This window comes from Rhinolophus ferrumequinum, chromosome 6 (assembly GCF_004115265.2).
Source record: "Rhinolophus ferrumequinum isolate MPI-CBG mRhiFer1 chromosome 6, mRhiFer1_v1.p, whole genome shotgun sequence".
NCBI lineage: Eukaryota > Metazoa > Chordata > Mammalia > Chiroptera > Rhinolophidae > Rhinolophus > Rhinolophus ferrumequinum.
Window position 1 is genome coordinate 90174209 of NC_046289.1, and position 144179 is coordinate 90318387.

Here is a 144179-nt window from a genome sequence, read left to right on the forward strand (position 1 = left end):
TTCTTGTGTTTTGTAATTATTTGTTACATAAAATTTCTCGTACCATAATTTATTTAAAAAATGCTAAAATTCCTTTATAATACAAAACACAAGTACCTAAACATAAACAAATATAAATTTGAATTAAAAAACTAAAACGAAAGATTTTTTTCCCTGAAAACGTGGGTGCACATTATACATGGAAGTGCATTATACTTGGCAAAATACGGTAGTCGGAATTTTATATCAGGCTTTCTTTTTGTGCACAGAATGAAATCCACATGTATTAGATGCCATCTTCAAAAGTGTTCGTTCATCTTTTGTGAGTTCATCAAAGAATCCTATTAACAGATAGTCCCCACTGTTCTAAGTTCTACTGCCTGATAATTGACGACAGTGGAACTTAATGTATACTGGCTACCTATTCAAGAGCAATTAATGGTTGGTAAAGCTTACAGAGAAAGCCACATGGACTGGAAAAAAGTATTTTTAGATCAATACAACTTTTAAAATCATCTAAATTTTACAGGAGAAAAAGAACCCTTAATGAATGGACAATATTCAACCACTAATAAACATCCCCATCATAATACTATGAAGGTTCTAGGGAGCTGGCATGGAATTAGTTCTGGTTCAATTGTGGAGAGGTTATGTTTCTAATTACATATAATCTTTTAGATGGTATTTACTTTGTAAGACAAGAGAATATAGTGCGTGAGGAGTGGGCAACCCTTATAACCAAAGGTAATTTCTCTAGTCAAAGCCCTCATCCTTTTTCCCTCCTCAGGAAAGTTTCCAGTTAAAGGAAGACTCAATGACAGAACTTCTATTTTGTCTCATCAAACGAATTTCTACTATGGCCTAAGTTGGAAATAAAAAAAGCAAAAAATGGAAACTCAAGATATAATTTGTAGATTGCATTCAATCAAGTTAAAAATAACACATTTTAAATGCAATGAACTTTGCCCTGAAAACGACTGCAATTTTTATTTTTGCATATTAATTGGAATATAATTATCTAAGCACATAAATTGGTAAGATCTAAGGCATAAGTACTTCAAACTAAAACATTATTCTAGTATAGAAATATTTCTATGCATGTTAAGATTTTGTTTATTGATAACTTTTAATAAATCATTAATATTTTTAAATGAAATCCAGTAAAATACAATGAATTCTCTGAAGTATCTTTCTATTTTCTAAAAGATTATAATAAAAAAAAAATTAGGGCGGCAGGTTGACTCAGTGCTTAGAGCACAATGCTCATAACACCAAGGTCACCAGTTCGACTCCCACATGGGACAGTGAGCTGCACCCCCCACAACTAGATTGAAAACAATGACTTGACACAGAGCTGATGGATGGGTCCTGAAAAAACACACTGTTCCCCAATATTCCCCAATAAAAATGTTTTAAAAATTAAATTCAGGAAAAAATTGTTTGATAATATTAGACACTTTTGTATTATGCAGTCTAACACACAAGTGGGGCACAAGTACTCCTTGACTGATATGGATAAATGTTAGAATATTATAATAGTGCAAATGATGGGAAAATCTTTTAAGATTTCTCATTCTTCACATCAGGAAAGTGTTCAAGTATATCTACATTTATAGAGGGACTCTTTTCCAAAGCACCAATTCTGAATTAGGTCAAGTATCTGAAGATTATTTCTATAGAATAATATTAAAATTACCTTCATAAAAGAATAGTCACAAAAGTCTTTTAGTTATGATACAAAAATAATAAAACTTTCATAACCACAGTGTAACTTATATTTATGGAAAATATCAGTGCTTTTTCAGTACTATCTTTCTGGTTACAATTAAGGGTGAAAATTACAAATTAAGACAATATAAACAGAATATTATGTGTTCTCTCTTAAAGTATTTCCACAGAGTATGGTAGGCAGAATTCTAAGATGGCCACAGTTACTCCCACTCCCTGTATCCTTTGTGTAATACCCTCTCCTTGAGTGTGTGGGCTACACCTGAGGCTTGTTTCTAACCAGTAGAATATGGCAAAGATGAAGGGATTTTGAAGATATAATTAAGGCCTCTAATCAGTTGACTTTGTTTTAAAAGAGAAATTACCCGGGGTTGGTCTGACCTAATCAGATGGGTTCATTAAAAGAAAATCTGGAGATCCAAGAGATACTCCTGCAGGTCTTGAAGAAGCAAGCTGCCATGAGTCCTAGAGCTGCTGGGAAGTGAATTCTGCCAAAACTGAAGTGAGCTCAGAGGAGGACCTTGGGCCTCAGATGAGAATGCAGCTTTAGTTCACCCCTTGATTGTAGCTGTGTGACACACCGGGCAGTGGAACCAGATAAAGTGTCCATATTCCTGACCAAAGGAAACTATGACAAATTGTTTTAAATCACTAAATTGATTGTAATATAAACTAATCCATAGGGAAATCATAAAAAAGGAAAAAAAACGGATATTGAAATAAGTGAACAACCATATTACAAAGAATATTCATAGGTGATAAAAAAATCACTTTACCTACTTTGTAACACACAATTGATATATTTTGGATTTATGTGTTTATTTACTTATTTCATGAATTATCCACGAAAATATATGTTTTTGGAAGATGGGGACTTTGTTTTGTTGTATCCTTTGTTCTACCCTAAAAAATCTAAATAGTGTTTGACACATAATATGTGCTCAATAAATATTTAATTGACTAATACTAAAAATAAATATATGCATATATATAATGTGTGTTTGCATTGAGACTATAGATATGTCCAGAAATAAAACATACAATTTGACAAGAATCATTAATATCAGTTTCACTGAAATAAGTACATTAACTGATCTTCTAATGTCACCCATTTTTCTTCTAATTTACTTCTACCCTCTTTCCTCAGTCTGCAATATCACTTCCATCATGTTACTTCTCTGATACAAACAACCACAGCTCCACACCACACACGCCATTCTAAGTGAACCACTCTGCCTGGTCGTAGAGACCTTCCTTAACTCCACCCTGTCTTTCCAACCTGATATAATTTGAACCCAACTGTCCTGTATGTGCTAGTCAAGCAGCCTCCCCTTGCACGGTCAGTCTCTTGAACCTCTGCATTTGTTCAATTTCTTCCTCAGTTCTGAAATGCTTCTTCCCTTCTTTCATTTATCTCACTTTCTCCACCCTTCAAAGTCAAGTTTAAACACATAAAATCGTGCCTAGTTACATTGTACTGAACTACAATTTAATCTCACCAGTTACAGGTCAAAACCCTTGATGGCAGGACAGTGTAGCAGAAATCGTAAAACAGAAAATTGATGGACTCCAGACTATACTAGTTAGTAATTATGTGACTTTTAATATATAAATAATCTCTCCAAGTAACACTTTCTACATTTGAAAAATGATATAATAATTTCCCATACTTTACAGCTTGCTTCAACATTAATCATTTTAGCACAATTCCTGACATGTTACAGATTATTGCGTATGAATTCTTTTGCACTTGTATGGTTTTGTTCCCCAAAACAAATGACACAAATCAGGGTATATCAGCTCTCAATAAATATACAAAGTATTTATTGTCCAATCAGTTTCATTTTACTCAATAATATTAAAACCATACCTGACAAAACATCAGATCACATAGTATTAAAAATAATTTAACATAAAATAAATAAATGCATAGAAACCCTACTCTGACACATACATACACAGATCTTCAATGTACCATGAAAGTTCTTTATGACCAGAAAGCTCTCTCTCATTTGTGATGTTATTCAGGTTATGGCGCATAGGACTTATAAAGGAAATTCAGTTGAGTTCCTAAGGCTATGTTGACAAAAAAAAAAAAAAAAAGCCACCTACTACAAAGACGTAGTTTTGCTTAATTTCAAATGAAAAGGACTTCTATTTAACCTATATTTATATATAACACATAAGCTAGGACAGCTTGTTTAGATTTAAATATAGAGTTATGATGTGTTCAATTTTATCTTAATAAGTGGAACTTAGCAACATTAAATAAAATCCCAAAACAATTCTCTGATAGCTTTTTGTTTGTGTTTTTATGAAACTATTATTAGATGTTAATTATTGACATTTGGAAGGTTTGCATGCTGCAAAACAAACATACAAACAAATACACACACACACACACACACACACACACACACAAAAAAAAAACTCTAAGGAACTCCTGGGCTTATTAAGTGAAAACTCTTGCTGTTCTTGTTTCAGAGTCCGGAAAGCAGCCCTCAATGATCAACAAACAGAGAACTTTCACACAAAGACACTATCTATCGCCAACCACGCTTAGAACTTACTTCAAACAACTTTAAGAACAACAGTATTTAGCATTTTAAAGACAACTCTTCAGTTAAAATTGTTTCTGGATCAAAAATAATTTTTAAAAGTGAATCCCAGTTTCTGTATTAACTGTCTTACTTCTAGTGGTTTGCAAGTTGATGGTTGCTGATAACGGGAATTTAATAAAAAAGGGCTGATGGGTTCTAACATACTTAGGAAGGAGGAAAGCATTCACTCATTTTACAAATATTTATTGTGTTCATTATAACTACTGAGGGGTAAATAATATGGTTTAAAATATCTGTCCTAATGATTTCCCTAGTTTTAGAGAGATAAAACACAAATGAGTAATCATAACAGAATGTGGGAATTGAACTTAAAATGAATAGAGTCATTAGACTGGTCAATTGCAGAAGTTTTAATAAATAATTAACATATTTTTGTTCCATGTACATATATTCCCATAAATTCATTTTGTGTGTGTATATGTGTGTATGTGTGTGTGTGTGTAGAGAAACAGAAATAATAAAATATATATATAGAAATAAAATATATATGTAAATTATATATATATAAATAATATATATAAGTGATATGATATATAGATATATAGATACATATTTATAAAGGTTTATATAGGTTTCTGCCCCTGGTTCCTGGCACAGGAGCACCTTCTGTTGTAACATTTGGTCTTTGATCCTTGGTCCTAACATAAAACTCCTAAATCCCTTAGGATTTCCTGGGTGATAGGAGTGTCTTTTGTTCTAATAAGGCAACTCTTCGTGAGCTTCTGGATAACTTCAGAGTGGACCCTAGTCATCAGTGACACCAAACCAAGATTAGAAGCTTAGAACTTTCAACCTGCTCCTTCTCCCCCACTGCTCTCTCCATCCTCTGAGAAGGATAGAGGGGCTGGAAGCTGAATTAATGATTGATCATGCCTATGTGATGAAGCCTCAAAAAAATTTCCAAACTTCAGGATTCTGAGAATTTCCGGGTTGGTAAACACATCTATCTTTATGCTGGAAGAAGGGTGCATTCCAGCTCCTACGGACCGAAGTTCCTATGCTCAGAACCCTGTCCTACGTATCTCTTCATCTGGCTGTTCATCTGTATCCTTTCTCATATAATAAACTGTCCAATGAAAGCAGATGTTTCTCTGAGTTCTGTGAAGTAGTTTAGCCAATAATTGAATCCAAGGAAGGAGTTATGGGAACTTCTGATTTGTAGCCAAGTCTGACGGACGAAGCTGTGGATAACCTGCGGGCCTACTACTATATGACTGGCATCTGAAGGGTGGGGGAGAGTCTTGTGGGACTGAGCCATTAATCTGTGGAGGCTGCTGCACGAACTTTGCTTAGTGTCAGAATCGAACCGAGTTGCAGGATACCCAGCTAGTGTTGGAGAATTGTTTTGTGGCAGGGAGGGTGATCCCCACATATCTACTGTCAGAAGTATTGTGTGGTAGCATTATGAAAGGAGTAGAGGAGAAACATAGGCATGTATTTCTTTACATATACACACACATACATATATGTAGGAACTCTGCATAAAAAGCGTAATCGATTATTTGGTGTATAAAATAAATTTTGAATAATTGGCGGTTTACGCCACATGCTGGATGGAAAACTTAATATTATAAAATTGTGAATTGTCCCTCAATGACCTTATATTTTTCAAGCAATTAAATTAAAAATAAAATTCTAATGGAGACTTTTTTACATCTTGACAAATGTTTTCATTAAGAAAGTAGTGAGGGAGGGTATAATTTAAAATTGAAAATATGTTGAAGTCCAATAATTTTTTGTGAAAAGCTGACAGCAAAATAGAGAACTGAATAGAAATTCAAGGAGCAAAATTTACACTATATAGGGATTTAGTATCACTCAGAGTGTCATTTTGAATCATGAACCAAGAAAGAATTATTCAAAAATACTCTTGGCACTATAAGTGCTCATAATGGGGAAAAATCTACTGATTACATATATTATTAATCAACAGGACTAAAATAATTAAAATTTTAAAGATAAAGTCACATATTAAATATAAAAAATAAATAAATAAAGTCTGTTTATCATAATGCTTAAGTGCATGGACTATGGAGTTAGATTGACTGGATTGGAATTCTGACTCTGCAAGTTACAGACTTTTATAACTTTGGAGAAATCATTTAATACTGTCATTCCTAAGTTTCTTCACTGCACAATGTTAACAAATGCAGTGACTTCTTATAGGAATTTAGTGAGGATTAGAAGAGTGAATACTTTGTAAAGAATGGTACCTTGACACATAGGAAGCTTCATATAAATGAAGTAGAAGTGTGAATAAATACACTTCTAAGTATTAAACCTGATAAACAATACAAGAACGACTAATGGATATTATAGAAAAAGTGAAACACTACTTCAAAAATACTACAAATAGAACTGAAAGAGAAATAACAAATTGAGAAAAAAATTATATAAATAAAATGGACAGCATCCTTGATGTCAATTTTCAAATAAAAAAATAAACAAATGAGCCTGCCATAGGGAAAATGGATAATATCAAGTACTTTACCAAATAGCTAAATAAATGATGAATAAATTTATAAAAACATGCTGAACCACTTACAAAAACAGTATCTCATAAATAACTTCTGGATAAAAAGGAACTTAAAATAGCAACAATGATAGATTTCTACAAACCCATGTATTGTCACCTGTATCAGGATACGGCACAATAAAATAGAAACAATTTTAAACTACTAATAAGAATGTTGGTACAATCTTTCAGGATGGTAATTTGACACTTTGATTCAAGATCCTTAGGTATGTTAAAGTTCCTTCACCACAAAATTACATATCTAATATTCTCCATAGGATAAAATTAGAGTTCTGTACACAAATGTACACAATAATGTTCCTCAAAGTCTTTTTATAAAATAGAAAAAAACTTAAAGGCATATGAATGTCAAAAGTAATTTTAAATTAGGTTATGATATATTCATATTAAAATTATTTTTCAGAAGAATATTTTGTGATGTGAGAAAATATTTACAATACAGTTTTTAAAGTAGAAACATTACAAAGCTATGTAAGTAGCACCATTCCAATTTTGTATAAAACAGAAGAGAAAGAAATAATCAAATTTTCATTATAGTGCTATCAATACCATTAATTTTGTGTGATTTTAGTATTCTCATATATATTTTTCGCTATTTTCTTATTTTTCTGCAGAATGTTTATTTTCATAATCATACAAATTATAACACAATCTATATTTTCAAAGAAATTGCACTTTCTAATTAAACACAAAATATTAGAACAACTAAGTGAGCATTTTAATTTTAATCAATGTTCTTTATAGTGATTTCATTGTAAATAATAAAGTATTTTGGGTTTGTGCTTTTCTTCTTATAATTACTTGAATCAAGTGCCAGAAATGATATTTTAATGTTAATATTGTGACTAATTACATTCCCAAATTGACTATTAAAATTGGAACAAACAATCTATTAACATCCAGTAAATTTTTTGATAACAAATCCTAGTTATAACATTTTCATTGACCTGGTCACACAGAGTTAGATAAAACTTGCTGGAACAAGTGTTAACTATACTGAATGATAAAGGAAAATTAAGACTTAGACAAAGTGGACCAATGCACCATTTATTCATTTATAACTTTAACAAGTATGTATAAATACTACCATGCAGAAGAAACAAAAGAAAAAATAAACAAATGAGACTACATCAAACTAAAAATCTTTTTCACAGAAAAGGAAAACAAAACAAAAAGATATCCTACTGAATGGGAGAAGATATTTGCCAAGGATACATCTGAGAAGGGGTTAATATCCAAAGTTTATAAAGAAATCATACAACTTAACACCAAAAACAAAACAAAACAAAAAAATGCAATTAAAAAATGGGCAGAGGACCTGAATAGACATTTCTACAAAGAAGACAGATATATGAGTAACCAATAGACATAAAAAAATGCTCAATGTCACTAACCATCGAGAAACGTAAATTAAAAAACAATGAAATATAACCTCACACACTTGTCAGAATGGCCATCATCAATAAATCAACAAATAACAAGTGCTGGCCAGGAAGCGGAGAAAAGGGAACCCTCATGCACTGCTGGTGGGATTGCAGATTGGTACAGCCACTATGGAAAACATTATGGAGTTTCCTCAAAAAATTAAAAATAGAACTACCTTATGACCCAGCGATTGCATTCCTGGATTTCTTATCCAAAGAAATCCAAAACACTAATTCAAAAAACTATGTGTACCCCTATGTTTACTGCAGCGTGTTCACAAGAGTCAAGATATGGAAACAACCGAAATACTTATCAATAGACAACTACATAAAACAATTTTGGTACACTTATACAATGGAGTACTACTCTGCCATAAAAGAAAAACTGAAATCTTACCATTTGCAACGACATGGATGGACCGAGAGGATATTACGCTAAATGAAATAAGTTAGACAGAGGAAAACAAATACCACATGATTTGACTTACACGTGGAACCTAAAGAACAGAATTAAACAAGCAAACAAAACAGAAATAGACTCGCGGATACAGAGAACAAACTGATAGTTGCTAGATGGGAGGGGGGTTGCGGGTTGGATGGGAAAGGTGAAGGTATTAGAAAGTACACATTGGTACTCACAAAATAGTCATAGGGATGTGAAATACAATATGGGGAATAAAATCAATAATGTTATAAACATAGGATGTTAGATGGATACTGAACTTATTGGGGGGATGTCTTCATAGATTTTATAAATGCCTAACCACTGAACTGGACACCACCTGAAACTAATATAATATTGAATTTCAACTATAATTCCTGAAACTAATATTGAATGTCAGCTATAATTTTATACACACACACACAGCATAGGGAATATAGTCAATGGTATTGTAATAACTATGTATGATGTCAGAGGGGTAGTAGACTTGTTGGGGTTATCACTTTGTGAGGGGTGTAAATGTCTAATAATTATGTTGTTTTATACACCTGAAATAAATAAATAAATAAATAAATAAATAAATAAATAAATAAATAAATACAAACATACATACAAACATACATATAGACCATGATCTTTTCTAAGAAGGGGCAAGCCATCACTAAATAAAAAAGAGGGGGGGGAAATTATTTGTCTTACAGACTACATTCTATTGGGCGGTCAGAAAAATTAAAATAAATAAATAAGTAAAATAATATGAAAAGTCAGGTGATTAATGCTACAGAGAAAAATAAACCAGATAAAGTGTGTGGTCAGTGCCAGGGTAAAAGTGATGAGCAATTTTAAACAGATTGGCCAGGACACTTTTCACTGAGGAGGTTACATTTGAACAAGTGTTTAAAGGAGGTGAGAGAGAGAGAGCCACAAAGATATCTGTGGGAAAGGCATTCTGGGGAGAAGGAATAGCAAATGCAAATTTCCAGAGGTAGATGTATTTTTAACAAACCTCAAGCACCAGCAAGGAATCTAGTAAAGAGAAACAGGGAGGACAAGAAGATTACAGGAAATGAGGCAAGGGAGGAAACAAGAGCCAGATCATTTGGGACACATGGAGATGGAAATTTAAATAACTTGGAGTGCGATCCCCAAGGAATTGAGTATGTAGATCGAAAGAGATTACTATGGACTAAACCTGGAACATTTCTATGATAATACCCTCAGAGATGAGAGACATCCCACAAAGGATTGTGAGAAATAGTCAAAAGAGATGGAAGGAAAACAAGGGCAGTACCTTATTCTAAAAGCCATTAAAGAACATGTTTCAAAGAGAAGAAAGGGCAATTTTGATGAACTCTACTGAATGGTCAATGTGATTTGAAGTGAAGATTGACCACTGAGTTTAGCATTGTGCAGATTACTGGTAACTTTGAAAAGCCTGAGTTTAGTGAAGAAGAGGGAACAAAAGCAGCAAGAAGAACTTGTGGCAGCTTTTTGTGGGAAAATATGATGTTAAGGGAACAGATCATTGGGAAATATAGGGGTAAATGTTGTCAGGCTTGATGGCTGATGAGAAACTCTCAGTGAAATGGAAAAATCAGCAATTCCTTAGAGAGTAGGAAGATATGCTGGAGGACTGTCCTTGAATAAAAGAGATGGGATATAGAAAACAGGTCGGAGTTTTGCCTTAGGGTGGGGAAAATGAGGAAGGACATGGAGGTGTGTGCTTCTCCGTGTGACTACCATAAACAGGAGTTAACCTCATAGTGAGGGCCCTGGTGATGAGCAAAGGCAGACAGACAGTAGTAACAAGGCAGTGATTGTTGGGAAGTATAAGTGTGGCCGCCTGCACCCTTCTCCACTTTGGCAAGTAAAGACGTAAAAACCCCGTAGAGGTGAGACAGAGTTGTCTGTCTTTGAGCTAGTGTCGAGTTTTCTTAAAAACTGCTAATAGAAGTTTGGAGGTTTAGGATGAAAAAGCCATGTTTCTAGCATGCAGGAGTCTCTTGCAGACTTCTGCTGATGGAGGCAAAAGAAAAAAAAAAAAAACAGGGAGGAATTTTAAGCAGCGTAGGATTGTTTGCTGGCAAGAGAAAGCCCGAAACTTAAAAGGAACAGCAACATGGGAATAAATATGTCTTGCTCTATATGCAATGAGCAAGGTGACATGAAATTGAGATAAAGTTAAAGTGACTAGCAGTGAACAGCACATGAAGGAATGGGAACACATTTTAAACACTTGGGGCTTTTCCCTAATGGAACTGAGAGAACAGCTATTAAGGAGTTTTCAGCAGAAGACTGCCATGAATAGACTGTAGCGTTTCCAAACATATCCTACCTACAACGGGTAGATAATGGCTTGGAGACACAAGAGGGCTTTATATAGTTTCATTTAACTGATCAAAAAATTTAAATATGAAAAATGTGTTTTTAAAATCATGCCAATAAATATCTAATAGAAAATTGAACATGACTAGTTCCTCATGAGAGTCAAGTTGGGATGTTTCTATACAGGGTCCTTCCCTTTTAAAACTGTCTGTGTGCCCACCTTCTCCTGTTTCTTTTACTTATGCTTTTAAAGACTAAGCTCAGGAATCATTTACCCTTGGACTTCCTCCCAGACTGCCAAAGCTCTTGCCTCTTCTACCGTAACAGTTATTGCAGGTTATTGAACAGAAAATTCCAACATTTTCCTCCTCTCCAGAAACTAAACTCCTCAAAATTGGAGACTGTGTTTTATTTATAAATATTTTTGATATCGGTGTCTAGAACAATGTTTCATGCATGCATAGAAGGTATATGAGATCTTATGAACTTAAGTTTTATTAAATCAGCAGGTTATGTGAGTTTTGGGGTTATCTAATTATGTATGCAAATCTCTGGGCTGCATTACTAAGAACTAGGAAGGAAGATCCATGTACTCTCTTTAAAGATGTTAAAAGTCAGTCCTATTATATATTTAATGTGTGTATATCCCCAAGTGTTGTTCTTTTGCTGATTAAAAAACAAAAGCAGCATTGAAGCAAATTAGTGGTTTCTTTTAAACAAACACATTTTTTTGACTGACACTAGCACTCTGTCAGCCAAGGGTTTTGATCCAAAATGTGTTCCCAAATAACATCTGTATGAATATGTATGTGTGTATGTACATAAAATTTCCTCTGAGGCTTTTAATCTATTATAAAAGAGTTATTTAGAAAGTTTCTTTTAAGTTGAGGTTACTCCTAGCTTTCAAGCTTTGAGCTTTCTGGAGTCCAAGATTGGGGTAAGTTCTGCTAACAACATTTTTAAAATGTCAAAGGCACTCTTTTTTGCAACTTTTAACTGTTTGGATATAGATTTTAACTTATTACCTTTTACTATCAAATAACTTATTGTCAGCCAGCAAGTCACTTTTGTGATTCCTCACCCCAACATAATGTCAACTAAAAAAAAAAGTCAACTTTTTTGCTAGTCTGTGACAAAATTATTATATTTGCTTCTAAAAAAGTAAAGGATCACTTTTGCTTTGAGGCATGATGTGGCAAAAGGGATATGATTTACTCTTCCATCTAAAACAACAAAGAAACAAATAGATGAAATATGTGAAACAATAGTTTTCAAGACATTAGACATTATGCAACAAAGGCCGGTGATCACTGAGAGACAGGACACAAACAGGTGGCCTAAGCTCACTGCCTTAAGAGAGTTTCCAGGTGATGACATAGGTAAGAAGAACCCATGTGAAACTGATGGACTTCCTGAGTTGGGGGTCTAACATAACCAGGACAGAGAACCACAGAGCAAAGAACTGAACAGAAGAGAACCAAAGATGCAAAGCTCTGCTGTGGGAATCCTGTGGGTGCTCATCAGAGTACTGATCAATGCGTGCGCTGAATAAACTGCCAAAGGCCAAGGAAAGTACCACCTAAAAGGATTAGAGGAAACAGTAGTTGAGGTTCCCACAGGGCCAGCCAAACTGAAAAACATCAACTCACAGGGCATTGGATAAAGTGTCTTCACTCACTATTATTAGGACAAAATCAGCTTTTGTTTTAATGCTGCTCTCGTCCTGTCTAACACAATTTGAAATCAAGAACTGAAAGGATAAAAACTGTTTCCAAGTAATTTAACTGCATCTCAGAGCAAAGCTCAAATATATTTGTAGGAATGTAAAAATACCCAAACAATAAACAATACAATTCAAAATATATGTATGGCACTAAATCGAAATTACTGGTCAGGAAAGAAGTGGGAAAATATGAACCATAATAAGGAGAATCAATTAAAACAACCCAGAATTCTAACAATGCAGCTACTAGAATTAGTAGCAAAGAACATTAAAAGATATTATATTCCATTTGTTCAAAAACTAGTGAAAATACTGAACAAGTTAAGTATAGACATGGAAATTAGAAAAAAGACTAAATAGAAATCTAGAGATAAAAACTACAATACCTGAGATAAAAAAAAATACTGGATGGACTAAACTGCAGATTACTGGTAAAAATCACAAAAAACAATGTAATAAACATGAAGGCATAGCAATAAAATTAATCCAAAATAAAACACATATATAAAAAGAAAAAAAAATCCGAGAATCATGGAGGTGCTGGATAACTTCAAGATTTATAAAATATATACAAAATGAAAAGAGAAAAAAGGAGAAATACTGGTTGAAATCAAATAATGTTCGTATTCAATGATTGTTACTTTTAAAAATTGTGTTGGCTGTTCTAGGTCTTTCAGTTTTCTAATCAATAAATACAGTGTGACTTTCTCTTTAGGTCTTTCTTCAACAGTGTTTTGTGTCGTTTAGTGTTCGGGTCATACACGTATTTCATCAGATTCCATCCTAACTAGTTCAGATTTTTTTTTTAAAGCTATTATAAATGGTAGTGATTATTTGATTTCAATTTCCAATTGCTTGTTGCTAGTATATTTAAATACAAGTGATTTCTCTATATCAATGTTACATCCTCCACTATTGCTAAACACATTTATTAGTACATATAGCAGTTTTTTAGAATTCATTGAATTTTCAACATAATCATGTTACTTTATAATAAAGACAGTTTTCCTTTTTTTTTTCAATTTAAATGCCTATTTTGGACAAAAGACAGACATGTACAGAGCAAAGATAATGTGAAAACATAGGAAGAACACCATCTACAAGTCAAGGAATGCCTGAAGATGCCAAAGCTGGAAGAGAGGCATGGAAGTTTCTCCCTCACGCTACTCAGAAGGAACCAACACTGCTGACACCTTGATTTCATACTTCTCACCTCCAGAACAGTGAGACAGTAAATTTGTATTGTTTAAGGTACCCAATTTGTAGTACTTTGCCCTGGCAACCCCAGGAAACTAACTGTTGAAGTTGTTTTATATCCTTACTTTACTTGAAGATTTATCAAGAATGGATGTTGAATTGTGACAAATGCCTATTTCTTGTCTGTTAAGTTTAGCATAAGGTTTTCTCTATACTTTGTTAACTAGTTTAATTGTATTAACTGATTTTTTAACCATTCACTCAACATTGTATTCTTGGGACAAATGTCACTTAGTATTGATGTATTTTTTCTTTCTATATATTATTGAATTAAATTTGCTAAAATTGTGTTTATTAGGTGCGTTGTATGTTCTATAATTGTTAATTAGCTCAACACTTTTATACGAACTGCAGTAGAAAATTTGCTAAATCAAAAATACTTTTGTATAGCTGAACTATCCTTTATGTCTATTACTCTGCCAGAAATTGTATGCTTATAGAAAGCATTGGAGTGTGTGTAGGTCTGGTAATGCTTTCACTATTCATAACATATTCGGACCCCCAGAGGAATCAATGAAGAAATCCTGATGAAATCATTATGTATGTTATTCCAGCAAAGAATATATTAAATTAACTACATGTATTTAGTCTCATCACAAATGACTTCAGCTTCCCTAAAGGTCCACACGCTACATCTTGTCTCTAACAAAGAAAGACAACCTCAGAATATTGTAGAAAAAGTGAACCAAGTACTCTTAACTATTGATATTTGAAAGAATAGACTGTGCTTCAAAGATGAAAACTGACATAGCTCAGAGATGTGTCAGAGTGTATCAGGAGCTGCTGAAATTTCCAGGACTCATTTTAGTCTAAAGTATGACTTAATGATAAAGAAGAGGCTTATCCAAAACCACTTTTATAAGAATTAACTACACAGGACTAAACTGACTAATGAGTAAAAAGTAGTTGTGGTAATTTGTTGTGGTATATGGTTGGTATTATTTCTTAATGTTCTTTTTCTAATAGTGACAAGAAAAAGCTCCTGTTCCTTAATCTGTTTTCAACTCTCAATTTAATATACCACACTTTTATCAACTGAAATTAAGCATTTTAAATGAAACCTGATTCTCACATTCTCCAGAATTCAGAAACAAATAAATTACTGAGGACTGTTTGTAAAGATGTTCCCCCAAAATCCTTCTGTGCAGACATCATTTTAAAATATTTTTATTGAGGTGAAATTCACATAATATGAAATTAACCATTTTCTGTGTACAATTAAATGGCATTTAGTACATTTGCATTGTTTTACAACACCTATCCCTACCTATCTAGCTCCAAAATATTTTTATTACCCCAAAAGGAAAGTCTGCACCCTTTAAGTAGTCATTTCCTATTTTTCTATCTCCCAGCCACCTCGCAATCACCAATCTACTTTCTCTAGCTATGGATTTACTTATTCTGGATATTTCATATAAATGGAATCATATAGGATATAACCTTTTGTATAAGTGTTCTTAGCATAATTTTGATGTTCATTCATGTTGTAACATGTACTAACACTTCACTAATTTTTATGGCTGAATAAAAATTCCATTGTATGGATACAAAACATTATGTTTATCTATTCATTCATTAATAGACATTTGGATACTTTCCACCTGTGGCTGTTGTATATGGTGCTATGAGATATTGAGTTTTGTATGAATATTATTTTTGTTTACATGACAAAATTTGCTGCAATATAAAAGGACAATATATGTACATGTCCTTTAACATAAATTAATTACATTATTTTCCCTTATGGAAGATTCTGGATAATCAGTTTGAAACTGGAAGATTCAGGAAGAAAATAAATCCATATTGGGCTTTTTTTATTTGTTTTGATTTTTTTTTTTGACAATATGGATGGACTTGAGGTCATTATACTAAGTGAAATAAGTCAGACAGAGAAAAACAAAACTGTATGATTTCACTTATATGTGGAATCTAAAAAACAGGATGATCCATATTGTTTAATAGCTGTGTAAATAAGGCCATGAGGAATTATTATCGGTGGTTGTGCTAAAGGACACTTTATCTGGTGAGGCAAATCTTTAGGCGTATTTCAAGCTGCTCAGACTGAAGGTAAAAATGTTATTGAGGAAATTCATAGGGCAGAGAGAAGAGTATATGGTCTGTGAATGCAATTCTGAATATGATTCAATGTATGACTGAGTAAAGAAATGATTGGAAAAGATGTAGCGAGTCTTATTTAAATGATCTCAGAGTTCAGTTTTACATGCAAACCTGCTAACTTATATCTGGTAACAGAATGTAAAACTACAAAAGGAATGAAAACATTTTAACGAAATGTTTATCAAATTGAAAAGAAAAGAAATAGGAGGCTATCCTCACATATACTATTAGCATTTGGTTTAGATTAATGAGTACTGCCAAATAGCTACATTTCTGAAGTCATTTTTATTGAACTATTTGATGCTTGACACATAATATGTGCTCAAAGTATTTTTCGGCATCAATATCTAATTCATTACATCTTAGGCTTATATCATTGTCACAGTTAGTATACCATGGTATCTTTAAAATGGTAAAATATATGCTTGTATTAATGAAGATTGTTTAAAAGATTTAGTTAAACAGCATTAATTTATGATTGTTCACTTTAGTGAACAAGCTGAATGGCTAATGATAGCATATCAGTTATTTAGAATAAGATACATAGTACAAGGAAATTGTATTTAGTCATTAGCAGTCAGTCATCTTAGGATGAATATTTATTGCAATGCACATGTACAACTAAACGAAAACAGAAGTTTCAAATAATAAATATAGCTGAAATACAATACAGTTTTATAATATAGCTGAAATATAATACAATTTTGTTTTGTTTTTATGTCTGTGCATGCAACATATGTGAAGTAAAATGGCTAGTAGAATATACATGAAGATAGTAGTGTGGTTAGCTTAGGGGATTGAATTTGGAGTGTTTTCCATTTTTCTTCTTTATTTAGATGATTATAGTTTCCCCTAAACATTCACAACTAACGCCTGCATTTTATTTAAATGAAATATATTTTTATTCTGTATTATATTATAAATGGCTTTAACAAAGGACTGGATTGATCATGTACATAGATGTTCAGAGATATGATTCATTGACTGTTTTCTGTGGACTGCCTATACAATGCAGGAAGTTTCAATTAGTTCTAGCATTGCTCAACATGCCTTCCAACAACTCCCATGAAAAGAGGTTCCACTTTAAATGAAATGTACTTGATTTATCTTGGAAAAAAATCCAATAAGTATTACTTGTTAACAGGTTGATTTTCCCTCTTTGCTGAGAATTTGCTTGAGGGGTTTCATTGTACTTACCATTTCTATATTTTGTCAGGGAATAAAACGACTTATTCTTTTAAAAGTTCTTTGCCTTTAGTAGGTATTCTTTTGAAGGCAGACTACTGAACTGAGCCTTTTCTCCAATCAAGTTACAGCAGAAAAAAAAAATAACAATTAAGAATAGAAAAGCTATTACCTTGAAAAACAGGTGGCTGGTTGACACATAATTGTTTTAATGTCCTTCACACATAGAATTTTGTTGAAGACTCAAAGTCAACATTTCTCCTTAATTTTAGAAATTCTCAAAAATTCTTCAGTGGAAGAAAATGAAAAGGCCTGACTTTGAAAATACTAGTCAACAGTGCACTCTGTCAGCTCTAACAAAGATCACCAAGTTCAAATCTCAGCTCTGTTATTATTAATTAATTAATTATATCAGTGTGCCCCAGACTCCAATTGTAAACTACAGATAAATGATAAAAGTACCTATGTGAGAGGATTATGTCAGATAATTAAGGTAAGGTAAGGTGTCAGAATAGTGTCTGAACCATTATAAATACTTAACAGATATTAGCTATCATTCCATTATTATTACATTATCAATACTATAATAGAAAACCTTGCTTTCAATGTTATCATTGTTCATACAGGTGGATTAAGGGTTTTTAACTAATCTACTAAAAATCTACTAAAAACTGTGTGGCATAAGGTTAAGATGGCCTAACTTGTTTTATCAGAAGACAGTATCTGTTAAAAATCTACTTATTGAGTGGGTAAATAAGGTGTTTTTTTTCCCTCTTCAATAACCCTATTTTACCTTTGATTGTAGCTAATTTATGACAATGTTTATCAGGAGAGGTAGACTAGAAAACGAGGGATTCATAAGGACAAATGAAAGATCAGTATGTGAAAATGCACCTCCAAATACTTGTGCATTTACAGAAACAATGTACACTTAGACACCAGATATTAAAAGAAATTCAAGACATTGTATTTGACCATTAGTTTACAAGTAACAATTCAAGATATTATGTCTAGAGATAAGCTCAAGTCAAGAAAATTTCATTCCTATTAGATATTTTCATATCTCTCGTTCTATATATGTGTGTATATATATAATATGCATATATGAAAACATACATGTAGATCTACATACATATGCACATACATAGGTTTTATTTTTCTTTCAAGGTTATTCTTTTAAGGTAAATACTAAAAGCAAAGTTATTGAGTCAAAATGGAAAAATAATTATGATTTGATACATATTTCTATATTTGCTTTCCATTTTTGATAGGGCTATATTAGCTTACTGTCCTAAAACAATGTAGGAATATAATATCCTAATGAAACTTTCAGCATTCTTATTAGAGGAAAAATATGCTATTTAATAAATATAATTAATATGACATCACAGTCTCAATATGCGATTTTAACTTTAAATACTGCTGATCATTTTTCTATGGGTAATCAAGTGCATTTTCTCTTGTTATTTGTCTTGTTTTGTGTTCTAGTGTCAGTTTTCCTACGGACAGCTCTGTCCTTCTAACTCCCTTGCCTGAACCTTTGTGTGGAAAGTCAATGATGGATTCACATCTCATTAATTTTCTTTTTGAGAATGTTCTTTGATACTCTAAGCTACCTTTATTCTACTTAAAATGTAAATGTGTGTAAAATTTGAATAAAATCCAATTCAAGTTTAACTGAAAGTTCAATAATTTCATGACTTATATTGTAAATGATTGATACTTCAATAATCAGGTTTTAAATTCTATCTTTTTTTATATTTTGTTTCATATTTTTAAATAAATAATGGATGATTTGCTGTATATTTATATACCTTTTTTGACTAATATAATGAAGCATTCTAGTCATATCAACAATTTTAAAGTAACATTCATGTACCTACCAGCCAGTATACTATTGATACTCCCTAAATATACCTCCTGAAATCCATTTTCTTAGTCTTCGTTTGCTGAGGTGTATTATATCCTGATTGTAGTGTTTATCATTTACATACATTCCTCTAGATGTTTATGTAAACAATTTATAATGTTACTTTTCATTGGTAACATTTATATAAATTGTATCACTCTGTCTATATTCTTCTGAAACTTGTTTTCACTTAACATTGCATATGGGAGATTTATTCATATTGATAGTTTTCTTAGATTAATTATTTTAATTACTTTTATTTGTATTTCCTTTGACTGGCTATAGCATTGTTTATTTTTCTAATTTTGATTAATATTTAAGCTCTTAGGTTACTCCCCTATCCCTTTTCTGCCATTACAAATAGCATTTCTGTGAATATTCCTATACATGTCTACTTGCATCTGCGTGAACATTGTTGTATTTATAGATATATAGATATAGATATAGATAATATAGATATAGATATAGATATATCTATCGATATAGAGAGAGAGATAGATATATCTATATCTATAGAAATAGAATGAGTGCTTCATTGGGCTTGTGTTCTTTAACTTTTCAAGAAACTCCAATTTACTTTTCCAAAGTCTTTTTTACATGTTTTATTCCCACCAGTGTCCTAACCATGCAATCAGACAAGAAAAAGAAATAAAAGGCATCCCAATTTCAAAGGAAAAAGTAAAACTGTCACTATTTGCAGATGACATGACACCGTATGTAGAAAACCCTAAATAATACACAAAAAAACTAATAGAATTAATAAATTCAATAATGTAGAAGGATACATGATTAATCTACAGAAATCTATTGTGTTTCTATATACTAATGATGAACAAACAGAAGGAGAAATTAAGAAAACAATGCCATTTACAATTGCATCAAAAAGAATAAAATACCTAGGAATAAATTTAACCAAGGAGGTGAAAGACTTGTGCTCTGAAAATTATAAAACACTGAAAAAAGAAATTGAATAAGACCCAAATAAATGGAAGGCTATGCCATACTCATGGATTGGAAGGATTAATGGCATTAAAATGACCATACTACCCAAAGCAATCTACAGGTTCAATGCAATCCCTATCAAAATACCAAAAACATTCTTCACAGAACTAGACCAAATAATCCTAAGATTTATATGGAATCACAAAAAATCCCAAACAGCCAAAGCTACCTTGAGATAGGAAAACAAAGTTGGAGGTGTCATGCTCCATGATTTTAAACTATACTTCAAAGCTATAATAATCAAAACAATATGGTACTGGCATAAAAACAGACATATAGAAACAGTGGAACAGAATAGAGAACCCAGAAGTCAATCCTTGCTTACATGGTCAATTAATCTATCACAAAAGAGCCAAAAATGTAGAATGGAGAAATGATAGTCTCTCCAACAAGGGTTGCTTACACTCTCTTACACCAAATACAAAAATAATCTCAAAATAGATTAACTACTTAAATATAAAACTGCATAAAACTCCTAGAAGAAACATAGGCGCTAAACTATTTGACGTCAATTGTGGTAATACTTTTTTTTTTAGCTACATTCCCTCGAGCAAGGAAACAAAATAATAAACAAATGGGACTTAAACAAACCAAAAACTTCTGTACAGTGAAGAAGACCATCAACAAAACAAAAAGACAATCAACTGATTGGGAAAATATATTCACAAATATTTGATAAGGAGTCAATATCCAAAATATATAAGTAATCCATACAACTCACAACAACAACAACAACAAAATCCAATTAAAAAAATATATATGGGCAGAGGACATAGAAAGACATTTCTCTGAAGAAAACATATAGATATGAAAAGATGTTCAAGGTCACTAATCATCAGAGAAATGCAAATCAAAATGAGATACCACCTCACACAATGAGATACCACCTCACACCAGTCAGAATGGCCATCATCAATAAATCAACAAAAAACAAGGGCTGGCAAGGATGTGGAGAAAAGGGAACCCTGTTGATGAGACTGCAAATTGGTACAGCCACTAAGGACATTACTAAAATAGATCTACCATACAGCCCAGTAATCCCACTTCTGGATATTTATCCAAAGAAAATGAAAACATTAATTCAAAGAGATATATACACTCCTATTTGTTTGTAGCATTATTTACATTAGCCAAGATATGGATGCAACTTAGATATCCATTTATAGAAGAACAGATAAAGATGTGGTATATATACATTCACAATGGAATATTACTCATCAATAAAACATAATGAAATCTTGCCATTTGTGACAACCTGGATGGACCTAGAGTGTATTATGCTAAGTGAGATAAGTCAGACAGTGAAATACAAATACAGTATAGCTTCACTTATACATGGAATCTAAAAAACAACACCAACAAGAAAACAAAATAAAACAAAAACAGACTCATAAAAACATAGATCAAACTGATAACTGCCAGAGGGGAGGAGAGTGGGTGGATGAATGTAAAAGAAGGGAATATAGTCAATAATATTTTGATACGTTCCCACGGTGACAAATGATGACTTGGCTTAGTGTGGTGATTACATTTTAAGGTAATAAATGTTGAGTCATTATGTTGTACACCTGAAACTAGTATAATATTGTATACCAAGTATATTTAAATAAAATTTTATTTCCACCAGCTGTGTATGATGATTTTATTCTTCTGGGTCTTCTGAAATGTGGTATTTTCAAATTTTAAAATATTTTCCTACTACCAAGAATGAAATGGTACTTCCATCCGGCTTGCCAACTCCTTGGTTACATGTGAAATGGAGCATTTTTTCATCAACTTTTTGGCCATTTAGTTTTCCTTGTTATTAAGTACCCGTTAGCATATTTAAGAACCTTGTGTAATTTTGATTAAAGCACTAAATTACATCAAAATGAGGCACCAAAGTGAGATGTCAGATGACTAAGATAAGGTAAATGTTCCCCTCTGCTTAATTAGACTTTACACAGGTTTCCTCCAGACTGCAGGCCCCTGACCTTCCTGGTTTTAGGCATTTATGTTAGAAAACTTGCCATTGTACAGTTTTGCTCTGCACTTTGCGATGTAATTTTTCTCCCTAGCCCATTATACAATGCAGGAATGTCATTCCCAAGGACCTGGGTGCCATCCTTTTGAAATGTAATCATCAACGCAATGCCCCCCTCTCCCAGTCTCCTTGGGAGGACAGAAGCCCAACTTCCAGAAGCACCAACCAGCAAACACAGATGACCTAATTACATGGACCACCTTCTGCCCTAACGTCCTCCAGTGATTTCCCACTAGTTCATCCCTAGGCTCAGACACTCCCCTGCCTTCCGTTTCTGCAGAGTGGAGTTCAATCTATCCCCCCATTGCAATTGTCTCAAATATCTTTCCTGCCTGTATCACTCCATCTAGTGCAGTTTTTCTTTGACACAGATTAAGAAGCACATTTTTCAAAGGAAATTTAAGAACTGATATTAGGGTTTAAAAATCCATCATTCACAAGAATCAATAAATGGTATGGATTTTAAGAAGATAATTTAAGGAAATTTTCCTTTAAGACAGTTGCACTGTGACTCTCATTAAGTTTTACCTGTAGTGTCTGAAACCAGATTGTACCAGTAAGGGTGGCAGCAGGTATTGTTCTTTGGGTTTTTTTGTTTTTGTTTGTGTTTCGCTTTTTTCATCTGTCACTACACTGCTTATTGCTTTCGCTATAAGCAAAAAGATTTATGATATATAAAAAGTTTCTTTGTATCATCACACATTTTTTTCCTTTTCCCCTCCTGATTCAGAATAATACGTGGCCCTTTTATTTGGCAAGGCTAACCTTTATCTTTTTCTTTTTAAATTAAATTTATTGGGATGACAACTCATAGGCAGCAGGTATTGTGAAGCTGCAGGAGGGAGGGAATACAAAGGCACATAAGGAAACTTTAGATGAGAGGCTTATTACCTTGATCATGGTGATGATCTCAAAATGTAGACATATGCCTAAGCCCATCAACTTATACACTTTAAATAAGAGCAGTGTACTGTATGTCAAGAACATAAAAGAAAAAAAAACAGAAAATAAAGGAAAAGGAAGAAAGAAAATAAAGCATAACTGCAAAGAGGCAGAATCATCCTGTCATCTAATCCAACACTAAAGTACGGTGGTAAATAACTGATTAAATTAGTTTAGGTATTTGTTTTTGTTCTTGTTGTCACTGTTGCTTTTAGAACTCTTATGTCTTGAGGAAATGAAGAGAATAATAGACAGGGAGAGAGATCTGGTTGCAATGAGTCAAACAAAGACAATGACATTCCCAAACAAAGCAGAGGGGATGGACAGAGTTATGTATATTGAAAAGGCCTGTTCTTGAGAACTGGTTGGATTTGGAAACCAAATGAACCTGAGTGGTGAGGGACAGATCTTGGCTCTTTCAAGGGAAAGATATCAAGCAGACTAAGAAAATAATTATTTGTGATTATTTGTCGGTAGCATGATTGTTAATTTTCAGATATGTTTCTAGGTACAAATATAGCAAATTGCCTGAAATTATACCTAAGACATAAAATTAAAGATACACCTATGTGACACAGTGCCAAGAGTAATAGACTGAGTGTACCCCCATACATACCCTGCTAATTAGCTTCGAGACTTCATTTTTCAGTCCTTATTGAATTCTACACCAGGAAGGTGTAAATGTTAAGAAAGCCATCCTTGGAATCAAACAAACCTGAATTAGCATCCTTGTTAATTTACTAGTCAAGTAATCTTAAACCAGCTTTCTTTCTCATCTTCAGTTTCCCACACTGCAAAATGAAAACTAATATCCCAACTTCTGGGACTCGTATGAGGATAAAATTATATTATGTTAATGTATGTATACTGTGTAACAATGTCTTGCACAATATAAGTACTCAAAAGTAGGATTAGTTTTATTATCTCTATTTTCCTCCACTTCTTAAAATCAATCAAAGCATTTCCACCATGGTTTTTATTTATGACTTTGTAACCGGTGGTTTTTATGTTCATAAAACTGTTTTAAAAATGATATGAATAATAAAACTGTGACTATGAATACATGAGAAGAATGAATAACTGAATCATGAAAAACAATTGAAGTTTAAAGCTTATGAAAGCCCCTTTGTGTATTTTAGATAAAATATTTTGGACTTAAATATATTTTAGTATCTCATTTTCAATAACTACATAGAAAAAGCATACAGCATCTTGTAAAGCAACTTTATTTTTCTCAGGAAATATTTAATATTTTCATTAATGTCTCTGGAACAAAAAACAGTTCTGAAGTGGTAAAATTATATACCTCTTTGCACGTATTTGGCACCTTAGACAATTGCTTCAGTGCTGTCAAGAAAGTCACCTTGTGCTTTGAAAGGAAGTTTATTTCTTTGTACGGCATTTTTCCTTTTCAACCACTGGACCACAGTTTTGCTTTCACATAAGCCACTTTCATCTTGACTCCTATAGAGAAAGATCTAACTTTTATTTCATCAGTATTATATTTTCACCAGGCTATCATCTAAATGATAAAAATTTGGAATCATTAGCTTAAAAATAAAGTCATATTTATCCAGCCAGCAATTAATATATATTTTCCTCTGAAACAATTTATGAATTGAATGAAAGAGCCTTACACCTCAGATAACACCTACAATATAAAGAGTAATTATCTTCTTTTTAAGCACAAATACAGAGGATGCCAAAAAAATGTATTCACATTTTAAGAAAGGAAACAACTGTATTAAAATTGTAATACTCAATATATACCGATAACAAAAGATGAATACAAGTCATATGTGTACAATATTTTGACACCCCCATATAGTAGGTGTGTAGTTTTAATGTAATCTCAACCACTCACACAAAATTAACATAATTACCTGATCAGATTATAAATTTCAACCGACTATAAAATATATTCAAATGCCTCAATAGTTCCTTCAATGTTAAATTCATTCAATGTTTAATGAAGAGATTTATTTTTAATTGCAATTAATAATGTGAGCCAACAGTTGTTAACTATAAATATAACTTATTGGATTTTTTTCTGGAAGAAAAAGAAAATGCCATTTATTTATGAACATTTTCTTGAAAGAGTGAAATACCTACTATGTAACACCATTTAGGATTCCATTTATTTTTTTTAACCTGCATGTCAGACTCTCTCTTTAAGCCTCATGTAAACCACTATACAGAACTGAATTTTCAATAACACATTCATATGTTTGAAGAGCATTACAATTTTCTAGTCATTATTTGAAATATATATAGTCACACACTTTTGATATTTATTATTCTTCCTACTTTCTATACCTCTGTGCTACTAATTTATTTTCCCTAAGCAATAATCAGCCTCTTACTTACTTTATATTGCAAAGCAATCTTGCTGCAAAGAATCTTGCTTTCCATTCCTATGCTTTTCAAATATTAAGACCCAAGGTTTTGGGGCAAGTTTCTACTGTGTTTCCCCAAAAGTAAGACCTAGCCAGAACATCAGCTCCACTGTATCTTTTGGAGCAAAAATTATAATTTATAAATTATAAATTATAATTTTGCTCCAAAATTATATTATTTTTGGATATAATTTTTATTTTACTATAAAATATAATTATATTTTATTATAAGACCGGGTCTATAATATAATATAATATAAATACCAGGTCTTATATTAATTTTTGCTCAAAAGACTTATTAGAGTTGATTGTCCAGCTATGTCTTATTTTCGGGGAAACAGTAGTACAAATCTGAATGGTAGCCATGTTACCCACCTCATTTCATTTTAATTATTTGATTTCATTTTTCCATATATTCATCATTCAAAAATCTTATTTTCTCCAGTGGTAGATTTAAGAAGAGTTGAATTTAAAGAGTACACAATAAAAAATGTGATTCATATATTGTCAGTTTGATCATCTGTAATTATTTATAGAATATTTAGGGAAAGTGTCTTGATATTTATGTAAATTTTTTAAGTTGTAGTATTTCAGTTGGTAAAATTGGCATAAGATCATGCATACATTATAAGCCTGGTTTTCCTATTATTTCAGTTTCACAGAAGATAATCATCTTGGAACTACGGTAAACAGAAAGTCTTTTCTCCTTGACTCACCAAACTTCTAGACGTATGCATATGTACTACTACAAAACCCTAAATGTATCTTCATATTTATGTATCATTATATATTTTTCTTATAAACTCTATATAATTAAAACCTTTAATTCTTATATTTGAAAAAAGGCAGCATACTGAACACTGCCTTGTAAATTCAAGGTCTCTCTTCTGTATTCTTTCTACATCTTCTTTTTGCCTTCAGCATTGATACTAGAAGTCCTTTCCATACATCAGTAATGCCTAGTTCATGCCTTCACAGCTCATTAGGCCCTTCCTCCTTCTCTGTAACCCTAGATCCCCTGAACTACTCTTTCCATAGACTCACTCTCACCCTATTTTCTTTGTCACCTCAACCAACCAACAACCATTTCTGGATCAATTCTAAACGCTACCTTCTTTTATGACTAGACCATTGAGAAATGCTGGAGAAAAACAAAAATATAAGATTTGGGTCGATAGCACTTCAAATCTTCATTTCTTCATCTTCAAATCAACTTTGGTCTTCAATGCTACTTCCAGTTTATTTGTTCTCAATTGACTATCTTTTGAATTCCTATTCTGAGGATGGGGTGCTGACTAAAAATGCAAACATCATGTTTTGCTCTATATCTTGCAAATCAGAAATGTCTGGGGAAGACATCTGCATTTTAAAGAGGTCCTCAGTTGATTCTTATGGAACATTTGAGAACCACAATGGTGAAATATATATATACATATATATGTGTGTGTATGTGTGTGTGTGTATATATATATACATATACATATATGTGTATATATACACATATATGTATATATGGATATATATATGGATATATATGGGTATATATACGTATGTGTGTGTGTGTGTATATATATATGTAAATTTGAAAATTAAAAATGTATTAAAAACCTAAAATTTAAAAACTAAAATCTATATAAACATTTTTTTATATTTAAAATATTCATACAAAATAAACCAAAACATGGAAGTGGACAGGGTACTACTAGTATTAGTGAGTTAAATTCATCTTTCATAATAGTGAATCCATTTGATCACAAAAATAATTCATGTATTTAGTTATTATTCACAATCATATTTACTTATAGGTGAGGGAGACAGTCAATAAATTGTCTATGAACAATGACAAAGACAAGATTTGAAATATGAGAGAAGTTAAAAAATGCAGACAGCTTTAGAATACCAAATTTTGCTGTTTTGAAATATATTGATTAGCTAATTCCTAAAAAAGAAGCTCTGTGGCCAGACACTTCCTGCTCAAGTCCAAGTACCACCCCCTCATTCTATTCTCCCATACTCACTTATTTTTAGTTTTATTATTTACTCCTTAAGCAAAAAAAAAATCCTTTTGCCTCCCTTTGTGATGCTTGCAAATTTCATGGTCAGAGTGTTCTTTTTTTCTATTCATTAGTCTTTGGGAGAAAGTTTTGTTTTGTACTTTTTTTTTTCTTTTTTGACAATAAAACTCCCACAAACTTCCACTTGACTGACCCTCCCCTAGTAATAGGCAATATACTTCTGATTGTTTCTTTTCCTATCTGGGGTACATGGTTGAGCGTTTTGATAGTTTTCCTGCCCATTGATTAATTTTGATGAGGAGACACTGATCAACACTGTTAAGCAGAACATTCTAATGACATTTAGCAGGTAATAAGAAACAAACATTTGTTGAGCAATACCCCAAACTCTGTTGTGCAGCAAATATCTGAAAATGGACTACAATAGCTGTTTTACAAACACGTGCTTGAGGTTAATTGCTCAATAATTTGGCAGACATTTAGGTATTTTTCAACCCAATGCCTTTACATCTTATCCACTGACATTACCCTTTACCTTCAAACATGCTAGTCACAGGGTTTTAAAAATTTGTGCATTGAAAAGATACTGGCTCAATAAAGTTATACCTAATATTTATTCTCATCTTGCTAAAAAGGAAAGACTTTCAAAATCACCCCTCTCCTCCTTAAGTGCTGTTTTCTATGTTTACGATAACTATGAAAAATGAAGGATAGCTTTAGAATGAAGGAAAAATTGCATAAGTAAAGGAAAAATAGGCCTGTGATGAAACACAAGGGACAGTTTTATCACATTACATCTAGAAATCTGAACTACAGTCAACAGTGAGAAATCCACAATGATCATTTGCTATAATTAACTGAGTCCCAATTCCTGAAGTTATAATTATTTCTAAAACAATGTTAGATTTTAACATGCATGGTGATATGTTACAGTCAGTCAGGCTGTTGGCTCTCCTCAGTCTTGTGCTCCATTAGAGTTTCACAGTCTCCCACCTGGATCTCAAAGCTCTCACAAAGCACCTTTTGTCCATATAGAGCTGCCAAATTATCATTGCTCAGGCAAGATAAGAGCAGGGACCTTCTATTCTGCCATCTTGATGTTGTCTTGAGTTACTATCAATTCTTTAAGGGGAAGATCTGTGGCAGACTACTTTACTGAATCAATTTTTTTTTAAATTAAAGTTTACTGAGGTGACAATTGTTAGTAAAGTTACATAGATTTCAGGTGTACAATTCTGTATTACATCATCTATAAATCCCATTGTGTGTTCACCACCCAGAGGCAGTTCTCCTTCCATCACCATATATTTGATCCCCTTTACCCTCATCTCCCACCCCCCACCCCCTTACCCTCTGGTAACCACTAAACTATTGTCTGTGTCTATGAGTTTTTGTTTCTTCATCTGTTTGTCTTGTTCTTTTGTAGTTTTCAGCTTTATATACTACATTTCAGTGAAATCATATGGTTCTCTACTTTTTCTGTCTGACTTATTATGCTCAGCATCGAAATCTCAAGATCCATCCATGTTGTCGCAAATGATACTATTTCATCTTTTCTTACGGCAGAATAGTATTCCATTGTGTATATATACCACAACTTCTTTATCCAGTCATCTATCGAAGGACATTTTGGTTGTTTCTATGTCTTGGCCACCGTAAATAAAGCTGCAGTGAACATTGGAGCACACGTGTCTTTATGGATAAATATTTTCAGAATATTTTTGGGAGGATACCCAGGAGAGGGATTGCTGGGTCATATGGTAATTCTATTAGTAATTTTTTGAGGAACCTCCACACTGCCTTCATAGCGGCTGCACCAGTCTGCATTCCCACCAACAGTGTATGAGGGTTTCTTTTTCTCCACAGCCTCTCCAACACTTGTTATTATTTGTCTTGTTGATGACAGACATTCTAACTGGTATGAGGTGATATCTCATTCTGGTTTTTATTCGCATTTCTCTGATGATTAGTGATGTTGAACATTTTTTCATATGTCTACAGGCCATTTGTATGTCTTTGGAGAAATGTCTATTCAGGTCCTTTACCCATTTTTTAATTGGATTGTTTTGTTGTTCAGTTTTATGAATTGTATGAGTTGTATAAATTGTTGTTGAGTTGTATGAATTCCTTATATATTTTGGATATTATCTCCTTGTCAGAGGTATTGTTTGCAAAAATCTTCTCCCATTTGGTTGGTTACTTCTTTATTTTGACAATGGTTTCTTTTGTGAACCCAATTCTTCAACTTCTCTCTAACTGTACCATTTACCTCTTATTAGGTTGGTGCAAAAGTAATTGGAGTTTAAAAGGTTAAAAATAATTGCAAAATCACAATTACTTTTGCACCAACCTAATAGAATTTTGCCCTATGACTTGCTTTAGTGAATAAAATTTGGTAAAATGATATCCTAAGCTTAATCTTCAAGAGAGTTTCCAGTTTCCTGTGCCCTGCCATGCAGAGATTTATAAAAATACATCATTTCTGTTTTAAACGACTGCATTTTGAGATGGTTTGTTTCACAGCATTTTGACAATGGTTAACTGATACAAGCTTCACAATGTAAATTTCCTTGAATCTCTACTGTCAGGCACGATTGTTTCAACCCAGTATTCATCTTGGTAGTTATAAACATGTACTCAGGAGTTGACTTGCATGGGTTTGAATTCTAGCTATACTATTTAATTTGGGCTTTCAATAAGTTATGTAAAGTTTATATCTCCATGAGCTTATCTGTAAAAATGTGCTAATAACAGAGCAATAGTCATTGAACTAAAGGAATGATTCAGTTAAAAATAGACAAAATATTTTATATATAGCACCTATGTTCGGTATAATTATTACCATTCATTCAATCAATCTGTATTACACATCACTATGTTTATACTTATTTCTATTTCATTTTCTACATCATATAAAATAAATACATAACACATGGTAAATTGAATGGGAAAAACAAAGTGAGAGGCAACAAAATAGGAAAACAAAATGACATCAAGAATGAGCTTGGTATACAAAAGTGATTATTATGAAAACTTATGTGTGTACCAGAGATTAATCACAAATTCATTTCTAAGCTTTCAGAAACATTGTGAATAGGGAAAAGCTCATGTATAAAATATACAGTTCCCATAAGATGAAAGAAACTACAGCAGGACCTCAAATAACGTCATTTTGTTCAAAGTCATTTTGTTATAACATTGATGAGATACCATAGGAACTTGACTCTTGTTTATATCAATTAGCCTCAATTAGCCTATCATAAAATGTTTCAATATACGTCTTTTCCTATAGAGTCTCAGAACCTATTGACAACAATAAACAAGGACTTACTATAGTCACTTAGAAAGAAATTTAATATTTCGTTTCAAAGATTTCCATAGAAAAGTGTGGCTTCTAAGGATGTGACATGTGGTCTTTCATCTCAAGGATATTACAAGATAGAAGGGAGCTACCATAAATTCAAAATATTTTATGTTATTGTGACACTTAAGCACAGCTCAAACAAATTTATCATGGCACAGAGGCACACTGTTTTCAATACTATTTGCAATATTCTTAAACCCATTGCCTTATTAAAAACAAATAAAAACCACTTTACTTACCAAATTAAAGAATCTATTATATATAAAAAATTTTTATAGATTGTATTGAAGAGTATTTAGCCATGTGAAACATTAAAATAATTTAACTAGCATAAACTTGTCAAAACAGGAAGAGATTTTAGAAGTCATAATTTAGATATGGCTTCAAATCAACTCTACAGACCCATAAAAAACTTTTACTTTGAGAGAGTTATAAAAATTAATAAAATTAAATAAAATGAAGCATTTTCATTTTAAGAAAAAACTTCATAGATATATATGATTCATGTGAGAATGTGTCAGTGTATTTATTAGAGATAAGCTTTAAAATGGTTTATGTAACTTTAATAAATATAATTTACTTAAATGACAAAAATTTTGGAATAAATTTCCAATTTTCTTATACTTGTTTAATTTAGAAGTCAGGACCCACATATACAATTATTAAAATTATGTTAAGAAATAACTGAAATAAGAAAAACACACTGAAAGCCCTTAGTAAATGAAGCAATGTTTTCCCCACATATAAAAGAACTTGTCATGTTGATGTATAAAATTCTGATTTTCTTCTTCCTCTCCCTGTAGCCATTAGATAGTGTGGGGAAGACATGTTCTTCATTAAGGACATCATGTTTGAGAACTATAGTATCATGGCCAGAAATGAACCATTTATGACATTTAAATGGATTTTATATCTTCTATATATTTTAATTGGTTATGATCAAAGATATTAAATGACCCAACTTAATAAATCATATAAAAATTAACATTAATATAGAATGTGGTTAATTATATTCTTCACAATATTTATAGTTGATAAATTAATGGCATCACTATTTTATTTCTCTGGTAATCTTAAACTATAATACCAGTTTTCTGCAATTAACCATTTTATTTACATTCAACCTTGCATATGTGCTATGAAATCTAATTAGGTCTTTAATTTTTTTCATTCAAGTAAATGAGTATTATCTAGAAAATTAGCATTCAGTCTATTGAGTTTTTCTTAGCAATTAGATAGTAGTTGTAAAGCTTTTTTAAAAAAACACAAAGCACTATACACATAAAAAGGATTATAATAGATATTCTGCAAGTAATTAATTATAAAATATTATGAGCCATCTTCAAATTATTAGAAATATCTTCATTATACCTCTGATACATACTCCTATTTTAATAAACAAATTATATATCATTTGAATATAAATAAATATTAGTGTTTATTTGGTTAATTACATCTTTGACTATTTACTTTATAGGAACTGTGCTTTTCCTAAATGACAAGCTTATATGTAAGTTAAACATTATTAAATATACTATTAATAATAAAAAATAATAGCAATTCTGCTGGATAACTTCTATTTGTGTTTTTATATCTACTATTTCTCAATCTCCATCCTGCTCTCTGATGTCTGGAGGCTGACTTGTATAGACTTTATCAAAGCATCCTCTCCCTCCTGTCTTATGACTGGGCATGGGATTGGAGGATGGAAAGATCAGATTTAAGGGGAGAATCAGGTGAGGTATGTGAGCCCAGGGGTAGTAAAGTCTTCCGATTTTTGCTAGTCCCTAACTAACACTCTCTTGGTGGTTTTTCTAACTTCTGCCCATATCTTGGTAAAGAGTCAACTTTTTTAAAAAATTAAATTTATTCGGGTGACAATGGTTAGTAAAATTATAGGTTTCAAGTATACAATTCTATAATACATCATCTATATATATATGTATCATACTGTGTGCTCACTACCCAGAGTCAGTTCTCCTTCCATCACCATACATTTGATTTCTTTCACCCTCATCTATCACCCCACTTCCTCCTTACCTTCTGGTACCACTAAACTATTGTCTGTGTCTATGAGTTTTTGTTTCTTTATTGGTTTGTCTTACTCCTTTGTTGTTTTCAGTTTTATATCCCACATATGAGTTAAGTCATACGGTTTTTGTCTTATTCTGTCTGCTTAGCATGGTAATCTCAAGATCCATGTTGTTGCAAATGACACATGAATAGCCAACCTTTAAAATTGTCCCCAAGTAACTAGTTTGAGAGTGCATCTTGCTCTTGCTAGGACCTTGATGGATAGAAAGACATTACCAAAGGAAATAGATACTAGTTAAGTCTCATAGATGATTTAATTGTTAATACTTTATAAATACAAGTTCCTCTAAATGTCTTTATTACACCTTCTTTTAACTGCAGACTTTCACATGATTTCAGATGGGAAGACATGGTGGAACTAATTATACCCTCAGAACATTCATATAATCCTTCTTAGTCAGTATTTTTAAGTGAAAGCTCTTTATTTTCCATTCATTCATTTGCATAAACAATTATGATGAATTACAATGTCAGGCTCAGTACTGGACAGCAAAAATGAACACAAATGAGTAAGACAGGTATCACTTCCTCAAAATGCTCACTGACTAGTGAGAAAGTTGGAATGCAGAACGATAAATGTGATTTCAATAGACATGTGGAGATACTGTGAATTCTTGCTGGAGAAATGGACTGGTTTTCATTGGGTTGGTAAGGAAAGGTTGATTAATGATTTGAAGTTTGAGCTGAAATCTTGAAGGATGAGAAAACTTTCACAGGTGGAGAGTGACGGAGGAGAATTAAGGATAAATAGTAAACAGTGAGGCAGGCATGGTGTTGTGAGAGACGCAGTCATTCTGTAGACCTGCCAATGTTCCGTGTGGTTGGAACACAAAGTGCCTGATAACGAGTGGTGGGACTGCTTCTATTTCCCTCTCTCCCACTCAAGGACTTTGCTGTAGTAATTGGCACCTCTAAATTGCTGCTGAAATTTTCCTTCTCACTTCCACTAATTTATCATACAAATAAAGCAAAACAATCCATCCAAAAATCCTGGCCAAAATGGAAATTCCAACATAAACAAACCCACATTACTATCTCCTTGACTACTTTACCCCCTCCCCATTTCCTACCTATATTTCTCCTGCTTTTACAACAAAACTATTTCAAAAAGCTAAATACACTTTTTTCCACTACATTAATCACCTTTCATTATTGCTCTTAAAAATCATGTTCAACATAAATTGCTTAAAAACCACAAGAATACATTTAATCTATGTGTATGATATAAACATAATAAAAATAGAAGAACACCTGCATGCATCCATGACAGCTAAAAATAGAGACTATTACAGTATCGTCGTCTTCCTAATCCCATCTCCTCCTCCCTAGCAATACATTCTTTCTAGAATTTTATTTCTCCCTTGCTTTTATTTGCAGTTTTACCATCAATGTATCCATAATCAAGATGCTGCTTAATCTTTCAAAGATTAAAATCTTATGTATATGGAATTATGTCAAATTCTATGTATTCTGTAACTTTTTTCCCAGCTTTTATTCGGAGTGATGCCTGTAGCTATAGTTCATACACTTGAACTTCTGCCTAGTTTGCCACTAAATGAATAATCCACAAACTACTTAATTGCTCACCTGTCAATAGAAATTTGAATTGTTTCTAGCTTTTTGCTATGACATGCAATGTTACTGTGCTTATTCTTAAACATCTCTTCTCGAGACGAGGTGTTAATTTTTCTAGGGAGCATGTACACTTGTTTACCTCTACCAAAAATGATAAATTGTTTCCAAAAGCAGTCATACCAATCTATATTCTTCTAGTGCGCAAGAATGAGTTGCTGGAGCACATTATTCCTGGGACTTAAAATTATCAGAATTTTTTTTTAATAATCTTGTAGGTTAAAAGAAAACCTCACTGTACATTTAATTTGTCTTTCATTTGAGTTTGAGCATATTTTCATACATTTATTGAATTTATGTGTGTTCTCTTCTGTAATGTGTCAGTTCAAATGTGCCAATTTTGTTGTTTGCTAATTTACCTGTGTTTGTGCTAGTTTCATCCAGGTTTTTAAATTTGTCCACGTGTGGAACCCTCTTTTGGGAATACTACCCCTCTGCAGACAATTCTGTGGGTCTCTCCGGCTCTCTTAAAGTAGCTGATACTCTCTAAAGTGACAGTGCCACATACACACCCTTCCACCTCCCCATACCCATTATTTCCTATCTCATTATCATTTTGCATTTTTTTCTCAAAGTGCATGTCACATAACATCACGTAATATCTTTTTGTTATTTATGTGTTTTTTTTTGGATAGAATGTAAGATTCACCAGGGCAAGAATTTTGTTTCACTGTTAGCACTGTGTCATCATTGCCAAGAAAGAAAACTGGAATATGTTATGTATTAAAGTATTATTCATTGCTGAATAAGTAAATGTATTGGACCTAGTCACATTTCCCTATAGCACCTCCAGTCTTTTAGCAAATAAAAAGGAAAACACTTAGGAAATATGGTAGTGCGTACTCAAAATTATAGTTTAATGGTGAAAACATGTTTGTGATTTATAGTCACAAAACCTGAATTTGTCTCTCCATTGTATAGGTTACTTGTCCACTTTGAAACTTACTCTCTTATATAAAAAAATTGAGCTAATTCTTAAATTTGCTGTGAATCTTAAATAAGATAGTGTTTGTGGCAGAAGATCTATAAACTTGCAAATTCTTTCTTAACATTGGGTTTAATTAAACACAACTTTTATCACAGATCTGTTAGAAGATGTTTGTTGGAATTATATTAAAAGAATTATAATCAGTGTCTTTAGTCCATTTAAAATAATAAGTAGAATCCAACACAGATGAATAAAGGATCAGACTTTGATATTTCTGAATTTGTTTTGCAAATTACCAGCCATAACATTAGAAACCTGAATCATGATCAAAAACCCAAAGCTATGCAAAATCAAATAAAATAAGATAAAGTTGTGTTTAATGCTGCATCAATTTGGATTGTTGTCTCACTAGAAGAACACAGGACCACTATTAGTTAGACTAGGTTTCTGTTTTATAAATCAATTAGAATTATTTGTCAAATCATACCAAAGCCAATTGCTATGAAATTCCTACAGGAGTATTTACCAGGCTTTTGAAGAATGCAAATGGAAGTACCTCAATATTAGAAACATTTTTTTGTTACAGCATTTGTGTCTGTGAGCAGACTTGTACTGTTACTCATTTTGCTCTAAAAAAGTGGTCTAAGAAGGAAAAAATTTAAGTGAATATATGGATTTTTGTATATGTTTATAAAGACTATAGTAAATTGGTGTAAATATGTAGAATTTTCATGCTATTGCAATTACGTACCAGCTGCCATAATTCAACTGCTTATTTTGAAAATTACCGAAAACATATTTCCTTAAAAGTCACTTTCAAAAAACCCAATTAACTACATCAAATAATTATCACAACCTTAAGTTTTATTAAAAATTAAAATGTATAAATATAATATACTGCTTTTATTAGAACACTGGTTATTTGTATGAGTTTTTTAGTATTTTTTCATCTTAATAAGGTGTAGACTATTCAAAAGGACTTAGAGTTGTTTAATGACCTTCATAAATCACATGCTTTATGTTTTTGTTTTTTCCTTTGCACTATTCAGGAAGTGGTTTTAAAACCTCAGAAATCTGTTTTCTAGATTATACACTGGAATGGCAAGCAATCTATTGCTGGTTTATGATCATTAACTCATATGCTCAGTGCCATTCATCATCTCATCTTATGTTTCTTTGAGAGCTTAAAATCACCTATCATAATAAATCAAACCAACCAACAAACTGAAATCATGAAGGATTGTACATTGCAGTTCTGCATTGACAATATCCCACACCCACTTCTTTTCCCAGCCCATACTACTGAAAATAGTCAAAACTGTGTTTATCATTTATCGCCTTTGCTACAATAAATTTCTCTTCCTGACTTCACTATTTCTGCAGGTGGCATCACCATTCTTCTAGTCATCCAGGCTAAAAAAGCTGTGCATATATTTTAATATGTCCTTCTCTTTAGATAGCACGTCATTAAATAGTATCTCCTGTGTACTGAATATTGATAAGGTCACTTCAGTTTTATTTCATCACCTCTCTAAACTTAAGTCCTTCCTTATGTCTCATTTTGTCTTTTACAAGAATATCCTAAAACAGAGTCACAGCTTCCACTGGCTGGTCTTCTATTCCACCTTTCTTGGCAGATAACAACCCCAAGGCACACCCTGAACACAGACTGCAACAGCTTCTCTTCACCTTCTAAAAAATTTGGGTCACCCACATTTGCTCCCACTAGGGTAGAGCTCTCAAGGATTCCACGATAGTGAATTCTAAGATCTAAGAAGGACCCCATATGGGATCGGGTCATTTGTCAGTGATCTAACAGAAATGCAAGGACAATTAAGGAAGACACACCACCAACTTTTCTACGGACATTTTTCTTTTTTGGACTTCCTTTTATGAAAACCCCTTCCTACTTTAGAGGAAATTCTTCAAAATGTGAGTTTCCAGAGTAGGTAGGGCATCTACCCACTAGGACAGCCTAAGGGAGAGAGATGTTTCCTTACCTTACCTCCTGCAAGCCAAGGTGAGGGCAACTGATTGAGATTCAGACAATTAGTTTTGACCACCTAGAAACGTGTGATTCGTGAAGACATGTCACAAGGAAGAATGGAAGAGGTACTTCAATCTATTGGCAGCAAAGCAATATATAACTGTGTACAGTGGTAAGCTCATATTAGAGATGGTCACTGTAGGGGTGGCTTCTGTCCACGGTGGTGTTTGGTCAGATTGTTCTAATTGCCAAATTCCACTGGTTCTTGACCATTTCCCAAATATATAGTTCTCAAGCTTTCTTGCCAACTAAAGGAAATATGCAAAAATGCTTCCAATAAAGTATTTTCTGCATGAGTTAAGCAGATCAGTACCCATGGATTGAACCAAGCACCATAACTGGACTGAAAGCAGAATTTCCTTAGGGAAATGTGGGGAGCGTGACTTGGGAAACTGCCCTGTGTATGTTAGAAGGCAGAAAATTCTATTGGTATTCAAGGATTGGAATCTCACAGCAGAGGGGAAACAGCTAATTAAATAATCACATATATTCACCTGAAAATGAATTTACCAAGATGTTTTGGAGGTCTGTGAGACCCCTGCTATCGGAAAATATGAGTGGTAGTAATGGCATGTGAAATTCATGGAGATGGAATGGAATGACTCTTAACAATGAGTCAGAGTAACTTGCTGTGACTATGCTAACATAATTTATTATTTTTCCAATAGCCAAAACCAAAGTCAGGGTTGGATTCTGCAAGTTATTAAATTATCACATCCACTGAATCATAGCCTCTCCACATCTCTTTTGTGAAATGTAGGGCATTCATCAGGAAGTACCACAACCACTGCAATGAAAATATATATGAAAATTCAAAGAGCCCAAGAGTAACTCCCAATGCTCATTTAACTCCCCAGATCAGACTACTAATATTCCCGTATCTATGAGGTATAATAGTACCAACCGTTTTTTGTTTTTGAGGAAGCTGTTTTCTCCTGACCTATGTTAGTGTACAGACATATATTTGGAATCACATTCCAACATGCCCTTATGTGGTCAGTTGCAAAGAGAAAACTTTGAAGAGAAGGCGCATGAAAGAACAGAAGAATTCTTTCCATCAGCAAAACTCTAGCGATTATATACAAGAATGATTACAAAGTTGCCTAGAACGTAACTTTAGAATGCAATAACATTTTTAGGGATGTATTTACCAGCAATTCTGCATTGGATGCCCTTATTTATAGATACAGAAATAATTAAACTTGCTTTCTGTTTTATGGAAACCTGAACTCAGGAGTATTGCATACTAAACATAGTTTATTGTATGGCATGATATGAGGTAAAGAATCCAATGATTTTTGGAGCACTTTCGTGTAAGTGTGAAAGAAAAATGTACGTGAATGTTGGGTAGACAAAAGGTAGACCTAATGGATATTTGTCAATATATTTATTTTTGTCCTGCATCTGAATTTCCCCATTTTGGAGGAATGCTCCATTTTCTAAGTCTTGGTGACAAGTAGGGCCCAATTTCTCACTACAATACGGGGGTGAGAGCCATGATCTGCATATGCTGCTTTGCAGAACTCTGAATCTGGAGTCAATAATGCAAAGAAAAATGGATAGGGCAATGAGACTCAAGACAGAGGGCTGAATAGCAGGAATAGCCACTGGTAGTGGCAACATCTATTGCACCCAGCATAGAGGAGTGTGTATAGCTCCTGGGACAGGGAGTAGTGGCAGCACTCTGGTATGTTCTGTCTCCATTGGTTCTTTGCTTCCCACAAGCTGGATTCCCCCTAACATTTTGTTGTTGTTCATCTGTGATAGTTCTCAAATCTTTTCAAGTTTTTTAAGTTGGCCACACTCATTTCCGTCACGTCACCAAGAATGATGAATAGTCCAAAGTTCAAGTACAGATTTTGCACATGCATTGCAGTTTATTTCAGGTGTTGGCAGTGTCATGAGAAAACTCATTCTTAGGAATGGACCTTGGATATCATTTTGTAAGTACAGAGCAGTGATGGCAGATATGTTAGCATCTGGGTCATTCCAGAAATTTTATCTGACAAAAGAAAAAAAAAGGCAGTAGAAGCCAGAAAGAATGCCAATGCCTTCAAAATGAGGGCATTAACAAGGAAGTTGACTTGAATAGATTTTCTTTTTTTTTTCTTCCTTTTTCCTCACAGTTTACTGATTAGTTTCCCAGATAGTGATAAAGCAACCCTGCCTTTGAGAATTCCAAGCAAAGCAAGTCATACAGGTGACAGGGCTGTTCTAGAAGAGTCAGAAGTTGGAGGATGACAAGAGATGTGTGATGTAGTGGTGGATGATTTCAGAATGAGACTCAGAAATGGTGGTCCTAAAACTTACTGGTATCAAGAAAAAGGCTCTTGAAGTGCTAAGCAGTTGTCCCTCCTTGTTTCTAGCAGAGATATTACAAAAATAGCAAATGGCTGGGTCATCATTCAGGAAAGCTGGGATGGGGCCTCATATGGGATAGTGTGTAATCTGGCATTCATTCTCCGATATTAGTAGTTCAGTTTTCACCCAGGTCGTAGTCTCCTGGCAAACAAGACTTTATGACTCCTTGAATATCCTGTACACTTTCCAGATGCTGGCTTTAATTTATTTATTTTTATTAATACTGTTCTTTGTTTAGAAAGAATTCCCTCTGTGGCTTTGTGCACCAAAATTGTATCTGTCCATCAAAGCCAAGTTCAATGGTAAGTTCTTACAGGCAGTCTTAGCTGATCTCCCTAGATAGACTCTTCCACTACTAAATTCTCTCAGCAGTTTGTACTAGGATAAACACTGTGGCCCTGATTAAGAGACAGGTTGAAGTCTAATGATGTAGCAGAAATTAATCAAGGCAGGGAAGAGGTCTGGGGTGTAGATTAATGAGAGGACTTGCCTTGCTCTGTCTGGTAGGAAAATACAGAAATAGGAACCTCAGCACTGGGCCTGTTAACTGGATCACTGCACACAAGCTGGGGAAAGAGGGCTAAAGCCAGGTGGGCACAAAACACCCATGGACATGAGGACAGGTATTTTTTCTTCACCTCACTAGTAAATGAACTTTTGCCATTCTCCTAGGCCTGATTCTCTAGTTGAAGAGTAGGACAGGGCTGCACACGCATATTATTATTGCTTGCACATGGATGTGGGGAGTAGAGAGGGATTGGGAAGTACAGTTCTTCTGTGGCATGTTTATTATCACTATTATCGTGTTAGTTATAGAGGCAAATACGACATTCTTATTGAGTTTCCCACAAAGCACCATGCTGTCTATGTTTGTAGGAGAAGCTCAGTAAAACTGTTTTGAAAAAAAAAGAATAACTCTAACTATAAAAAAGATGATGTATCTAGGTGGGTGTATCAATGTCTATTCAGTCCCCCCATATTTCCTCTTTAGCATCTAATATTGTAATCTACAAATTATTTCTCATGCTCTATTTAGATTTAGTCAAAAATTATCACTCCAGTTCATCGTATGCATGTTATTTCTATCTCTTGGGCAGTATTTTGATGCATTTTTGTGAGTAAATTTTAGTAGCAGAGGTAAACTTTTCTTAATTATACACTCGTCATATCAATCTCAAAATCAACGGCATTCGAGTGACCTCCACTGTATTTCTGTAAATTAGTAAGGATTGGTAATTATAACACATTTCACACCTTAATGTAATAAAACCCCAAATAATGAAATCAGATACTATGGAAAATGTAGTTAACTCCTTTGTTTTAAAAAAAGAAAATTCTTAATGTCTTAAATGAAAATTGCATCTTCATTTTCTTTATGCTTACATTTGGGGACATAAATAGACCAAGAAATTGCTGTATTTCCAAACTGCATACCTTTAGAGGAGCAACACATTATCATCTGATTGATTTTGTTCCTGGCAATTATGTTGAAATGGGCATCATGAGACATAAAGAGTGATTGGGTTTTAATCAGGTCTTACATCAGAAAAATAAAAAAATTTCGAGAACAGATGCCACTTAACTATCAATTTATGAAAATTACAAAAAACGCTAAGAAGTGAAAAAATTTTAATATTATGAGTATTTACAGCCCAAATAGTAATTAACTATTAATTTAATTTTACAGAAAATATTCTGAAATCATATATTTTCAAAAGTGGTTTAATAATATATCTACCGTGCTTCTTCAAAAATAAAACCTAGCCGGACAATGAGCTCTAATGCATCTTTTGGAGCAAAAACTAATATAAGATATGGTCTTGTTTTACTATAATATGATTATATTATAATTATACTTATATTATAATTATGTTATATAATTATATTATAATTTATAATATAATTATGTACTATAAGACCGGGTCTTATATTAATTTTTGCTCCAAAAGACTGGTTACAGCTGATTGTCCGGTTAGGTCTTATTTTCAGGGAAACACAGTAGATAGTAGCATACATCAGAACTACTGCATTTCTACTTTGACAGTCATTATAAACAGATTTTTAAAGGTTTACTGCATATTATATTTCAAACAATCTACCTTAAAGTATTGTTGATTGTGAAAACCTCATCTAACCAAATTCAATTTTCTAATTTACATACGCATTCAACTATACTTGGGTATATTTAATTGCATTTCAAAAGACTTAAAATGACATTCCCTAAGTGCTAGGTAATGTGTTAGGTAATTAAAAAGATCAATGCTATTTCATTTAATTCTTTCAGTAAGCCTTTAAATGAAAAACTTCAATTTCAAAGTGGTTTAATAACTTGCCCAAAGTCAAACAACTTGTGACATAAGTCCTCTGACTTAAATCGTACAATTTTTAAAGATACTTTATCATATTTTATATGTGCATTATATATATAACACACAGAGAGAACAATTTCATTTATCCAGCATCAAGGAAATTTCCTATAAAATAATTTTCTAGAAATAGTTTAAACCCTTAAGCATGAAGATATTATTTAGTTTTACAGCTTTTGGGGAAAAGTTTCAAAGAATGCATTGATTGCGCATTTACATCCCTATTAAACAGTGCATAATAAAATATGTGCATCTTTTTTGATGCTTCAAGGTCACCAACATAATCAGATTTTGTAAGAAGCAGTAACCTAGTCATGCATTATGTGATACTGAAGACCTATTTGTTCTCACTCCAGTGAAACCTGGAGTAATATGCTTGCCTTTGATAGTTTCTTTTTATTATATACTTTAGTTTTTGGACGGCTCAGTGGCTGTTTCTTTTAGCTGGAACTGTGCCTGTTTACTGGGATGCTTCATTTTTGTGTGTTCAACTGGCTCCTTGGAATTTGCAGTATGTAGAAACATAATTTCATCTAACATTTTTCAATTGCATCTGAAGTACAAATTAACTCATTCTGTGTGAGGGCCTAAACATCTCTTAAATGAAGCCATTTTCAGAGTCAATTTACCTGGATATTCAATCATTCATTCCCAAATATGTAATGAGCAATTACTATTTGCCAGAAACAATCCCAGGGGCTCGAGAATCAGGAGTGAATAAAACAGGCAATGATCCAGACCCTTAAAATCTCACATTCTATTGGGAGAAACAGGCAAAGGAAATATTAAAAAGCAAAATATATCATATTTAATAATGATAAGTACTACAGAGAAACATTACATAAGAAAGAAGGATAGGGAATGCTGGGGGTGGGGCTGCAATTTTAGATAGAGTTATCAGAGAAGGCCAGACTGAAGGAAGATATCTGAGAAAAGAGCTGAATAAAGAAAGGAACGCCAGAAGGAGCATGTTTGTCCTCAGATCCATTCTTCAGCCTTACCCTGATCTGCTTTGTATTTCAGAGATTCTGACCTAGGCCAGTGGTGTTTAGCTGGATTTGGCGAATGGGGGAAACTAAAGAGTAGGGGGAAGGAAGGAAGCAGGGTATTCTCTCTCCACTCTGTTTTAGTCAGTGCCCCCAGCAGCTATCTCGTTTCTGTGGCTCACTGTGGTTCTGGAGTTTTCGGGTTGACATCAGACTTAAGTTCTCATAACATTGCCTCTTGCCCTTGTCTCTCTTGCTCAGGGCTAGATGGTTTCCTCCTGCTGCCAACCCATGCATTCCCAGCACTTGTACAACCAATTCCGTGTGATAAGTTCCTCCTTACAGATATCTTAAATGCTTTTATCAATCCATAGTTGAGCCCTGAGACTAGAGCAACACTCACGGCCATCGTGGACCAGGGGAACAGCAGTCCAATAGTCAGGAGGAGAGCTTCCAGGAGTGTTTGTGACGTAGCAAAGAGAACAGAGTGGCTGCCACTGAGAGGGAGGAGATGAGCAAGAAATGAGTCAGTGATAAAAGGAATTGAGGATGAAGCATATCATCCAGAGCCTAGTGGGCCATCTTTCTGATTTTTGGCGTTTACCCTAAAAGAGATGGAAAGTTATCAAAAGCTTTTTAGGTGGGGTGTAAGATGATCTCATTTTTGTTTCAACATAACAGTTCTTTCCTGAAAGGGACAATGGCAGAACTAGACAGACAGATTTAGAAGGTATTGACGTATTTTGGTGAAAAATGCTTGTGGCTTGAAAACAGCAGTGGCAGTGGTGAGAAGTGGTCAAATTATAGGCAGAATTTGATGGTCAAACCAATGGGATTTGAAGATGAATTGAATATAGAAAAGGAAGAAAAGACCTTTTGAGTTTCAAAAGTATGGTAGACATTTAAGGCGAGATGGTGGGTATATGCAAATGAGCTATGTGAGTTTAAACACACAAAATCTGACCTACAGACACAAATTTGGAAATCACCACATATAAATAGTATTTTTAAAGCCATGAGACTGAACGACATTACTAATAATAGTCCTTGCTTATTTGTAGTATTTTGGGGTAGCTGTGCTTCTCCTTCTCAATAAAGATTATGAATATAATCTACAAATTGATAATATAGAAAATGTACAGATTATTTTTAAACAAAACCATAGAAACTTATATTTTAAATGTTCTTGCTAAAGTATTGACAATGAAGCATCATGCATTTATTCCAAGTATTTTTGAGCTTGTCTTTTAAATAGTTGTTTGTATTATTTCTCTGTTACAAATCCAGCTCCTATTAAGTAGGGACTTTATAAGAAATTTGTGGTGTCTACTACGTATTATCAGGGTTTGAACACAGTCAGATCTCATCTCTGTCTCTTGCCTCAGAATCTACACATCTGTCTGCTGCATTTTCCCCTTTCACTGCAGGCCAGCTTTCTCCACATGGCAGAAAGTGTATTCACAAACAACTCTACATCATTACACCTTATGGTGTCAATGATTCAGAAAAAAACAGTCCTTAGAGAAACAAGGAAGAAGGAAAGTGCCAGAAAAACTGTATGTTCAGTACAGTTTTCAAAGCTAATTTTCAGTCTCAAGAAAATGTATCATTCTTTTCATTCATTGCCTACGTATATATTGAACATGAAGTGATCAGTAGTTCTCCTTCAAAATTATGAAAGGATAAAAAATAACAGCAGCATTAGAAACCATTTTCATTTTATACTGCTTCTTTTTTTCCCCCCACAATTCTTTGTACTTTATCCCAGCTCTCACAGAGAGTTAAGATTGACGTAACAATTCATTGGCAGTGTATTTGATCAGTATACAACAATAAGGTTGGCATCAGTGATGTTTAGAAAATGTGATATTCACTAGACAACAACACCAAAAAGATTTTCAGTTTTAAACCCAACATTATATGCCACATTTTAGGATTATTCAGACAACTATAGTTAGAGGGAAAAAAATGACCTTGAATCTATTGAGCATGCTGAACTTTCCAGAGTTCAATGCAATGATAAATTATTCAACACTGCGTGTGAAAATAGATCTGCAAAATAGGAAAGAGATATACTTCTGTCATTTATTTGTTCAACCGGTATTTAGTGAGTTGTCTCTTCTTTTCAAAGGAAGTTGTCTCTTCTAGAGAAAGGAAAACTAAACTGAAAAGACAGATTTGTGTAACTGCGAATATTACAAAGAAGAGAAGCACTTTCCTTAATTAGGAGTCTTATCAATATGTCCAGAACTACTTCCACCACGGCTATCACACCGCCTAAACCCCATCATCTCTGCCGATGACCGATACAGAAAGCAGAACCTGCCTCAAGCCTACTCTTGCTATGCTGACTCTCCATGCAGAACTCAGAATCTTTCGTATACACTGGAAATCAGACCGAGCTACTTTCTTTGTGTCAACCGTCTGACTGCTTTCCTACATCCTTAAAATAAAATACCAAGTTCCTCCTGTGGCATATACCACCTGGTCCCTAGCTCACTCTCAGAATGATCATCAGTTCTCCGACTCCTCTTCCTCATATTCGCTGTGACTCTTCCCTTGATCATTTTGATATTCCTTCACGGTGCCAAGCACATGCCTACCTAAAGCACGTACACTTACTTTTCTCTCCGCCTGGAATTCTCTTCATTCACACATCTGCTCTGGTTATTCCACACAGCTTTCAAGTCTGTGTTTAGGTGCCACCTCCACACAGAGCTCATACTAGGCCATCAATGTTCCATGATTTGGGTTACTTTAATTGCGTTCATAACATTTACTTCTAACTGGCAATACTGTGTGCATTTATTTGTTTATTAGCTCTCTCCCCAAATAACAATTGTAAGTCGCTGGAAAGCAGAGATTTTGTCTGTTTGCTACACCTCAGGGCATAGAAGTGCATGCCACACAGGTGATATGAAATAAATTATTGTTAAATTTATTAGTGTATTAATTGTGCCTGTATGTGCTGTCATGTAAACGATATGAATCCCAACTGACCACTTCCAAGTTCTGAAAGCTTAGGCAAGTAGTAAGCAAACTCTCTTTAGTAAAATGGTTATTAAGATATTAGGTTGGTGCAAACGCAACTGTGGTTTTTGCAATTATTTTTAACCTTTTAAACAGCAATTACTTTTGCAACAACCTAATACATTTCATATGCAAAGTGCTTATAGTATTATGTACTCCATTTAAATGTTTATTTAAGATTACTTATTATATTTTGTTTTTATTATATCATTGTTCACATTTCAAAAAATGTGTTGTTGCTGCATTCACATAAGGGGAAATACATATATGTAAAATATATATAACTTTAGGGTCCTCATTACCCTATTAGTAATTACCCTGGCTGTAATGAGGTTTCATGGGGAAGCAAAAGTCCTTACTACACTTAGGAAATGACCCCAAACTATCCCCCTCAAAACTTGATTTATTCTTTAAGGTATAGTTCATATTCCCACCTAAATTTTATTACAGTTCAAAACATATTTTCATACTATTTAGTTTCATGTTTTATTATTCACTTCAAGTTGACTTTTTCTAGTAACAACTATTCGCAAATTATATACATTTTATTTGATCTTTTGCTTGTCTTCAAAGATCAGAGAAATAAATGCATATCGATAATATTTAAGAGGAAATCAAATTAAACATGTCAATAAGTTTTCATTTCTTATTATCAATGGCAGAAAAAACCCAGAAGAATAGAATTTATTTTCTTGTGCACTTTGCTTTTGAGGGAAAAAGATAAAAGACATGCGAGTATGATATTGGTATGTGTCTCTAGATCAGCAAACATTCAACCTAATCTCCAACATTTTTTCACATACAGTCCTCTGCAATGATAACTTATCTTCCAGTGATGGCTCTTTGCACTCACTGTATTTGAAATTTCTTTGATAAGTTAACATATTTATTCCATATGGATTCAACCACAACAAAACCTTACCACATGAAACTAAGGTTTGTTTGTTTGTTTTAAATAATAAGAACTTGAACATTTATTCATGTGGTTTTGTATTGAACCGGCAATAATATTCAGCAGATTACTTGTTTTGCTGAGACCACTGTTCTAGCACTCACCCAAATGTTAACATGGAGCCCTAAACAGAGCATAAGTGTACTGTGAAAAGGCAGTAAAAGCAGCATGTCTCTTACCAAGCTAATGTCAGTCAAATCTTTGCTGCTATTAAATTTTTTCTAAGTTTGTTCATAAAAATAGCTCAAGTTCCAGTATTCAGATTAGGAGAAAATTTTATTGGCATTGGAGATGCATTAATTTCAGATGAGTTTAAACAAGGTGTGGACAGAAATCTGACAAAAGTTGACACTATCAGGGGAATGATTACCTTATAAGATCAGAGAAGATATTTACTATTCCCAGAAATACTTGCTGGAGATCAACCAAGAATACCGAGGATGTCTCATGATGCAATATGTCACTACAAGAGCCCCCCTGTATCCGTGGGTTCACTGTCCACAGTTTCAGTTACCTGTGGTCAAGCATGGTCTGAAAATATTAAACGGAAAATTCCAGACACAAACAATTCATAAGTTTTAAATGATGCACCATTCTGAGTAGCGCGATGAACCCTCACGCCTTCCCACTCCATCCTGCCCTGGACATGAACCATCCTTTTGTCCTGTGTATCCACAGTATATTCACTACCTGCCCATTAGTCACTTAGTAGCTGGGTTCAGTTATCAGATGGACTGTGAAGGTATTCCAGTGCTTGTGTTCAAGTAATACTTATTCTACTTAGTAATGGCCTCAAAGTGCAAAAAGTAGTGATATTAGCAATTTAGACATGCCAAAGAGAAGCCATAAAGTATATGAATGTATAGAAAAAAATCATACTACTGGTATATATAGAAGTCAGCACTATTCTCAGTTTTAGGCATCCACTGGTGGTCTTGGAACGTATCCCCCGTGAATAATAACTAGGGTATAGGAATGTAGTAAAAAAAAAAAAAAAAAAACTTATGCAAACCCAATAGAAAAAACAAAAGTTTAATATTAAAAATTACATTCAGAAATAAGACCCACATAAATATAGTCAATTAATCTTTGACAAGGAAACAAAAACAATAAAATGGAATAAAAAAAGATAGTCTTTTCAATAAATGGTGCTGGAACAATGACATCCACATGTTTCAAAAAATAAATCTAGACACAGACCTTATAACTATTAATAAAAATTCACCCAAACTAAATTATATACCTGAATGTAAAGTGCAAAACTATAAAAATACTAGAAGATAACATAGGAAAAAACCTAAATGACCTTAAATATGATGACTTTTTAGATAGATCACCAAAGGCACAATCCATGAAAGAAATAATTGATAAGCTAGACTTCATTAATATTTCCTTTTTTAATTCTGCTCTGGGAAACACACTGTCAAGATAATGAGAAAAGAAACCACAGACAGGGAAAAAATATTTGCAAAACATACATCTGACAAAGGACTATTACCCAAAATGTACAAAGAACTCTTAAAATTCAATAAGGAAACAAACAACCCAATTTAAAAAATGGGCCAAAAACCTGAACAGACATCTCACTAAAGAAGATATTAGTGAGATATTATGGCAAAAAAGCACGTGAAAAAATGTTCTGCATCATATGTTATCATGGAAAAGCAAATTCAAATGAGATAGCCCAAAACACTTATTAGAATGGCCAAAATACAGAACACTGACACCACTCAATTCTGGCAAGGATGTGGGCAACAAAATCTCCCACACACTGTAGGTGAGAATGCAAACTGATACAGCCACTTTGGAAGACAGTTACTTTCTTACAAAACTAAACATACTGTTCCCATATGATCCAGCAACATACTCTTTTGTATTTACCAATGATTTGAAAACCATGTCCACACAACCTGCAAATGGATATTTTAAAACAGCCTTATTCATAATTGCAAAACTTGAAAACTACCAAGATGTCCTTAGTTAAAAGGACAAATAAACTGTGGTACATGCAGCCAATGGAATATTATTCAGCACTAAAAAGAAATGAACTATCAAGCCATAGAAAGACATGAAGAAACCTTAAATGAGTATTACTAAGTGAAAAAAAGCCAATCTGAAAAAGCTACATACTATATGACTCCAACTAATTACATTTGGGAAAAGGAAAAACTGTGGAGAATGTAAAAAGATCAGTGGTTGCCAGTGGGTAGGAGGTAAGAAGGGAGGAATAGGTGAAGAACAGAGGATTTTTTAGAGCAGTGAAATTATTCCATAATAATGAGTACGTGTCATTATACATTTGTCAAAACCTACAGAATGTAAAACACCAAAAGTGAACCCTAATATAAACTATGGATGTTGAATGACAATGATGTGTCATTGATGTCAATTTATTACATCAATTGTAATAAATGTATCACTCTGGTGGGGAATGTTGCCAGGAAAGAATCTCTGTGCAGGTGGAGTGAGTAGGAAGTATATGGGAACCCTCTCTACTTTTTGTTTCATTAACTGTGAACCTAAAACTGCTCTAAAAATTAAAGTCTATTTATAAGGAAAAAATAAATTAAAACACTTAAGGTAATAAAATGAAAACAAAACAAAAAAGGTCCCTGGAAGTAAATAAAATCTCTAAACTTAAAAATAATTCAATAGATGACCTGAAAAAGAAGGGTCACCAATGAAAGCTAAATGGTTATTTTGGAAGATCAAGTAAAAGTATCACATCATAATGTAGAGCAAAAATGTAAAGAAATAAATTTCCCATGAAAACAATTGCTGAAGAAAAAAACAAAAAAAAAGAAAGAAAACATTTCATGGTAAGAATAATATATCTTTTGGTATGGAAAAACTAAGAAAATACTTTTTTTTTTCTTTCAAATTTGTGATTGGAAAGAATTTCTTAAGCAAGATAGAGCACGCAGAGGTTCTGGAAAATGTATATTAATACAGCTACATAAAGCATATTGATTTATGAATAAAAAAAGATCAACATAAAAGATGAATGTCAAACTGAGAAAATATTCATAACATATATGAGAGAAAAAAGCAACTAAACTCTAATACATATATTCTAAAAATTGCAAAGGAATAAAAAATGACCTAATAGAAAGATGAGAAAGTTATGTCAATAGGCAATTTTTCTCACTATTACTCAGGAAAATGTAAATTAAAACAAGAATGAGATACTATCCATTTGTCCCCATCAGACTGGGAAATATAAAATGAGTTCTTAACATTCCATAGAGGCAAGGGTTGAGGAAATGTGTGCTGTCATACGTTGCTGGTTGGTATATAAATAGCTTCTTCTCTGGGGAAACTAATCTGGGAGGAGCATAGTTTTTCTGGATCTGTTCTTCCCACATTGCAGACAACAGGGGAACAAGCTGACTAAGGAAATGTATTCAGTATTGAATTATATTCAGGGCCCAGAGGATATGGATACTTTGGATTTCTTGGATGGTGTCACCAGTATGCCTAGCTGGGTGGTTTCCTACAGCAGAGTTTAGTGGCTTAGGTGTGGGCAAAGAGAGGATAGTTTGCTTGAACATCGTGTTTGGTTTGGTTTGTTTTTCCCAGGCAGAAATAACAGTAGGAGAAATAGACAAATGCTAATAATAATGACCAAAAAAAAACGTAATTAAACGACAAGTTATGGCATGTTAACTAGTAAAAGAGGGAACTAAGAAAAAAAAATAATTCACAAATAGGGAGAGGGTCATTGGGTCTGTGGGCTAAAAGTCTTCTTGAAGTCAAGGACAGAAGTTGTGGAAAATGTTGGCCTGGCGAAATGTAATAATGAGATCATCATCAGAGGAAGGCATTTCTGTGTTAATTATTCCGTAGCTCCTGTTTTCAATGATGAAAATGTCTTGGATCATCAAGGACCACCTCTAACCTGTTAACGTGTCAAGCTGGCCTATCTCACCAGAATGGGGTTAGGAGCAGACAACAATTTATTTTTCCTATGTACAGTTCTACAATGCAATTTGTATGAAGAAGAATAAAAATGAAGGAAAAAAGTCCTGGTAACGATGAGATTGTGAGGTTGTAGGCAAAATGGTCATTAGAGGAGAGGAGGTTAAGGGATCAAAGAACCAGGTTGTTGAAAGGATTATCAAAAAAGACATCAAAGTCCCTTAGAATCACTGTAGAAATGAGAGTGGACTAAAAGATCATGAAACAAAGGCCAAAATTGTCAAGGAATGCAGGAGACTGTCCAAAAGGCAATTAGATATTGGCAATTAGTAGATATAAAGCTAAGTATTGTGAGCCCTAAAAAACAGTATTTTTTACAATGAGATGTAGGAATCTAACATATATTTGTTAACACCTCAGTGTATCATAGAAAATGAAGTCATAAGGTTTTAAATAATCTTAGAAGAAGGTTAGAGATTAAAATGCAATTAGCACATAGCAAAATTCAGTGGTAACCTGGTCAATGCTTGAGTCTCAGCTGACTTTCATTCTGGCAAGCCAGCCTCATTGAAACAATAAGTTGCTTGAGAAAGATAACAAGGGAAATCTGAAGTTCTTTTGCTCTTTTTAGGGAAGATGCAATACGTCTAGAGGATTGGTTCAATTAAAATATCAGATTTGCATTGAGGTATGACCATGGAGAGATTCCAGAGAGTTTCTGGACAGTGCTGCAAGTGGATGCCGAAGGCATAAAGTAATAACACTGCGGCTACTTTGGAAAAATATTTATGTTTTTTATTATCAAAATGCCATCACGGTAACAGACAAACAACAAAATATAGCTAATAATGGCATTTCATTGTGCAATAATTAACCCCATTATGATTTAATATAACAAGCAAAATTTTACAGGAAATTGAGACTTCATGTGGTTTCATTCTCTCACAATAAAGATATTTTCTCTGAAAATACCTGTAATTTTCATGAAACCTGCAATGGGTCTTTTTTCTTCTTCACCACTATATTCTGGTACCCATCAAAGTGCATGGTACATTATAGGCACTTGGTACATAATTATGTGTTGAATAAATTGATTTCTAGTGATGCTGCCTCACTCAAGTTGGATGCAAAATTGCATATGCCCATTCTCTACTTTCTGGAAAGTGTATTTACACATACTCCTCTCACCTTTAACTCCTGACACTTTTTCTGGGCCCAGCGGAGAGTACGTTTGTTGATCTTTGCCAAGAAGACAGCCTGGAGTGCTCACTCTTCTTAATGGAGAAATGTAGGGAATTGTACAGATGGAGAGCTCACACCCTGTTGAGCCAGCCCCTTCTATTATTACTTGTATGAAAACTAAGTCTACTGTTTTCCTCCCATTTCAAAATATTGCCAATATTTTGTTACAATATATTAAATTCCATTAACATTATAATCACCTAGTGATAACTATATTATCTATTCCAAAACTTATCTCGCATTCATTTCATACCTGAGATGTTAATATGCTGTATCCTTTCTTATTTCTTCTGTTTTACCTAAATAAGTAAATTTATAGTCTATGAACATTTATTTCAGACTTGTTCCCATTTGCATTTTAACATTTTATGTTGAAAGCCAAAGGTAAGATGTTCCCAAATTCATAATCCCCTAGGGATCTTTTGTTCTTGAGTGTACTCTGATAAAGCAACACTATGCTATTCAATCTAATTTCTTTTCTCATGGCTTTTCTAAATGGCTATAATGTGAATTGAAAGCTTCTTCAATAGATTTTGTTCTAAATGAGTTACTGAAAACTGCATGGGTTCTCACGACCAACTGATCTCCTCCTTAGAAAAAACAAAAGTACCAGGACACCAGGACTCCATTCTCAATTTCTATTGCAACAGGCTGAGAAAGATTCATGTTTAAAATTCAAAGACTGTGACTGAATTAGAAATACATATGTTTTTAAAAATCCCAGTGGTTGTTGTATTGATTCTCTTTCATTGTGGCTTTTTTTGTGTGTTTTTCATCACATACTCCTGTTGGGAAGGAAGTCATTAAAAATTAATCTCCAAAAAATGTTTTTGTCAAGGGTTTACTTCACTTACTGAAATATTGGAAATTACAAAAAATATCAATAAATAGCTGTGCAAAGTTGGGTGAACAAAATATTTTGCATATGTCTACAATTTTAATAACATGTTGGGGGTAGATAGGATGGGGAATTGAGAAAGTTAGAATTTGGTGATTTACATGAAAGATGAATGACGATTAATGGCAATAAATAAAGAAATGCATAGTGAATTAAATGAATGAGCACATGACCTTTGAGACTATGACAGTTCTTTGCCAGTCATTTCTTTATATTTCTCACAATATTTTTTTATAATATGATTCAGTGTTCAATGAAATACTGAAAGAAAACATGAGTAAATACCTACGTATTTATGTTTGAGTTTGTCTCATGTCTGTGATCTTTGTGTCGTTGAGAGCAAAACATATTTCCTTAGTACTAGGAATAGCCCCCTTTGATTAATTTATACATTCTTCCTCTATTTTTTCTATTATTCTTCATATTCAAAACTGCGGTAAAATATTCAAAATGGCAACAACCAGTAAGGAAATTCAGGGCTGCTCATTTTAAAAAAGGCAAAAATTAAAATCAGCAAATGAAAAGTTTAACCTCCTGCTTTTATCTCCTCTACCAGTAATATTGGGTCAATAGAATGCAGGAATAAAAGAACTCTCTTGGTGTCTTAATTAATATTATCTAGCAGTTCTTTTCAGTAAGGCTTGTGAAAAGTTCCCCCTGGTTACTTTAAATCCATTTTTATAATGAGCATTTAGTTGTATTCTTGAAATGAAACCAACTTTTTATTGTCTGCCAACACCAATTTTAGGCTCAGCAGCTAAAAAAAATAGGTCCTGTGCATTAAAACCAGCAGGTTTGATGTCAAGTTGTAATAACTTATGAAAATTCATAATTTTACCCATGAAAAGTTTATTTCTTTTAAATTTGATATTTATTTATGCATTCAAAATTTTATTTTTATTCACTTTTGACAAAAATATAGATCCTATGCTTATAAGCTGAAAGTTATTAGTTGGAAGCAATTATTTAAAATACAAAGGTAATCTTTTTTTTTTTTAGTATAATGAGTACCTATGTACAAATTTCCTTCAAAAATAATACAATAGGATAACATTAATTAAAATTTATATTTGGTTCCTTGATAAAAATCTTCATTTTAAAAGGTTCAAATGCATATATTTCATCTTGTTTTATTGCATAATACAATATTAACTGTAATGATCATAATAAGAAAAAAATACTTCATTTAAGTATTCGTCTATTATGAATTGAATCAAACTCAGAAAACCTGCTAAGATAAGAACAATTATTTTTTAAATTTTTGAGATATTCATCAAATCACCCACTTTAAATTTTATACTCAGTAGTGAAAAAGAAACTGCTAAATTTTCCGGATAAATTTTCCAGCTTTTAGCACATTCAAAATGTCTAAGTAATCAAATTACAAGTATTCTGTTTGTGTACTCACCACTCTGCTTGGTGACAGTACTGCACAAAACTAACATAAGAAGAAAACTTCCCTCAGAGTCTATTAGTTTAAGAAATGAAAAAAACAAAGGAAATTATGAATTAAAGACTATATAAATTAGAGCCTAAGTGGAATTTCAAAAAGTATATCAAATTGTCATGGAATAATCATGTTTCATTGATCACTGGGCTAATATCTGTCTCAGTCAACTTGGGCAGCCATAAAAATTACCATAGACTGGACGGCTTAACCAATAGAAATTTATTTTCTCACAGTTGTAAAGACTGGAAAGCGCAAAATCAAGGTGCTAGCAAAGAAGGTTTCATTATGAGGCCTTTTCTCTTAGCTTGTAGGCAACCACCCCCCACAGTGTGCTCACATGACTTCTTAGTGTGTACATAATGAGAGAGAGAGAGAGAGAGAGAGAGAGAGAGAAAGAAAAGTGGAAAGGGAAGGGGAGGGAAGAGAGAACTCCCTGGTGTCTGTTCCTTTTCTTATCAGGACACCAGTTCTATAAGATCAGGGCCTCACCCTTATGACCTCATTTAACCTTCATTCCTTCATTAAAGGCCCTAACTCCAACATATGAATTTGGGAGGAACACATTTTATTCTGTAACAATAGCTGAACCATAATTAATGGATAAAATCTAAATAAGTAAAAGAAAGAAGAGAGACATCACCATTAAGGATTAAAAATCATGGGGGAAAAAAGGTTATATAAGTCAATGAACAACCATATATTTTCTGGAATTAGATACATAGCCAGATCTAAAGTAGAGAGTTGATAATAGTGGCAAAATACTGTTTACCAAGAAGATCAAATATTAAAGAATTTTTAAAAATCCAAAGCATATTTCAGAATCTCTCCCCCTGCCACACACACACTATCCTCCTTAAGCTGTATGTGTGTTACTATTCACAAAAGGTTGGGTTTTATATGACAATCTTTTGAGGGTATTTAAGTCACATATTCAAATTATTTACCTAAAGTAGTTGAATAGGATAGAAAGGTAGAACTCATGCTTCCTCATAGGCTACTTTAACACGTCCTCTTTTTATTTGCAGCTATATCACAGAGTTCACACAGAATACAGTTGTATATAACAAGCTTAATCTTACATAAAAAAGCCTCGTGAAATGGGATAATTTAGACATTATCAGATATTAAAATGAGTACCTAAGCAGTATATCTATATCCATCTTCTCCTCTAGTATGGACAAACACTAAAGTTTTGAACATGATTTCATTTCTAAAAGAAAGAGAGAAAACACAACAACCATGCTTTAGACAAGTATTGGAAACTTAACACTCTTAATTTATCAATTATGGTTCTCTTTTACAGAATTTATCTATTAGTCTGCTGAGGACACCATAAAAAAAAGCCACTGACTGGGTGGTTTAACCAACAGAAATGTATTTTCTGATAATTGTAGAGATTTGGAAGTGCAAGATCAAAGAACTTGCAGGGTCAGTTTTTGGTGAGGCCTCTATCCTGACTTGAAGACAGCCACCTATCATTATGTCCTCAGATGGCCATTACAGGAAGGAGAGAAAAATGTCTGGATTCTGTTCCTCTCTTAAGGACAACAGTTCTATTACATTACGACCCCGCTCTTATGACCTCATTTAACCTGTTACCTCCCTAAAAACCCTGTCTCCAAATACAGTCATACTGGGGGTTAGGACTTCAGCCTATGAAGTTTGGGGACACGATTCAGTCCATAACAATCTATATTTAATTTCAAAGAAAAGGTACTTGATTTCTTCATACTTAGAACAATGCCCTGAAACAAAGCAGGGAAATCAATGCAGAAACAGAACCCATCTCTAATGAACCTAGGAAATATCTGTAACTTCTAACTGAAAAATAGGGAAGAGCTGCCAAATGTGGTAATGATTAGTGAACCAGTGGGATCCCATCAAGAGTAGACACCTTCAGCTGCAGGTCTCAGATAAAACCTGCAGAGTATGCAGCTATGCCCAAGGTGGAGTAAATGCAGAGAGGTGAACAGGGTGTCCTGGATAGTGAACAACAGGATATGAGCCAAATACCTTATCTAAAGAGGCAACCAAACAAATGGGAGAAGATATTTGCAAACAATGTCTCTGATAAGGGGCTAACACCCAAAATATATAAGGAACTCATACAACTCAACAATAAAAACAACAACAACGACAACAAAAACAATCCAATTAAAAAATGGGCAGAGGACCTGAATAGACAGTTCTCCAAAGAGGACATATAGATGGCCAATAGACACATGAAAAGATGCTCAACATCACTAATCATCAGAGAAATGCAAATAAAAACTACAATGAGATACCACCTCACACCAGTTAGAATGGTTTTCATCAATAAGACAAATAATATTAGGTTGGTGCAAAAGTAATTGAGGTTTTTGCAATTATTTTTAACCTTTTAAACTGCAATTACTTTTGCACCAACCTAATAACAAGTGTTGGAGAGGCTGTGGAGAAAAAGGAACCCTCATACACTGTTGGTGGGAATGCAGATTGGTGCAGCCACTATGGAAGGCAATGTGGAGGCTCCTCAAAACATTCAGAATAGAATTACCATATGACCCAGCAATCCTTCTCCTGGGTGTACACCGCTCCGCAAAAAAATAAAAAAATAAAAAAACTGAAAAAATACTAAAAACATTTATCTATAAAGATGTATGTGCTCCTATGCTCATTGCAGCTTTATTTATGGCAGCCAAGACATGGAAACAACCAACGTGCCCTTCCATAGATGATTGGATAAAGAAGTTGTGGTATATATACACAATGGAATACTACTCTACCATAAGAAAATAAGAAATAGTACAATTTGCGACAAAATAGATGGATCCTGAGATTATTATGCTAAGCGAAAAAAGTCACACAGAAAAAGTCGAGAATCATATGATTTCACTGATATGTAGGATATAAAACTGAAAACAACAAAGGAACAAGACAAACAAATAAAGAAACAAAAACTCAGACACAGACAATAGTTTAGTGGTTACCAGAGAGTAAGGGTTGGATGGTGGTAGAAGAGGGTAAAGAGGGTCAAATATATGGTGATGGAAGAACTGACTGTGGGTGGTGAACACACAATGTAATATATAGATGATGTATTACAGAATTGTACACTTGAAACCTATGTAATTTTATTAACCATTGTCACCCCCATAAATTTTAATTATGAAAAAAAAGCAAGAAGAAATTTGTCAAAGATAACTTACCTCTCCTAAAAATAAATTCTACCACACACAAAACCATTCACCGGGGAATTACCAAAACCTCCTTTAAGAAGCTGACACGTTTAATGCTATATAAACTGCTTCAAAGGATTAGGGAAGAAAAAGAAAATTCTTCATTAATAGTACTAATATCTACTACCTACACAATAGCCACACAAAAAAACAAAGAAAAATGTAATTCATGAATATGGATACAAAAACTGCAATTATTAGCCTTAGAATTCACCAACCAAATAATGAATAAAACCAAAACAGAGTTTTTTCAGAAGTATCACTATTTGAAATATTTTAATATATTTCACTATATTTCTAAAACAAACGATATATAATAAAAACTTATAAAATTGTAACCACTAAAAAAATGGGAAAACATTAAAAGTCTATCAGAATGTAGAATGCACTTTTTATTTGAAATATATTACATGTCCACCAATGAAGTTGCTGTAAATAAAATGTGGAACACTCATACACTGCAATGCTGGCTAGCTAATACAATAAAAATATTCTTGTATGTACTAGTACAAGACGTATTATTGAGTGAAAAAGAGCAGAACAGTACAGACACGTATACACATACAGACATGCATATTATACACATTTATATAAAAAGAAAAAAATTAAATGAGTAACATATACTTGAAATGTATAGCATATTTGTGAAAGACACAAAAAATCTACAACCATCATGGGTAAACAGGAACTGGGAAAAATGTACTTCACTGTATACCAGATCTGACAATTAAATTTGCGAACTTGTTACAACGATGTTGATAAACATTTTTTGCTATCAGAGGGATTATTTATTATGAATTTGTACCAGCTGGACAAACAGTTAACAAAGTTTACTGAAAAAGTTAGACAAAAATGATCTGAACTTTTCGCCAACAACTCATGACTCTTCCATCACAACAATGCACCAGCTCACACTGCACTGTCTGATAGGGAGTTTTTAGCCAGTAAATAAATAATTGTATTGGAACACCCTCCCTACTCACCTGGTCTGGCCCCCAATGACTTCTTTCTTTACCCAAAGATAAAGGAAACATTGAAAGGAAGACTTTTTGATGACAGTCAGGACATCAAGGGTAATACTACAAGAGTTGTGATGGCCATTCCAGAAAAAGAGTTCCACAATTGCTTGAAGGGTAGACTAGGCGCTGGTGTTTGTGCATAGCTTCCCAAGGGGAGTACTTGAAAGATGACTGTAGTGATATTCAGCAATGAGGTATGTAGCACCTTCTCTAGGATGAGTTCGTGAACTTAATTGTTGGAACTTGTATTCTTTCCTAGCTTGTAATTTTTATAGTAATGCATGCATTACCTCTTCAACAATAAATCAATTCTTTTTTTTTTTTTTAAACATAAAAGCTATCTTACAGTTGCAAGAAAAAAAATGGGTAAATCAAGTTCAGTCACAGGCAAAAAAGAGTGGTTAAAAAGAAAAAAAATGAATAGAGGGGCCAGTAAGCAAAGCATGAGTATATCGAGATCACCCACTCTTTAAGACACGGCGGCCCAAATAATTTTGCTTCTAAAGACTCAGACTTGGGAACCCTAATTTGAAATAGTTTATACTTCTTCCACAAGCCACAGCACTTTCTTTACTTGCCCTGTACTTCATACCTTGTCACTAATTTGCATGCTTCTATCTCTCATAATAATAGCCTTTCCCATACTATTAACTGTTTTGTTAACCTTTCTTTTTCAGATAAGACATTCCTCTTTCAGGAAGTCCTCCCTCGGCATTATTTCTTTAGAAAGACTTGTTAGTTTAAGTTTTCAGTTTTCCAAGAATCCTTCTTGGTTCTTCTATGAATAATCCCTTTATCCTACCCACATGTTATACACCAAATCATTTTTTCCATGTTTTTTTTTTTCCCTTCCAGGCCATTAACTTTTGAGGAAGGAGTATGTTCCATGTTTCATGTCATTCGATGTTGATTGAAACCCTCTGAGACAGGGGCTGTGCCCATATTATGCTGATGAGAAACCTGAGGCCCCAGGTGATGAAGTACCTTATCCGAACCAAAAGTAATAAAGATTGGATTTCACTCAAAGCCATCTGACTGGGTGGTTGTACACTTAATGTCTATGTTATACTATTGTCCATAACTTAATATTGATATTAACTTCTGTAGTTGTGGGGCTTAGAAAACACACATTACTTCTGTTGTCAAATAGAAAATCCTTGGACTTACCCTGGGACGGAAGAGTAATGTTATTCCTTATCTACATCTAATCTATCAAATCAGTTTACCTTTGGGAAAGATTAATATTTCTAATCTTAGTCTGTTATGAGAATGTAAAAAGTTGCTTTCAACTAGTATACTTAGCTTCAAATTGTTAGAGAGTAACCAGAAACAAAATGATACAGGAAACAGTATTTCCTAATTTTTTTTGCTATAATTTCCTAAAAGGATAAGACTATGATGGAATAATAAAGTATAATGACTCAGTGTCTCCTTGATTATGTTAATTAAAACAGATAGTCTAGTGTCTTATTTAGTCTTATCTGTTTAAATATGAATATCAAGTTTACATTCCAGTTAACTCAAGAGATTACTTAATCTTCACTTTTTTATATCACTCATTACTGCAAAATCAACCAGAAGTCATTTTAAACCATTCCAAAATTATTCTTGCTGCTTTTACTCATAATCTTAATAACCCATTTTTGAGAACAAGCGATCTGCTTGTCCAAGAGAGTAAAAAAGTATAATTTGGTTCTGTTTACCTCAAAAGGAGTAGACTGATTTAAAAAGGAAAAAGATAAAAAAAAGGAAGTATAGCTTGTTAAATTATTCCCTCTTTGAGGACAAGAGCCAAATTTAGGAATTATAATTTAAAAACCTGTTTTAGAAACTTGTCATTTTGTAAAAGGAAAAAAACTATCAACTGGAATTGAGATAAATCACCACTCCTAAAGGTAGGGTTTTATTCCTTTCATTTATCAATCATAATATAACATTTAGTTTATTAATAGAAAAAATAATGGTAATGGAAAGCTTCTGAATAAAGACATAAACATTTTGCCTACTACCTTATTTTGATTAAATCATGAGTAAAATGGTAAGGGACTTAGCAAAATTCATTCATTGTGTGCCATTCTTACCAGTAAAATATATAAGCCATCAAATTTCAGTGTGACCCTTTTTTTATCTAAATCTGCAACTTAAGTTAAGGATATATTGTGGCTGAAATGTAATTTCTAGGATGCCGGGTCCCACAGCTCACCATTGATTGGTTTGCCAGGAGGACAACACTCTAAAGGGGATTTTCAATCTACTCTTCCAGCACTTAACATGTGCAAATAACTAAATGCAGGGCAAGAATGCTGTATGAATGCATGTTTCTAAACGAGCAGCTGGTGCGGAGTCTTAAAATTCAGCTCAGTATCAAAGGAATCAGATTAAAGTGAGCCTCCGTGGGAATGCTAGCTTCTGTTGATTACCAGCTGCCATGATACCCAACTTCAGGATTGTATACTGCTTCCTGTCTTTAAATTACTAGTTTGGGGAAGAACATATGCTTTTGTTTGGTTTTATTTTTATTTTCCTATAGAAAGCTTACTCTAACCCTATTCCCCATTAACTACTAATATTTTGAGTCGGTAGCGAAATAAAGTTTTGAAATACAATAAAAAGATTTAAAATGATGACCACTTCAGTGGACTCTTCCCTGGGGCAGCTTATTTGGGTGACCTATGTACTATGCTCCCTTAAATTCAACTCAGACCCACAAAATCTCTTAAATTCCATATATTAGGTGTCTAAAACCATACACTGAAAATAAGGTGTATCCTCCAATTAATCTATTTGCTTCCAAGCTACAACACCCACACGGTCATTTTAAGAATCAACTATTCAGAGTATCATATTTTACCTGGTTAGTGTAAAATATGACTATTGTAAGTAAAGTGATAAATACAACTGTATAGTCTAGTTTGATATTTTATGTAGAAATATTGGCTTTCTTGATGTTTTTAACACCTTAATCCTCATTATAATCACAGATTCATACTCCCAATATGTAAAACAAAATGTAACCTGTGGTTATATACTGTATATTGCTAAATATGAAAAGAGCTTCTGAATTATATCTTAGAAGGCATCATTTCAAAGTCAAATATCTCTTGCCTCAGAATTAAAAAAAAATTCCTAGTTATAATCTACATATCACTGTAGTAGAAATAATATTGTTGCCGCTTTTATAGGAAGCATTGGAATTAATTTTATATTTCTGAGACTATAGTGTTACCCCAGAATGCCCAAGATCAGATGGAAAGACCTAATACCGTAATATCTGATATCAGATGGGAGTCATGGATCTCATTAGCACACAGTATGTATGTCTAAAGCAACTTTCTTTCCCTCCTCTTTTCCTTGTCTAGATGCTGGGTTGTCTTTTATTTGGTTAACATCTATGCTCTGTCAAGATGCTCTCTTACAGGTACTGAATGGTTATTTTCACAGTCACTAAATTCTACTTGGTTTATCTTATTACATACAGAGAACAGAGCTCAAGGTTGTATTCTTTTTGATCAATGTTTTGAGCTTATTTTTGCTGTTATTCACACATCTCTATAAAAGCTCCCACAAAAGTACCTGGGATTCCAAGTATATGTTTTATGAAGGAAACATGATACACTTTTCTTCATGGTGTGTGTTTCTTATTTCATAAAGGAACACACACTAGAACTAGAAAAATGACAAGTGATTATAAGATTGGATTATAAAAAGTTATGTATTATTTATGTACACATATAAATATATAATGTTTTATGGAGTATATGATTAATTAAATACACATGTATCATTTATATTGGAAACATTAGATCCACCTAAAGATTCTCCTCTTTGTTTAATAAAACGTCTTAATGTATTCTTCCATCAACATATATTTGATCCCCTTTACCCTCTTCTACCACCTCTTTCCTCCTTCCCCTCTGTTGTCTATGTCTATGAGTTTTTGTTGTTTTTTTGTCTTGCTCATTTGTTGTTTTCAGTTTTATATCCCACATATGAGTGAAGTCATATGGTTTTTGACTTTTTCTGTCTGACTTATTTCGCTTATCACAATAATCTCAAGAACCATCCATGTTGTTGCAAATGGCAGTACTTCATCTTTTTTATGACTGATTAATTAACTTTGGGAGCTGAATAGACAATGCAATATACAGATGATGTATCATAGAGTTTTACACTGGAAACATAATCTTATTAACCAGTGTCTCACCAATATGTTTAAAATTTAAAATACCTTAATGTCTAAAACCAGATTTTCATTGGTATTCATATTTCTAAAAACTGATGTGTGAAAATAGATCAATAATGCTCCAGCAGGCTCAGTCTGCTATTCACTAGTTTTAAGAATAATTATTATAATAAAAATAACAAAGATATACTGCAAATGATAAAGCTAGAGACATATCTTGGTCCTCGCGCTTACAACTCTTGCTGATAAGCTACTATATAACTCTTAGATAATAACAAGTTTATAACTACTATATAATTCAATAAACTGCAACACAAATAAACTAACTATGAATTTAGGCCACACAAGTGAGAGAAGAAAAGGCATAGTACCTTGAAATCTAATAGGAAGCTAGAAAACTAAATTATGTCCTAATTGTGAACTAAAATATTTATTGTTATAATTTGAAAGGGGCAACATATGGGAACATTAATTAATATGTTATATATTAATAAGGCACTAAAAATTTTAGATTTTTACTGAACACACTGAAATAATCTTTATTCATTAATCTTGAAGTTGATTTTTCCCTCAGAAAACCATTTATGTATGAATGCTACATCTCACACTCAGACCATTATAATTAAATTATAACCAGTTCTGTAATCACCATTTGCAAGTAAACTGCATCTACCAAACCAGGACAATAATTTTTACATATAACAAAGAATAAAATGTTCTTCTCACAACACTAGCAATTTTAAATTCTGGGACACTGTAAAGGATTTTTTTTTAGACCTTATTTTAATGGACTGGTTCTCAACTTTCCCTTTGCCATATACCATATTTCACCATGTATAATGTGTACCCACATTTTTGGCCCAAACTTTCAGGGGAAAAAATCTTTCGTCTTAATTTTTTAATTCAAAATCTTGTTTGTTTATATTTAAGTACTTGTTTTTTGTATTATAAAGGAATTTTAGCATTTATTTTTAAACATATTACGGTACAAGAAATTTTATGTAACAAATAGTTACAAAACACAAGAACAGATACAAGGTACAAGAAATTTTATGTACCAGTAACAAACTTATGATATTTACACATCATAGAAGGCCAAGAACTCTTCGTCATTGCATGTTCATCATAAGTTCAAAAATACCACTTATCATATTCCAAGGTATTATTTTGCATATGGATATCATTATTGATTTCTAGAGTTACACTTTTAACTCATAAGCATAAAGAATTAAAAACATTTATATAGATATGGAATTAGTACTACCCATATATAATGAGCATCCTTATTTTCCCCTCACAAATTTGGGCAAAAAAGCGTGCATTATACATGGCAAAATATGGTATTCCAAATAACCCATTTATGTTAATTATTAACCACCCTTTTAAATGCCTTAAAATGCATCTCTTGGTCATACTCAAAAGATAGGTAAATAACGGTTTTTATATTTTCCCAGTTTAAATGGCACTAATAAAATTGTTTTCTTAAAATATTTTGTTTGAATTAAACTATTGCCTCAATTCAAACAACTATGTACAAAGGGACCAGAAAAATGTATACACATTTTAAGAAAGGAAAAAACTGTATTAAAATTGTAATACTCAACATATACTGATAACAAAAAATGAACACAAGTCATGTGTATACATTTTTTAACACCCCTTATATTTTATTAAATTTCTCTTCCAATAAGTCTAGCTAAGCATGATTAGAAATCATCCTAAAAGTCAATTAAATATATCTCACTTTAATAATTTTCAATATGTAATTTAACACATGGAATCAGCTGACTTTTATAGAGTAATAAATCAATAATTCTAGCAACAATTAGAAATCCTCATGGTAGATAGACCCTTTACAACCAATTTTGTCATAGATGTTGAGTTTTGTAATTGAATTTCTTCAATGAATATAATTATTAGTATTTTATATAATCATATCAGGAATATAATATTTAATAATTCCTTATTTAAGCTTAATATTATACAAAACACTAATGATAAAGACCAAAGTAATTCACTTCAAGCCCATACAGTTGAATTTTTCAAAGCTTTGTATTAATCACATAAAAATTAAATTATTAAACACTTGATATACCATCAAAAATCTATCTAACAAGTTGGGTAGTTACAGTGGAGAACAATAAGATGTTCATTTTAATTAGGCAAAAAAAATAAGTTACAGTATCTAGAAAATATATAATACAACAAAAAATTAACATGTATAACACAAATTAATAGAAAGCACATTTATAACTCTGACTGCTTAATTTATGTATAAAGACAGTGAGAAAATAGACTATACTTTCCAGAGATATGATAAACTGATAGGATCTTTAATGTATCTTACGAATGTTAATTTTTCCCACAGGGGAGCTAATGCTTCTGATTACCTAAAGTAAGTAGGAAGTGATATGCAATTACAACTGGTACTCAGTGACAGCACTTTCCTTTTTCAAACATAATAAAATTTAAAACATAAACATATTGCTCTGTACACTCAGGAGAGAATGAAATGGCATTCCCGAATTCAGGTTGTGTTTTAACTTGTCATTAATTAGCCTTATGCTGCATAACTTAACTCGGACCCATTTTAGTAAAACGCATGATGACACCTGGCTTAGGAAATTTAAAGGATATCTTAGAATTTCCAACAAAATTAATTTATATATATATAAATATTTATATATATATATATTTATATATATTTATATTTTTATATATATTTTTATTTATATATATATTTATATTTATATATATATTTGTTTTTAATTAAAGTTTATTGGGGTGACAATGGTTAGTAAAGTTACATAGGTTTCACATGTATAATTCAGTAGTACATCATCTATATATCACATTGTGTGTTCACCTCCCAGAGTCCATCACCATATAATTGATCCCATTTACCTTCTTCTACTACACCCCTCCCCCCTAAACTGAAAACAACAAAGATGAATTGTGAAATAAAAATTTTGTACCCAGCTCTATTAATTTAAAACCATTATCTTGGGAATTGAATGTACACAATAAACCTCTATATTTTTCATTATTGATACTCACATTTTAACAATTATAGAACAAGAGGTAGAGACTACATGCATACATAGCTGGGGTCCAGAGTGGAGAAAAATGACATGAGCTACTCTGTATTTTCTGATGTCTGCATGATCTGAAGTCAGTTATGCATATACATATATATACATATATACATATGTATGTGTATATATATATATCATTCATATATATATGAATTAATTGTATAAAAATTTTTCAAGTCTGTTATCTAATTTTACAGACACAATCCTGTAAGCAACATAGGAATATTCAATATTACTCTCATCTAAGAGATTAAGAAACTACATTTAATTTCTTGTGCAGTCACACACATAGCAATGTCAAACAGTGCACGAGAAACAGAACTTCCTGATTCCCAGCTTACTGCTAATTTTCCAGCACAGCTATGAGTAGCACACAAGCTTCAGGGGAATACCTGCCACAAACATTTACCGCAGCAAAGCAAAATCTGAATGGGGGGATCAAAGTGATGAGTTCAATTTACCTTGCTTTAGAGATACAACCTCCTGTCTTAGTTTGTTCCCTGCCCACTCTTTGCCTTGTCAAGCTGTTTCCTTCTTATAATGCCTGTTAGCTTTCATTAATGAAAACGATTGCTTCCTGAACTTCTGCAGAATCTACTGAACATGGTTCGAAGCTTGCACTTATTATATGGAGCCTTGTATGGCTTTGTAACTTTATGTGTACTTCTCATTATATCAACTAAATTTCAAAAATGGGAGGGTTTAATGTTTATGAAATCTGTCACCCTGTCAATTACTTGCTTCTCTTTGTTGAACAGCTCTCATACCATGTTTCCCCGAAAATAAGACCTAGCCGGACAATCAGCTCTAATGCATCTTTCAGAGCAAAAATTAATATAAGACCCGGTATTATATTATATTAATATATTATATATTATATTATATATTATATTTATATATCATATTAATATACTATATATTAATATATAGTATATTAATATATTATATTAATATATTATATAATATATTAATATTATAGACCCGGAATTATATTATATACCCAGTATTATATTATATTACATTATATTATATTAATATTATACCTGGTATTATATTATATTATATTATATTATATTATATACGCAGCCTTATAGTAATTTTTGCTCCAAAAGATTCATTAGAGCTGATGGTCTGGCTAGGTCTTATTTTCAGGGAAACACAGTAGTATTCCCTATGAGGGTTATTTCTGCACGTCTGCCTTCTCCAGATTGTTAGTTTCTGGGGGATTGGGATGACAATCATCTGGATATCCCAGCACCCAGACAGTGAGAAACGCTAGCTAGCACTCAACAAACAGTTAATGAAGACAAAAATGTTCAACAAATGCTTTTTTCTGTATTTCGTAATTGAACTAGCCAAGCATCTCTTTATTTTTCTTTTAAATGAGAAAAATTTTCCGACTGATGCTCTAAAATGAGATTAACATTAGGAACACAAGAGTTAGAAATATGTTTGTTTTTATTAAATTTGGAGGATTCTCTTGAACTTTTATTGGGAGAGAAAGATGAATCAGTGAGCACAGTTTATTTAGAAAAACTTAAAGTAAGTTGAGCTACCCAGCTAAATAAAAATGGTCCGTTGATGTTTGTGGATAACTGATAGTCCCAATAAAGAATTTGTTCAAAATATATTTTGGATTTGGAGATGAATGATTTTGTGATCAGTTATGACCACTCTTTTAAGATCATAGAGCATTTTAGGGCATCTCATATCTAAAGAATAGAAAGAAAAATTAAATTCAAGAGAAATAATTATGTGGTTTTGATTATATTCCCAACAAATAGCATAGTACCACAATAAGTATTCAATAAAGTTAGAAGAGAGAAAGAAAGAGGGGACGCCAGAAAGCGGGAGAGTGGGGATACTAGAAGGAAAACTACCAAAGATTTTATTTGGTCAGAGGAAGCCAAAGATTCGTTTTGGGTTTCCTTGCCCTTCATCTCCATACACAGTAGACTGTAGCCATTTTTTAGGGGAAAAAAAAAAAAAAATGACCCCGTTATCCAGATTTAGCAGTATGTCACTGTTAACTGCATTTAACAGTCATGTTGGGAGTAAAAACGTTTTAATTACTCCAAAAAAAAGAAGAGAGAAAGAAATGACGATGACCATGTATTTAAAACTTTCATTTTAAAAGCTGTAAAATACTTGCAAATCTGCTATCTACTTAGTAGTTGGGGTCCTTGAACATCACTGTGTCTCTTTAAGAGCCTATATATCCCAAATGTGGATAAAAATACTGAGAGTTATGTTCTCCATAGCTAACAGATGAAAGTCTATTTTTATCTTTCTAAGGTGGTCCATATAAGTGAGACTTCTTTAATATTTGAAAAAAAAGAAACAGGTTTTACGTTATGCTTATTTTAAAAATAGATATATATGTTTATTATCTAAGGATGTTAAAGGACAACAACCCTATCTTCTATTTGTGATAAAGCCCCTACATAAAAGATAATAGTAGACATAAAATATTCATTTATTAGGAGTATGCTCAATTCAAATTTTGACACTAGAGTGATAAAAACCATCAAAATTATATAAGATTCTAATGGGAAAAAATATTCTTACATTGGCATGTTTAGCTATATAAAAAACTAAGATCAATGAAAACTTCTGCTTGATTTAGTCAAGAAAGTTATATGACAGTAATATTAGCAGCTCACCTTTAATGAACATTTACCAAGTTTTTTAAGTATTTTAAAGTCCTTGCCTTAACTCCTTTAAAAATGTAACGTATTTTGACACTGTCATTTAAAATATTGATCCTATCTCCTTTTTTGCTCTTTTCTTGGCAATGACTTCTTCCTTGTCCTTTTATAAGTTCACTCTGATCCACCTCCATTTGCTGCTTAATAGCATTTTCCTTGGGCATTCCATTATATAAGAAAACCTATACCTTTTCATGTCTTCAAAGTATGCATTTGCATTTCTTTCAACACTGCTCTTCGTCTTTCTTCATTTTTTCATCTGTATCTCAGATAAGAGGTTTAGAAGAATAGAGCGCAAGAGAGGAAAAAAGGAAGGGAAAACAACTAAATTGAACTTGAATCAATAGAGCTGTCAAACTGACACATTCATTATTGCACAAATTGCACAGATTAATCTTTTGGTTGGATTTAAGCTATTCATAGTGGAGTAAAACTTGCAATCCAGGTACTCACAGTTCTGTGAAGCCACCTTGACAGGAATGACTAAAATAATCAGGGACATGGGTGTCGATTAATTCATATCCATCTATAAAACAAATACTGAACCTCTTAACTCTTTTATCTATTTTTCCTTGCCATTTTTTTGAGTAATGACTAGTGATACGATTGCCATATCCTAATACAAAGCTTTCTTCCTATAGGTACGATCCCCATACACCCATATATCTAGATGCCATATACATATATATATGTGTATATATATATATATATATATATATATATATATGCTCATCTGTTTTAATGAAATATTAAATCACTTCTCCTAAGATAATTATAGACATCAATTATTATTCTATACTCGTTATGATTCATAGATGTATTTTCTTCAAGGTTTACTGGTTCACATTTTTAAATGTTTAGTAAAATCTAACTTTATATACAAAGGACATTAACAATATCCTTCCTTCAGAGTTTCTATGACAAAGCATATTTACCTGTAGAATAAAATGTAAGCTATGTGTACACTATTAATAACACTATTTATATTCAAGAGACTAGTATTTTCTTTTTATATATGGACTTTTGTAAAGTCATAAAGATTTGATGTTTTAAGGTTATATTAATTTTTTCCTCACAAGTCTATTTTTTTCTATACATTATTTTTAACATTGTCATTTTAGCATACAATACATAAATCCTATTTATCTCTCTTATTATGGAGAAACTGGTTGCCTGTATTATTCAGTTATGATGGTGAATAAATACTATACAACAATAGAGATGATTTAGAAATACTAAATTATTTCATAAAATATGGCATTTGCTTCATGATTCTGGTAGATAAGCAGCTGATAAGGAAAAGCTTGAAAAATACAACATTCACTGGCGAGTTATTAGAAATACTGTGTTGTAATACCAAGAAACAAGCCAGAGATGATAAGCACATCAACATTTCTTTTGAGGCCAGACATCGCACAGTTATAGTAACAATTACTTCATATACACATATCTACATACTCTTTGGGTTGCCACCTAGAGAATTTACCACACAAAAATACAGCTAATACAAAAGCACTGTGTTTATATGTCAAATATCGAAAACAGCATTTACCTAATGCAGCATTTACCACAACATTTACCTGTGCTCTAAGCACAGATGTCCTTGTACTAAATTTAAAGCAGCATGTCCTTCTAGGAAAAGGTGTTAGTGCTGCAGCCAAAGGAGATAAGGTACTCGTATACACACTATTTCTGTTGGTAATGTAGTGGAGACGGACGCACCGACTGGAAACCATTTTTGTATTTTCCCTCACCATTCAATTTTGCTTCACTCTCTTCATCTCTTTCCATTTGTGTTTTCTTATTTCTCTCTCCCTCCCAACATCCATACCCCCCCAAATGCCTCACATATCCCAGAGCTTCATATGTCTCACTTTTTCTAGAAAAGTGACAGGTAATTGTTCTTGGGTTAGAAAAACTCAAGAGCAGGAGACAATGGCAACATAATTGTTATTATCTTTTCTTGTTGAACATGTGACATGAAAGAGCAAAATAAAACAAAACCTCTCAACATAATCTGAATACATTCCTCGAGGATGCAGTGACATGCAACACAAAGTTGAAAATAACTGCTATCTACAAAAGTTATGTATATAGTACCGGTAGTACCCTGCTTTTCAGGACAGTGTGATCTTGATTCAGCATAAAAAAATATGCAACCTGTGGGGCAAAACTAGCACACTAAAAACAACAGGAAACCAAGAGACAAAGTAAACCAACACCAAGAAATCCAAGTCTTGCCAAATCATCCAGAACATTCTACCATGTGTCTGCCTCTAATTATATTGCAGTCCAGCATTGGGTAATGTTATAATTCCTACATCTCACTCTCAAGCGTTTTTAATACACACTAAGCTATTCCTCAAAGTGATTACTTTTTTTTTTGTTAAAGTTTATTAGGGTGACAATTGTTAGTAAAGTTACATAGATTTCAGGTGTACAATTCTGTATTACATCATCTATATATCACATTGTGTGTTCATCACCCAGAGTCAGTTCTGCTTTATCACCATATATTTGATCCTGTTTACTTATTTATCAAAATAATACATGTTCATCAACAAAACATTGAAAGATAGAGAAAAAGTGTAAAACATCCTTCACGCCAAAAAAAATATCTAAAATAAGAAATTGTTAGTTAATGCTTTGGCATATTTTATGTATATTTTTTACTTTACTTGTTTTTAAAGAAATTCCTACTATAGGACCCCTCAGTAAACTTGAGTCTTACATTTTATTGATGCATAATTTACTTTTATCTTCTTCTCTTTTGGGAAATTTAAATGGTTTCATTTCTCTGTGTTATTACTGTATTGTTTAAAACATTATATAAGTACCACCTTTAAACATTTGTTGGTATGATGTTTTTATGATAATTTTAAAAGTATATTAAAGTTCTGAACATTACCAGGATATACTGGGCTATTGGTCAACAGTAAATACTAGGGTATGCTGCCTATATTCCCCACAACTTCAGATTAAAGCACTCTTTGCCTTAGTTGCTAGGACTGCTACATGATTCCAGTTCACAACTGAGTCCCTCCCCAGAAGTGCCACCAGCCCAAGGGAGCTGCTCCACCCTCAGTTGAATCTTCTCCCCAGTTCCTGATCTATGCATGGGGACAAAGCCCCCGCCACCTTGTTTCAATTCACAACTGGGAGAGACACTTGGATGCAGAACCCCCTATGTCATTGCAGCTCCTGTACAAGATCCTGCTTCCATCATTCACCCCAGAGGTTGTTTTAGTCCATGCTGGCTGCTATAACAAAATATCATAGACTGTGTGGTTTGTGAACAGAAATGTATTTCTCACAGTTCTGGAGGTTTAGAAGTCCCAGATCAAGGTACCAGCAGATTTACAGTCAGGAGAGGGCCCTCTTTTCTCTGTAACCTCTCATGGCAGAAGAGACAAAGGAGCTTCCATATGGGCACTAATCCCAATCATGAGGGCTCCACCCTCCTAATACCATCACCTTGGGGGTTAGGATTTCAAACATATGAATTTGGGGAAAAACAAACATTTAATTTATAGCACTAGTCTTAATACTGAAAAGACACCTCAATAAGTTTCCTGCAAGCAAATCCCCATTTCAGAGTCCATGCCTGGAAAACTGAATTAAAGTTTATTGTATTTTTTGCAAAGACTGAACAATCTGTAGGAAATATTATCTATAACATTACTGAATTGGAATGTGTAAATAATTTATTAATTTGTAATCTGAGTCAACTAATGATTTTCTATCTTATATGCAAATTTTCTTATATTGAAATATTGATTTCTTATCAACTTTCAACTTTGGACACTATTTGAAGGTCTGACAATAAGTTCGCGAACTCATCCTAGAAAAATTGCTACATACCTCATTGCAGAGTATCACTACGATCCTCTTCGAAGTACTCCTATGGGGAAGCTATGCACTGATGCCAGCACCTAGTCCACCCTTCAAAGCACTTTTGGAACTCTTTCTGAAGTGGCCATCAGAACTATTGCCGTGTTAGTCTTGAGGTCCTTCCTGAATGTCATCCAAATGTCTTCCTTTTAATATTTCCTTTGTCTTCGTGTAAATAAAGAAGTCACAGTCCAGATCAGGTGAGTTGGGAGGGTGTTCCAATACAGTTATTTGTTTACTGGCTAAAAACTCCTTCACAGAGTGCAGTGTGAGCTGGTGCAGTATCGTGATGCAAGAGTCATGAATTGTCGGCGGAAATCTCAGGTCACCTAACATTTTCCGCACAGCCTTTTCAGCACTTCCAAATAGTAAACTTGGTTAACTGTTTGTCCAGTTGGTACAAATAATGAATAATCCCTCTGATATCAAAAAAGGTTAGCAACATTGTTGCAAAAAATTCGCAAACTTAATTGTCAGACCTTCGTTTATACCTCTTTTAAGTGCATTCATGATGGTTTTATATCACATGAATCTTGGTGTTTACCAATTTAATATTATTTGCTGTTTGACAACATGACATACAATACTGTTTCCTGTATGTGCTACACAGTCATTTTATAATCATGGTAAAAAAAAAAAAAAACACTGTATACTGGGGGTGCCAAAAAAATGTATACACATGACTTGTATTCATCTTTTGCTATTGGTATATATTATTACAATTTTAATACAGTTTTTTTTCCTTTCTTAAAATGTGCATACATTTTGTGGTACCCTCTATGTTTCTGTTGTTTTTCAAGTTTTCTTAACTGCATATTAAATTATGTTTAAATGATTCAAAGGTAGACAAAAGACAAATCCTCTCTTTTAAAAGTTTATGGGAAAATATAACGGAATTTTTTAAAGATGTTGAGATGCAGAAGATCTTTCTGTTTGAGGTAATATGTCTAAAGAAATTAGCAGAACAAACAAGATATGCAGAGCCACTTCAGTAACCTAATCACACAGACAATCAAAACATGATATGAGCCAGGGGATGACACAGGAAGTACAATGCCATGTATCTTCATTGTAATTTTGACACATGAGGTAAAATGAAAGAATTAAAAAGAAACCCAGTTGTCTGAATAACATAGTTGTTGTTCTCATCATGAAAGAAATGTAATCCACAGAGGACATTTATATTGAATTAACATTATTAATAAACCAAATCTGATATACAAATAGAACAAAGGGCTCAGTTGGTTAGAGCGCTAGCTCTAAGCAACAGGGTTGCCAGTTCGATTCCCACATGGGCCAGTGAGTTTCGCCCTCCACAACTAGATTGAAGACAACGAGCTGCAGCTGAGCTTCCAGATGGGTGGCCAAATGGCCCAGATGGTTAGAGTCCGAGCTCTCAACAAGGTTGCCGGTTCAATTCCCACATGGGATGGTGTACTGTGCCCCCTGCAACTGAAGATTGAAAACGCCCACTGAACTTGGAGCTGAGCTGCGCCCTCCACAACTAGATTGAAGGACAACTACTTGGAGCTGATGGGCCCTGGAGAAACACACTGTTCCCCAGTAAAATTAAACAAAACTAGTAAAAGCTTTAAAACACAGTAAACTAGTAAAAGCTTTAAAACACAGTATTTTATAATCTCTGATGCATCTGATTTTAAGAGATAATCATTATGTAAAATGTATTTGATAACAAACACTCATAATTACAGTTATAAAGTAATTAGGAGTTCCTAGAGTTTAAATTTTATTATCCCAAAGAACACCAGATTTTCATGTGATTTCTTGAAGGTCTAAAAATATCTGAGAAACCACCCTTTTAGCCCAGTGCCTATAAAAAAAAGTTTCTAACTGCACTCATAAATCTTGCCAGTCACCTAAAAACTGTATTACACTGCTTACAAGTAGTGCTGGCCAAGTAAGAATAGTTCAAACACTTTTTACCAGTCTTAAATGTACCACTCAAAAGCCATGTCTTACAAAATCCACGCCATGACCCAAGACTGATGTTCATAGACAAATTTCAGTACAGTCTATCAATGCCTAAATTTAACAAAATCTTGCTATTCCAAATCAAGAGCATTGGAAAATGAAGAAAGAGAACTGGAAGAGAAAAAAGCAGAGGTAAATGTTAAATTGGTCTTTCAAGGGCGGGTTTTGACTGCTAATCGATGGATACACTGAACTGATAAAAACTGGCCCCTAAAATTTGATAATAAAACCAATTTTTATCTGAATTGATTTTTCTCATGGTATGATGGTTTTCAAAACATTTAGGGATGTAGGGAACATTTCCTTTCTCTTTAATATAAATCTTGCCTTTTCTGTATACTGTTGTGGAAATATTCAAAAACACCTGTAGAAAAATTTTGATGTGTATATATGTCAATGTAACTCAATTTTTCTTTTGTCTTGTCATCAGATAAAAGGTTGACTACCTAATGAGTTGAACTTTATATACCAGACTAAAAATGGATTCTCTAAATAAATTCTGTAAAAACTTTCAATTAGTTATATATTTTAAAGACTGTTATATAGAAGTATAGGGCATATACACTTGAAATACAGTAAACTAAGGTATGTCTGCAGAAAGAGTTAAACTAATATAAGTCACCAATACACCTATTAGTAATTATATAGTTTGTGTGTAGGTAAATCAATCTACTTTATGAGTAAACTAATAAGTATACTCTTTTGGTTTCCAAAAATATGGATAACAGATATTGTAAAGGATATTTACCTAATATAGCAAGTGGGAAGAGATGCTTAATAATGTATTAATAGTAATGTCTTACTAAATGTATTATTACTGTAAGCATCTTGAAATGAAGGCACTGCCTAATATTTTGAAACACCAAAAGTAAAAATGCAAAGCAGTTATTATTCAAATGGTACTAGTGCTAAATTTCTAGAAGAACAAAAAAAAAATCCATCAATGCTTCAGTTTCCTCATAGAATATATATTTGATGCACTTATCTCTATGAATATTTCCTAATGGACAGAGAGATATCAAGGCTTTACTTTGCACAAATCTTGCATAATAATTCCTAAAATACAACATTCCAACTCGTATTTTTGAGTTGGCAAATGACAGGTTGTATTCAGTCTGTTAAACAAAGTTGCGTGTGTGGCGAGGGGGGAGGGTGGCTGATATAAAAAAAAAAAGAAGTCTTACTTGGAGCACTTATATTATTTCAGGTGACACTATTTGTTATGAGTAAATAATTCCTGTTTCTGAATACTATACCTCTATTTCACAACCTAGATAGTAATTTCAGAATCTAAGTATAGTATTTGATACAACATTCTTGAACTTCATATACCTCCAACTCAATCCATCATAAAACCTCTTGATTGCATCAATAAATCCCTCTTAAATCAACAGTGTTCTCAAATTCTACCATGGCAAATCAAATTCAAGTACCCTAACTCAAATCTCATCTGGACTGCTGAATGACTTCGTAAATGAGCTCCACAAATCTATTATTTTTCCTCTTCATCACTAGCATAAAAATAAATTAAAATGCATGGAAACCAAAAATTATTCTTAGACTACAAACAACTATTCTTCATATCATATGTGAGATCTACATCCTTTGTCATATCTCTTTCTGTCACAGGAACACTGTACATGCCATTTTGCTGGGGGGTTTTGTCTGTTTTGGTTCATTACTAATTTCCAAAAGCCTGAGAAAGTATGAAGCATATTTTAAAACTCAATAAATATTTCTGAGTGAAAGGTTAAAGATTAAGTGAACTTAAATTAGAGCAAAAGTCAATAAAATTGAAAACAGGAAATCAATAAAGAAAAGCAACAAGCCAATAGCTGGTTCTTTGAAAAGAGTAGTAAAACCTATAGGCCTCTAGCAAGGATAGCTGAGAACAAAAAAGGTAAAGGAAAAAAAAATTATTAATATCAGTAATGATAGCGGGAACATTGCTACAGATCCCACTGACATTAAAAGGATAATAAATAAATATTGTGAATGATTCTAAGCCTACGACTTTGATAACTTAGGTGAAATGGACCAATTCCTTGAAAGACAAAGTCTGTCAAAACTCAAACAAGAAGAAATAGGCAATCTGAATACACTTATATCTATTAAACAAATTGAATTAACAATTAGTGACCTTCTAAAACAGAAAGCATCAGGCCAAAAGTTCACTAGTGAATTCTACCTAACATTTCAGGAAGAAATTATACAGATTCTCTACAATAACTTTCAGAAGATGGAAGCAAGAAGGAATACTTCCTAACTCAATTAGGCCAGCATTACTTTAATACCAAAACCAGACAAAGATATTACAAGAAAACTACTGACCAATATCTCTTATGCATGTAGAAGCAAATTTCTGAAAATATTAGCAAATCAAGTATAACAAGGTATGAAAAGAATGATACACCCTGAACAAATGGGATTTAAATGAATCTAGACTCAGGTCTTATACTCTACAAATATTAACTCAAAATGGATCACAGACCTAAATGTAAAATACAAAACTATAAAACTCTTAAAAGATAACATATGAGAAAACCAAGATGACCTTGGATATTAAAAGTTTTTTAGATACAACATCTAAAGAGATATGATCCATGAAAAAAATAATTGCTAAGCAGGACTTCATTAATATTAGTCACTTCTGTTCTGCAAAAGACAATATCAAGAGAATAAAAAGACAAGCCACAGATTGGGAGAAAATAACCATGTGAGGAGATGGACATGTTAATTAGCTTGATTACAGTAGTCTTTTCATTATGCATATGTATGTCAAAACATATTATAAACCTAAGCATAATGTTATTTTTTTAAAAAAGAAAACAACCTCGTTAAAAAATGGGCCATAGACTTTAACAGACACCTCACCAAAGAAGGTTTCACTTATGGCAAGTAAGTACATGACAGATGCTCTATATCATATCATCAAGGTTAAAACACCAATGAGATACCATTACATACCTATTAGAATGGCCAAAATCCAAAACACTGACAACACCAAATGCTGGCAAGGATGTAAGGCAACAGGAACTCTTATTCATTGCCAGGTGGAATGCAAAATGGTACAGCCATTTTGGAAGAGAGTTTGGCTGTTCCTTACAAGACTAAACATTCTTACCATAGGATCCAGCGATCATGTTTTTTGGTATTTACCCCAAAAGGCTGAAAATTTATATTCATTTAAAAGCCTGCACATGGATGTTTATAACAGCCTTATTCATAATTCCCAAAATTTGGAAGCAACCAAGATGCCCTTCAATAAGTGAACAGATAAACTTCAATACATCTGGACAATTGCCCATTATTCAGCACCAAAAAGAAATGAGCTCTCAAGCCATTGAAAAGACATGTAGGAAGCTTAAATGTATATTACTAATGGAAAGAAGCCAATCAGAAAAGACTACATACTGTTAATATATGATTCCAACTATATGACATTCTGGAAAAAGTAAAACTATGGAGACAGTAAAAAGATCTGTCTACAATGGTTGCCAAAGGTTAAGAGAGAGGGAAGGACAAATAAGCACAGAGGATTTTTCAGGCAGTGTAACTACGCTGGGTAATATTATATAATGGTGGATACATGTCATTATCCATTTGTTCAAACCCATGGAACGCGCACTACCAAGAGTGTACCTAGGAACTTCCAGGTTGGTGAACACATGCAGATGCAGGGCAGAATGTCACTTCTGAAGAGGACAGAGAAGCTTTGAGCCTCTTTCTATATACCTTGCCCTATGCCTTTCTTCCACCTGGCTGTTCCTGGACCCTAGCCTTTTATAATAAATCAGTAATCTAGTAAGTTTTGCTGAGTTTTGTGAGTTAGCTGCTTTAGCAAATTAATTAAAGCCAGAAAGGAGGTGGTGAGAACCTCTGATTTATAGCCAGTCAGTCAGGTGCACACATAACAACCTGGGCTTGCCATTAGCATCTGAAGTGGGGCAGTTTCCTGGGACTGCCACTGTCGTAACCTGTGGGATCTGATGATAACTCTAAGTAGACAGTGTCAGAACTGGGTTAAATTTGTGAGACATCCAGCTGGTGTCTGAAAACCACTTGGTGTAAGGAAAACATCCACACATTAGAACTGGGAACAGAATCAGATACCCTTCTCCTTTTTTGTAGAAAAGAACCTGACTTGAACCTTAACACCTAAGTTTCTCTTCCCAAAATTGAATGTCATTTAATTTACATAGATTATACACTTATTCTTTTGATCTTAATTACTCTTTGTCTGGGTTCATGCGTTTCTCGACTGATATTTCCATCATCCTGGTCACAACACATTTGGCATACATACCCCATAGCTTTTTAAGCTCTCGGACCATTCTGTTGGAAATTTAGCCACGTTTACACCTACTCCCTACCTTTTATACACCACCTGGCCACCAGAAGCCTACCCCTTCTCCCCAACCCTGCCCTCACTATTCACCTAATCTTAGATGTGCTTCAAACAGAGCCCCTGACATATGGGACTTTGCCTTCTGATCTTTTCTTATTTACATAAATACACAATATAATATATACTACAATAATGTGTTGCATTTAAATAAGTCATATATTTACAATGACGTGATGCTTTTTCTTACACAAAGCTGGGTTTTTGAAACATCACTGACTTTCTATGATACTTTGTCAAGTCATTTTCCTCATCCTTCTGGACTCATTACATTATTTCTACAGCAGGACATTTCTTTCTGTAGAACCTTCTGTTTATGAACAGGTACTCATTTCCCCTCAGGTCTACCACCCTCCATGAGCCAGGTGGATGCTTGGGACTCACACCATGTACTGTCTTGAACGTTTGGCTCGTTCACAATTGGGTAATTGCCTCTAACCCTGCACCTATTCTGAGATTTCCAATAGCTATAGGGATTCCCTCTGCTTCTGACCTGACTGAATCCATTGTGTAACTGGCATGATATGATAGCCCTAATGTAGAGGAAAATGAGGAGAAATTCTTTGGAGGCAGACAAGGGATTGATTTCCAACATAGCAATTGATTACATTTCAGGCAATGGACTGTAATTTGGGGAGGGAGGAGAGGATGAAAATGGAGCCAAGGCCAAGGTAATGTTTTCTTCTATAAGCACTGATGCAATTAGCAACGCAGTCTAATTGGAATGGTGCGGAATTCTTGAACATGTTCCTATCGCTTTTGTCACAAAATAGGAAATGGGGAGGAAAACCAAGTCAGGATTCATTTTGGTGAAATTGTAATGTATATTTAGTAATACAAAGTCTAGGAAAAATCATTTTAGTAGACGCAGGTACTGTTTTAACATACCATTGGTATGACCTGGCTTTGAGTAAGAATGATAAACAATGTATTTACATGGGTTATTGAACACTATTAAGGAAATACTTCTTGTACCTCCAAAGCCTCTCTCAGCATGAAGTCTTTGCTCCTAAACTTTTGCCAAGTTTGCCAAACAGAAATTCATTTTATTAGGGTTAAAGTATCATAAAAAAAAAAAGGAGTGAACCTAATGCCAACTATAGATTCTGCATGATAATGATGTGTCAGTGCAGGTTTATCACTTACAACAAATGAGTCACTCTGACGTGGAATGCTGATAATGGAGAGGCTGTACATGAAAGAGGGCAGGGGTTTTGTGAGAAATCTCTGTACCTTCTGCTCACTTTTGCTTTGTGCCTAAAACTGCTCTAAAAATAGTCTATTTTGAAAAAGCATATTAATATCCTTTCCCATTCTAATATTAGATAACTGTTGGAAGTGTGCAATCATTCTTTACTCTGTAGATTGAAGACAAAAATATATGCACAATACTTCGTGGCTAGCGACACCTTGCGGGTGTTAGTTTCTCAGCTGTGATAAGCAGAGGGAGGAAGACATCACAGGCAGTGGTAAGGCAACAGGTTCAGAAACAGAGAAATAAGTTAAAGAAATTTAATAAACCTGAAATGATGGTCTGACAAATTCAGAAATGGATGTTATCCTTAACTTCCTCCGCAAGAAAAGCAATGCTGTTGTTCAGCTTCGATTTGAAAACTTCTGGTAATAATTGACTTACTACAACAAAAGATAGAATTTTTTTTTTTTTTAATGAAACTCATCTTTACAGTGAGCTTCCCTATAACCTCCATTCACCAGGCTTAATTCTGCACTTTAAAGCTAAACAAAAATCAACCTAATTACACTCCTACATTCCAGTACTTTTTCTCAGTGATAACTCTGACTTCTCTATTATGTCTTCTCCCTACGTATTTACAATTCCTTCTAGTGGTTCCAATACAATATAGCTACTATCAATGTCTCATTTCATATTTACACTCTTCTGCAGTTTTTCAGTTAGCTCAATTATAGGAATTTAATTATTTCCTTTCTTCATAAATATATATATTTTATATATATATAAAATTAGACACAGCCTGGTTACATTAGCTTGGCAGCTTTGCCATACTGAGCTTATTATGATCCCTTACAATTCTTATCTCCTTTCTATGTAAAAGTCTAGCAAATGTGAATCCTGTATTTCGAGTTTATTTTTTTAATCAGACACAGTTTTATTTGTACCATTTAAAAGAATCACGTCTTTTCAGTCTCTAGCACATGCCAAATACTTTCCCTTCTCAGATACATTGTAGATGTCTCTCCTATATCTTGAATGTTTTTACCTCATCTTCATCTGAATCTTTCTTATCCTTATGCTACTCTCTGAAAAAGTTCTTTCCTGACCACCTTATAAAAAGTAACCACCTCTTTTCCCCCCATTATTTCCTATCTTAGGAACCTCTTTGTACTGCTTACAAGCACTTATCAATACTATTTGTTTGCTTGTCTAGTCAGATTTCCCCAACAATTACAATTCCCATAAAGACAAAGACTTGTGTTTTGTTCACTGGTACATTTCAGCACCAGTAGAGGGCCTTACATCTGTTAGATGACAAGAAAAAGTTAATCAAAATTTAGAAATAATAGGCTGTGGTGATGACCTGTCAATGTCATCCTGGGACGACGTATGACAAGCTGTACTGAGAATTATTCTAGAAGACAATTCACCTGTATAATAACTTGGCTTAGCTATTATACAATTGGAGCCCAGGCACTGTGAAATTCCATGTGAATTTAGAGGATTTTGTCAGGTAAAAATGGTAACTCCAAAGTTTATACTATGATTGACTTGTAGAACATTATATTTATCAATTTTTACATAATATTTTAATGCCTATAGTTACTCAGTTTCTCAAAATCTCCTTTGAACCAGATTTGACATGTCATTGTTCCTTTGTTCATAAAATAAATAGCTTTGACATACATTCATTTTAAAATTGCATGAAACATCTTTTCAACTTTCTGAAAATTATGTTTTGAAACTTATGGATGCTCCTTTAGTATGCCTAAGGGAATTAAGTTGTAGGAGCCAACAGAACTATGTAACTGAAAAGTGCATCTTATGGACTATTTTTCAAAAGTGCTTATCCCTGCCCCACCCCCCACAATTGAAACAGTAGAATTTTATCTTTGATGATTTCTCTCCTTTCATCTCCCCTCTCTTCCCCTCCTCTTCTTTCTTCTCCCCACCTTTTCCCTCCCTTCCCAGGTCCTAGTTTCCGGTTCTTGGCCAACTTTAATTTTGGTTTAGGATTGAGCATGATCAATAAATTGTTCCCCATTGGTTGTAGCAATGATTGTGAATCATGTTTTATATCCTGATGTGAATTTGTTTTCTGTCAGTCAAAAATCAAAAATGTTTTGCTACATATTTTTTTTCTTCTTGGCTTTTTGGTTTGTTATGACTTCATCTCAGTTTGAAAAATATTTGTTGACTATTAAAAAGGAGGATGGCCCTTTGACATCTGGATTCTGAGGTTTTTTGCTTCTTCTGTCTTGACTCATTGCTGAGATTGAAGAACCAGAAAAGCATTTACCTTTAATTGAGTAAATGTGAAATATTTTCCTATCTCTAAAGAATATTAATATGGTTATAAAATCTCTTCAACAGCTCTGTTATGACTAATTTGGAGAGATTAACGCATTTACATAAGTATAATATACTTCCCAACTGTCAGGAATATTTTTTTAATGGCACTTTAATACTGTAAATGTGCTAGCTTTTAAAAATCCCTCTTATAGAAACTGCTATCTGCAGCAGTTTTATATAAGAATGTAAATTCAGTCAGTCAACATGAATCCTTAGACCAACCAGATGGTTTGAAATTTTGATTTAAAAACAAGCCAGCTAAATATGTTTTCTGTGATTTCTCTCAGTTTGGAATATATAATCCAAGCATTTTTCCCCCCTAAGAGAACTAGGTATTCTGAACTTCCTAAACTTACGTTGGTTATCAGATGAGCTAATATTATTCTTACATCATGTCTAGGACTTTTTTAAAAAATGTATAACTATAGCTCCTACTAAACTGTATTTTGAAAATATTTTAATAATTTTGCTCAGTAGTATGCCAGCTTAAACTTAATTTTCAAGATTTTCCCTTAATTTTAAAACTTTGAATAATATTCAATTGAGTTCATTAATAGGTAATCCTTGCAGATCTAATATTGCCTAAATAAGATAGATTACTGAAATGTTGCTCACAAAGTACAGTTTTAGAAGATATAAAGTTGTGCTTCTTAGTTTTATGTGTTAGAATGCTTATATCTTTGGTAAAAAACTGATGCGGGTAGTTATAGGTGATCATTAGGTATGGTCACGTGCTTTGTGCTTTGCTAAAATGCTTGTGAATAATGGGCAATTTTCAGTTACCTAACTCCCAGTGTTCTCTGTGAAATAGTAGTTAATTTGGCTAAAAGTTAAAATTAACATGAGTGAGTGGTTAGTCTAGTTAATGTTGGGAAAGTATAATTAATGTGGGTGACTAAGTACTGGAAATAACAATAGCAAAGATATATAACTGTGTACACAAAATGTTGGGATATCTTTTTATTGTTCGAGGAAAATAATTATTTTGTTCTAAGGAAAAGTGATTTGGGTAACAATTACTTAGCTTCAGTCTCCTTATTTTTCATGATGATATTGTAATTTACATAAGTGCAATACAAATTAATCCTCCTCCATACTATAATCAATGCGATTGATTATGCAACAGTCAAGACCACCTGGAGTGTCATGTTTGCTAATAAACCAATTTAATAACAACAACCCCACCATTAATGAAAAAGGATTGCATTTTGTATATGGAGCCAACACCTTCTATTCTCTCTAAGGAAACAAGTGTGGCACCCAGTTTCCAGGGGCCCAGCCTCTCAGGCGGAGAGGAAGGTAACCCTATGGCAGTCCAGGAATTTTAGAAAATCTGGTGGACCTCAAGAAGAGGTTTCTGAAATCTACAGATATTGCCAGAGAAATCTAGGCACAGTTTCTTTCACTTAGTTTTCCAGCCTTGGGACAGAACAACTTGTAGTGGCTTTTAAAAGTACATGATATTTTTTTAAAAAAATTCTTGAAAGGACCTAATTATCTAGCACTAGTAGTTCTTGACACAGTGCTTAAGGAGGCTTATATACTCAGTTAGCAGTTCTTGCTAAATCTATGTAAATAATCAGACCTACACATACAAAGAACAGCCATTTTCTCATCAAGATCATTGTTTAAAAATTATCAAAATGGGCTACTATTAATAAATAGTATTAGTATTATTTTATTTATCATTTAATTACCTAAGGCAGGGATAGACAAACTTTTTCTTAAAGTAGTTTAGGTTTTGCAGGCCATATAGTCTATGTCACGACTACTGAAATGAGCCACAAAAAGGCGTAAATTAATGGGTATGGCTGCGCTACATTAAAACTTTATGTGAACAGGAGATTGGTCAGTGGGCAAAGTTTGCCCACATTTCCTCTGATCTAGGGAAATGTGCTTGTGTTGATCTTTGCTATTTTCTGTTAATTAAGGGTATAGAGTCTATGAATTTACATGTTAATTTGCACATTTCTAGTTAGTATGAAAGATAAAACTCAAAGGTTATGGTTCTATTGCTCTGTAGGATGTTAACCATATGTGTATTTAACCTAGAATTCTCATTTTTAATACCTTTTTTGGAAGACTATATAATCTTTGTTCCTCTAATTTTCATTTGGACCAGATTTACTGTTTTACTCATTCTTTCAACAAATTAAGTAATTTTGATAAAACTTTATTCTGTATGTCTAAAAGAATAGCGTTTCAAATTTTTGAAAATTACTCATGGACAATAAAAAATATTAATATATGCATGACTTTTGAATCCTAATTCCATTATCTTAGATAAAAATATCAACGTTTCTCTTAGATTTTAGTCACCTATAGTGGTAGGACCTGATGATCTCCAGCTAGAGCAGCCTCTTATCTATGGAGGAGATTAAAATTTAGTTATTTAAATGTATCGAGACCAAAATGTTTGACACACAAAGAATCTGGGAACAATTACATTGTTTCACAGTACCTTTATCCCGCTAACTATAATGCTAAACATGTATATTTACCTGCATTTAGTCATCTGTCTTAAAATGAGATTTTTTCAACTATATGAATAATTCTAAAACCTAAGTCGTTTTTATATTTCAGGCCATTTAGGGCCGTAAACAGAGATTATGCTTGTGCTTAGAGAAGAGATTTTGTAGGCCTAGAAGCCCATGGTTATAAAAAGAGAGATAATCTAAATTCCTTCATTACTCCCCCCTATGACAGAGAATTTAAACCTTTGATGCATCCAGTAAAACCTCTCTTAAGTCATGAAGGACACTGAGAGGCAAGGTTCACCACTCTGAATTAAATTGCTGCGTATAAATCTGAGCATAGGATTTCTGAGTGACAGGCATGCCTCTTGGTCTTTATAGGCAAAGTAAATCTAATAAAGGTCCAGAAACCTATGGTTAGATGATACTTTAACCACCTCAACACATGCATTGTATACTGGGGAACTAAAACTTCATGGACTAATAACCAAAAGCAGAGATTCAGTCCAGTCACAGTTCTGGAATTCAGACCATTGACTGGGAACTCCTTCCTTTTTGAAAGAGGCTTTGGTGCTCTGCAATCAACCTAGCACTAGGTACGATGGCTTCCATCTTGGCTACTATTCTGTAATAATAAAACTACTAGAGTCCTTTCCTTTAAGGTGTTTTCCAAAGGATTGTATTCTACAGTGACAATGCTTTTCATATTTGTCAGTTGGAAACTGAAAAACTTAGCTACATGGAGAAGCACAGTGGTTTCTCCAGGGTTTTAAAAAATGTTCTCTGTTTCGCTTTTACCTACTTTGCTGCCTTTTCCACCATGAACTCTAGTTTGGGGCAGGGTATTACGATTTATAGTCTTGTCAAACAGGATTACCAGATTCTCAGCCATCTTGTGTCACTGGCTGCAGGCACAAAGAGCTTCTCTTTACTAAGTTGTATTTACTCCTTCTCTGTTTTCAATCTATTTACAAGAAGCTAGTCTCTTTCTTGGGGGAACTTACTGAAAGCCACAAAAAATAGTTGACACATTCCAAAACACTGCCATTTTTCTACAGAACTTCCAAAAGCCCTAGCCTCAGAGGATTAAAATTCTGAGAACCAAGGGAATTGGCATGAACCTGGCAGTCTAAGTAATTTTTCCCACAGTGTAACAGGTATTAGTATCTCTCAACCATGGGGAATCATCATACTGTACTCTTTAGCAATTAAATTTAATTTACACTTTAAGCCTTCCAGATGTAATACTCCACTTCCAGGGACCAATCAGAATTAAAACTCTTTTCAGTTCCAACTAACTTAAAGTGACATAAACAAACATGTTATGTTTTATTTAACTGAAAATTCCAAATAATCACACCATGTTGCTAAATTCTGTCTCTCCTCTTAGAAGTTCTGTTTGGTTGGTTATATTCTCAGGTAAGTAACCCCTCATGATACCAAATGGACACCGAAAATCACAAACTCATATTCCTCTAGTTTAACAGTAACAGAGGAAGGGGCTTTCCTTTTTCCAAATGTCCCCAGAAAAGTACCAGGCTTCTGATTATTGTCTGGCTGATTCAATCAATTTGCCTAAGAGATGGAATTCTCTGACTGGCAAAGCCTAGACAAGGTACTACCAACACCATGAACCAAGAGTGAAGTGGAAATGGTCCGACAAAAGAAAATCAGGGTTCTTTTACAAGAGTAGAAATAGAAGTAAATGCAGCAGAAAGTACAAACAGCTATAACCTATAGAATGAAGTATGTTGAAAAATATAATAAATTTGATTTCTGGTGAACTTATGTTGGTAGACCTATGGTGACTTTGAGTAAGCATCATTCTCTTTTGTCAATGTTTTTATAAACTATCTATTTAATAAATCATCTAGGGACTAATCTCAGAGGTTTATTAGATTTACCCTTTATAACTTCTGGAATGTTCTTTTCTTATTTCTGTAATAAGTAAAAGCATGATTTCCTCCTTCATAGTTTTAACAATGGGTTGCTGTGCAAGCACATATTAAAGTTCTTTCACTAGTGGCAAAAAGAACCAACCTCACTTAAAACAGTTACATGATTTCTTCTTATATCCTCGGTGCCATTTCTTCTTAAGCCTATTTTTTTCTTAAACACTTTTAGACTGGAGATTAAGTGTCTGTTCTAAGGGTGTTACTTCATTTACTATTTTGTTAATATTAGCTCTTCAAGTGATAGAGTTCTCTGCTTCTCTGTCTTCTTGTTTGTAAAAGTTAAAACACATACATCACCCTTTAAAAAAAATTCATTTTCACAGGCTTTTAGCACAGTCTGTCGTTTAGTATTCCTGACACTAGAAATGTCACTTTTACATCTATATTCTCTAAGCCATTTGTTCAAGCATCCGTGCCATTCTTTCAAATCTGTGCTCATTTGATATCCCCATATACTTGATTTATTCAGTCGATCTACATTTTATTTCTTTATTTGGATAATTTGTAATAAAAAGTACTTCTAATTTTTAGAAATCCTCATTCCAAAAAGAAAATCTGTTTTCAGAAATCCTAAACTATGCCATCTTAAATGTTGTTTCTTAGTCCTACATTGTGGAGCTTATGTCTGCCTATATCGAAGAGCCCCTCTTTTAAGGATTTTAAATTTAAGAATTACATGATTCTGTTTTCTCCTGGTGCTTTTCTACTCTCAACAGTAGCCCAGGGCAGCCAACATAAACACTACCCGTTGAATACCTTGCTGTTCTTCTTACTGAAATAGTTTATAACCTGATATTAACTTCTTTGAACCTAAATATCCTTATCTATAAAATTATAATATTATATGCATCTTGGAGGGGTTGTGAAGATTAAATGTAATAACCTAAATAGAGTGCTTCATATAATACCTGATATACGGTGGTGTTTAATAGGTGGTCGTCTTTTATTATTGTTGTATTGTTATAATTTGTTAGGTTTTTGCATGTTTTTTTCTTTAATGCATCCATCTGGGAGAGTTTTGACAATTAAGGACAATTTTTCCAAACTAGCTCATTCCTGAGTTTAGTTTCAACTGATTAATATCTTCCCACGTACAGAGAAAAACCAACTCATACTATTGTCTTCTGTCTAGATTGCTTGCATCTGCTCATGCCTACAAATGTTTTTGTTGTTATGTAGGAATAAAACATGCCATTATTTTTTAAAAGGATAGGAGCCCTTCTATCTCCTCCCCACTTAAAAATGAGATAGCTGATGTAAAAATTCTACAGTTATACATTTACTCATTTTTCTTTTGTTTTCCCAGTCACCAGTATTTGCATTCTGGTTTACACTTTTCCCTTGTTCTTCATATTCTTTTGTTAATTTTCATCTGTCTTGAGTCATTTTTCCACATAGTAAACATTTCATCCTCTATAATATTTAAGAAACCTTCTTGGAACATTTTGAATTTGCCCTCAATGTTAGGGATTGGTTGCCTGTAAATTTTAGTTTAGTTATTCCTCATCACTAGCCTGGATGAGCACACCTGTTCCCAGCTATCTCCCTGTATCTTGACTCATTCTTTGCATATCCAGGAACATTATTTTTAAAGAATTAGTATGACTATAAACTCCAAAGTTTTAAAAATTAAAACTTCCCAATTGCTACAGATCACAGATCAATGTCAGCAGCATGACAAAAAAGGCCCACCATAATCTTACTTTATCTGTTACCAAATGCATGTATACCTCCCATATTGAGCCAATTGTTACCCCATTATTATTAGTCACTAGACTCATTTTATGAATGTCTTGTAGACCTTGACAATTGAGTGGGTCATAACTCACTCTTCTGATTAAAGCTGAAAAGATGAGCTAGGCCAATCAGATTTCCCTACTGGAAACTTAAAATTTGTACACTGAAAAATAAGTAGAGTAATCCATGAAGAACTTGGCCAGGAAGTCAGGTAATTTCCAAGACTGGAAAGCCATCAACTATGTGTCTACAGAGAAATAACAGAGGAGGAAATTAATCAGAATAGAGAAACAGGAAGAGAAGCTGGCTTAGAAGTTTATCATTGAGGACACTCAGAAAACTATGGACAGACTGCCTTGATTCATGACACTTTCTGGATGCTATTTTCACTAAGATTTTTGTGCTTTTTTAAAATAAGCCTTCCCCTATTTCTAGAGCTAGCTTTAGTGGGTTTTTGCTCTTTTCCACTGAAAAAGTCTTGACACGAACAGAACAGATGAGCTATTTTGGTCATCCTGTATTCTTCCCCTCTGGCAAATTCTTCTCCCCTTGTAAAGTTCCTGCTTTTAAGTCAAAGCTTAGCTCAAAATTGCCAACTCCAGGAATTCATTTCTCCTTTCTCAGACCAAATTGATTTCTGTCCCCAGCAAGATCAAAGAATAGTGTGTATATACTTATACTCTATGTACTATGTCACACTTTCTTTTAATTACATGTCTCTTCAACTCACTTGGCCATGCTTCAGTTTCTGCACCTGTAAAAACTGAATACTGATGCTTCTTTCTCTCAGAGAGCTGTAGTTTGGATTAAATTACTTGATACATGTAAAACACAGATCCGCTATTACAGTAGTACTGACTTTCCTTTCTAGACAATATTAATTCTGGTAGAACCCAGTCTCTATTATATTTTTTTCTTAAGAACTAAGTTGAGTATGTCATAAAAATGATGACTGAGATGAGCCTCTTGAAATCTCCCCTGGAATTTACAATAAATTGAACAACTATACCTCCACAAAGGACTCCCTGGACAACAGACAGGAAAGACTGAAAGACGAGCAACTGAAACCAGAGGTCAACAAATTAGGCAAGCGGGGAAGGAGGGCAGCAGGAAATGCAAGGACAAGGGCCACAGGACGGGCCACAGAATGCAGACGAAGCTTGGAGCTCTGAGCTCACTGCATCCCAGAGCTACCGCAGTCATAGGAGAGGGAAGAATTCGGACTGCTAGGGCGCTGCTTATGGCCCACAGGATTTAGGGGAAAGCACATAACATGGCTGAACCCAAGGCTCACAGCAGAGACCTCAGAGCAAAGACTGAGGGAAGAAGGGTGAAAACTGTGATTTAAGCCCTCACTGCCGAGCAGAGAATTGAAGCCTTAGGCACTGAGCCTAGCTGCCCCCTCTATACCCTCCCAGAGCTCACCCTGCCCCCACCTGCCCAGTGCTAGAAGCGGAATAGTAGTAGTGTCAGATCAAAAGAACAGAATATTTGCAGTTCTGAGAACCGCCGCCCACAGCCACAGTCTCCCAGCCCAACTAGCTCCAATGACGGGGAGGGAGTCTTGGGTGCAGGACTGGCTGTGGTAGTGGTCTCTGCCATTGCTCTGGGCCACCTCTCACAACCTACCCTGCATCTGTCCCCAACTATCTGGGCAAACCCTTGCAAGAGCAAACAGAACCACTGAAACACAGATCCTTGCAAGAGCAAACAGATCCACTCTGAAACTGATGCAGGAAGAGCTCTGGAACTTCAGAAGCTCTCCACAACCCCTCACGGAGGTGGTGCCCTGTGACCCAGGCAACCTCTTCACAGAGAAGAAGCCCGCCTTCCAGGGAATCCCCCCATCCTGTGAGAAACCAGAACAGTGCAGAGAAAATGTAACACTATAGCATGAGAGAAAATAAAAGGCTGCAGTCGTGGGAGAAAATAAATAAAACATTCTACCAACACCTACTGGAAAGGAACAGAAAGATCTCTCCCTATCAACCTGTTGCAGAACCCACTCCTGTAGATGACTAGGAGGAGAAATAATAATTCACTAATTGCCATGAATAACCAAGATAACAAGGCAGTTCAGAAAGAAAATAAAAGTCTCCAGAAAATGAACTTAAAGACATGGAAATATGTGACTTAAATGACAGAGAATTCAAGATTACAGTTCTTAAAAAACTCAACGAGATGCAAAAAAAAAACCAACACAGTTTAATAAACTCAGAAACACAATCAAAGAACAAAATGAATATTTTACCAAAGAAACTGCAATTTTAAAAAGGAACCAAATAGAATTTTGGAGATTAAAAATTCAATCAAAGAAATGAAGAATGAAATAGCCAGCTTAGGTAATAGAGTTGACCAGATAGAGGAAAGAATCAGTGACAGCAAAGACAGATATCTGGACATGACACAGATGGAAGAAGACAGAGACTTGAGAGTTAAAAGAAATGAAAGAGCTCTACAAGAACGTTCTGACTCCAACAGAAAGAGCAATATAAAAATAATGGGCAAACCAGAAGGAGAAGAAAGGGAGAAGGGAACAGAGAGTATATTCAAATAGTCAACAAGAACTTCCCGAACTTGTGGAAAGAACTGGATCCTCAAATCCAAGAATCAAACAGAACACCTAATTACCTCAACCCCAACAGGCTTTCTCCAAGGCACATTGTATTGAAGCTGTCAAAAATTAACGAAAAAGAAAGAATCCTCAAGGCAGCCAGGGAAAAGAAGACGGTAACATACAAAGGAAAGCCCATTAGATTATCATCAGATTTTTCAGCAGAAACTCTACAAGCCAGGAGGGAGTAGACTCAAATATTCAAATTATTGAAAGAGAGAGAGAAATTATGAGCCAACAATAATATACCCAGCAAAGATATCCTTTAGCTATGAAGGAGGAATAAAGACCTTTCCAGACACACAGAAGCTGAGGGAATTTTCTAACACACGACCTGCACTACAAAAAATACTGAAGGAGGCAATTTGACCTGAAACAAAAAAGCAAAAGAATACAAAACCAAGAGTAGTAAAGCATGAAATGGCAACCCCTACACCAAACAGGACAGCATACACTTAAACATAACATACAGGGTAAAGAAGGAAAAAAAAAAACTTAAGAAAAAGAGGAAAAAGAAAACTTGTACTGCAGCTCAGAAATCAACTCACAGCATAAATACGGATAATTTGTAACAACAAAAAAACTAAAGGGGGAGAGTCAAAGTCTGAACCGGAATATGGTAATTGAGAAAGTAAGCATGCTGAAGATAGTGGAATACTCCAAATATGAAACTTTCCTTTACATAAACTTAATGGTGACCACTCAAAAAAAATCCGGAACTGAAATATATAACATAGTAAAAGAAGAAATAGATGGAAAAAATCATAAAATACCACCACACTGAAATAACAGACAGCAACAAAAAAAAGCAAAGAAACAATGGAAACACGATTTAAAACCAGATATCGAATGACAGGAAATTCACACATATTAATAATCACCCTACATGTAAATAGACTGAACTCACCAATAGAAAGGCATAGAGTAGCAGATTGGATCAAAACACAAAACCCAACCATATGCTGCCTCCAACAGACACATCTGAGCTACAAGGACAAATATAGACTCAAAGTGAAAGGGTGTAAATTGACACTCCTAGCAAACGGTATCCAGAGAAAAGCAACTGTAGCCATACTGATATCAGATGAAACAGACTTCAGGATAAAATAGGTTACAAAAGAGATAAAGAAGGTCATTTCATAATGATAAAGGGGATTATATTATGCCCCCAATCAGGGAGCACCAAAATATACCAAGCAACAAATAACAGAATTAAAGGGAGAAATTGACCAAAACACAATTATAGCAGGGGACCTGAATACATCATTGACAGCTATGGATAGATCATCCAAACAGAAGATAAATAAAGAAACAGCTGCCCTAAATGACACATTAGATGAAATGGACAAAATTGACATTTATAGACCACCTCATCATAGAACATCAGACTATACATTCTTTTCTAGTGTACATGGAACATCCTCAAGGATAGAGCATATATTGGGACATAAAACTAGCCTAAGCAAATTTAAGAAGATTGAAATCATACCAAGCATATTCTCTGATCACAAGGCTTTGAAATTGGATATCAACAGTAAAAAGAAAACAATACACAAATATGTGGAGATTAAACAACATACTTTTAAAGAATGACTGGGTCAAATAAGAAATAAGAGGAGAGCTCAAAATATACATAAAAACAAATAAGAATGAAAATACATCCTACCAAAATTTTTGGGATATAGTGAAAGCAGTTTTAAGGGGAAATTTATACCATTACAGGCCTATCTCAGGAAACAAGAAAAATCCCAGAAAAATGTGCCTCACGTCACACCTTAAGAACTAGAAAAAGAAGAACAAATGAAACCCAAAGTCAGCAGAAGGCAGGAAATAAACATCAGAGCACAACTAAATGAAATAAAAAACAAAAAGACAATAGAAAATATTAATGCAACAAAGATTTGGTTCTTTGAAAATATTAATAAAATTGACAACAACCCCCTAGCTATACTCACTAAGATAAAAACAGAAAAAGACACAAATAAACAAAATCAGAAATGAAAGAGGGGAAGTTATCACAGATGTCACAAAAATACAAAGGATCATCCAAGAATACTATGAAGGACTATATGCCACCAAATTCAATAACCTAGAAGAAACAGACATGTTCTTAGAAACATTTAGCGTTATATATGCTGAATCACTAAGAATTAGAAAATCTAAATACACTGATCAACAGTAAGGAAATTGAATCAGTCATCCAAAACCTTCTCAAAAGTAAAAGTCCGGGACCAGATGGCTTCACTAGTGAATTCCACCAAACAATCAAAGAGGATCTAATACCTGCCCTACTCAAACTCTTCCAAAAAACTGAGGAAGAGACTAATTTATTTTATGAGGCCAACATTACCCTGATACCAAAACCTGGTAAGGATAACACAAAAAAAGAAAACTACAGACCAATATCTCTGATGAATACAGACGCGAAAACCCTAACCAAATTCTAGCAAATCGAATACAACAACGCATTAAAAAGATTATTCATCTTTAAGACCAAGTGGGGTTCATCCCAGGGACACACCGATGGTTCACCACACGCAAATCCATCAATGTGAAACTCCACATAAACAAAATAAAGGACAAAAATCATATGATTATATCAATAGATGCAGAAAAAGCATCTGAGAAGATACAACATTCATTTATATTTAAAACACTTAATAAAATGGGTACAGAAGGAAAATACCTTAACATAATAAAGGCCATATATGACAAGCTCTCCCCTAATATAATTAACAGTGAAAAACTGAAGCCATTCACTCTATGTTCAGGAACAGAACAGGGCTGTTCCCTGTCACCTCTGCTTTTCAATATAGTGTTGGAAGTCCTCGCCAGAACAATCAGACAAGAGAAAGAAATAAAAGGCATCCAAATTGGGAATGAAAAAGTTAAATTGTCACTCTTTGCAGATGACATGATGCTATATATTGAAAACCCTAAAGACTCCACCAAAAAGCTATTAGAAACAATAAAAAAATACAGTAAAGTTGCTGCCTACAAAATCAACGTACAAAAATCCACTGCATTCCTATATACTAACAATGAAATCTCAGAAAAAAGAAATAAAAAAAAACAAAACCAATTCCTTTTGCAATTGCAACATAAAGAATAAAATACAAAGGAATAAACTTAACCAAGGATGTGAAAGACTTACATACTGAAAACTATAAGACATTTTTAAAAGTTGAAGAAGACACAAGAAATGGAAAGACATTACGTGTTCATGGATTGGAAAAAATCAACATAGGTAAATTGGCCATATTACCCAAAGCAATATACAGATTTAAGGCAATCCCCATCAAAATCCCAATGGCATTTTTTAAGGAAATAAAACAACAACAAAAAATCATGAGATTTGTATGGAATGACAAAATACTCCGAATAGCCAAAGCAATCCTAAGAAAGAAGAACAATGCTGGAGGTATCTCACTCCCTGACTTTAGCTTGTAATACAGGGCAACAATAATCAGAATAATATGGTATTGGCAGAAAAACAGACACACAGACTATGCAATAGAGTTGAGAATCTAGAAATAAACCCACATAAATATGGACAGATAATTTTTGACAAAGAAGCTAAAAACATACAATGGAGAAAAGACAGCCTCTTCAACAAATGGTGCTGGGAGAATTGGAAAGACATGTGCTAAAGAATGACTCTAAACTGCTATCTGTCACCATGTACCAACATTAACTCAAAATGGATCAAAGACCTAAACATAAGACCAGAAACAATAAACTGCATAGAAGAAAACATAGGTACTAAACTTATGGACTTTGGGTTCAAACAGCATTTTATGAATTTGACCCCAAAGGCAAGGAAAGTAAAAGCTAAAATTAACGAATGGGACTATATGAAACTTAAAAGCTTCTGCACAGCAAAAGAAACCATCGACAAAATAAAAAGGCAACCAACCAAATGGGAGAAGATTTTTGCAAACACTGCCTCCGATAATGGGCAATATCCAATATTCAATATTGGATTATTCAATATTCAATGGGCAATATTCAGGCAAAGGACCTGAATAGACATTTCTCCAAAGAAGACATACAAATGGCCAATAGACATATGAAAAAATGTTCAGCATCACTAGTTATCAGAGAAATGCAAATAAAAACCACAATGAGATATCACCTCACACCAGTAAGAATGGCTGTCATCAACAACACAAATAATAACAAGTGTTGGAGAGGCTGTGGAGAAAAAGGAACCCTCATACACTGTTGGTGGGAATGCAGACTGGTGCAGCCATTATGGAAGGCAGTGTGGAGGTTCCTCAAAAAATTAAGACTAGAATTACCATATGATCCAGCAATCCCTCTCCTGGGTATCTACCCAAAAAAGCTGAAAACATTTATCTATAAAGATATATATGCTCCAATGTTCACTGCAGCTTTATTCATGGTGGCCAAGACATGGAAACAAAAGTGCCCTCCGATAGATGATTGGATAAAGAAGTTGTGGCATGTACACACAATGGAATACTATTCTGCCATAAGAAAAGATGAAATAGTGCCATTTGTGACAACATGGATAGATCATGAGATTATTATGCTAAGCGAAGTAAGTCAGACATCAAAAGTCAAGAACCATATGATTTCATTTATATGTGGTATATAAAACTGAAATCAACAAAACAACAAGACAAACAAAAGAAGAAACAAAAACTCATAGACATAGATAATAACAGTTCAGTGGTACCAGAAGGTAAAGGGGACGGGGGGTGGGAGATGAGGGTAAAAGGGATCAAACATATGGTGATGGAAGGAGAACTGACTTTGGGTTGTGAACACACAATGTGAGATATAGATGATGTATTACAGAATTGTACACCTGAAATCTATGTAATTTTACTAACAATTGTCACCCCAATAAACTTTAATTAAAAAAAAAACTAGTAAGTTAACTTTTAACAAAGCAATAAAAACATTTAATATGGTAGTTAAAAATTTATTTCTAAACAAATTGTGCAGGTGAATAGCTAGGTATATGAGCAACACTTATAGCCAAATACAAAGTTTCAACTGAAATTGATTTGGTTGGAAAGTAATGGTTTTCTACATGATTTTTCACCAGGAAATTTTTATCCTAAAATGACTGTCAAGAACTGTATTGGTTAAAACCTTGTTTTATTAATCACAGGTTATTTTCCATATAGCAGAGCCAAGGACAATGAGTGGTGGGGCATCTATTTTTTGATATACAAATGTAGAAGCACTTAGAGACATTTAATATGAAATAGTGCTTCAGTCATTTGAAAATTCAGTTTTTTAAAAAGTACGGTTTATCATAAACCCAAGTGTAACAATGCCCAGAATGACATTATAGGATAAATAGGAAAACAAAAACAAAAACAAAAACAAAACAGAAAGTTATTCATTGACAACCAAGGGAAGACCCACTGTTCTTTAGCCTTTTGATTATATGAATAGAGAGTTCTGCTATTTGTTTTGTTGAAAATTTGGGAATAAACATGTAGCATTGCAATAGAAAGGAAGTTTAAAGGAAATAGATCCAACTAGTTAACTTGCTTCTCTGACCTTGATCAATTGGGTTAGTTGCACAGTATTCTGTTTGAAATGTCCCTGAAAATAGCAAAATGAAGCAAGCTTTCTAAATCTTCTGTAACTTGTAGAAACTGGCCAGAAATTATTTTAAGTTCAAACAGCACTGATGTCAAAGAATTGTAAATATCAAAGCCAGAGAAGCTCTGTGTTTTATATGGCACAAACCTGTAGCCGTCCTATGCATCAATTGCCATGTTCATTAGGAAGAGTTTGACTCTTTGTAGACAAGGCTAGAAACTGATATTTAAGAAAAAAAAAAAATCTCATTGCAAGTGGTTTTAATAGGACTTTTACTTAAATATTAAATATTCATCAGAAAATAAATAGAAATGTGCTGTTAGGGATAAAAAGAATAAGAAAATGCTTCCCTCAAAAAAAACAGGCCTGTGCTGAAATTGAGAATAGTTTTTGGAGACCAATACCATGTAAAGTGATATTTACTCTTCAGTAAAACACTCATATTTTTTAATACTTAGAATAATAACATTGATGTGTAAGTTAAAAGACTTCAACAAAGTACTACAAATTAAGTGTCTTAAACAACAGAAATTTATTTTCTCAATTCCAGAGACTAGAAGTCTGTAATCAAAATGTCATCAGGGTTTCTTTCTTTGACGGCAGGAGAGAAGGATCTCTTCTAAGCCTGTCTCTTGCCTTGAAGATGGCCATCTTTTCCCTATTTGTATCATCTTTCTTCTCAACATGTCTATCTCTGTGTCCAAATTTCCCCTTTTTATAAGGATGCCAATCATATTGTGTCAGGTCCCCACCTCACTCCAGCATGAGCTATTTTTTAACTATTTACATCTGCAATGACGCTATTTCTAAATAAGGTAAGGTTCTGAAGTACTGAGAGTTAGGACTTCAATAGCTTAATGTTGGTGGGACATAATTCAACCCAAGATGTCACCAGAGGTTCATGGGGATGCCCAAGGGAGGATTCAGCCCAGAGCAGCAGTGATCAGGTTCTTGTCTCCACTCAAGAAAGAATTCAAGAGTGAGACAGGTGCAGGAAAGCACAGGGAGTTTGTTGGGAGGAAAAATACACACTTGAGAGGGAGTGCAGTTGAACTCAGGAAGTCCTCGAGAAAGTTTTGACCAGGGTTATTTATACCTCCGGGTGACATCCCATTGATATGGCTCCGCGGATTCCTCCCAGTAGATGGGATCCTCAGTTACCTGCTTTTTCTTCCTTACTTGGCTCCTCGAGAACTGTCATGGAGTCAGATGCATGATGGGAGTTTTAGTAACCGCGATGTAAATGAGATAATGATGATATGAAAATTAGCTAAAGGTCAGGTCCCAGTCAAGGGGATTAGCCTAGCTGGATGAAACTGGTTCTTGTTTTTCTCCAGCTGCAGGTGCTGGTTACAGTCACTTGTTACTTATTTAAACAGTGAGGAGCATCATGTTCTATCCTGGAGGGGCCTCTCAATATCCTGCCTCAGTAACACCTTACTTCTTAATTTTGCTTCTTAATTAAATGACAAACTGCCAGTTCTTTGGCAACTGCCTTTCTCAGTGTGGCTGGTTATGTGTGCCCTTGGCACAAAGAATATGTTTGAAACTCCTATAAGTTTCTGTTTTCAGCAACATAAATTGCTTGAGTAAAGGTGAAGAAACTTGCCACCTAGTCGGCTACCTTTTAAAAACATACCTAAAATGGCAAGGAACTTGCCATTACATTTTTGGCACCATCTTTCTTCAGTGTTTTTCTAGTGCAAAGAGAAACCCCCAAATTACCATTAGCTGGCCTCTTAACAAATATTTTCTTTGATCATGATCTCACCAACAAAAGTCATGCAAATCTGTATTTTACTTCCCACCCATTCCATTTTTTTCATTTATTAAATTTATTGGGGTGAAATGGTTAGAAAATTGCATAGGTTTCAAGTGTACATCCATTCCATTTTTCAAATCATAATCATGTGGAACCATTTACGCCAAAATAATGTATACTAATAAAGTTATATTGTGAAGAAATTTGTTTTAGCCAAAAAACTCATTTTAATGCCCCTATGTCTTCTTATGTGTCAGTTTATTCACGTAGAAAATTAGTTGATAAAGAGCACTGCATCTAAAATATCCTATAAAATTGTTATCTGATTGTCTCATACTGAATTATACTTTTCTTCCACTTAGTCATGCATAATTTCTTTGGTCTAATTATCACATTTGTTTCAATAATAGATATAGTACTGCTCTTAATTAACTTGATTAAGTTCCTATGCTTAATATAGAAATATATTAAATATAGAATTATATATAGAAAGAGAAATATATAATGTTAAAAACTTTTTCTTTTATTAGCTGATTTCCTACGAATCTTAGGCTGCCAAGTTGAAACAGCTTAATATTTTTTAAATTTCCATACATGAAACACACACACAGAGCAGTGAAAAAATTAGAAGTGGCTTGTGAAATCCATCTCTCAGTGTATTCAGCTGTTAATTTCTAATTACGACCTACAGTCTTGCATCCCCTTTATTGCTAATATGTAATAAAATAAGTGAATTAGCATAAGAACACCAATGATGTTTTATACATTCGTCTCACCGCCACCTCCACCCCTGCCATCTGCAAGGGATATGTTCCCAGATCCCCAGTGGATGCCTGAAACTGTGGATAGACTGAACTCTTTATTTATTATGTTTATTCACACACATACATCCTTTTTCACTTAAATGTGCAATTTATAGCTTCTTTTTGATATATCCAAGTTGCCAGTATCACTACTCTTAAGCCTTGTGGCAATTATTCAGTAAAATAAGGGTTACTTGAACACAAGCACTGTGATACTGCAACTATTGATCCGATAGCTGAGAGGGCTTGTAAGCCACAAAGGCGGGTAGCATATACAATGTGAATATGCTGGACAAAGGGGGTGATTCACTGCTTGGCAAGACAAAGCAGGATGGCACAAGATTTCATCATGGTACTTAGAACAGCATGTAATTTAAGTGAATTGCTTATTTCTGTAATTTTCCATTTAATATTTTCAAACCATGGTTGAACACAGGTAATTGAAGCCACGAAAATCAAAACCACAGATACGGAGGGACTACTGTATACATAAATTAAGAAAGTAATCAATGTTTAATACTTTCATGATATGAAATTAATGAGTTGTTTATTTAGTTTTAGATCTTCATGCTAAGCATTGAAACAACCAGAGCTGTTTCAGTCTCCCTGTACTATATCTATAAGCAGCGGGCGGTGAGCCTCTATCAAAAGGAAGTTGCCTATTAAGCTAGAAAATTCCTCATTCAATTGCATTCTTCTCTGTATCCTGGAGTGCTTATTAATATTTCAGGGAAATACAGAATCAAGGACAGAAAGAAATGAAGTCTGTCATGAGATATCAGATATCTACTTTAAAGTGGTGCTAAGAATTCTCCCATCAACTACATTTAACTATCTTTAAACTTGTAAGACAATTTGATCAGAGTAATCCCTTGAAAAATAATGTTACCGTATAGAGAGGGATTTATTATGGTGCTAGTATTCAGATTCCCTGAGATAATATTGGTTAACACATATAGATACTATGAAAACAAAAAGACTAAATTAAGACTAGACCTCTAACAAATGTGCATGCATCTTGACAAAAGGAATGTAAGTGCTAAATATAGTTTTGCTATTATTGAGTACTAAAAAGAAATGGTCTGTAATTTGCCAGGCAAATCATAATAGCATTCACATAATAGTAATCAGCAAGGTTAGTAAATCCCCATATCTAGCAGAAAGTTGTATATCTCAACAACAAGGATATTGAATTTTTTTTTTTTTTTTCAAAATACTTGCAGTAAAAATAGGATTTAGGATGATCAGAAGTTCAGGATCTTTGCATTCAGATCTACTTCCTGACATGCTTCATCAGAAGAGGATCATTCTTTTGAAGTACAATCCCATAAAACCCATGGTATAAGGGAAAAGGAAGGGAAAAGGTAAGCCATTTGATTTTTGGAATTTAACTTTTATAGTTGAAGTTTCAATAACACTACCAGAGTTAAAGAGGTCTCATGTGTCATATTGACGAGTCAGCATGCATGACTAATTCCTTGCAGTGAGAAAAGGGATGGGCTTCTTATATTTAGCTATCCATGGAGAGTGGAACCAGTCAACTATAGAGGACTGCTTCATTGTGCAACTAGGGAAGTGGAGCCTCTGAAGGTCTGACCATGCAGAAACATTTTGGATGGAATAATGTCATGGGAGAAATTCTAGCAGCATTAACCACCAATATCAGTGTCAATTGGGCAGATTCCATGAATGAACAAAGGTTTGCAATTAGAAAGGTCCTTCAGATACAGTGAGTAATACAAATAATGTCAGATTGAATAAATTAAATTTAAATTCACTGTTATGCCCCCTTTGAATCCATACAGTGACTCAACTCTGCTCATCACAGCCTCCTTCCATTCCCTTGGAAATAAGCAATACTCAGGGAAACCTTGTGATAGGCTAAACAAAAGAAACACAGATTTTTGCTCTTGGTGACTGTAGTTAATCTTTTGTTGACTCATGCTGTTTCTATTTTCATGGATAGTAATGATCAGACAGATAGAACAATTCCTATATTTAGAAATAAAGCTACATCCACCACCACTAACCATAGTAGCACAGGAACAAAATCTCTTTTGGAGGAAGTCTGTTTTTCTGTAGCTTTCCTTAGAGAAGGACGTTGAGAAGACCTAGCACTGATAAGAAAATAAACCTGAACTTGTACCTTGATGGAAGACAAATGTTCAATACTTGTTCTGGGGCAGGTAAAAGGGCTTGCAATGTCATATTTACTGATCCTCTCCTCTTCTTCCTTTGAAGAAAACCTTAGTGGCAAGTCAAGAAGTGTTTAACTACTGAGTGAAACCTGAGGAAGCATGTTCAGGAGTTCCTCTCTGGCAGGCTCTTCTAACCTGTCTTTTTCCAGCTATGCTTACACATATTGGCTAAGATCAATTAATCACATAAATTGAAGACAGTGGATTTTGGATAATGTCCCCCCTTTCCCATAAAGAGAATAAATTGTACCAGACAGAAGTAGACAACTTGCACAAGCACAAGCAGTTCAGCTGAACGGTAACCCAGGGTGGATTTAATTACAATCAAGGGGGAGATTTGGGTTGATGATTCCTCGGAGCTGCCCAGCTCAGTGGTTTTCTGTTCACAATGTCAGCTCTTTCTTGCAGGCTGAGTGTTGTATCAGAGACTTTGGCTATAGAGGAAAGAGGGGGATCTATTTGATAAAATTTCTTCTGGGGAAAAAATAATTCAACCTCCCTTTCAGCATTAACTCTGCAAAATTCTCCCCTTATGCTAGAATTCCTAGTTTGCCATTTGTAAAACTGAAATCAAAAGAGGAAGTATAATGTTAGCAAAACAATCAGTTAAAAACAAAGAAGTCCATGAACCTGTTTTAGAAATTACTAGCTACTTTCAGAAACATAAGTTCAGCTGGTTGCAAATGATCATAAGGCAGTATTTGTGGAGGTAAAGCCAAGGATAGAAAACCTTGAATTTCCAGGGAGCATAATCCTCCCATCATTTAATAGCAATACTATGGTGGTCTAATCAGATCCCTCCCTAGAACTCAAGCAGACAAAGGTGAGAGCCTCCTCAAGCAGCCTCCATGGGATACTCTCTCTTAGTACTCACTGGCATTTCAGAAACTATTCGAAAATCACCCCTTTAAATATAAGAACTAAACTACTTCTAAAAATATTGCCATGTATTTTTTAAAGACGGACATTTTCACCAAAAGAGCAACTTAGGTCTGTTTTTATGTCTAATGGATACTGTAGATTAAATAATTCAAGCAATACTTCAAAATGTTATGTGCTATTTTTCCATAAGTCAACCCAGAATTTAAGTGTGATATTTATTACAACTGAAATTAAAGGTTCCGTTTTGAAAAGCCAACAATGACTGTTATTTCTAGCAAGATAATGCAGAAGTGCCATATAATGGGAGAAAAAGGAGATACCTGCATCAGAACCCAATTTTTAAAGGTATTTTCTTGCTATAAAATTAAAGAGTAGTTTATATTTACAGTATTAAGGACAAGAAAAAAGTGAAGTACAGAATACATACTTCCCTCTAATAATCTTCCTACTAATGTCAGTGATTTATACTGTATTTAAAGTTTCTGACAATATGAAAAAGTCCAAAGAGTAGCATAATTATCCACATTTCCATTAAAAATTACAATAGTGTGTTCTTTGTTGGATGAATATTTTGCTCTCCGTTTCAATTTACACTTTAATACTTAGTATTATTTCTAAAGAATGACTACTCATATAATAACATATAGCTCAAACAAATATAGTAGTGATGATGATGATATACTGAATTTTCTAGATATTTTCAGATTGTGGTCTGATCCAGATACTATCCCCTACTATGCCAATTCTGAATATTAAGGAACTAATATGCCAAAAGGTTAAGCAAATTGTTAAAATAGAGAAGTCTAGAGGAAATTCTCAAGATTTCCCTCGGTATTCAAAACTGGGACAGAGAATCAGTCTTTCCAGTGGTTAATCCTGTACATATAAATTGAGAATGCTTTCTGTCCTTAGAGAGGTAGAAAAAAATTCTTGAGCAGGAAAAAAGAAAATATGGGATTCAAAAGCCAACTAAACTAAAGGATGAAGGTAGGAAAGAAAAAACAAAGCCAATCCCCAGGACTAGGAAGATTTTACCATGAGTGGTTTAAAGCAGAACAATTTTGTGAAACTATAAATACGGTAAACAAGAACACAAATATGAAATGACAAAGTAACTGAATGATAGAAAAATAGGAAACTAAAGACACAATAAAGAGCAAATTAGCATCATTAAAGAATATAAACTAGATACAGCAAGGAATGCAATAGACATATCTGACAATTGAAGAGCAAATTATTAATAAAGAGGTTTCAATTGATTATAGTGAATACAAATGAAAAATATAAACAGATTAATAAATCACAAAAGATAGTGGATAAATAAGGGGAAAATATTCTTAAAATAAATAAAAAAATGGTATCTACAAATGGATAAACTATACTGAGTCCCAGGCAAATTTGGTACAAAATGCTCAATATCAAGACTTATTCTTACCTAAGTAAAGAACTACAGAAGATAGAAAATTCCATATATTCAAGCAGATAAATTTATAATGGGTGATAGAAGAGAAAGTCAGTACAAATTATTCTTCCTTTCAAGCAGTGAGTTAATCAATGATAGCAAGAATTAAAATAAGTTGATTATATATATATATAAGGTTATGATCCATTAATTTAGTGTATGTCATATTTAATATTAGAGAGTTTTGTAAATATTCTATGTTGTCAGTATTTATAAGGCAATAAGAAATTACTAAAATTTTACTCCTGTGTTTTGTTAAAGAAAAAAGATAGAGTAAGACCTTTTATTTAGATAGCACATTTGGGAATCCATTTATTAAATAGAAATATATTCTTATATATTATCTCTGTAACCAACTAGTTGCATGTATAAAAATGTGCATTGAAAATAATGTTTAATATTAATGGTGATTATTTCTGTTCAATAGAACCTGAAGTGTTTTTCTTTAAAGTTATGTCATTTTAATAGCATGAATATATCATGAACATATCATGACCATCTATTACCTTGAATATACCAAAAGAAAATTTTTTTTGAAAAGTATCTTATTTCTGGCAACAAGATGAAGAACCCAAATTATATGATTCATTTGACTAACCTGATTTCAAATATCAAAAAGTATATATATATATATGTGTGTGGATAGTTCCCTAAATGTCAAGGATTTTACATCTTTTTTTCTCTCCTATTTATTTAGCTTTGTGGTTATTTCAATACTATTTTCAGGTCACAGAGTATTTAGAGTAAATTGCAATTCTAAAATGTTTCGTGGGAAAGCTGTGAAATAAACAGGAAGTATTTGACTGGTATGACATAAAGGATGCAATATGGCCTAGAAATTATACTCCTCTTGTTTTTCCTTCCATGCTTCTTTCTCAAGAACTAGCAAGTGCCTTTAAAAAACCCACGATGATACCTTGCACTTAATTTCTGTTGATTTGTTATGTTTCAACCTCACACAAAAACTGTAGGAGTTTTAAATGAGAATATTCACTACTGTCACCCATCTTCACTGTCTCTTAAAGGTTAAAAAGTATAACTTAAATATAATTCAAGATAATTCAGAATAGTGGATGTTTCACTATTTCATTTGTTCTAGAGAAAATAAAAATGAAACCACTCTTAAATGTGTGGCTACTTTACATCTCAGAAGAGTCGATGTGCATTTCCCCACATTTTCTGTCACAAAGCACATTGGAAAAGCAGCATGTCTTAGACTATTCCTCTATTGTTTCCAGGATTTCCCTCTAAGATGCTCACCCCATTCCATAATTTTCTTTTCATTTTAAAGCAATTTTGGACTTAGAAAAGAGTTACAGAAGTAGTGCTGAGCAATTTAATGTAACTTCACCCAGCTCCTCCCAAGGTTATCATGGTATAATCAAAGTATAATTCTCAAGTTAGAAATTAATATTCGTAGAATATCAGCCGAACTGCAGACTTTACTGAATTTCAGTTTTTCTAGGATTCTCTTTCTTCTGTTTCTAATCAAATCCAGAAACTCACACTGAGTTGCCATTGTCACTGTAGTCCCCTTCGAAGTATTATATGTAGTTCCTCAGTCCTTCTTTGTAGCCCTTGACAGACACCTTTGAAGATTTGGGTATTTTTTTTTGTCTCATCTTTACTCATGATAGAGGTTATAAATTATTGGGAAGGGTACTGCATTTGTTTTATATTTCTGCCATAAAAATAGTACCACAAACCCAATGGTCAAAAAAATAAATAAATAAATAAATAAATAAATAAATAAATAAATAAATAAATAAATAAATAAATAAAACTTTATCATCTCATTGTTCCATAGGTCAGAAATCCTGGTTGGCTCACCTGGTTTCCTCTGCTCTAGGTTTCACAGGCTGAAATCCAAATGCTGGAAAAGCTGCTTTCCTTACTGGAAGTTTTGGGGAAGAGTCTACTTCTAACCTCATTTAGGTTGTTTTCTCAGTTCAGGTCTCATTTCCTTGCTGGCTCTCAGCTGGGGTTGATTTCAGCTCCTAGATCTACCTACATTACTTCTATTGCCCTACTTCCTCCATCTTTAAACCAGCAATGGAATGGAGCCCTTCTCATTTTTCAAATCTCTCTGAAGAGATAGTTAACAGCTGACCTAACTTGTTTTTACATGTTTCATTATTCTTTTCTTTTTTTTATTTCTTAAATTTATTGGGGTGACGTTGGTTAGTAAAATTAAATAGGTTTCAAGGGCACATTTCCATAATACATCATCTATATACATGTTGCACCTAACTTTTAAAATTAGTGTTTTAACTGTAAGGCTAAACACAGAATGCAGTATATAGCAACACTGTGCTCCAGATGGTAAATTTGTTTCTCACAGGAATGTGGGTTAGCAATTCTGAAACTATTTTCTACTTCCCTAGGGTTGAACAAATAAACAAATATAAATAAGTATACCTGAGAGCCAGGTACCTCGATGTTGGATAAAGAATATGGTGACGTGCCATTAATAGGCAACACCTAGGACCGATTTTAATTCTGCATATTTTAATGATTTTTTTTTATTTAACTCTTATCAATAGGAGGCTTTCGAGCAACAATCGTACTTATTTCTTTTTCAAATGATCTTTAAATTACTTGACATTTAAATGTCAAATTTAACATTTACAGTAATACAATGTATACAAGGTTCAGACAATTAAGTTCACGAACTCATCCTAGAAAAAGGGCTTCACACCTCATTGCTGAATATCACTACGGTCACCTTCCAAGTACTCCCCTTGGGAAGGTATGCAAGATGCCAGTGCCTAGCCCACCCTTCAAAGCAATTGTGGAACTCTTTTTTCTGGAATGACCATCAGAGCTGTCGTCATATTACCCTTGATGGCCTAAATGTCATCCAAATGTCTTCCTTTCAATATTTCCTTTTTCTTAGTGTCAATGAAGAAGTCATTGGGGGCCAGATCAGGTGAGCAGGGAGGTTGTTCCAATACAGTGATTTGTTTACTGGCTAAAAACTCCCTCACAGGCAGTGCCATGTGAGCTGGTGCATTGTCGTGACGCAAGAGCCACAAATTGTTGGTGAAAAGTTCAGGTCATCTAACTTTTTCACACAGCCTTTCAGCACTTCCAAATAGTAAACTTGGTTAATTGTTCAGTTGGTACAAATTCATAATGAATAATCCCTCTGATATCAAAAAGGTTAGCAACATTGTTGCAACAAGTTTGTGGACTTAATTGTCAGACCTTGTATACTTAACCGATGTAGAAACAAACATCTCTGATCCTGTCCCTGGCGTGCCCAGTAATGGAAACTATATCACAACTGCTTTCTGGTCAACAATTATAAAACAGCATCAATTGTATGGTGCATCCTGATTTCACAGGCAAAAAATGTGAACCAAAAATGTGTAACTTAGAATGAATGAAATAGGGTAAATATAAAATGCCTGAGATATGAGTACGTAAATTAAATCTGGGAGGATCACAAATTTACCCTTGGTTCCATCTACTTGTTCAAATACTGGAAAATCTCACCTTACTTTACATTTAAATTACTCCCTCACCACAATTCTTTTACCTCACTACACATCATTGACACTCATACACACGTACATAAAAACATTATAAAATAATTGTCAACCAGCATAAATGTGTATTCAAAGAAATCCCCCTTTTCCCAACAATTGAAACATTGATAAACATACCAAAAAATGCATTTCATGGTAGACTAAAATAGAATTGTATGAACTGGAAATTCAATATGCTGAGATTGCATATATACACACACATACACATATAAATTATTTGTATACAAGACAATTAAATCAGCTTTAATATACATATTGAAAAATATAATCCAAAAAGATACTCAAAATATAAGCCCTAAACCAATTTAGCCTAGATTTTAATTGCACCCATTCATTTAAAATATTTCCCTTTAAAAATCACTATCATTAAATTCCATTCTATAAAATTGTTTTAGAATCTATTTTTTTATTCATGTGCTACCTTTCAAAATGGGCTCTTTTGGGATCTAATTTATTGACTTTTAGTACATAATGTTCTCATATTTAATGAGGAATTAATTAATAACAGTTTGTGCCACATTTCCTCTGCAAGTAAATCCTAAGAAAGATTCAGAATGTCAATTCATAATCTTATAGAAAAGCATAAAATAATTTCAACTAGAATTAAACCTCACTACATATGGTTCCTTTCTATCATCAACAAATGACTAATGGATGAACAAATGATTACTTGGCAGTAATTCTGATTCTAGGAAAAAAGAACCTTTTGAAAACATTTTAATAACTATAAAATTAATGCAAAAAATGATGGCTTGTGCTTAGGTACACTTTTTTTATTTTTCACAATTTAATTATTGATCTGCTTGTACCACTTTTCCTCTTCCATGTCTAAGCTATTTGCTTGAAATCATTTGGAATGCTATAATTATTGCCTTAGAAAAAGGTATTTCTAAAAGTCAAATGGTTTGTCTTTGACTAGCAAATAAGCTTCAGAAGTGTTTGTGTCTGATAAAACATTGTTAGCATCTTTATAAAATTATAAGATAGTTTGTTACAGGAGAAGAAAAACTAGACAATTCTTATCCATATAGCAGCGGTAAGAAGAAAGAACAGAACAAGTACTTTGACATTCAAAGCCCATGGTTGGTTATTGTTTCATATGTGACTTTCTAGCCATATAGTTTTCATCATGTTATTTAACTTCTTCCTTAGTTTCCTGATCTATAAAAGAGGGAAAATGGTGATACACCATAGCATTGTGATCATTTATTACATTCAGGCATATAAAGTTTCTGATAAAACAGCGCCCAACGATTGGGACTTCATAATCCATACACATAGAAAGGTTTTCTTTTCACATTTGCTTATTATGCATTTCAATGAAAAATGAAAACATATTGACTCATTTATAGATTACTTATATACACATCATGTGTTTGCCATTGAAATGTATTTAATTCTAATATTTAACTTTTGGTGCATAATCTGTAGCCCCGATGGATGTAAAAGTTCCTCGGTGACAGGGACATTCTTCTACACTTTTTAAATTCTTTCCCACCCTGGCACCACAGTGTGGTAAGAGTCCTGAAGAGCTTAAAAAATAAATCCTAACACAAAACCGAACACAATAACAACAAAACACTTGAAGTATTGCAACCAGTAGAGATTTGCAAAACTGACATACAAAGTGTTTCCATGGTACCATTTTTTACTTTCATTTTTGCAATTAGGTGGCTATTTTGGCTTAGGCTAGGTGGAAACACTTTTCCTGCAAAAACAGATTGTGATGGGTTCGGCCCACGGCCAATATCATGTTTCTTCAGTAGACACATAACGGATATAGTCACAGAGATATGTGAATGTGGAGACCCCTCAGATGTCAGAAATGGATATGTTATACTTAGAATAAGCAACTAGTGACAAATTAGAATGTGTTTGACACAGATTTTGTGAAGTTTAAATTATAGACAATTTCTGACAAAGAAACCAATAATTCTTTGCAATTAGAAATGAGAGCCATGTCTCATGAAAGCAATTATTTTGCTGCCAAATGCAAGAGACATAGAAGAGATCAGTGGCAAAGTAGAACTTTGACAATGGATGAAAAGGGAAAATAAACCAAAATAAGTCCCTCAGCTACACACCTGGCCAAGAAATTTACACATATTTACTAAGAAAAGATTAAAAATTAAAATAACATTCGTAGTTTTTTCAATGTATAATAACAAATTATGTGTTGTTTTTGTTCCTTTATGAGTTAAATCATTCTCAAGTTCATTTGTTGATTTTTTAAAATATAATTTTGGATTAAAATTCATTGAATGCACTTTTTAAATCCACTAACTGAATCCTATGCAAAGTGGACCCCAAATAATGCTTAGAGTCAGGATCTAGGTTTTTGGAATCACAGATCAGGTAATCAGAATTCCATGTGCAATTTCTGTCTCTTGTTTCACTACATAATATATTGCACAAATATGTGACATTGCTTATAGAAAGTGACTGATGAAATTTTATGTGACAGATATGCATATAAACTCAACCAGTCACGTAAAATTCATTCCCTTTTTCTTTAATTTTACACCATCCCATTTTGTTTATGTTTTCTAACCATGCACACAGATTATTCCAATTTCATTTTTTCTGAAAGGTCAAAGGAAATTATCTGGTCAGTGGAATTATGGACCATTTTTCTGCACACTTCTTTCTAAGCCTTATTAAATTATATTTTGGAAACACAATGCTGACACAAAAATGACATTTAGAAATGAAAATAAATATTAAATGTATTTAGATCAGTAGGCGTATAAGTGCATATATTAGTTAACATGTATATAACAAACTATAATGTAATATGTTTCTAAAGCAGATGCCAAACAGAATCCTGCTTGTTCAAAGTGTTTTGAATCGTTGAAAAGGTATATTTCTTTCAAGAAACAGGTCAAACAAAAGTCAGTTTCTGCCAGCAGAAAGTCACTTTGGTAAACTTGCAGTAAATCCTTAAAAGTACAGAAGGAGAAAACTATCCCAGTTATGTACATGAAAGAACCAGAGTGGCTAAACTTCACACATAGGAGCAAAGGCTATAAGCTCACATTTGAGAAAACAAAGAAAGCCACCTATTTTGATCTGCCGCAAAACGATGCCCAAACCTTCTGCTTTAGAAATACTCCTGAGAACTGAGGACACACACAGCCAACAAATTCTCACATTCCAATCTGTGATTTTGTTTGACACTTTAAATCACTAAATGTTAGAGCTGATAGGACCTTAGAGAGTATATCATCCAATCTCCTCATTTTCCAATAAAAAAAGCACATTGGATTTGGGGTCCAAACACCTGAGTTAATTTCCCAATCAGTATTTCATGGTTGAGTTTCCTTAAGCATGCCATTTAAACACTGAGCCTTATTTCCACGTCTACAAAAGAGGAATAACAATATCTGGATGTAACGATAATTCTGTTAACTTCCTACTGCTGCTGTAACAAATTACCTTGACCCTGGGTGGCTTAAAACAAAACAAATTCATTATCTTCTAATTCTGGAGGCCAGGAGTCTGAAAAGGATCACAGAGGGCTAAAATCAAGGGGCGGGCAGGCCCAAGTTCCTTCTGGAAACTACTACAAGAAAATCTGTTACCTTATATTTTCCAGCTTCTAGAAGCTACCCGACGGTCTTGCTCCCGGTGTTCTTCTCCCCACTCTGATACCGACTCTCCTGCTTCCCTCTCTCCCTTATAAGGCCTCCGATTACATTGGACCCACCTGAGTAAACCAGGCTACTCTTCCCCATCTCAGGGTCAGCTGAGCAAGTCTAACAACATGTTCCCGGGTTCTGGGGCATTATTTTGCCTGTGATGTTGCCTATGATACAACTACTCAAGTCACATATCACAAAGTGCTTTATTTGAATGTCAACAATTTCTGCTAGGAGAAGCAAGGCAACAAAATCAGGGTCTCATTGTTAATCACCACAAAGCTCACCTTGGCCCAGGTCTCCTAGATACCTAGCCAGGACGCCCTAGAGCACAGCACGACGGATCTGGCCAGAAGCACATACAACAAGACCATAAACTTGGCTTAGATTCACTAACGGATATTCTGAAGGTGCAGCTGTTGATTTCAAGATGAACTCTGACATCAAGCAGCCTAAATTGACTGTAGTTCCACAGTTACTCAATTCTGAGAACGTAGGCAAGTTTCTTAAGCTCTGTGAGTTATGTTTCCTTGTAGGTAGAGTAGGGATGATAGTACTGACTTCAGAGGTTTCCTGAAAAGGGTAAATGAGAAAATTCATGTAAAGTGCTTAGCAAACTGATACACAACACCTGCTCAATAGATGTTCTCTTCAATATAAATGCATACATCTGCCAGTCACAAAAGAGCTACACTAGATACTGAGGCACTTTGGAACATAAAATTTTGATTTAGGCTCATACTACGGCCTTAAGAAGTTTATAGTCCAATAGCGAAATCAGTTAAATGTATTTTTATCTAATTAAAGCATTTTTATAGATAAAGTGGCCCTCTTCACACTGTCTTCTTACCCTTTAATCTACAAAGAGGTAGAAGCTGCCAAGTAACAAGGAAAACAGATGAAAGCTCATTGCTGTCCATGACCAAATCCAAAAGCTTCTGACTGATGTAGAGTGAAAATCAAATCGCCAGACCAAGGGAAACTTCAACTGCTAAAAATGAGATCTATGGAAATTATGTAAGATCATATTTGAAAATATAAAAATGATATATTTTCCTCTCTATATATTAGTGTGTACATACATAGGTATATATGGGTATATATGTACCCATAATGTATTATATATACACATACACACCCTTTTCTCCCTCTGCCATGTCAGGATATAGCAAGAAGGCAGCCGTCCACAAGTCAGGAAGCCAAACCTCCCCAGACCCCAGATCTTCCAGCACCTTGATCCTGCATTTCTCGTTCTCCAGAACTGTGAGAAATACATGTTTGTTGTTTAAGCCACCTAGTCTATGGCCCAAAACGACGAAGACAGAAGGTAATACCATTTTCTTTCCAATTCTGAGGAGTTCTATAGAGTCAAAGATTTGAATTGTCACAGCTAATATGTGTACTCACTCAACCCAGATTTGCATCTCTTTCTCTTTTTTCTTTTCCTTACTTACTCCAGTGGAAATTAAAATACTAGATTTACCTGTGCTGCTAGGTGGGGCAATATGACAACATTTTTCCAATAAGCCTTAAGTAGAAGCACACAGATACCGTATTTTCTCTTTCCTTTCTTCTTAATACCTCAAATATGCGTGATATCTGTAGCACAAAAGTTGTCACTAAGGATGATGGAGCAAAAACAGAGAAAGCTGTTGGTTCCTTCATGGAAGTTTTGAGTTACTCTAGAGTCCCTGAACTACACACTCCCAGACTACTCTCATGTCAGAAAACAAAAGCTCATATTTGTCTAAGCCTCTGTAATAAAGGTTTTTGCACCCACAAAGGAATTCTATCCTAACTGATACATAGATCTGAGAAAAATTCTACTTCTACTTCAGCCGTTTCTCCAGTGCCCTTTATGGATTCCTCCATGTGCCTGTGACTCAAGTATGGCTACCTTTCTTCCTTTGTATTTTGTAATTGTAGAATAACGCTAATATCAGTTGATTTTACATTTCATTCACCTGAACGGACCCTCGCAAAGCTGTGTGCCTTTGGAGACAAAGATAGTAAGTGTCTCTGCAATATTTACATGCTTAGGACAGTACCTTTCTTTTCATAGATGCACGAACACATTCTATTTGAATTGAAGAATAACGTAGAAAACCACAGTGAAAGAATATAGCAGATATGAAAAGAATACTTTAGGAAAATGTTTATTTTTTTTCCTTAATCGTAAAAACATTTTGTCTTAGGTAATTAAAATAAGATAAGAAATAAAAATCTTTGGATGGTATTATTTGGTTTGTATTTTAATCTCAGAAATGCAATAATGATTGTAAAATCTGTGTATTACTCAGGTCAGTAGCAGCTGGTTTGGCCCAAGGCATCAGCACCTTATAGATTATTAATTCTCAAGGTAATGTCTTATGTTTTGGTCATTAAAATAGCACAGTATTTCAACACTGTCTTTAGAACAAAGGTTGATAAAAATATAAAGGTTATTTTGAGCTTAAAATAATTATTTTTTTAATATATAAAATGCTCAGTTGGGACTAAAAGAGGGAATAAGGAAGTTCAACTTTGTACCTGCAGCTCCATGTAATGCAGCTGATATTAAGGAGGCCAATACAATGAATGTAACTTTTAAAATAAATCCTCCCCCTTACATTCAGTGTCCAGTCTAAAATGTGGGTCATGGAGAATCTTGCAACCATTTGGGCCAGAATCAAGCAACCCTCTCAGCAACATTCATTAATGTTTTATATCATCACCATTATTTATTTAAAAACTGTTCCAAAATTCTGTGGGAACATTAATTGGATTCTTGATCTCCAAATTCTACCTGCTTTCAGTTGGTTATCACTGAAAGCAAGGGAAATTGAATGGTGACTCATAAGAGTTTATAGTGTGTGTGTTTACCATTACCTGCCCTTTTACTCACCAAGATTTAGACTGACGTGATTACCTTTGTCTCCAGAGTAACAAGAACCTAATAACATGCAGATCCAACTCCTATGTAGTCTCTTTCATGGATGCAAGGGGTTCGAGTCTTCTGCTGTCTGCTGAAAAGAAGCAAAAGAAATATCTTCTTAGTCTTACTAAGAAATAAACAAGTCAAAGAATAGCAGAGAATAGTATTGTATCCTATACTTCATCTCTTCAACTAGTGATGTTAATTTTAAATTATCTGACCATTGACCTGGTTAGAAACAAGTATGATTCAGTTATAGAATCCTCTAGAGGCAGTATAGTTTGAATTTTTTAAAAAGTGAGGAAGTTTTATGGAGAAATCATTTTTTTGTCTGAAATAATTAAGTAATTTTAATTCTCTGAAACTATTAAGGTCAGACATTAAATAAGAGACTGCATAGTTTGTAGAATGACACTGACACAAGGTACGGAATTTCCATGAAATTAAAATGTTTAAACTCCCCATTTTTGATTCTCATTTTAATTACATTTTGAGATCAAAGAGAATCTAAAGAGAACTGCAGTAGTCCCTCCTTATCCACAGGGGATATGATCCAAGACCCCTAGTGGTTGCCTGAAACAGCAGTAGTACTGAATAGAATACTGTGTTTTCCTGGATATACATCCCTATGATAGAGTCTAAGCTCTTCTTGCACTTTGTTACCATTATTAAGTAAAACAAGGGTTATTTGAACACAAGCACTGAGATACCCCAAGAGTCTGATAACCAAGGCCCTACTAAGGGATTAACGGACAGGGAGGGTATATAGCATGGATAAACTGGATAAAGGGATGATTCACATCCTGGGAGGGCTGGAGCTGGATGGCAAGAGATCCCATCACACTATTCAGAATGGCACACTATTTAAAACTTAGAAATTGTTTATTTCTGAAATTTTCCATTTAATATTTTCAGACTACAGTTAACCATGGGTAACTGAAATAGAGGAAAGTGAAACTGCAGATAAGGCACTGAGTACCTTCACTCTCTGAAAATGCTAGTCACTTCCTAATACGGTAAAGGCATTATGGATTCTGGTCACATGTTGTCAACATTACAGACCCTGGATAACAAATGGACATATCTTGGTCCTATAAGCCAAATGTAACACAGGGTTCAGACAGGCTATATAATAGCCTTGCTCTCTGTGTAGGGCTGGATCTTGGGCCTCTTATCTTTCATGACCAATAGGACTCATTCTTGAGCAGCCTGCCTAGAGTCCAGGCTAATGGGGGCCACATAATTCCTCACCACCACAAATTAGTCATTTTAATATGGAGATTAAAACTCTAATTAAAAATTTCTCATATCTTAAAATATTAATACAATATCCTTACAATATACTGCAACTCTGCTATTTTTTACAAACAGACATTTACATATGCACTACTCAGTATAATATAGAAGTTTTATAAGGTAAATATGAAAATCTCACAAATATATAAAACAACTTTGGAGGCTCAAAGAAATTTAAAGAAGTGCCAGAAGTGAATCACTGGATACATGTTGGAGGTAAGACTCAAAATCAGTCTATGTAATTCCAGGTTCAGTGTATCTGCCTGGTGAGCATTCTGTTCTAGGGATACTTATGAAAGGGTGAGATAGTGCATAATAAGAGAGAGAGAAAACAATATATATACCATACAGGAAAAAGGATAAAAGATAGATTAATCAATGCAAAGGGGTAAGGGAAGGAAAAGGATAGACTCATGTCTGCCTGCTTTTAAAATCATCCTGAAACATCGTCATGCTACATTTAATTTGTCCTAGAGCTTGGAGAGACACTGGGGGCTTTTCTAGTTATGGCACTCATGTGTTCTCTGACAGGAATCTGAAAAAGGGGAAGATTATTATTTAACCAAACCCTTATGAATGTCCTACTAAGTAAACCAAATTCTTTGTCTCATCAAAAGCTCTATCTAAGACCAAACTTTCTATGGGGCTGTATCAATTAGGGTTCTACAAAGAAACTGAACCAACAGGAGACAATGATTGATTGATCAATTGACTGATTGGAATTGGCTTGCACTAACATGATTATGGAAGTTAAGAAGTTCCAAGATCTACAGTCAACAGGCTAAAGACCCAGGAGAGCTTACAGTATAGTTCCAGAGTATGAAAACCTAAGAACTAGAAAAACAGATGATGTGGGTTCCAACCTGAGATCTAGAAGGCTGGAGACTCAAGAAGAGCTGATGTTTCAGTTTTAGTCCAAAGGCAGGAAGAAAAGACCAATATCCCAACTCATGTAGTCAGGAAGGAAGAGTTCAGTCTTAGCCTTTTCTTTATATTCAAGTCTTCAGTTGATTAGATGAGGCCCACTCACATTAGGAAGAGCAATCTGCTTCACTCAGTATACCAATTCAAATGTTAATCTCATCCAGAAACTTCCTCAGAGACATAGCCAGAATAATGTTTAACCAAATGTCTATGCACCTCATGGCTTAGTCAAGTTGACACATAAAATTAACTATCATAGAGGTCTACTGCTCATCTCAAGAGAAGAAAAGAATATCTGAAAATTGAGCAAAGTAACCATGGCAACCATGATTTAATCAACTGATTTTTTTTTTAATTGTTAGTAGTTAAGGTGGTGAATACAGGTAAACTTGTTATTTATAATTTATATTTAAATTCTATACTATCAACAAGTAATTATACTGGGCACTTGTTAAAAATGATAAGGAAGATGTTATTCAAAAATATTACAATATGGGAAAAGATTATTTCAATAAGGGAGCAAGATTCAACTCAACTCCACCGAAACAAAATGCACTGATGTAAGCTAGGGGAAAAGTCCTAGAGAATGTTAGAGGGGAGTTTGGTCAATGTAGTTAAGTCACTTTTGTTGGCTAATTGGCATTTATGGAAATTAGGCTCCTAGCCTCCCATAGAGATTCTTGGTGGTTACATTACAAAGGAATAGCCTCTAGACTCATGAGAAAGACATTCCTGGGATGAAAGAAAAAAACAAAAAAACTTGCAAGAGGCAGGAGAAAATTTGTATCTCAAAGATGCTGAAAGAGAATTTACAACAGGGATTTTTCTAAAGTACACGCTCTAAGAAAAGGTAGGTGGTGGTGGGGGGGGGCTATCATCAGGAAGAAGCCTGTCCAAAGTTTAGTCAAGCTGAGGGAACTTTAAGGACATCTTGGTCAATACCAAAACTTTACTCAAAACTATTAGGAATTTAAGTTTATCCTTAAAACAAAAAAATGGAGGTAAACAGGTGTAATACATTCTTGCTAAATGCATACATTGCAGGATTATTATAAAAACTAAGAATTTTTATACTGTATTCACTCATTTTTCAGTGTCAAATATTGAAAAAAACTGTCTCTTTGTTACGTGTCCGTCAATGGCAATGTATACAGTGTAGTGTGCTTTGAATATTATATGAGATATTACTAATTTATCATTTAGCAAATGATAACAGATCACTAGGTAATAACATTGTGTTTACTAGCATTTAGCAGACTTTTACAGTGGCAAACAGATAGAAATGTTTTTAATGCACATTGAAAGAAATTGACAGGTAAATAGTTTAACTCTTCCTTCCTGTTCTTGCTTCTTCTTTACTATTACACTTGCTTTCCCAAATATTTTCTTGAGAAAATCCTATATACTCTTGTTAATATTCCCCTTTATATTCTTAAATTTAGTACTAGTAATTTAATTAAATGCATTTTGCTTGTAACAGAAGATATATAATGCATTTTCTTAACATACAATGCATTCTCTAGTGCTTTTTCTTTTAATTTTTATATAGTTGATGATTCTGAGAAACAAATACAGAAATTAAATGTTTTCTTTATAATAGTATGTGCTATATGATATATAATAGTACACTTGCATGTAATTTATTATTGTTCTATAGAATAGTATACACTATATTACATAATCTTTATAATACTACCATTATATGTAATACACTGTATTTAATTCTCTTAAAATATTAAATAAATGTGTGAATTATGTACTATTTTTCATCTCTTTGGTAGCAAGTATAGAAACATCCTACTTTACTTTTCCAGTTAGTAATACTTTATGTTCACAGCCTTTGATCAACTTTAATTGTATTCTACCATTTCTTTTACTAAATTGTTTATTTATTCAACAAATATTTATTGAACACCAAGTACATATTAGGAATTGTGATGATTACTTGAAATACATACAGGAATTAAGTAGTGTCGACACTTTATGAGTACTCATTATAGTTTTCAAATAATTATAACACAATACCAGGCCTGACAATTAAGATTATGAACTCATCCTAGAAAAAGTGCTACATACCTCATTACTGAATATCACTGTGGTCAATTTCGAAGTACTCCCCTTGGGAAGCTACGCACCAATGCCAGCACCTAGTCCCCCCTTCAAAGCAATTTTGGAACTCTTTTTCTGGAATGGCCATCAGAGCTGTTGTCTTTCTGCCTTTGATGTCCTGAATGTCATCAAAATGTCTTCCTTTCAATATTTCCTTTATCTTTGGATAAAGAAAGAAGTCATTGGGGGTCAGATCAGGTGAGTAGGGAGGGTGTTCCAATATAGTTATTTGTTCACTGGCTAAAAACTCCCTCACAGACAGTGCCATGTGAGCTGGTGCATTGTCATGATGCAAGAGCTCCTTCAGGACCATTTTTGCACACACCTTTCTCATGCCAAGATTTTCAGTTAAGATTTTCCTGTTTCTCTATCAATGTTTACTTGGTCTGCTATGCATCTCACAATCAGACGACAATTTGGATACACAATTTGACAAATTTTTGCAATGTTTTCGTCAGTCCTGCTCGATACTAACTGCCCTGACCTTCCTTTATCAGTGACACGTTCTCTCCCCTCAGAAAAACGTTTAATTCATTTGTACATTGCTGTTTTTTTCATGGCATTATCCCCATAAACTTGGACTAACATGTCCCTGATTTCACTTCCACTCTTTCCAAGTTTAACAAGAAATTTAATGTTTGTTCATGGCTCTAATTCAAGCTCAGACATTCTCGCGACGGCACACAAAAACATGCAACAATAATGAACACCACTCAGCAAGACACCGTCACACGTTGACACGAACACAGCTGTGAGACACTGATATACCAAGGCTATGAAACCTTACCGAGCTGTTTGTACAGTGCTGCCAATGTAAGCGCATGGTGGCAAGTTCACGAACTTAATTGTCAGACCGCGTATAACAATTGGTCTAAGAGATATTTTTAAAATTTAGTATAATCACAGAAAGCAACATGCCTAGGCCAAAAGAAGATGAGAAAGTTTTCACAGAGAGAATGATACCTAATTTAATTTTAAGAAGGAGTGAAAGTTTCCTTGTTGTCTTCTAGCATCCAGTGAAAAGGAAAAAAAAAAAAAAAGCACTATAAATGCATAACCATAAAGGTAAAGAGTAAGCCTTTTCCAGATTGTAAAAGATACTTATCCAGGAGAATATATAAGTGAGGTCCTAAGGAAGATGAACTGTACTAATGCTCTGCCAAATATAAGCGCAATGTGTAGGCTTGTATTTATTACTAAATGTCTTAATGTGGAAAATTTATTTTTGGTGATAACACAATAACTGAATATTCAAAAATGTACAAGATTATCTGATAAGGTAAATAAATGCCCAACCTTCATATAATTCTTTAAAATACTCACTTAAGATCTTTTTTATAAATTAAAATATATTGGGGTGACAATGGTTAGTAAAATTACATAGATTTAAAGTGTACAATTCGATAATACATCATCTATATATCACATTGTGTGTTCATAACTCAACTTAAGATCTTGTTTACATTAAAAAATGTTGGCATGTTTTAATGACACTCAAGGGTAACAAGATCCAAGATAGTTTTTTTCAAATGTTTATTTGAATAAATTTCCAGAAATACATCATCACTGCTTATTATCATTGTTATTTTCATGTGATATATTTGTGCATACATTCAGTAAGAAAATATCTAGCTATCCAGCTAAACCTTGTGTGTCTGTGTGTATGAATTATGCATTTTGAACATATTTTATATACAGCAAATATAATCTGAGCATCAATTTAATTAATCAAAGTGAAAAAATATTAAGAAAGTTTTAAAAGTCTCAATGTATAAAAGCTCTGAAAATCCATAGAAGAAATGCCACTGGAACATTAAAAGGAATACTAAATAATTTTTCAGATTTAAACGAAACTTTATGAACATAAATGTAAATAAAAAATGTTTAATTAATGGAAAAGCAATGACAACTGATAAGTGACAAATAGTGAGTGACATATTTGAACTCAAAGCCATCAGAAACAGAGCCCATGTTCTTTTCCTTCTGCCACTATGCCCTACTGACTGTCTCAAAATATGAAGATCTCAAAAAGGCTGAACTCCAGAATCTCAGTAGCTCATGTAACTTCTGAAAGTTAAACTGTAGATATCATTGAGCATTATTTAAGAACAGTTGAGGAGGCAGAAACAAAGAGAGCCAGTTAACTGAGTGGCTCAAAATGGGTGACTGAGTCCATAAGTTTATTTCCTAATACGTCCCGAATATACTTGCTACAAAATTTGTTTTTAAAAAAGAATGAATTTCCCGTTTGCAACAAATTGGTAAAATATGTAATGAAAACAGTCTCTGTTTAAAAAATACACAAATGATGTACTAAATTTTAAAATACCTTCTGAAAACATGGATGAGGAAAACAATTGGAGGACAGAGGATATAAAGAAGCAAGATTACAAAGAGACAAGAGAACACTCAAGCAGACATCTTCCCTGAAGGGACCTTCTAAATCTGGTTTAGAGCCTAGAATTTAATTGATCTCAAGAGCATGGAAACTAGGTGATAAAGCTTGGGGCTACTGTAATCACAAAAAGTATATAAATACAATTTATAACTTCAAAATTAGTAAAGGTGAAAAATGGGTTGAAGCAAACAAAAGCAAAACACCATGAAAATCAAATGAAAACAGGGAAGTACTAAAAAAAAAGAAAAAGTATTGTCAACCAAACAGGACAAATAAACACAAATTAAGACAATGGTGCATAAACTTTTCATGTACTGATGGAATATTTATAAAAACTGGCCACCATCATGGCATTAAAAATACAACGAAAGAATTTGGAAGTTAATAATAAAAATGTGACTAAAATATGCCATATATATTATGTAATCTGTATATATATGTATATGAATCATATACATAAATATAGATAAAAATGTTTAATTAATGGAAAAGCAATGAGAACTGATAAGTGACAAATAGTGAGTGATTTATTTGAACTCAAAGCCATCAGAAACAGAGCCCATGTTCTTTTCCTTCTGCCACATATATATACAGATTACAGAATTGTGAGATGTTTTATTATATATATATATATGTATATATATATATACATATATATATAATATGCCATTCATTTAGAGATATAGATATTATATTTATATCTCTAAATGAATGGCATATTATATATATATATATGAATGGCATTATACATATATATACATATATATAAATAAAATAAAACACCTCAAAATTCTAAGTAATCTAAGGGGTTAAACAAGAAATTATGGATGAAAAAAGAGGTTCTACAGAAAATAACCTCACAGGATGATCTGATCATAAATTCCAAACTGGGCAGGTCATAGTGGGTAGTCACACCCCAGGTCTACAAAATTGCCTTACGTAAACCCTGTCTGTTGTTTCTGTGCATCTAGGTTAACACACTTTTAAATGCCCCCTTTTAGTTCCCTCCTTCTTATACTTGACCACCTTTTCAGACGCCTCCTAAATCGTGCAAGAATGTAATCTTTTTTTATTATTTTTTAAATTACAGACGATACACAATTAGTTTCAGGCATACAACATAGTAATTAGACATTTATATAACTTACGAAGTGAAAACCCGGATGAGTCTAGAACCCATCTGACACTATACATAGTTATTACAATATTATTGACTATATTTCCTATCTTGTACTTTACATCCCCATGACTGTTTTTATAACTGGCAATTTTTACTTAATCTCTTCCTCTTTTTCAACCATCTACACAATGTTCCTCCCATCAGGCAACCATCACAATGTTCTCTATGTTTATGAAATTGTTTCTGTTTCATTTGTTAATTTATTTCGTTTGTTTAGATTCCACATATAAGTGAAATCATTTAATATTTGTCTTTCTCTGTCTGATTTATTTCACTTATGTAATCTTAACTATTCTGTAATCTGATCCCCGTCTTGCTTTCTCCTACCTTCATGTAATCTTCCTTACCTTTACTCCTTAATCTCAAATGCATAAAAACAAACAAAAACCTGCAAATTGTTATTCTCAGAAGCATTTTTCTCAGTCTTTTAGATCTTACTTCTAGGTATAGCCTCTGTTTGACTCAAATAAATTTTTATAAAAATTCTTTACAGGTTTGGAAATTCTTACATTGACAAAATTGTAATAAAAATATAAAATGAGTAGAAGAAAATTATAATGAAAATACCACTTGATAAAACCTGAGATACAGCTAAAATGAAGTTTAGAAGTACATGTTTATAAAGTTTAAAAACAGGCAAAAGTAAACTAAAATAGAAGCCAGGACAGTGGTTTTATGTTTGGAAATACTGAGATACTACTAACGTTCCATTTCTAGATCTGAGTGCTAGTTACATTGGCATATTTACTTTGTGTACAATTGTACATTTAGGATTTCTGCACTTTTCTGTACACAAACAAGCAAAAAGCTTGAAAAGGAATAAGAAAATCTCAAGAACAGCTAAGTTAGCCCTGATGATAAATCAGGTAGAGGATTTGCTATGTGAGATATTAACATAATATGAATATACAAATAACAGTGTGATATTGGCAGAGAGAGGGAGAAACGTAGACAGAATATAGAACCCAATTCCATATATGTAGAAACCTGAAATATGATATAGTTGAATTCCCCTATACTACATCATCAATTCTGAAGAGATTAAGCTCTTATACATAGAAGACAGCACCATAAAAGTTTTAAAGAAAAGGTAGAGTAGCTTCAATGATCTCAGGTGATGAAGGATTCAAAAGATAAAAATGATTAATAGAAATAAACTGGCAAAGTCAATTGTCTTAAATTTAAGAACATCTGTTTATTAAAAGATACCATTTCGTGAGTAAAAAGATAAGCCACTAATCAGGAGAAGATATTGACAATATACATAACTGATAAGAGACTAGTATCTAGAATATATAAAGAACTGCTATGAATTATAAATAATAAACAACACAGAAGACTATAACAAACATTTGACAGAAGAGGGAAAACAAAAGGTCAGTAAACATTTAAAAATATTCACAACCTTATCACAATTCAGAGAAATGGATACGAGTTCCTACAATTAAGTTCACAAACTCATCCTAGAAAAAGTGCTACATTCCTCATTGCTGAATATCACCCGGTCACCTTCAAAGTACTCCCATTGGGAAGCTATGCACCAAAGCCAGTACCTAATCGACCCTTCAAAGCAATTGTGGAACTCTTTTCTGGAATGGCCATCAGAGCTGTTGTCTTATTGCCTTTGATGTACTGAACGTCATCCAAATGTCTTCCTTTCAATATTTCATTTATCTTTGGGTAGAGAAAGAAGTCATTGGGGGCCAGATCAGGTGAGTAGGGAGGGTGTTCCAGTACAGTTATTTGTTCACTGGCTAAAAACTCCTTCACAGACAGTGCCATGTGAGCTGGTACATTGTCATGATGCAAGAGCCATGAGTTGCTGGTGAAAAGTTCAGGTTGTCTAAGTTTTTCACGCAGCCTTTCCAGCACTTCCAAACAGTAAACTTGGTTAACTATTTGTCCAGTTGGTACAAATTCATAATGAATAATCCCTCTGATATTAAAGAAGGTTAGCAACATCGTTCATCGTTGCAACAAGTTTGGGAATTTGTAAGACCATATGTATTTTTTTCTTTTTTTTTCAAGATAGATGGATGGAAATACACACACACACACACACACACACACACACACACACACTCAGACAGAAGACCAGAACTTGGACAATAGGAAGAGGGTGTGTTGTGTGTATGTGTGTGTGTGTGTGTGTGTGTGTGTCTGCACAGGGGGTGGGGGTGAAAATACCAAATTCAAAGCATGACGTTAAATGAAAGCCGAGATACAGACGGAAGAAATTCCTACCTGCCTTTCCCTCTTGGCCCCCCAAAACTGTTGGTAGTAAGTCAGTCAGCCTTATACTACCCAAATAGCAGTATAGAATATTCTTTTTATGGGGGAAAAACAAAGAATTAGAGATAATGACAGATTGGATATATATTTATACAAGTCCAATTAGAATTTCAAAATTATTTAAAATTAATAAAGTTTGACCACTCAATGTCAAAAATAGAAAACAAAGAGTAGTGACTGATACCACCCCAAACTTGAGTCTTTTCAGAACTGTTCTCTATCTACATCAATTCTTCTGTTGAGCTCATCTATTTCCACTACTGAATCTCACGCAATCCCAGTCTCCACTGGACTAAGCCGTTTATCTTATTTACCGCCTACGACCTCTCCACACTTAAAAAATCTCTTCAAACTTAATATGTCAACAGAACTCTTGATGCTACAACCTTCAATCACAGCTTGTTGTTCCTTCAGAGGTCCCTGACTGTATGTGACACTATCATTGCCCCCGCTTCTGTCCTCACTCAGGCTACCATCTTCTTTGACCTTGACTACTACCCCTCCAAACGGCAGCACTGCATTCCCTCCTGCACCCACTACATCAATCATCTATACAACAGCCAGCGTGCTCCTTGAAAATGAATGTAACCAAGTCACTGCTCTGTTTGAATGGTCTCTCATTTCACCCAGAGTAAAACCCAAACGTTTTGTAAGTCTATAAGGCCCCTAACACCTGGGTCTTGGCAACATCTCATAGGTCACCTTCTGCCATTTCTTTCTTCCTTCCCTTTGCCTCCTTGCTGCCTCACAAACACACTATTAAGTCTTTGCGTCAGAGACAAGGATTTTGCTGTCCCTGCTGCCTAAGCCCATTTGGCCACAATGTACTCATACAGCTCTCTCCTTCATTTTATTGTACTCTGCTCATGTGTTATCTTCCCTGCCTGCAGTTCATAATTAGTATCCATTTTCACCTGCTATTCCTTTTATTCACTCATTCATTTAAAAATTTTAAATAAAAGTTGAATATATATATATATATATATATATATATATATATATATATATATATATATATATATATATAGTGCGTCAATTCCAGTTTTAAGCCTCAAGAATACAATACAAACAATTAAATACAGATTTGGAAGGACGTGTGCCCGATGTCATTTCTGGAATTCAATAGCAACAACAGGTAAACTCTTTTGCTATTTATATCTAACAAAACAGCAAAAGAGAAAAAGTCACACGTACAAAAAGAAAAGGGGCCTGAAAATACGTAGAGGCAAAATCATCGAGAAGCCATTGCTCTGGCTTAGACCACATTGTTTCCGCAATACTTGACCAGTCAGTGATTTCGGGAAACAATCCCTTATTCCCACACCTCCTAAGATGTGTTTGATTAGGTGGCTATCTTTATTGTCTTGATTATAAACCTGACAAGTAAAATATCATTTCACTTTTCACAGTTGTGAGAATGCTCTCCCCAGATATATTCTGCAACTATTAAATTAAGCAGCCTTCCATTAGGAAAACTGATTCTCAAGCATAATTACTCAGGAGGGAAGAGAGTGGGAAATAAGAAGGGACTTAATATCACTTTCATTTCAAAAATCAATATGACTGAGCATGATTCTACAAACACCAAAATAACAACAAGGCAAGAAAAAACTGACGTTTAAAAAGTTAAAGTATCTCCTTTTTGTCTCTTAAGAAATATATCCTGAATCTGCAAAATACCTCACAATTAAGTGATGCAATTTAACTTATATGTTTTTATTTTGTAGAGAGTAAATATACATTACCTACCCAACAACACATCTCTAAAGTTGTCCACAGGTGAAAATTGAGGAACGGGAAAAGCATGTCATTAGACATAAGTTAAGGTAAAATCAACATATGTCATCTACTATTAAAAAGAAACATATAGATATACTTCGTTTTATTATGCTTTGTTTTTTTACTACTTGAAGGTTTGTGGCAACCCTGAATCAAGCCCCTTGGTGCCATTTTCCAACTGCATTTGCTCACTTGTGTCTGTGTCACATTTTTGTAATTCTCACAATATTTCGAACTTTTCATTATCATATTTGTTATGGTGATTTGCGATCAAGTGATCTTTTATCCCCATGACTATTTTGTAACTACCAATTTGTACTTCTTAATCCCTTCAGCTTTTTCACCCAGCCCTCCAAACCAACTCCCATCTGGCAACCATCACTTAGTTCTCTGAATCTATGAGTCTGTTTCCTTTTGTTTGTTCATTTATTTTGTTCTTCAATTTAACATATAAGTGAAATCATATAGTATTTGTCTTTCTCTGACTTATTTCACTTAGCATAATATTTTCTAGGTCCATCCATACTGTCGCAAATAGTAAGATTTCATTCTTTCTTATGGCCAAGTAATGTTTCATTGTACATGTACCACATCTTCCTTCTCCAATCATCTATTGATGGGCACTTAGGTTGCTTCCATATCTTGGCTATTGTAAATAGCACTGCAATGAACATAGAGGTGTATCTTTTCAAATTAGTGTTTTGGATTTCATTGGATAAATACCCATATGTGGAATCGCTGGCTCATAGGTAGTTCTAATTTTAATGTTTTGAGGAACCTCCATGCTGTTTTCCATAGTGGCTGCACCAATTTGCAATCCCACCAATAGAGCATGAGGGTTCCCTTTTCTCCACATCCTCACCAACACTTGTTTTTTGTTTGTGATCAGGTGATCTTGGATGTTACTATTGTAATTTTTTCAGGAGGGTTCTCATATAAAATGGCAGCCTTAATCAATACATGTTGCATGTGTTTTGACTACTTCACTGACTGGCCATTTCCCCTGTCTCTCTCCCTCATCTCTAGCCTCCCTAGTCCCTGAGACACGACAATGTTGAAATTAGGCCAATTATTAACTGTCCAATGTCCTCTAAGTGTAAAAGTGAAAGGAAGAGTTGCACATCTCTCACTTTAAATCAAAAGCTAGAACGATTAAGCTTAGTGAGAAAGGCATGTTAAAAGCTATGATGGGCCAAAAACTAAGTATCTTGAATCAAACAGTTAGCCACACTGTGAATGCAAATAAAAAGTTCTTGAAGGAAATTGACAGTGCTAGTCCAGTGAACGCATGGCCTGGATAAAATGTCAAACCAACCACAATATTACCTTAAGCCAAAACCCAATCCAGAGCAAGATCCTAACTCTCTTCTGTGAAGCCTGTGAGAGGTGAGGAAGCTGCAGAAGAAAAGTTCAAAGATAACAGATTTGTTCATGAGGTTTAAGGAAAGTAGCCATCTCTAGAACATGAAAGTATAAGGTGAAGCAGCAAGTGTCGAAGGAGAAGCTGAAGCAAGTTATCCAGAAGATCTAGCTAAGGTAATTCATGAAAGTGGCTGCACTAAACAACAGGTTTTCAATGTAGATGAAACAGCCTTATGTTGGAAGAAGATGCCATTTAGGCCTTTCATAGCCAGAGAGGAGAAGTCAATGCCTGGCCTTCAAAGTGTCAAAGGGACAGGCTCACTCTCTTCTTAATGGTTAATGCAGCTTTATGTTGAAGCCAATGCTCATTCAACATTCTAAAAATTCTAGGGCCCTTAAGAATTATGCTGAATCTACTCTGCCTGTGGTCTATAAATGGAATAAAGCCTGGACAACAGCACGTCTGTTTACAATATGGTTTACTGAATATTGTAAGCGCACGGTTGAGACCCAGTACTCAGAAAAAAAGATCCCTTTCAAAATATCACCACTCCTTGACAATGTACCTCGTCACCCAAATGCTCTAATGGAGATGTACAATGAGGTCAATATTATTTTCATGCCTCTATCACAACATCCATTCTGCAGACCATGGATCAAGGAATCATTTTGACTTTCAAGTCTTATTATTTAAAAAATATGTTTCATTATGCTATCACTGCAATAAATAGCAATTCTTCTGATGAATCCAGGCAAAATAAATTGAAAACCTTCCGGAAAGGATTTACCATTCTAGACACTAGTAAGGACAGTTGTGATTTATGGGAAGAGGTCAAAATATCCACATTAACGGGAGTTTGGAAGAAGCTGATCCAAACCATCATGGATGACTATGAGGGGTTCAAGACTTCAGATGTGGTGGAAATAGCAAGAGAACTAGAATGACAATGGGGCCTGAAGAGGTGACTCAATTGTTGCAATCTCATGACGAAACTTTAACAGTTTTATGAAGAGTTGCTACTTACGGATGGGAGAAAGAAAAAAAGTGGCTTCTTGAGATGTAATTTACTCCTGGTGAAGAGGTTGTGAAGATTGTTGATCTGACTACGAAGGATTTTGAACATTATATAAACTTAGTTGATAAAGCAGTGACAGGGTTTGAGAGAATTGACTCCAATTTTGAAAGAAGTTGTATTGTAGGTAAAATGCTATCAAACAGCATCTCATGCTACAAACAAATCATTCATACAAGGATATGGTAAAACTCACTGTTGTCTCATTTTAAGGAATTGCCACAGCTACCCCAACGTTCAGCAACTACCACCCTGATCAGTCATCAGCCATCAACATCAGGTAAGACCCTTTGCCAGGAAAAAGCTTATGACTCACTGAAGGCTCAGATGACGGCTAACATTTTTTTTTTATTTTGCAATAAGTTATATTTTAAATTAAGGTATGTATACTGTTTTTAGATATAATGCTATTGGGCTCAGTAGACTACACTATAGTGTAAACATAACTTTTATATAAACTGGGAACCAAAAAATGTGTGTGATTCACTTTATTGAGATATTTACTTTATTGTGGTGCTCTGGAACCAAACCTGAAATATCTCCAAGGTGTGTCTATAAAAGGATTAATGATCATTCTTATTATCAGTCTTATATTTATATTTACTTATTCACCTAATCTTCATTGAACCTGTATAATGAATGCAGTTAGTCCCATATACATAGATGCATAATTATTAAACAGTTTCAAAATTAGTCCTTATAATTTCAAACTTTATTTCTCAAATTATGTATTCATTTTCAGTATTTCCTAACAAATAAATAAAACTACTTGTCTTGAACATTTACTAACAGAGTCAGGGAAACCATAACATCGTAGAAAGAAACATGAGGCAGGTATATGAAGAATTCAAGCATATCAAACAAACAAAAAATATTGATATCTAGGCAATTGAAGCAAATGTGTTTGTTTGTTTTTTTAAATTTTATGTAACATATTTAGATTTGGTTAACTACTTTAGCTCTCACTTTTTTTTCTTTAGTAGAATACTTTGCCATATACAAAAATTTGGAGTTATGCAATTATTTTATTTATTTGATAAATGGAGGCAAATTTAGTCTAAAAAGTAAACATTCACATCTCTGAGGCAGGTCCCCTACTTTTACCATGCGAACCAGACAAATGTCTATCTCTACTTCACTCTGTTTTAGAGTATGTTCTCCAAAGTGATCATTCCTCCTTCCAGACTTCTTCAAGGAGCCTGCTACACAAGAATGCTATATGGAGATGTCATCAGGAGCTAGGTCTACCTAGCATTTCTATTATACATGGACAAAATGCCAATCCTCCAAGGTATTACTGACAGTCTTTAAGGAAGAGTAAGCAAGAATATACAACTACACCAGAGGATACAGGCAATAAAACTGTATCCAAGACTTCTATAGTTCGTGATACATGAAAAGACCCAGCACAGTTTATCAACTTCTTAGATCCAGCTTCTCATGTGAGTCCACTCAGAGATAAAGATATGGGTGTCATAAAGATGGAGTATAGCGTGAAGCCCAAACCAAAGATGTTAATTGCCTAACTAGATTTTGATTATTCTTTCTGTTCAAGTGAGAACACTTCATTTCATTACACTTCAGGCTAAGTGCAATGATTTAAAAGCTTTTGCTTTTCATTAAATGACAGATATTAGAAAAGAGAGCGTGCATTTAATAGTATCATTATATTCTCCCTGTTGTAGATCTAAGATGTAATCATGGAAAATTTGAAATTAATAATATACTCAAAGTCTTAAAATAACTTTTAATGACAGATAATACTTTCCATTCCTGAATGAGTATACATGAGGAATACATGAATACACACTGTGCTTTATAATCTCATGCTGTTTCCCTAATCTATTGTAACTCCAATAGCCTTAAGTAAAAATAAGTCATGATGTTTTCATGCTAGCATAAAAACTTTCTCACCGAAATAAAGCATTCCTCCATCAGATCTATCAGACTATGGTGCTATGACTCCTAAATGGAGAAAATTGTTTGTGTTTACAACAGTTAACTACCAAAATCAATAGATGCATATTAAATTGCAACAAATGGCTAGGGTAAATTACAATTGTTGCCATATGCTGTGGAACTTGCCTCACGGTTAAGAGCAAGCAGTTAATTGAATCAATAAGAAAAGCCAAAGAATTATAGTTACATTCAACTGATAATTACTTATCACCTCTTAATTCTATAAATCAAAATAAATGAGTAAACTCTAAATCTATTATTTAAATTTTTTTAGTAAGCAAATAATAAAACTTTGGAGACATGTAAGTTTTATAAATTGTTGATAAGAGATTTCAAGTGTTCATAGCAGAATCAGGAATTAGCATACCCTATGCCTGACCAGGTGATTGAATTCTAGTCTACACATGAAAGTTTAATCTGAAGATAGAAAGAAAGGCATCAGTGTACCATTGCAGGATCTCCTAGCAAGACAGCTTACAGTTATTTAGCAGTACTATTTTTCAGTAGAAATCTTTCTTTGTTGACCTTTGGTTAATAGTAAAGCACCCTATGCAGAGATACTTGTTATTTTAGAATGCTAAATTCCACATTCTTAGGTGTACATCTGAAAAATAGATAGATAGATAGATAGATAGATAGATAGATAGATAGATAGATAGACAGACAGACAGACAGACAGATAGACATAGAAATATAGCTCTTGTTTGGTCACACGAAGCCTCCTTATTATTCTCATCTAAGCTGCTTCTACGAGGTTGGACAATTAAGTTTGCGAACTCATCTTAGAAAAGGTGCTACATACCTCATTGCTGAATATCACTATGGTCACCTTCAAAGTACTCCCCTTGGGAAGCTACCTTGTTTCCCCGAAAATAAGACGTAGCCGGACCATCAGATCTAGTGCAACTTTTGGAGGAAAAATTAATACGTATAAGACCTGGTCTTATATCATATAATATAAGATTAGGTCTTATAGTACAGTAAAATAAGACTGGGTCTTATATTAATTTTTGCTCCAAAACACACATTAGAGTTGATTGTCCAGCTAGGTCTTATTTTTGGGGAAACATGGTATGCACTAATGCCAGTGCCTAGTCCACCCTTCAAAGCAATTTTGGAACTCTTTTTCTGGAATGGCCATCAGAGCTGTTGTCTTTCTGCCTTTGATGTCTTGAATGTCATCAAAATGTCTTACTTTCAATATTTCCTTTATCTTCAGGTAAAGAAAGAAATCACTGGGGGCCAGATCAGGTAAGTAGGAAGGGTGTTCAATACAGTTATTTGTTTACTCACTAAAAACTTCCTCACAGAGAGTGCTGTGTGAGCTGGTGCATTGTTGTGATGCAAGAACCACTAATTTTGGGTGAAACTTTCAGGTCATTTTTGTCTAAATTTTTCACTCAGCCTTTTTAGCACTTCCAAATAGTAAACTTGGTTAACTGTTTGTCCAGTTGGTACAAATTCATAATGAATAATCCCTCTGATATCAAAAAAGGTTAGCAACATCATTTTAACTCTTGCTTTGGAGTGACAGAACTTTTTTGGTCGTGGAGAATTGGCTGACTTCTATCGTGCACTTAAAAATTTTTTTCAGGGTCATGGTGAAACATCCGTGTTTCATCACCAGTGATAGCATGACCCAAAACATTGTCTTGCCTCTCCAAAAGGTCTTGGCAACTCCGACTCTCCTTTGCTTTTGTTCATTGGTGAGCTCCTTCAGGACCAATTTTTGCACACATTATTCTCATGCCAAGATTTTTCAGTTAAGATTTTCCTATTTCTCTATTGATGTTTACTTGGTTTGCTATGCTTCTCACAGTCAGCCGATGATTTTAATGCACAATTTGATGAATTTTTGCAATGTTTTCATCAGTTCTGCTTGTTACTGGCTGCCCTGACCACTTTATTAGCGACGCATTCTCTCCCTTCAGTAAAACGTTTCAACCATTTGTACACTGATGTTTTCTTCATGGCATTATTCCCATCAATTGGACTAATATATCCCTGATTTTACTTCCACTCTTGCCAAGTTTAACAAGAAGTTTAATGTCTGTTTTGTTGCTTTAATTCAAGCTCAGACATTCTCGCAATGGCACACAGAAACATGCAACAACAATAATGAACACCACTCAGCAAGACACCGCAACTCATCAACATGAACATAGCTGTGAGACACTGATATACAAGGTTATGCGACCTTACCGAGCTATTTGTATAGTGTTGCCTACGTAAGTGCACGGTGGCCAGATGGCGAACATAATTGTCAGACCTTGCATTTCTTTCTCTAATTCCAATGGCTTAGAGCTGCCATCCATACACTTAGTCTTTTAAAATTCTGATAAGGTAAAATACTGTGGTCCTTGACAAAATAATCCTGTAAAGTGATTATAAAAGTTAAGGACACTTAGGACAAAATAATCCTAATAAGTGATTGTAGTAAGTTTATAGGATATATAGTTATATACAAATCCACTGCTTTCCTATGTACTGGCAATGAACAAGTAGATTTTAAAATTAAAAACACAATGTCATCTTCATTAGCTTCCAAAATTATTAAATACTTACGTATAAATCTAACAAAACATGTACAAGATCTACCCGAGGAAAACTACAAAACTCTAATGAAAGAAATCAAAGAACTAAATAAATGAAGAGATATTTAATGTTATTGGATAGGAAAACTTAATATTATCATTGTGTCAGTTTTTTCCAATTCGATCTATACTTGTAGATTCAATGTAATCCCAATCAAATTCCTATCAAGTTATTTTGTAGATATTTACAAACTAATTCTAAACTTGATATGCAGAGGCAAAAGATCCAGAATAGCCAACACAATATTGAAGGAAATAACAAAATTGAAAGATTGATACTTCCCCAATTCAAGATTTTCTGTAAAGCTACAATAATCAAGGCAGTGGGGTATTGGTGAAATTATAGACAAATAGATCCATGGAACAGAATAGAGAGCTCAGAAATAGACCCCATACATATAGTCAAATGATTTTTTTACACACACACACACACACACACACAAACACACACACAAGTAATACAATAGAGCAAAGATAGTCTCTTAAACAAATGGTGTTGAAACCACTGGACATGCACATGCAAAAAAAATAAGAACCCAGACATAAGCTTCATAACTTTCATAATAAGTAATACACAATGGATGATCAACCTAAATGTAAAGGGCAAAACTATAAAACTCCAAGAACAAGACGACACAAAAATTTATTGTAAATTCTTGAAATCTTTCCTAGAATTTACAATAAATTGAACAACTATAATTCCACAAAGGACTCCCTGTGCAGCAGACAGGCAAGACTAAGGTGCACTACTAAAATCATCTAAAGGTGGGCAAATTGTACGAGTGGGGGAGAAGGGAATGGGGAAGTGTGGAGATGGGGTTGTGGGGGCACAGGATGCAGGCACAGCTCAGTGATCCGAGCTCTCTGCATTCCGGAGCTACTGCAGCTGTGGGAGAGGGAAGAACGTGGACTGCTAGGGCTCCGCTTATGGCCCACAGGGCTCAGGGGACAGCATACAACATGGCTGAACCCAACACACATGGCGGAGACTTCAGAGCAAAAACTGAGGGGAGAAGGCTGAAAATGGTAGTTAAAGCCTTCACTTCCCAGCAGAGAATGGAAGCCTTAGGCACTGAGCCTAGCTGCCCCTTCCCTCCCCTCCCAGAGCTCACCTCACCCCGACCTGCCCAGTGCTAGAAGCTGAAGAGTAGCAGTGTCAGATCAAAAGAACAGAATATTTGCAATTCTGAGAACTGTGGTCCGCAGACATGGACTTGCAGCCCAACTATTTCCAGCAAAGGGGAGGGAGCCATGGAAGCAAGACTGGCTGTGGTGGTGGTCGTTGCCATTTCTCTGGGCCACTTCTCAAAACCCGCCTCTCCCCTGTCCTCACCTATCTGGGAAGATACCTGCAGGACTAAACAGAGCTGCTGAAACACACAGGCTCTGAATCTGGTGTAGGAAGTGCTTTAGAACTTCAGAAGTTCTCCACATCCCACCACGGAGGTGGCACCCTATGACCCAGGTGAACTGTTCAGAGAAGAGAAGCCCACCTTCCATTGTCATGCAGCAGCCTACCCATCTGTTCCCTCGTACCTACCCCTAAAGAAAGGAGAGTCTGTGAGACTAATCCTTTCAGGGACTTTGCTTTACCTTTGTGCTTATACCTTATGTCTCCCTCTTTGGCCCCAGGGGATGGCTGATCAGCCAACGACAGGTAAGAGTCCCCATGGAGGGAACAACCTAAGCCAGGCCCAGCCACGTGGGGACCAACAGGAGAACCCATGGGATTGATAGAGTTGGGCATAGACCCCCACATTCCCCCAGCTAAGGAGAGCTTCTGCCTTTGTGACTGCATTCCTTCCCACAACCTGCTTGGGAAGAAATTCAATGATGTGTTAACATCAGTTCTCCATCTATTCATATCAGTAAGTTTCAGCATAAAGGTTTTGTCCCTTGGGGCGGTACATCCTGAGACTCACGGTTCCACTGTTTGCAGGCAAGGGTGATTAGTTTGAATCAGTTTTCTAGTACAATGTATGAAATTCACAGACTGTGGAGAAAACAATGTTACTTCCTTGTTTGTGCATCAATAAAAGCCACAAGGTGGCCCCATTCAGGGCTCTCAGTACTTTGAGGCTGTAAGACCTTTGGCCCCCTGTTTCGTAACTTTCTTGATTTAGGTTTCTTTCTTAACCCTTCGGCACCCCTTCTTGTTCGCTCACTGCCTATGTTGTGCTGGACGTGACAACCTTCCAAGATATCCCCTCATTGTGTGAGAAGCTGGAATAATGCAGAGAAAATATAGCAGTACAGTGTGAGAGAGAATAAAAGGCTGCACTCGGAGAGAAAATAAAACATTTATCCAACACCTACTGAAAAACAAAAGAAAGACCTCTTTCTATCAACCTGTTGCAGAACCCACTCCTATAAATGTCTAGGAAGAGAAATAATAAATAAGTAATTGCCATGAAAAACCAAGATAACAAGACATCTCAGAAAGAAAATGAAAAGTCTCCAGACAATGAACGTAAAGACATGGAAATAAGTGACTTAAATGACAGAGAATACAAGATCGCAGTTCTTAAAAAACTCAACGAGATGCAAGAAAACACAGACAAGCAGTATAATGAACTCAGAAACAAAATCAAAGAACAAAATGAACATTTTACCAAAGAAATTGAAATTTTAAAAAAGAACCAAATAAAATTGCTGGAGATTAAGAAAAAATGAAGGAAATGAAGAATGAAATAGTCAGCTTAGGTAGTAGAGTTGACCAGATGGAGGAAAGATTCAGTGACACTGAAAACAGAAAGGACATGGATGGAAGAAGAAAGAGATTTGAGACTTAAAAGAAATGAAAGAAGTCTAAATGAATTTTCCATCAGAAAGTGCAATATAAGAATAATGGGCATAACAGAAGGAGAAGAAAGGGAGAAGGTAACAGAGAGTATATTCAAACAAATAGTCAAGGAGAACTTCCCGAACTTGTGGAAAGAACTGGATCCTCAAATCCAAGAAGCAAACAGAACACCTAATTACCTCAACCCCAAAAGGCTTTCTCCAAGGCACATTGTATTGAAGCTGTCAAAAATTAACGACAAAGAAAGAATCCTCAAGGCAACCAGGGAAAAGAAGATGGTAACCTACAAAGGAAAGCCCATTAGATTATCATCAGATTTTTCAGCAGAAACTCTACAAGTCAGGATGGAGTGGAATCAAATATTCAAACTATGGAAAAAGAGAAATTGTGAACCAACAATAATATATCCAGCAAAGATATCCTTTAGATATGAAGGAGGAATAAAGACCTTTCCAGACATACAGAAGGTGAGGGAAATTTCTAACACACGACCTGAACTACAAGAAATAATGAAGGAGGCTATTTGACCAGCATAAATAGGGATAATTTATGACAACAAAAATATAAAAGTGGGGAGAGTAAAGACCTGAACCAGAATACAAGAATGGAGAAAATAAGCATGCTGAAGAAAACAGAATACTCTAAATGTGAAACATTTTTTACATAAACTTAATGGTAACCACTCAAAAAAAAATTCAGAGCAGAAATATATAATGTAATAAAAGAAGAAACAGAGGGAAATATCATAGAATACCACCACACAGAAATAATAGACAACAACAAAAAGGCAAAGAAACAATGGACACACAGTCTGACCAGGAAACCAAACATAGAATGATAGAAATCCTCACATATCAATAATCATCCTAAATGTAAATGGACTGAACTCACCAATAAAAAAGCACAGAGTAGCAGATTGGATCAAAAAACTAAACCCAACCATATGCTGGCTCCAAGAGGAACATCTCAGATACAAGGACAAACATAGACTCAAACCGAAAAGGTGGAAATTGATGCTCCTAGCAAATGGTATCAACAGAAAATCAGGTGTCTCCATACTGATGTCACATGAAACAGACTTCAGGATGAAAAAGGTAACAAGAGACAAAGATGGACATTTCATAATGATAAAGGGGACTATACAACAAGAATACACAACAGTCATCAATATTTATGCCCTTAATCAGGGAGCACCAAAATATGTCTGCCGCAGCCCATATGACCAGGAGGGCTCTGCCTGAGGGGGAAAGGTGAGGAGATTGAGAAAAGACACAGAGACAGGAAAGCTGGGATCGGGAGGTCCACCATCCACAGATGGCGGAGTAGTGGCACAGTCTTTATTTCATACACAGTTTTTACACAGTCTTAGAATAGTTATCTATACAAACAAGTATTAGCAGAACAAGCAGGCTTCCCATAGGGATGACCTTGCAGGTGCAAGGCCTTTGTCAGCTCACAGCCCGCTCCCCACAAAACAGAACTAAAGGGAGAAATTGACCAAAACACAATTATACTAGGGGACCTAAATACACCATCGACAGCTATGGAAAGATCATCAAAACAGAAAATAAATAAAGAAATAGAAGCTTTAAATGATACATGAGATGAAATGGACATAATTGAAATTTATAGAGCACTTCGTCCTAGAACATCAGACTGTACATTCTTTTCTAGTGTACATGGAACATTCTCAAGGATAGACCATATATTGGGACATAAAATTAGCCTCACCAAATTTAAGAAGATTGAAATCATACCAACCATATTCTCTGATCACAGGGCTTTGAAATTGGACATCAACTTCAAAAAGAAAGCAGGGAAAACCACAAATACGTGGAAATTAAACAACATACTTTTAAAGAACACCCGTGTGAAAGAAGAAATAAGCGGGGAGATCAAAAGACACATAGAAAAAAAAAAAGAATGAAAATACATCGTACCAAAATTTTGGGGATACAGCAAAAGCAGTTTTAAGAGGGAAATTTATATCATTAAAGGCCTATCTCAAGAAACAAGAAAAATCCCAGATAAACAACATCACATTACACCTTAAAGAACTAGAAAAAGAAGAACAAATGAAACCCAAGTTCAGCAGAAGAAAGGAAATAATAAAAATCAGAGCAGAACTAATTGAAATAGAGAAGAAAAAGACAATAAAAAAATCAATGTGACAAAGAGCTGGTTCTTTAAAAAGATTAATCAAATTGACAAACCCTTGGCTAGCCTCACTAAGATAAAAAGAGAAAACACACTAATAAACAAAATCAGAAATGAAAGAGGGGAAGTTATCACAGATGCCATAGAAATACAAAGGATCATCCAAGAATACTCTGAAGGACTATATGCCACCAAATTCAATAACCTAGAAGAAATGGAAAAGTTCTTAGAAACATCTAGCCTTTGTAGGCTGAATCATAAAGAATAGGAAAATCTAAATAGACCGATCACCAGTAAGGAAAATGAATCAGTCATCCTAAACCTTCCCAAAAGTGTAAGTCCGGGACTAGATGGCTTCACTAGTGAATTCTACCAAACCTTCAAAGAGGATCTAACACCAATCCTGCTCAAACTCTTCCAAAAAATTGAAGAAGAGACAATACTCCTTAACTCATTTTATGAGGCCAACAGTACCCTGATACCACAACCTAACAAAGATAACACACAAAAAAAGAAAACTACAGACCAATATCTCTGATGAATACAGATGCAAAAGTCCTAAACAAAATTATGGCAAATCGAATGCAACAATGCATTAAAAAGATTATACATCACAACCAAGTGGGGTTCATCCCAGGGGCACAAGGATGGTTCAACATACGCAAATCCATGAATGTGATACAACACGTAAACAAAATAAGGGACAAAAGTCATATGATTATAAAATTGATGCAGTAAAAGCATTTGACAAGATACAAGATCCATTTATAATTGAAACACTTAATAAAATAAGTATGAAAAGAAAATACCTTAACATAATCAAGGCCATAGACGACAAACACTCAGCTAATATCATAATTAATGGTGAAAAACTGAAGCCCTTTGCTCTGTGTTCAGGAACACGACAGGGCTGTCCCCTATCACCTCTGCTTTTCAACATAGTGTTGGAAGTCCTTGCCAGAGCAATCAGGCAAGAAAAAGAAATAAAAGGCATCCAAATTGGGAATGAAGAAGTTAAATTGTCACTCTTTGCAGATGACATGATGCTATATATAGAAAATCCTAAAGACTCCACCAAAAAGCTATTAGAAACAATCAACGAATACAGTAATGTGGCCAGCTACAAAATCAACGTACAAAAGTCCATTGCATTCCTATATACTAACAATGAAATCTCAGAAAAAGAAATTAAAAAAAAAATTATTTTGCAATTGCAACAAAAAGAATAAAATACCTAGGAATAAACTTAACCAAGGATGTGAAAGACCGATATGCTGAAAAATGTAAGATGTCTTTTAAAGAAATCGAAGAAGACACAAGAAATGGAAAGACATTCCGTGCTTATGGATTGGAAGAATCAACATAGATAAAATGGTCATATTACCCAACGTAATAAACAGATTTAATGCAATCCCCATCAAAATCCCAATGGCATTTTTTAAAGATATAGAACAAAAAATCATCAGATTTGTATGGAAACACAAATGACCCCAAATAACCACAGCAATTATAAGAAAAAAGAACAATGCTGGAGTTATCACACTCCCTGACTTTAGCTTGTACTACAGGGCAACAATAATCAAAACAGTGTTGTATTGGCAGAAAAACAAACACACAGACCAATGGAATAGAGCTATGAACCCAGAATTATAAACTCATAAATATGGACAGATAATTTTTGACAAAGAAGCAAAAAACATACAATGGAGAAAAGACAGCCTCTTTAATAAATGGTTCTGGAAGAAATGGAAAGCCACATAGAAAAGAATGAAACTGGACTGCTATCTGTCACCATGTACCAAAATTAATTGAAAATGGATCAACGACCTAAGCATAAGGCCTGAAACAATGAACCGCATAGAAGAAAACATAGGTACTAAACTATGGACCTTGGGTTCAAAGAGCATTTTATGAATTTGACTCCAAAGACAAGGGAAGTAAAAGCTAAAATAAATGAATGGGACTATATCAAACTTAAAAGCTTCTGCACAGCAAAATAAACTGTCGACAAAACAAAGAGGCAACCAATTGAATAGGAGAAGATTTTTGCAAACAGCGCCTCCAATAAGGGTGTAATATCCAAAATATACAAGGAACTCATACAACTCAAAAACAACAAAAAAAACCCAATTGAAAAATGGGCAGGGGACCTGAAGAGACATTTCTCCAAAGAGGACATACAAATGGCAAATAGACATATGAAAAAATGCTCAACATCCCTAATCATCAGAGAAATGCAAATAAAAACCGCAATGAGATATCACCTCACCCTAGTTAGAATAGCTATCGTCAACAAGCCAAACAGTAAAAAGTGTTGGAGAGGCTGTGGAGAAAAGGAACCCTTATACACTGTTGGTGGGAATGCACATTGGTGCAGCTGCTATGGAAGGCAGTGTAGAGGTTCCTCAAAAAATTCAGAACAGAATTACCATATGACGCAGCAATCTCTCTCCTGGGTATCTACCCAAAAATCTGATAACATTTATCCTTAAAGAAATGTGTGCTCCAGTGTTCATTGCAGCTTTATGTACAGTAGCTAAGACATGGAAACAACCAAAATGTCCTTTGATAGATGAACGGATAAAGAAGTTGTGGTGTATATACACAACGGAATACTATTCGGTGGTAGAAAAGATGAAATAATACTGTTTGTGACAACATGGATGGATCTGAGATTTTTATGCTGAGCAAAATAAGTCAGACAGAAAAAGTCGAGAACCATATGATTTCACTGATATGTGGTATATAAAACTGAAAACAACAAAAGAACAAGACAAACAAATGAAGGAACAAAAACTCATAGACATAGACAATAGTTTAGGGGTTACCAAAGGGTAAGGGGGGAGGGGGGCTCTAGAAGAGGGTAAACAGGGTCTAATATATGGTGATGGAAAGAGAACTGACCCTGGGTGGTGAACACACAATATGAGATATAGATAATGTATTACAGAATTGTACACCTGAAATCTATGTAACTTTACTAACATTTGTCACCCCAATAAACTTCAATTAAAAAAAAAAAAAAAAAAAACTCCTGGAATATAACAAGAAGATATAATCTAGATGACCATGGCATTGTGATGACTTTTTAGATACAACACCAAAAGCAAGAAAGAAATAAGCTAGACTTTATTAAAATTTAAAACTTCTGCTCTGCAAAGACACTGTCAAGAGAATGAGAAGGCAAGCTACAGAATGGGAGGAAATATTTGTAAAAGACATATCTGATAAAGGACTGTCTAAAATATGCTAAAAATAAAGCATAAAAGCCTCTAAAAATGCAGTAAAAAAAAACAAGCAATCTGCTTAAAAATGGGCAAATACCTGAACAGACATTTCAGCAAAGAAGATATATAGATGGCAAATAGTAATAGGAAAAGATGTTCCGTACCATATATCATTAGGTTATTGTAAATTAAAACAACACTGAGATACAGATGGCAAAGATATACAGATGGCAAACAAGAATAGGAAATGATGCATCGGAAGTCTGGGACTTTTGTAAAAAGAAGTCTAGGGAACTGTAAATTAAAACAACAGTGAGATACCCCTGCCCACCTATTAGAATGGCCAAAATCCAGAACACTGACAACATTAAATGCTGACGAGGATGTGGAGCAACAGGAACTCTCATTCACTGCTGGTGAGAATGAAAAAAGGTACAGACATTTTGAAATATAGTTTGGTGGTTTCTTATAAAACTAAACATACTCTTAAACACCATCCAGCAGTCACACTCAAAAAAGTTGAAAACTCATATCCACACTAAACCTTGCACACAGATGTTTATACCAGTTTTATTCATAATTGCCAAAACTTGGAAACAACCAACGTGTCCTTTAGTTAGTAAATGAATAAATAATCTGTGGTACAACCAGACAATGGACTATTACTCAGTTTGAAAACAAAATGAACTGTCAAGCCATGAAAAGACATGGAGAAATGTTAAATTCATAAGTGAAAGAAGCCAAACTGAAAAAGCTCCATGATTCCAATTATATTCTAGTCTGGAAAAGGAAAAATTAGTAAAAGGATAAATGGTTGCCAGGGGTTAACAGAAAGGAAAAGATGAATCAATGGAGCACTGAAAATATTTTTAGGGCATTGAAACTATTCTGTACAAAACTATCATGTATAAGTCATTATATATTTGTCCAAACCCATAGAATGTACAACACCAACAGTGACCCTTTTATGTAAACTATAGATTTGGGGTGATAATGATGCAGATTCATTGACTATAACAAATGGACCACTGTGGTATGGGATGTTGACACTGGGGGAGGCAGTGCATATGTAGAGGCAGGGAGTGTATGGGAAATGTCTATACTATTTGCTCATTTTGCTGTGAACCTAAAACTGCTCTTAAAAAATAAAGTCAATTAAAAAAATACTGGTCAGCATTTTGTCTTTCTTTGCTCTTCCGTCTTCTCAGAAGTCATCTCTTTTTCTTTTTCTTCTTCGTCTTCTAAATTGTTTTCTTTTCCATTCATGTCTCTGCCCCAAGACTGATGACTGCTTTTAGGTTAAAACCTCTCTCCTGATTAATATGACTTGAAAATACAAGGTTACTTGGCAAATTAGTTATGAACAATTATAAGTTTATAACACGTAAAAATATAAAAGTACCTAGGTCAAAAAACAGCATTTCAAGCTTAAAAACTTAGCTTGCATACAAAACAGTAAAGCTGAAAGGACTATTGATTTTTTCTTAATAGAGATGCCATTAGTAAGGAGAACCATGCATTTCCTCCCCCATTTTCTTACCAACTCATATTTTAGAGCCATTAACCCTCTCAAAAATATTGCAGGCTCTTACCTTTTCTTCCATGCCTCCTGCCAGAGGTAGCTGGTAGTTTTTCCTGGCTGTGAGATGGAGAGACTCTGCCATCTGTTGGCCAGTGTTTTCCTACTAAACGAGAGGGCAGTTCACACTTAGTCCTCCTTCCCACAGAAGGGAGCCCAAGGGCTCCAAGCCTCTCACCAAGTGTGAGTCCCAAGGTTCACAGGGGCGAAAAAGAAAGTTCTGGTCCAAGCTGCATTCTGGAAATTGGGCTTAGCATTCGTGAAGACTGTGTTTTTATTCCAGATTTCTGTGGCCAGTTCTCAGTTGGTTCACAGATCAGAGAAGAGTATGCCTCAAGCCCATCAGGGAAATGTTCTACTGCTTTTTTCAAAGTCAATACAGAGTTACAGAGTATAAAAACATATTTCGACGTGTGCTATTCATACCAAAAGTTCGCAGGTCATCTCTAAGGGAAAACAGAAAGGAAAATAAATCTCATTTTCAAATTCATAAAAATCTCATTGCTTCCTTCAATTTTCCTGCCCTGTTTTCGTGGTTGAATCCCATCTCCAAAACTGTTACTTGCTTTCTAAAATTTTATCACATATTTAATTGGAAGAAAGAGCAAGTGGAATTGATGCAAACTTGGGTGGAAGTGGACAAGCTTTGCTGAGGAGAATGTTGGAGAGGAAGCAAAGTAATAAATAAATATTATAATAAAAAGAAGAAAATCCTAAAGAAGCTGCTGGTTGTCTATGCAAAACTTCCCTTTCTCTGAATCTCTTCCTAAATCTAATGAGCAATATAAAATATAAAATTGCTATAAAGGTAACTTATTATTGTCATCTTCAAATACATGAGAAAAAAATATAAACAGTAAAATAGTTAAATCTGTATCAAATGGTAAACATAATTGTAGATAAATGAAATATACATATAT